Raw genomic sequence first — 135,710 nt, forward strand, 5'->3', positions numbered from 1 at the left:
GACGTAGCCAATCTGGGTGAACCACGTACATCTTGTGTTTGCTTTCCTATCTCTATTCATTTATATACTTATCCACACTAATGACCGGAGCAATCTAGCGAAGATCACAAAAAGTGACCGTTTTTGCTGCCTAGGATCTATCTTGCAAGAGAACGGAGAATTAGATGGAGATCTCAACCATAGAATACGAGCTGGATGGATGAAGTGTAAGAGTGCATCCGGCGTGTTATGTGACCGTCGTAGGCCACTGAAGCTCAAGGGAAATTTTTATAGGACGACAATAAGGCCAACGATGTTGTATGGCACCGAATGTTGGACGGTGAAGCATCAACACGTACACAAAATGGGTGTAGCGGAGATGAGGATGCTTCGTGGGAGGTGTGGGCACACGAGAAATGATAAGATTGGGCATGAGGATATCCGAGGTAAAGTAGGAGTAGCCGAAATTGAAGGAAAGATGAGCGAAAATCGGTTCCGGTGATTTGGACATGGGCAAAGAAGGCCGACTGACGCTCCGGTTCGAAGATGTGACTACGGGACAGAAGTTCAGGGCCAAAGGGGTAGAGGAAGACCTAGGAAAACTTTGGAAGAGACTCTAAGAAAAGACTTAGAGTACTTGGATCTAACGGAGGACATGACACAAAACCGAGCGCAATGGCGTTCTAGGATTCATATAGCCGACCCCACTTAGTGGGAAAAGGCTTTGTTGTTGTTGTTGTTGTTGTAGTTCTAAGTTTAGTATTGTAAGATGTGCAAAATTAATTACTTAGATACAGTAGAATTTTGTTGAAAGGTTTGGAACAATCATGTTACCTACCCGAGACCAAGGTCTAAAATATCGATATGATCATCGAAATTTCCGTGTTTTTGGATTACCAATATTTCCAATATCATCGATATTTTAGACCTTAATAGGAACTCTATGTGGTACTAAGTCACTCATATATCTTACCATGCAATGTATAAAGTGTAAAATATTGTACTAATTCATTATATATAAATGATTATGGTGTGTTTAAACTTATTTCATTAATTACTACATAATTTTTACACTCACAATGTTTGTCAGCTCGCTATTCAATCAACTTAAATTAGTTAAATCCATCATGCAATGCATTTCCTTACAATTTTTTGTGATAAACTAATAGATAATTGACTAAATAAATATCCTGCAAAGTTTCAATAAAAATTTCCAAGTTTTTCTTACAATTTTCGTGTTTTTTATTCAATTTTTATCGATATCGATAATATCTCGATATTTCCATCAAAATTTTCGTATTTTTAGACTACCGATATTTCCGATATTATCGATATTTTAAACATTGCCCAGACGCACTCCCAAGCTTAGCATTTGACGCACGTTGGCGATGTGGCATGCTCATATTATTCATCATATCGTAACGATAAACCCACATTTATTGACCTTTTTAAATAGGGTTACCTGAGCTCTGAATAGACAAGGCCGGAGACACGGTGTTCGACGGTGTGTGAGGCGGTGGAGGCGGCGACGCCACCACCCCAGAAGCAATCAGATATATCTCCAGAAATTACGAAAACCCAGTGGCTAACTAACATGTTTCTTATCAGGCAAACTTGTGTTAGGCCAGTTTGCTCGGCAAGCCTACCCCCGGTAGTTTAGAACACAAATCGTATAGCAAAATTCAAATTCAATTTCCTAAAAGTAGACAAAAATTCATACTTAAAATAATGAAAAGGTAGCTGAAATCAAAGAAATAGAAATCTCATGGAGCTTAGCGGCGATCGGAACCGAATCCAGAAAAAGCAAGAAGTAAAACCTTAATTTCTCCAACTCCCAGAACTCGGCGATCGCCTCCAACGGTTAGAAAAGTAGAGTCCCAGAAAATTCTAAATGCACGGGGTTTTATGGTCGGTTTTTTGGATTTGGATTCTTTTCGAGGCAACTGGTTAGGTTTCTTCTAATATGTTTTTGTGTATCTTTGAATTTTTATCTAACGGTTACAATTATTATAACTTTTAGATAGCTTTCTATTTGTAACCGTTGGATAAAAATTCAACGGTCTACAAACACCGGTCAAAGGATCTGACCAGTTGCCTCGGAGAGGATCTTTTTTCACTTCAGATTGAGCGTTGAATTTACTGACTATTTAACCACTAGTCGTACTGATATTTACGGAACACTACAGGCAGTGGTGGATTCAGGATTTTAACTTAGGGTGGTCCCAATATAAAAGCTTCAAAAAAAAAATGAAGAAAATATCATTGAACAAATAAATGGCAAACTACAATTTTCATTCATAATCTTTGTGCTAAATAAGCTAGAAATACTAAACTTGTCCACGATGGGATCACATACTTTGAAAACGTGTTATGATAGTTTTATTGTCAATACAAAAAAAAAAACATCTTTAGCTCTAAAAGGCTCCATTAAAATATATGCTATTCGGACCTCATCTCGAATATTTGGAGGATAATCCTTCATTTGAATTCTCTTTCCGGGGTCTCTCTCAAGATTATCCTAATAAACTTTTAACTCATTTTGTTGTGGGGTGTAATTACCCCCAATTGGATCAGACCTATTTGGAATTGGAGGGGAACTATCCAAGTTTGGAGATGAACTATTTGGAATATGATTGTCTGAACTAATCGATGATGATTTTCGCTTGTAATATCGTTCCATACTTTTAATTTCTACACATATCAATTAATTAAAAAATCTATGTCAATTGATGAAACTAAAAATATGTATGAACTAAAAACCCCTAACTGTAACACAATCTTCAACAAAAGAAACCCTATAACACAATCCAAGTAATATCAGAAAATCCTAACGAATCAACAATAAATATGTATGAACTAACACTAAAATAGATATGAAAAAAATCATTTGCAAGATTCACTGTTCGGCCCCTTTGTTTTTAATTAGTGTTCTTTTAAAAAAATTACCTAAAAGTCTAAAACTAAAAATCCTAACAAATTAACAATAAATATGTATCAACTAACACTAAAAATAAGTTAGAACTAACACTAAATTAGAAATCTTACAGAAATGTTTGGTGGTAAACACACGTACATTCGAGACGGAAGTTGAACAGGGAGCAGAGAGCAGAAATTGCTATGGAGGGCATGAATGTTCATTTTGTTTCAAGGTCTGAGTCTAAATAAAATCATCGACAAAATCACAATCTGAATACCAATATATTGAAAACAAAGCAAATCACAACGTTGGGGTTACTTGGGTAGCGTGAGGATTCCTCCTGTTTGAAAACTTATAGACAATTTGCTATTATTGGTGAAGTAAAGTTGATTGAAAGCACTATTCTATAAAAGATGGTGAGTCTGACTTTTCTATAAACAATAAAAGATGGTGACTGGCGAGTGCTCTATCACGTGAAGGTGAGGAGTTTTTAAATTTTTTTAATAACTTGGCTCAAAATGACCTCGTTTTGGCCAAGTTATTTAAAAAAAAAATGACTTTCTTCTTCCTCCTTCCGTTTTGCACAGCTTGCAGCAGCCATGGCTGCTGTTCTTCTGCCCAGATTTGAATGGTCCTTGAAGATCCTCACAGCCGTTTGTCCTAGCTTTCGGGTGGTCCTGGGACCACCCTGGTCCCTTAATAGATCCGCCTCTGACTACAGGTAGTTTATGATCCGTGATGACGGCGGTTTGGTAATTGCGATGACAGCTGAAGAACCATATCGGACCGGTACGTGAAGACTTTTAGCTGAAGTTTTTAGACTCTTTACCGTATTTTCATAAATTTTTTTTTCAATATAATAGGAGGATAAGCTAGTGGGGCGTTGTGAATATACTTCTATGTTTTGAGAAATTATATAAAAAAAACCCCGGATTTTACTCTCATCACAAAAAATCCTCAACCATAATCATATTTTATATTTTAACTAGGTTTTCTATCGTAAAAGTTTTCCTGAAATTCTACTCTGCTTCACTTTGGTTAATTCTAACATTGACCAATATCGTTACTGAACTTTACTATGCATATCGATTTTATCTATATCATAAAAATTCATTAAATTTTCTTTTTAGGTATTGATGTGAGCGTAACCACACTAATAGGGTCGCATCTTTTTCCATAATTTTGATTAGGTCATAGTGAAAAAATTTGGGAAGAAAATAAACCATATTGACCATACACGTGTACCATGATAGACATGAAGTGGAAGGTTCGTTTTCTACTGTTCAAAAAAGTGGAAGATGATCAAAAGTGAAAAGCTGGGAGTAGAGTAGGATGCTGCTTACAATTAGAATAAATTAGTAGATTTTGAGGTGACGTAATACCATCCAAAAGCTTAGGAGGGCACTTTTGTCATTTCATATGCGATTTGATTAGATGTGTAATCACATGGTTATACTTGAACAATTATATTCCTCTCTATTTGTTTAATCATTACGTTTAGAGATGTGATATTCATACACCCTATTTTACTTCTCACACACTTTTTTAATTTTCGGCATTTCGATCGGATAAATCGAAGAAGATCAACGAACATAAATTATCAAAGGTGTGTGAGAAGTAAAATGAGGTGTGTGGATAGCACACCTCTTACGCTTATCCTACGTTCTCACGTTTAACACTAGTTTTTTTATATTTCGTTATGCTTGAACAATTATGTTAATCTCCATATTATTTACCGTATGTTCTCACATACTTATTTCTTTCATTATGCTTAAACGGTTTATATATATATATATATATATATATACAAATATATATTTGAAGTTTTGTGTTTGATTCTCCTCTTTCCGATGTGGTTTGTATCAAATAAGATTGAGTATTACTGGACATAATTCTCAAGTACTATGTTTCAACAAAAAATCTCCCAGGAACTTAAATCTGCAAACTACAAAAAAGATGAGCTCGACCAACCTAGGTTAGATAGAACAATAGTTTGAAATTGCATGCCAAACATTCAACTATCGAAAAATTCTTAGGATCGATGACTATCATCTCAGCCATCTCCAAATGAAAATGCATTTACTTTTATCTCCAATATGTCTTTAAATTAGAGAGTTACACATTTTAATTCAATACTTGCGAAACGAGTTTGTTGAAAGAAAATTCCACTTATATATGTATTGCACAATTGATAATTGGAATAAAAATTTATATGGTGTAGAATGTCACATTATTTTGTGCACAAATTTGGTGTATGTAGCACCACTCAATTTAAGTGGAATAGTAAGTCTACGTAGCTGTGGTTAATCTCGATACACCAAAAAATTGCTCAACAAATAAGAATGACAAATTAACACGTTTTAAATGGAACTCATAACCAAAATGAAAATCAAGAAGCCAAGTTGAAAGAATATAATAAATTATTGATTTGCAAGTAAATCTGAAGGACATAAATTGCATAAATTAGTATGATTTAATAAAAAAAGGTCGATATATATTGAAACATACATTTTTTGAGCACCTGGAAACAATACTTCTCAATGTTCACAGTCAACCTTATTCATTAGCATCAACAAAACTTTATCTAACTAAGTGGAGTCGGTTGTATAAATTTTAAAACGTCATTATACTCGGTATTTTCATTAGAGCATTCAATCCCCAAATTTTGTCGTCGGAAAACCTCCAAAATTTTCAATTTGCAATCTTCGTGAAAATGATCTGAGCGCCGTACTGGGGCTGTAAAGTTAAAAAGAGCATTGGGCCATGAACATATGTTGGTGACATCCTGAAAGAATAGCGTTGGATGATGAGTGCCAATGCTAGTTTTGCTTCAACCACGGCCGAAGTTTGACCTGCGCAGATTCGAGGCCCCAGGCCAAATGGGATGAACGAGGCTGAATGCCTTCGTGACTCCAAAAACCTCGATGGATTGAATTCGTGAGCATCTTCTCCCCATATCTCAGTGTCGTGATGGATGGCGATCAACATCAAATAAAGTTGTGCATCAGCAGGAATTTCCAGGCTCCCGAGCTTAACCTTCTTTGTTGCTTGCCTCGTTATCATCGTGGCTGGAGGGTAGAGCCTGAGCGTTTCAGTAACGATCATAGTTATCTGTTAAAAAAGTGCAGAAAATAAACAAAATGTGAGGATCCAGCAACTTGTTTGCGTAATTTAAGTGCTACTTTTATCCGAAGTGCAGAACAGCAGTGATACAAATAAATAGGAATGGATTTCGTTATGCTGGCGAGATAGAAGATAATTGTATGAGCTTACATTCTTGAGGTCATTCAAGTTCTCTGCAACCGGGAGCTGATTGTCTCTGAAAACGCGGAATACTTCTTCCCTAGCCTTGCTTTGCCATTCCGGATGCTGTGCTAGAAGTAGTAGTACCCAAGTCAAAAGATTGGCGGTTGTTTCCTTTCCTGCAAAGTAGAAGGTCTTGCATTCATCTATAACTTCCTGTATCCCTAACTTTTCGTCTTCACCATCCGGATTCTTGTACGGCGTCATTAACAGACTAAGCAGATTTCTCGAATCTCCCTTGTTTTTGCCATTTTTCGCAATCAACGTCCGTATGGATTCGCTACTTTCCTTGTCTAATCTCCACCTTTCTCTGTTACTCTTGGTAGGCAAAAACCTGCATGCCAGAAAAAGCATTCAATGAGAACTACCTTGTTGAATTAAGATCATCTCAGTAATTAGCAAGTATATAAACCAAGTTCTTTTTTAAACGACAACAGCGAGGGTAACGAAGGATTAGGAGAACATACTATATATATATATACACACACACACACCAACAAGGTAGTCCACCTGAATCCAGGAATGTAAATGCTCCTTGCTGCCTTCGTGAAGAGATGCATTTGTTGTTCTTGCAAATCGAAAACATGTTTTCCTTCCTCGAAACAGCTTCCGAAAGCTGTCCTCGATATGACATCCCCTAAGAGCAGATGAAGTTCTTTGTGCACATCCAACTCAAACTCTTCTCTCCCTCCTCTTACATCCTCCCATTTCTCCAACATCTTCATTGTACTCTCCACAATCTCAGGAACCCAACTCTGTTGTATTAGAAACATCATCAACTACATCACCATTCACATCAAATAATACGCATATGAACCTAAAACATTATCGCATTATGTTACTAATCTGCCGGTTATAATACGAAATAGTTGATACGGTATGAACCTAAAACATAATATAACGTAATAATTAGTAACGCTATGTGAGAGTGCGATACCTTTACGCGCTCCATGTTGAAGGCCTGATTTACTATCCTTCTGTGAAAAGCCCATTTATCGCCCTCGAGCCCGACGAGACCCCAGTCACCAAGCAGATACTTAGTCAGAGGTGTAAAGGGGATCTTTCTAAACGACCCACCCGAATTGAAAAGGATTTCCTTGATCATATCCGGGTCGGATATAGCCACTCGGGGCTTCAACCCAAACCAGTAGACAAAATTCTTCCCGTACATGACGGACCACTGGTGGTAAAATGGGGCCACGCGTTGAACAATGTTGTGGTGGAAAGGGAAAGGCTTGGAGAGAGCCTCAGCGAACATACGGCGGATCTCGGCCGAGTTTCCAACGACCGGACGGTAGGCGGGGCCGCGCAGGCCTTGCTTCTGGAAATGGGTTTGTGTCCTCAGTGGGACCCATATGGTTGAATACACAGATTTGAAGAGGAGGATAAGAAGAAGAGGAAAAATCACAAGAAGTAGAAAATGCATCGTGAAATCAGAGAGGGAGGGAGAGAGAGAGAGAGAGAGAGAGAGAGAGAGAGAGAGAGAGAGAGAGAGAGAGAGGGCTATTTGGGATAAGCTTTTTGTCACTACCGCAGAAAAAGTTGGAGATGTTTTTGGGTCATACACTCGCACTTGCAAGTTCTTCCGTCTAGAATTTGTTTACCAAGACTTACAACATGCTTAAAATGAAAGTACTTCAAACAAAAGCTCTTGTGAACATAAGTTCAAACAAGCGTTGGACCTTCTGTTATAAGATAATGGCTTTTGCCGACAGCAGAAGCTGATTTTTGGCTATTCTTTTGGCCTGAACAACTGAAGCTACTTGAGTGAAACTTGAAAGACCAGTTGGTGTGGTTGGAATAGAAAGAGATTATTGGGTGGTTGCGTCGATTTTCAGGTTTCCAGTAGGAAAAAGTCTTTAGGGAATCTTCAACTCCAATTAGAATACTAGGAACAAAACGAAAACCTATTAACAAAGTCCTCGATCCGCGAATCGGCGATTACGAGTAATGTGGGAGAGCAAAATTTTAAATTACCATTAATAGGAAGTAAGTGAGTTAATTGATACTTAGTTTATAATTCAATCATCAACAACCACATCATTTTGTTTACACAATTTGATTTATAAATTTAATTTCTCTAGCATTATTCAAATATAATTTACATTTTTATTTTTAATTTTCATTTAAGTGTTATTTATTCCATATTTGAATCCTCTTCGGATCCCCTCCCGAGGGATCCTAGGAATCAACGAAAGTGGATTGTAGATAAAAACTCGTGTGATCCCAATTAAATGCTTTGTATATATTTAAAAGTTAAGCAGTCTCGTTTTGCGTGAAAAATATAAAAAAGAAAATAATTATGGCCACACGATTTTTTATCAACGGTCCACATGCGTTGATACCTAAAATCTCCAAGAAAATGATCCAACGAGGATCCAATTCCATTTATTCCATCACATTTGTAGAGTGAGAGATGACACGTGCTTCTGATTGAAACCCGAAACGTTTCATAGAAAAATTAAAACGTGCTTCTGGTTGAAAAAGCACTTGATATAAGCACTTTTAAGAGCTTTCTACATTAACATTAGGGTTTGTAGAGTGGGTACCTTAACTCGCTCCATTTTGAAGGCCTGGCTTACAATCCTTTTTATGAAAATGAAAAGCCCATTCTTCTCCCTTCAAGCCCAACAAGTCCCTCACCAAACAAAGTCTTCATCAACACTTCCTTAAGGCACCGTTTGATACGTGGGACGAGACGTTTTATCCCACGTTTAATGTACCTAAAATGGGTGTAACATACTGTTTTACGGGACGAATTTTGGAGAAATTTTCATTCCGCCTCCCTCTGAAACGACTCATTCCACATCCGTAGAACATAAAATTATAACATTTCCGTATCCTTCTCCTTCCTCCTTTGTTTCCATCCGAGGGAATCTTTGCCCTCCGTTCCGTGCCGTCCCGTTCCATTCCGTTCAATCCCGTCGATGTCCAGGTCGGATACTACCAGCCTGGCCCCGTGCCCGAACCAGTACAGGAATTTCTTCCCGTACATACGGAATCACCTGTTGTAAAATGGGGACGCGCGTTCAAGGGTGTCGTGGTCTTCGAAACAACCGGAGAGGAAGGAAAAGAACAGCAAGCGGATGAAGGAAATGCTCGTGAAAAATCCTATCTGCTCCGGTAACGTTTTGAGGTTAAAAATCTCTTATCAAGAGGGACACCACAGGTCCACGGGTAGCTGGGTGGCAACAGCAACTGCAGGGTTGCAGGTTGCGCAGCTACCAGCCAGAGATACCACCCGGCAGGGCAGGTGCCCTCCCACGCCATAAAACCGTTGGACCCACAAGTGGTCGATTCAGAGTAGCACAAAAATGCATCATCCTGCCAGCTCACAATTAAGTACATCTCCAATTCTCCATCTTGTTATAGACCGATCGACCCACCCACCACACTGTGTCAAATTAAACCCAGGTCCCAGTTTTTTTCGCCAGGATACTTGACTCGTTTGACCACCGGACCGTACTTGTAGACCGCCAGCAAGTTCCAGTCTATACATCCATGTGCTCATCAATGCGAAACGATACCGTCTCGCGCACTATTTGTTGGTGTAATGAATTTCTGGTTTGATTTTCTCCAAGTCAGTAAGTTGCATAACTTGTTGAATGCAATAGTCACACCGCAACAATTGACATGTTATAAGTTTGAATTTCGTTAATTAACGTGTTTTAAGTTTGAATTTCGTTGTATTATAAGTAAATTGGTCATGATACCAGCGAAACAAGCTCCGGTACAACCTAATTTAATTTTCCCCTTTGTGCCGCACTTTAATAAGCTAGCAACTAAGCAAGCTCCTGTACAAGTTAATTTAACGTTTCCAATCCAAAACGGGGACGTTTCGAAGACCAAAATTAAGGATCCATCCATCACAAAAACAAAGAAGCTTTCTCCTCTACAGTTCTACTACATATATATGATATAATCAGCACAAAATACAGAATGCAATTCTGTCTAGAGCAATGAAGACCTATCGGGCTTTCTATCTTGTGCACCTTCCCACGTTTCTCGCTGCGAACTCCCACCTCCGCCGCCACCACTTCCGTATGCAGTTGCAACATTTAAGGCACCGCCGCTGCCACCGAAGGAATTTAGGAAAGCAGAAAATCCAGCTGCGGAAGCGCCACCTCCACCACCATTACCGATGCTCAGCCCAAGAAGGTCACGAGTCATGGGCTGGCCCCCGAACGACGAAGGCGGACCCATCATTAGATCAGTCAATTCGGCAGCATTTGCAGTTGAGAGAAGTTCAAGCCCTAGCTCGGCCCCCACGTGGGCAGCACCACCACTCTCTTGCTCCTTGTTCCACTGCAATGTTGTGCTATTTTCTTGAGACGGGGATGAGGTCGTGGACAACCCCAACCCACGAAGCAGTGAGGCGTTCGATGTCGCAGCACCCATTTGGGCTGCCTTTTGGAGCAATGCCGTGGCGGACATGGCAGCGGGCTGGGCATAGTTGCGGTGGTCTTGATCAGGTGTTGGGAAGAGTGAGGAGCCATTGCTGGAGAGGTAAAGAGAGGAGGAGAGAGACAGTGATGTGGGTTCGCTAACGGAGGAAATTTTAGTAGAGCCATCTGGCCGGCCCAATGCAGATACTTGATTGGAGAATGAGGACGGTGGCGATGTTTGTGGTGGGCCTGGTGGCTGTATGATTAATGCTGAGGCGGAGGAAGGTGCAAATATGCTTGCAAATACACTACTACCATTGTTGCAATTTCCAGTCGAGGTGGTGGCGGTAGCGGTGGTGCTGATTGCCGTAGTAGTTAAGCATGACGTGGCCGGCGCCGGAGGGGACAGGCCAATTGGGTTCTCTGGCAAATCTGTAACCACCAGAAAACAATCAATCAATTATGATCATCAAAATATAAAAAGCAGGATGCAAGAAAGTGGCGCAGTCATGAATAAAGCATAATTTGTTTAAATTTTTTACCCAAGCCTTTCTCATTGGAAACAACCTAAAAACTTTGAAAGCTTTGTGCTTTATATGCAAAAGGAGAAAGGAGAAAGGAGATGGAGGCAATAATGGCGTCCTTTCTCCTCCAACTTTTTTTCCATTTTTTTTAATTTTATTTTTTTTGAACCCTAATCACCTCGATTCCTGAGCTCCCATGTCAATCGTGCATCCAACCCTTTTTCCTGTCGCCGTGGGACAACTACACACACACTCTCTCTCTACATCCTCCATACCCATACTACTGTGAAAGTTGCAACTTTCCAAAAGCTTACTCACCCACGCGAGAACGACATCGAGGTAGAGACAAAAACCCAGCAATAAAATACCACCACCCCAGCCTTCACTAATACTATTTTTATTCTTTAATATAAACGATAATTTGAGGAACGGTCCAACCTAGGATCTTTTGAGTAAATGTTCTAAACCACTTGATAAACGGGCAAGCATTTCAAGACGGAAATGGAACTCCCTCTCTAGAATACTAATCAAACCTATGTATTTAAGACTCATGTAATTAGACGGAGACCCGTATACGTAGATTAGGCCAGTTACTCGCCGTGTGGCTGCCCTTGCTTTGAGTTTGATTGCTCTCGACAAACTATGGTAGTTTCTTTTTAATGAAAGAGATATAGAAGAGCGAGAATCAAACTCGGAATCTCAGCTCAAGTGTGAACAGATTTAACCAACATAGCTACAGGTCTCTGCTTATTGGCGTAGTTCTAAGTTTAGTATTGTAAGATGTGCAAAATTAATTACTTAGATTTAAGTTGTACAAATAAAACCGAAGAATTTTGTTGAAAGGATTGGAACAATCATGTTACCTACCCGAGCCGCACTCCCAAGCTTAACATTTGACGCACGTAGGCGATGTGGCATGCTCATATTATTCATCATATCGTAATGATAAACCCACATTTATTGACCTTATTAAGTAGGGTTACCTGAGCTCTGAATAGACAAGGCCGGAGACACCACGGTGTTTGACGGTGTGTGAGGCGGTGGAGGCGGCGACGCCACCACCCCACTCCTCGCACTCGGAGTTGGATTTGAATTCGGGTTCATACTTCCGTCGGGCCCAATCACTAGGGTTTGAGTCTTCGCGCTCTCCTCCGCCAACGCGTCGCAGAACGCCCTGTGCGTTATGAAGCTATCCCTCCTTCAACCATCCCAAAACAAAACGACAACGCATTAATAACCGGCGGTTTCTCGAGAAAGTGTAAGAAAATGGAAAGGAAAAGGGAAATTTAAGTTTTCTCGGGAAACAAACACGCACCTAGAGAATAAAGTTCCGCAATCGCATTTGTACTCTCGGGTGCCGCAAGTCTTCATGTGCGCCTTCCAATCGGACTGCACGGCGTATTTCTTGGAGCACCGCTCGCACTTCCACTTCTTCTCGCCGTGCTTTCGACAAAAGTGCTTCTTGATACCCGTCAGGTCTCCGAGCGCCCGAGTGGGGTGGTGGTGCACGCAGGAGGTCTCGGGGCAGACGTAGACCCGCTTCCGTACTTCTTTGCTCGTCCGTTGCTTCAGCTTCCACGGCAGGTTGTGGCCCCGCCGGTGGAGCTGCAGGTTCTGGTCGCGCTGGAAGCCTTTGCTGCAGATCTCACACACGAAACGGTTCGTTGCGAGGAGAGTCGTCGGCGACAGCGCGATCACCTCCGCTTCGGGATCTGAAAAATAAAAAATTAGCAAGAAATTACGCGTTGGTTCAGCTCTTATAATTAGCTAAAATTTCAAAATTTAAAGACTAATCGAGAAACCACGTCGTCTACCTGGCATTCCTGGAAGGTTTCGCTTTTTCTTTTGCTGCGGCTCCGGATGAGTCATGGCTTCGTGAGTGGAGGAAGTTAAACTGGCTTCCCCGCCGGAAGCCGTTGAAACCGTCAGTAACGGCGATGAGGAATTATCCAGCTCCCCCATGTTTGCTTCCGAATTTTTAAATCTCTGGGCTCAAAGCCTCTCAAACAAGCTAAAAAAACAAGCTGACTACTTAAGGTTTCAGTTCTGATTGATTAAAATAAACAAAAAACTTTCTGTTTGTTTCTGGGGGAAGTGAAAAATTTCCGGGAAAACCCGACAAAACTGCTCGTGCTAAATTAATGGACTTTTTGCCCCCGAACGCGGAGTCAACTCAGTCATCTAGGTCGCAGACGGTGAGCCAAAGTCCCATTAGGCGGCGCGCCTCCGTAGCTGGAAATGGAAGAGAGAGAGAGAGAGAGAGAGAGTGTGTGTCTGTGAGATGCAGGTAGAGAGAGAAAAAAAGAGATTTGAACGCAGTGGAAAAATATTAAATTTATTGAAAAATGGGTTAAAGCGGCGGATGTTAACCATGGTTAATATTCGGAGGCCATGTATTTAACCATGGTTACCTGAACCCAATGAGTCCAAATTCTGATCCCGTCGCTGATGTGTGGATCTGGCCGTCCACGTGGCGCAATAAGCGGGAAGATGACATTTGTCGGAGGAAGTCGGACTAGGCAGTGCTCGTCTTTTAGCGCAAGATGTTGAAACTATTGTTCAATCCACTGGCAGATCTCTAATTTCATCAATCAATTAATTTGGATTTTTAAAATTTGATTTAAAAGTTAAAATTATTAAAAATTTTAACGTGACTTCCTATTTATAATCATTAAATTAAATTTTAAAAGTTCAAATTAATTGATTGATAAGTTTTGATGGGAAAATTTCAGATAAGATCTCTTTCCCTATCCAATTATGCTAAACTTGTTCTCATCCGGACATAAACTTTGCCTAATCCTATTTACGTTAAAAGACAGTTATACCCCTCCACAATCCACTGTTTCGTAATGGTACTATCAGGGGGTTTTTTGGAACACCATGTTTTGAGTCAAACAGTAGACTACTGTACCAACGGAGGTCAAATGTCACTGATGCCCTCGTGAGTCATGCAGGTGCTTGCATTGCACACCTTACGTGCACGTGCTCGAGCTCGAGTCTGCCACTAGAGTGCGTCCAAAGAGCTCAAATCCCGTAAGCCACAAGTCCATTGCAACCCATGGACCTCATGGTGTTCGGAGTTTAATAGCCGTTGTTAGATCAGATCCAAAGTTTAAGATGGAGAGGCGATGCGTTGAATAATATAATGTTTGCCTACATAGGCAAATACGTAACCTTCTGAGTTCTGTCACCCCAAAAATGGTCAGCTAATGCAAAGGCCACCATCTTTTTCAAAATTCGGATCACGGCCGGAGGATTTTCGATGTGAATGAAAAGTTGTTGGTTACTCGAAATAATTTGTTGTTAATTTATAGAAATTTGTGTTTATGATTATGATCATTCATATTATAAGTCATTTTATAAAGATTGTATTTGAAAAAGATTAATTAAAACCAAGTTTGTTTACCATCGAACTGTATAAAAACAGATAAACTGAATTGATTAAATCATCACGAATCGTCTATTTGGTACAATAGATTGACTAAATGACTTTATTTTCAATTCATTTTTCACAAAAAACAAAAAAGAAAAAAAAAAGGTCTTCAGAGAGATAATATTAGAGGTTCTAATCATAGGTACAAAGTTCTGTGAATACACAAAGAGTTTTGTAAGAGGTCTACTCATTATTGAGTAATCAATCATTTTCTAATTTTTAATTAATATATATATATATATATATATATATATAGGTTAGTAAATTATAACATATTTTAATGTGAGACATTTGTTATTAGGGGTGTGCTATTCACACATCTCAAATTACTTCTCACACACTCTTGTTAATTTCTATCCGTTGATCTTCTTCAATTCTTCCGATCCGACGGCCGAAAATTAGAAAAGTGTATGAAAAATAAAATGGAATGTATAGATATCACACCTCTTGTTATTATATTATAATATAACCTAAGAAATAATAATACTTCAAAATTTTACTAACACATTTTAAAAACGAGAAATATAAATATTTTACTATTAAATTAGTATATTTGTATTCAGATTCAGACACAGGTGGACTGGATTGTGCAGGCCGTGGACGGTCCACATCTCTCAGGGCCCACCAGTCTCAGATGCTGTGGTGGACGGTTCAGATGCAATGTGCCAAAATTGACAGGTACTTTTTATGCCATTGTTTTATCTCAGAGGGTCATAATTACTCAAATAATTAGAAACCATGGACATAAATCTTAATAAAATAATAAATAAATAAATAATAATATTTTGTTTAAGCAAGTTGCACCCTGAACTCCATCTTAATCCGTGATTTCCCCCCAATAAACTATTTTTAATTACAAAATCAAAACCTTTTAGTTGATATTTTATGAATTTAACCCTAAACCCTAAACATTAAATCCTCATGATTTATGTTCTGCCAATTTAGCAAGAAAACAGTGCAGTCACTGCTCCGGCTCTGGCTGGCTTGTTGCAAACAGAATGAGTCAAACGACTTCGTTTGCTTTGTTTGATCTTTTGTTTCGTTTGGTTCTTTTTGTTTCATAGTGTTTAGGCCACTTTTGACACCAAAACAAGCCAAACCTCAGATTGGACTTTGAATCTATCGGTATTATATTCATCCCTAAAGTTAAGCAATCTCCCTTAAATTACACGTCTTGAAGTTTAGCAACGTTCTATCGGTGTTATAGTGTCTCTGTTCTCGCCCGTTTATTGTTAATAAACAATATTGTCTACACTAAAAGAGTAAAAAAGTTAGCTAAGCGTCACAATGGACTAGTGATAACGTGGTTCAAATTCACCTTTGGTTGGTAATCGAATCTAAGATCCTTCACTTACAAATAAAGATGAATACTACTAAATCGTAATACTAAATGACATTGAAGTTTAAATTTCTCCATTTTGAATAGTCAATGCCTTTTAACTTTTTCTGGTAACTTAATTATTGAAATTGAAAGTGTTTACTTGTTTGTGAACGTAACTTTTGTTAACGTATGTATTTTTAAAACATGTGCATAGTGCGAGATCACGTGGAGAATTAACACAAAAAATTGTTACGAAAATGACGGTCTGAGGGTGCTAGTGCGTATTAAAAATTCAAGAGGGTTGAAAACCAAATTAAAAGTTGGAAGCGAAATTGAACAATGTTAAGTTCAGCAGCATGGATAAAAAAAATCCTATATTAAAATAAGAATATATTCTATTTTCGATAGTCCAACAAGACAAATATACAAGTTGGATTGATGAAAGCTTACCAAATAAAGAAAAATATTAAACAATGTCATAATTTGAGATTGAGACGGATTAGTTTCTGCTAAGATCATAATTAAGCATCCATTGGGGTCAAAATTTGGCATGATTATGTTCCAAGATAAACTTACTACTTATCCATGGAATATTGACTTGGCAAGAACGTATTATGCTAAAAAGGGTAACTGTGGGAATATTCGGATAAGGTTTCGTCCAATCAGAGACTGGCCACGTGGAATTTCACCACATAGTCTTTTACTTTGGGAAGGGAAGAGTGGTTGGATGAGAATTTTTTCACTTTGTTCATTGATTAATCGAGAACACAACGTCGGATGGGACTGAAAACAAAGACTTTTTTCAAAAATCGAAATGATTTAGTGGCTCAAAAGCAAATAAAAGCAAGCAGAGAAAGTTGAAATTTAAACATGTTGAGTTATCTTGCTTGTCCAAAAGCATCATCTTTTGTTGACAAGTCATGAGCTCATTGAAGACTAAGCGTTTTTTATTACTTATTATTTAGATGTGGCTTTAAAATGATTAGGAGTTAGTTAGGCTATCTTTGAAAATAGTTTGGTTCGTTTGCTTTTGATAGAAGCGCTTTTGTTATAAATATATTGTTGTTTGAATTAAAAATTTAAGTGCTTTATAAAAAAACGCTTAGAATGTACTTCTAAGTTTTTATGCCACAAACTACTAGAACTGCATTTAATTAGAAAAAAAAAACGCTTTTGTCGTTCCATTACATTTCCAAATATGACCTAGGAAATTTTTAGATAATTAAAAGTGCTTCTAACAACGCTGACAACAAAATTTGTTATGATTTATAAAAGAATGAATTGTAGTAATGATTCTTGAATTTTTATCCAATTGAAACTATGACCTGTGAACTAAAAATTCGTCTGAATTTTTCAAAACATGAAGCAATAGTATTTTTCTTCAATTAGTGAATTACTATTCTCATTAACAGCATTTAACCAAGCCGGTAACCATATACTTCGGCCCGCATTGAACACTGGACCATTCATTGAAGATGAAAGTACATCGAACCCATATGAAGTTTTACCATGTTATAACTTCAGTGCCAAGTGAGGTTGCATTATGTGAAAAAGAAAACAAATGGATGTACAGTCACAAGGCCAAAGTAATGATGACTAGTTTGATTATCTTTCGGTAGCTTTTCTGATTCCAATATGATGCAAAAGGTGCATCTTGAATCTTTATTTTTTTTCGTTTACGTGACCCCCACTCCCCCGCCTTCTCTTTTTTTTCCCTTTTGTTATAAGTGGCAATGTGGGTCCCGATGCTGCTTTGTGGATGCATACGAGTTAATGGCCTACTAATTAAAAAACTTTTAATCATGACGGGAACACAAGTGAAGGGTTATAGAGAAAGAGATTTGAATTGTTTTCCTGTTACTGTGTTGTGCTAAATGCAGTGAACCAACGAGATAAATGTTAATCGACAGAAAGTAGGTCACTTTTGTATGCATCGCCGGTTTTATTGGCAAATTAGGATGCGTCGGGATGATTCAATCACAATATTTCAAATTAATCATGCCGTTCCACGAGGAGAAGTTGTGGCATTAATGATTGGTTTCGGTTACCGCCGCAATGGCATCTTAGTTTCTCTCGGTAAAGTAGTCAGAAGATGTTTCCTACCTATGCCGTAAACTTCTTCAGACTGTTTCACATGTATGCAGTAACTTTTATTGATCTGACTCCGAAAAAAAGGTTTACTAGTTGTCTGTACATTACTCCAAAAGATTATGAAAATATGGAAAATATGGGAAATGCAATACCAGGGGGTAAACAAAAACATCTATCATGATCTGCAGGGTCCGATCTCGCTGCAAACGATGTTCGTTTGCAAGTCTGGAAGTGCGTGATGAACATTGAGACCATATCCTGGTGCCGACTGTTTTTTCTCACGACCGGCATGCGTTGTAGATCTCACCCCGCATTGCATCAATGGGCATGTGCTCCTGCGTGTAACGCTCAGGACCCAGGTACAAACCCGTCTTTTCAAGGAGAGCCACTCCTTCCTCTCTACCGTATCTTGAAGAATAGAGTCTGAGGTACTCGATGTCCTGATATAACCACACAAATGTCTAATCATCAGGAAACAGGACTTGGAAGAAAGAAACAAAACACCATACATGACGTTTTCAGTTGCAACCGCCATGGAAACGCTTTAGTTTTAAGATTCAAAATTTTTGGAGCAAGAAAAGATTCAGGAAATAAAGTTCCGGATTTGTAAACATTTGTGTTTTGATTGTCAACAGAATGAATGTATACCCCTAAATGACTCGAGAATTGCTCAAAGAATAAATGAAACCAGACCGGGATAAACTGACTATAATATTGAAGTTTCACTTACCTGCAAGCCACTAAGAATGCGTTCAAGTCTGACCGAAGCAACTGGTTGACTTGATGATGAGAACACCTGGCCAGGGTAGAACAAAACTCCATCTCCAGGGGGAAGACCACGCCTGAATCTTATCTGCTCATTCACGTACTTTATTTCAGTAAAATGCAAGGAGCTTTTTATAATTGCTACTCAATCTCAGAAATTGTCTAGATGCTAGGAAAGTACCTCTGCGCTTGGAACATTTGCCTTCTCATAGCAATTGGCACCCCAATATAAGAAACCTGTTCCACCTTCTTTCCATACACGCCACATTACAGCACGGTGTTGTGTACCTCGCATACCAAGGTGCCAATTGGGATGGGGGTCAGATGGTCCCATGCACACATAAGTCCACCATTCCTACATAATCGACAAGTTCACATCCTTCAGCAAGTAACATCCAAGATGCAAAAAATTGTAAACAGGTATCCATACATAATTCTTACAAACTGTTTAATCCATAAAAACAAAAGACCACAAACTATTCCTTCAATTTAACCAAACTCAACAAGAACGGAGCCAGAATTTTAAGAAAGCTTCTCAAGGAAATTAGATAAGAGCCAAGCAAAATTTCTGTTACATCACCTCGCCATTTTCTGGTTGTATTTCGGAAACAATATCCTTGACCAAATCTTCTCGATTCCCAAGCACCCATTCACTACCAATTTCAAACCAAATTATATTGTTCTCAGACATTGTCATTGACCAAAAACTAGCAACTAAAGTCAAATACCAGAATACTATCATTTCAACTTTTCTTCTACAGAAGGTTCCCTAGTGGGCACTTACAGTACAAATGAATATCAATACCTTGTACAATAAATTTGAGTGTGTGGGCGCAGGAATTTTGGAACTTTCACAAAAGCCTCAAACGCAGTAGGTGCAAGAGGTGCATCGCTTGGCCCTACATGGAGGAAAAGAGCAATACATAGTAACATAAATTCGCAGGTACAAGGAGCAAAATATAGATAAACTAATGAAGCACTCATTCAGCAGAACCAAAATAAACAATCAGACACACACTACTAAAGATAAACTAATGAAGTACTCATTCAGCAGAACCAAAATAAACAATCAGACACACACACTACTGCCTACGAAACTCTAATCAATAATTAAAATCATTTAGCTATAAGAAGAATATGAGTTCATACCACAGTAGTAACTAGTTAAAACACGAGCATCAGGAGCATACGCATGGATCTCGCTGGCTATGCTGCGGAGGGACTCGTATTGCTCCAAATTCAGTGGCTGACATATATTATAAAGCAGGCACATTAACTTACAATAAATTAGTAATGCATTTTGCAAAAGGAAAAATGATAATGCATGAGTTATCTCCAATACTGCTATACCTTTTACAAATATTTCTATACTGAAAAACTTAAGCGGAGTTTAAGGGAAATCATTTTTTGACTGTGTTCATACCTCATCCCACAAGTAAAAATAGGCTTTCTTCCAGTGAGACTTTGTCCTTAATATATCAATCTGTTTCTGCATGTAATCCTTCGTTGCATTACCACTGTGGCACATCAGCAAATGGGTAGAACCTCATCAGTTTTCATCACACATATACCCGAAAGAAGTGAACTTGGATGATGAGCTGTATACCCAGAGACAGATCGACTATATGGCAAAGCATAGGCTGCCAACCGTGGATCCGAAAAGTATTCATCTGATTTTGGATGATCAGCTGCAACAAATGAAATTCAGAAAAGCAAATAATGCATCTTTTTAGCAGGCATTTATTGAAGACAACAAAGCGAGAAAGTTTAATAAATCAGAGATAACAGCATAAGTAATTGATAATAGCAGAGTAGCTTATGGCTCGTCGTAAGTACCTGGCCAAGGGCAGGTATATGTCAAGACACGCATACTATCACCCCATCTGCAAAAGTATGGACTGATTTTGTATTGAAGAAGCCACTTAAAATGCTGATCCAGTGCCTCATACCACTCATCAGTCCCATGTTCAACACCAAAACGATCTTCAATTACGGTATCAGATATCTAAAATATAGTTTAAGGATGCAATGACATTGTAGGATCACAAAACATGTGGTTGAACATACAACAGAACATTAATTTATAAAAGACTTTTGGTCTGTCATAAGAACAGCACATCTGCATCTTCACGCATGGGCATTATTTGCTGTAAGGAATTAATGATCCCCCTTCCAATTTTACACTTACTAATAAGTGTTTATGCTTCTCAGTTACTTGAATTAATATGTCAGAAGTTAAATACTATTTTTTAATAAAACGCAGGATACGCCAAAAACAGCAGGGAGTGATGGGGTTACAGGAAGAATGAAGTCCCAAACTGTCATATTAATCTTCACGCGTACTGAAAGGCTCGAAATAGCATCTTCCTCCATCATATCAACTGGCCCATTTAATGATAAGTATTCAGAAAATAGTGGCGACAGAAGAACACTTCTTAAAGATGCTGTAGCAGATTTCACCCTTTCTACCTAAAAAAGCACATGCTCAAATGAACAGCTAATAACACACCAAAACTAAACAGAAATAATACAATTGTGTACAAAGTTCAATTTGTAAACCAACCACTTCATCCACCAGTTTCCCATCAATGGGGTCCAACATTTCAAGACAACTTTGAAGATCCCTATAAAGTTGATGCTTCTCGGCTTTGCCCAAGCAATGTGCTGGAACCCTGTACCAAGTCAGAATCAATAAACGTAGAGAATATATTTCAATGTATAAGGAAAGGAATACCCATATTGCTAAAAGAATAGAGAGCTAAACTTTTACAGCTTATTGACTAAAAATAAATGTGAACAGACTCACTCCGAATCTGCCTTTGTAGCAGTAATGATGATCTCCCCCTCATACTGTCCTGGGGGTTGTGCACTAGGAACATCAATGGAAACCCAAACTGCAGTTGTTTCTCTGGAGGCACCAGCATGGGGAGGAGAGGGAAGGAGAAAGAAGATTGCGTCAGTCTCTTGCAATAAGTGTCTTATAGAATTATGTCACACCAAATTAAGACTATCATAATACTACTGCGATCAGTACCCTGGTAGCAGGCTTATTTGACTAACTGGAAGATCAAGAGGTGCAAGAGCATCTGGGACACCCAATATGGGAACCACACGCCGCATGTTTATTGATTGTCCAACTACCAACCTGCCCACAGTAAATATCAGAAAGTAAGGAAATGGAAGAGTAATTGTAAGCCTACAGCAAGAAAAATATGACTTCAAAGAACTAACCGATCACCAGATGTGGAGCATAAGTCACTACACTGGACCTGCACAACCCCTGCATTTCCAGGACCACCCCATGAAACTTTTGGACGCATTGCAATTTGAATACTTTCTCTTTCATTTCTACCAGCCAGAAGATTAACCTTCAAGTAAACCCAACTTAGAATCCAGAAGACTACAGTACCTCAAGAGCAGAAGATCGGATGCTTCATCCTATTCTATTAAGTAAAAAGGTCACGAATATACTCTTTTCACAATATATGATAGCTCCTACATATTCTAATAGAAATTAAATGGTAGAAACAAAAAGCAATAGCCTCCAACAGGAAGGTAAATATCTATTGAAATGCAAATTATTAAAAAAAAAAAAATTGCATAACTCATTCTCAGAGATGTTAAGGATTGATATTAGGTGTGGCAAGAGTCATAAGATGGCACCTAAGCTGCTTGCCTTCCATTTTTAATAAATCTTGTGGAATTCATAGTTTTCAGAAGCTAGTTAACATGACACCATTTAAATCATGGAACTATACGTACCGACTCCAAATTCCTTGGCATTTCTTGTGGTCCAACATTTGCTGTGCTTGGCATGCACCACACATGCACTAAATCAGCAGTCGGAAACTCTGTAGGGTCGATTGATCCTTTGAGTGGACTTGGAACTTGTACGCCACCATCAGTCCATCCATATGCCGTCCCTCCTCCAGAAACACCTTCAACTGGTGGCACAACGATGTCTTGAGGATTCCCTGGTAAGTTGTATCCACAACAAAATCAGCTCATATGAATCTCTAGATTCAAAATTATTTACCAAATTTCAAGGACAATCCAACTAAAAGGCACTTTAATTGGTTTATGATCGAAACGCTTTGCAACAATTACAAAAGTGCTTAACATTTCCTAAATCCAATCAGAAAAGCCAATTCATAAACTGTACATCAGAAATTTCGAAGTTCCGAACAGCTTTTCAAGTAAATAACCTTAGTCGATCATCTAAGCTAAAATACAAACAGTTGTGCGATTACAAGCAAAATGTTCAGTTTCGCTGAGATTGCAGTGAAAAAAGAAAATATTTACAACGCCATTTGCATATCGGACCGTATCCGTGAAGATTTCAATTTTAATTTCTCATATTTTCTCACTTACTCCTCTATTTTTCACAGGAACCAAACAGTGGATACAGGAATCAAGAAAAGGAGCAATTTTCCGAGAAAATGGCAGAAATTGAACACCGGCGACTCAAACAAACATTAAACTAGCGCCTGAAAAGCGAAGAGAGAAAGGTGAAAATTGGCCGCGACTAACCTGAGTCATCCATTTCCGGCAATTACGATTTGCAGAAGAAGATCGGCGGTGTCTTCTTCTTCCTCCGAGCTCGGTATTTGCTTTTCAGGTGAAGAAATCGAACTGTCGCCTGAGGACTGAAAGAAATGATCCCGCTGGTCTTCTCTCGTTGCGAATTAAAAGAATGCAAATGGATCATGTAATAAGTACTTGCCAGATTTATAGTTTCTTTCTTTCATTAAAAAAAAAAAAAAAAAAGGTAAATTACTAAAAAAACTACATTTATTATTAGGTCATTAACAATTTCATACATTGTATTTAAAAAATTTCAAGTTCATACCTTATCTTCGAATTTGTTGCAATGTCATACATTCCGTCAATTAATATCAGTTCTTCAGTTAAATGCTGACGTGGCATGAGGTTGGTCCACTTTTTATTTAAAATTATTAAACATTTTTTTAAATCATTTAATATTTTTTAAATATTAAAATAATAATTAATTTAAAAAAAAATAAAAATCATCAGTTTCGTCCCCCCTCCTCATCTTCTTCCCCCAAACCCCCCTCTGCAACCCAAAAAAAAAACCCAGTTCGTCTTCCCCCCGCACCCACCCTCCATCGTCCCTCCTCTACACACACCACTCCTTAAATCCACACTCATTCCTCCCATTTTCTCCTCGCCCAGGTTCTCCACTCATGGAATCGGCCTGACGAAGGGGGTTTCCCTCCACCTCACGAACCTAGCGATGGTGGTGTAGACAGGATATGGGTTTTTTTTTTCTCTTTCTTTTATGGGTTGTAGGGGGAAGAAAATGAAGATGGGGGAGGAGGAAGGGGGGGAAGACAAACTGAAGGTTTTTTTTCTTTTCTAGGTTGCAGGTGGGGGGGGGGGGGGGGAAAGAAGATGAAAATGGGGGAGAAAAGAAGAAGCGGGGGTGGGGAGGGGGAGAAGAAGATGAAGATGAAGATGGGGGAGAAGAGAAGAAGCGGGGGTGGGGTGGACGAAACTGATGGTTTTTTTTTTTTAAATTTTTTAAATTTTAAATTCATTATTATTGTAATATTTTTAAAATATTAAATATATTTTTTAAAGTTTTTAATAGTTTTTTAATAATTTTTTAATAAAAAGTGGATGTCGCCTCATACCACGTCAACATTTAACTGAGAAACTAACAGTCAACTGACGGAATGAATGACATTGCAACAAATTCGAAGATAAAGTATGACATTGAAACTTTTTAAAGATGAGATATGAAATTGTTAATGACATAATAGTTGAGGTAGTTTTTTGTAATTTATCAAAAAAAAATCTTTCTTTTATTTATGCACTATTTTCCATCTTCCATTAAACCAAATTTAAAATTAATTAATTAAACAAAACTTTGATGGCGATGTGCCTTTTTTTTATAGAAAACTAATGAAAATAGCTTGAAAACTTTAAGTTTTATTGATAAGGACAAAATAAAGGATAAAGTGAATAGTACATGATTGATTCTTTAATATAAAAATGTGGTTTTTTGTTAAAATAAACAGTACCGGGAGCTTTTCGTTAAAATTTCCTTTATTTTTCTTATATATTTTTGTTCATGCTTTTACTCACGAATACCGTGCCCAAATTGCAAATGACGTGTTATCACAATTACAAGTGACCTTTTGTTGCAGTTACTAAAGGAATTGGATCCGCTCCGAACCTTAATGTTCGGAGCTTAATGATCAATTCATTTCGGCAGTGCAAATTGAATTCAACAATTCCTATTAACTTATTTTATTGACTCACCATTTTTTTTACACATCAATCAACCGCCTAGATGATTTGATTCTTAAACTCGAATACTATGTCCGAAGCAAATACAATTCCATTACCAAACAGGGAGAACTAGGAAACAAAATTATAATTATGTTTCGCCACGGCATCCGTAGAGAAATTTGCTTCTCTAAAAATATAACTAACCTAATTGGTATGACTCATCAATATCTTTCTACTATTTTATATAGCTACGTAAATAAGATGTAAACAGCAGAGAGCTTAAGGGGAGGGATCCCCATTTTTTCAAAAAAAATGGGGACACGCTCCCCACCGTTAGATTGACTTTAATGAAATTGTGTGGTTGAGATTAAAACACAGGCCATAGAATCTCAACCACAGGATTTCATTTAGGGCACGTTTACGTAAGGGTAATTGGAATCAGGAAACGGAATTGAATTCCGATTACGGAATACTCCTGTGTTTACCAAATTTGAGGAATCAAAATTTAGTGGGTCCCACACAAATTTTGGAATCCAATTCCGAAATTTGGAGGAATTGGACTCCTAACAATTAGATGGTATTTGGATTCCGGAGGATTGAGGGGGTGAGGAATCCATTTTTCTTACCCATTGTGCCCTCGCATAAAAGTTGAAATTTCAAGGAAACCCGAGCTCTCGTCCCCAATGTAATCCCTCTCCTTCTCCCTCACCACCGTCGCACATCCCTTGCCTTTCCCAGGACACAGAGCCGGCCACCATCATCTTTCACAACAATTAAACCACAAACCAAGAAGAAGCTTGCTGCAATTTTAGTAGGTATTTTAGGATGGTGCGGCTGCTGAGAAAGACTGGGAAGAGGGGGAGAGAGAGAAGAGGAAATAAACTAGGGTGATTAAGAATCTTCTCAAACAAAGATACCCATATCACTCTATTCTCCAGTCTCACCCATTTTCCTAGGAGAAGTGTCGGCTCCGGCCACACCCGAACCCCAGTTATCCTCGTCGCTTGCAGAATTTAAGAATGAGAGAGAGATGAGGATGCATGTGAATCTGCGAATTCGGGAGGTGGTGGGGTGGTTGTGGGGGCTAGGGAAGAAGAGGATATGGATGGAAGGGAGGAGGAGTGGAGGACCTGTGAATATGGGAGGTCGTGGGAAGGCTATGGGGGGTTGGGGAAAGATAGGATTGAAGAAAGGGAGGAGATGAGGATGCTGGGACATCGGAAGGAAGGGAATGAAGTGATGGTTTTTTTTATTTATATAAATATTAACTTAAGAAGAGCTTCTTCAATTATTTTATGAATTAATATGATATGAAATATAAATCAATTCCAATAATTTTATATGAACATAATTTATTTATGTAAGGGCAATATAGTAATCAACCTAGTTTTCATTCCGATTCAACTGAATAAGTAAACAACTTATATGGACTCAACATCATTCCTACTCCGATTCCAGACAGTTTTAGTAAACAACTTCAACAGGAATCTGATTCTGATTCCACCTCATTTCAATTCCTCCTCAATCCAATTCCTCCTCGATCCAATTCCTCTCAATCTGATTACGGATTTGTAAACGCGCCATTAATTCAAATCCAACGGTGGGGAGCGTGTCCCCATTTTTTTGAAAAAATGGGGATCCCTCCCCTTAAGCAATTCCTGTAAACAGATTAAAAAGACGATAATTCCTAGTTTATATAGAGAGACAAAATTACCCTCCTTACTCCACCACGTGTCATTCCCTGATTAGCTACAAATCACGCAACGCTACACCTGGATGCAAGTAGCCAAATTACTGCTCCTTGTTGTTAGCGCCCTCCCTCACCGAAAAAGAAACTCGCCGTCCGTAGAGGTTACGAAACCACAACGCCACCGTAGCCTGGGTTTAGGGTTTGCGCGACAAACCACATCACCCACCGTTAAGCGACATCGTTCAGGCTGCCATGGAGAGTGCCTTCGCGAACGCCTCTGCGATCTCCGACCAGCGGCAGAAGATCGAGCAGTACAAGCACATTCTCTCCACCGTGATTTCTTCAAGCGACGTCGTTCAGGCCAAGAAGTTCATCGATCACTGTAAGTATTTCCTCAGCGCTCTTTCTCTCAATTTTTGCAATTATTATTATTTATTTTGGTTTAGCAGCTTTGTTTGGAGGCCTAATATTGTAATTTTCTACTCCTTCAGTGTTATCGGATGATGTCCCGTTGGTGGTTTCCCGGCAGCTTTTGCAGACTTTTGCCCAGGAGTTGGGGCGGTGGGAGCCGGAGACCCAGAAGGAGATTGCCCACTATGCCCTTTCTCAGATTCGTGTCGTTTCATTCGAAGAACAGGTTCTTTTCGGACTTCTGCATATCGGGAATTCTCCGTTTTGCATTTGTTTTGTTCAATTTTCTAAGATTTAGATTTAGCATTGCCCGCATTGTCGCGAAACATATAGGACATTTAGAAAATAGTTTTGATTGTGTACATCTTTTATTTGGGATTATTGTGATTTAGACAGTACGGTATGGTTTTGTGTGATGCAGGTGATGATAATAAGAGAGAAAGTTGCGGAATTGTACGAGTCTGAGCAACAATGGTCAAAAGCAGCTCAGATGCTCAGTGGAATTAATCTCGACTCAGGAACGAGGTCCGATAGTAGAATACTGCTGTTGTTAGTGTAACTTTTCCTTTTTTATGGTATGATCAGTTATGGAATTAACAATGTTTATGTTTTCATGGTATTCCCTTAGAGCCGTTGATGACACATTCAAGTTATCAAAATGTGTCCAAATTGCTCGCCTATATCTCGAGGTATTGACCTTTTCTTTTCTTTTTTCCAAAGGGTGCCTATTTTTCATTTGATACAATTGATGTGCTTTGGAACGGTGTTTAATGCTGTTGTTTTGTTGATGCTGCAACTCCTTTATTGCAAAAATACGGGCTGGACTATGAATGTCTGCATATAGAAGACCCATGATGGATGATTTGCGTTGGAATCGATGTGCTGCCTATATCTGTTTCTTGTATCTAGATTTGTTGTAGATAGCCATAGTGTGACCTCTGCAAGCGTTTACTGGAACAAATATCTTCTTTTCATGTCAGTTTTGAACAAATAAGACTTTTATTGACAAGTATTTGACATGTAACCTTACCAAGTTTTTGTATGTTTGTTTTGCAGGACGATGATGCCGTGAATGCAGAAGCTTTTATTCATAAAGCTTCATTCTTGATTACAACTATTCAGCATGAAGTTTTGACTTTAGAGTACAAGGTTTGACATTATTGGATAGTCAGTGAAAATAATTGCATTAAGTTTGCATGCCAAAAACAGTTTTTAATTTCTTTTCCCCTCTGTTTCCTTCCTATTAGATTTGTTATGCAAGGATTTTAGATTTAAAGAGAAGGTTCTCGGAAGCAGCATTACGTTATTATGATTTTTCTCAGATTGAAAAGAGGCAAATAGGAGATCAGTATGTCAAGTTTAACTTTTTTCATTCTTGTTATTTGTACCACTTGAAAGACGGGTGATATGAATGTATGCATTTTGTTGCAGAGAGATTGATGAAGAAGCACTGGAGCAAGCTCTATCTGCTGCAGTTACATGTACAATTTTAGCCGCAGCAGGACCCCAACGTTCTCGTGTTCTTGCTACTTTGTACAAGGTTAACTTCTTTACCTGGAGATGTATATTATGTGTTCTTTATTTTAAATTTGCTGATACCTTGGGGTTTTCATTCAGGATGAGCGATGCTCAAAGTTAAAAATATATCCAATACTACAAAAGGTGCTCTCTCTCTCTCTCTCTCACACACACACACACACACACACACAAAAGGTTTTTGTCTGTATACCTTTTTCTCTCCTGACTGTATGTTACACTTTTATTGTTGCTTCAACGGATATTTATTAGGTATATTTGGAGAGAATTTTGAGGAAACCAGAAATTGAAGCATTTGCTGAAGAGTTAAAGCCACATCAGGTTATAAACTTTCTTCTCCTTTATCTATGATATCGTATCTGCACATGAGCCATAACAGTTATGTCTTATTTATTTCAACAGAAAGCACTTCTTCCAGACAACTTTACGGTGTTAGATCGTGCAATGATTGAACATAATCTTCTGAGTGCCAGCAAACTTTACACCAATATAAGGTAGGAGATATGTTGCTATTGATTTTTCCTTTTTTGAATTGTGTTATTTTAATTTATGTGGGACCATTTATTCTAACTATCATGAATTCTGTGGCAGTTTTGAAGAATTGGGCACTTTGCTGGGAATTGAGCCTCATAAGGTACGGTTTTCTTTTGTTGAGTCCTGTGTTTTACCTTTTAGTTTCACAATATTCATGCTAAACCACACCCTTCTCTTTCCTTTTTTACTCCCCGGACATGAGGATGTAAAAAAGGGGATCCTATCAACTTGTTCCGGCCTAGGATAATAAGCTCATAAGCTTAGTCTTACGTCAATGTCGAGAAACGAAAGAAGACTCCCATCTCCTGACATGGATTTAGTTTATTTCCTACAGGCCGAGAAGATTGCATCAAAAATGATATATGAGGACAGAATGAGGGGATCTATTGATCAGGTATGAATTACAACTTATAAGTATCCAACCAAAAGGACTTTAGTCGTTTTCAAAAGAAAAAAAAGGGACTTCTAAGTAGTCAGACCTTTTTAGTTGTGAGAGCCACTGCAGTTTCTTTCTATGGAATATTGTTAAATAGGCTGTTAATCCACTGTATGGCCCTTAGTTTCATTTTGTCTTCATGAATGCGGCTTCCACTACGAAAAACTTGGAATTCCAAAGTTTTATGTTAGGGGAGGGAGTATATGGTTGTAGTTTAAAATGCTTTGCATCTACTACCTTCCTCTTTTACTGGAACAAGATTCAGAATAGTTCGTTTGCTTTTGTAATCCATTCTAAATATGTTGCTTTTGGTAACATTCTTTATTCTAGCTTGTACCTCTTAAGCATTTGCCGTGATGTTTCACAACAGGTGGAAGCTGTCATACATTTTCAGGATGACTCTGAAGAGCTGCAACAATGGGATCAGCAGGTAAATTTGTCTGCCTTAATTAGCATCATATACTCACTGGATTTAGTTCGATTTCAAAATTTGCTTTACAAACCTAAGTTGTATCCAAATATGGCCTTGTTTACACTCAGTTCGCAACCTAGAACTGTATCTCTCTCTCTCACTCTCTCTCATGTTTTGGTGATCGAACTCTTAGGTATTATATTATCCTTTGGTTGCAGATTGTTGGCCTGTGTCAGGCTCTCAATGACGTCTTGGATAGCATGGCAAAGAAGGGCATGGCAATTCCCGTTTGATCTTCTCTAGCGAACCTCCAGAAATTGGAAAGTGAATTTGCTTTCACCCCCATACATTTTGGTAGCCGTCGCCTTGCATATTGTAGTGACTTGAATTTCAAATCCTGTTCCCAAGGGCCGAAAATCTCCCCCGGAAATGATTTTGTGTATAATTTGGCTGTGGTCGGAAATCGGAGGCACTCTTTTTTGCATCCCCTGTGGGAGGGTTTAGAGTAGCTATAATTTAGTTACTTGGTACCAGCAACCAAGTTGAACCCATTTCTTGCTTCTTCCGACCTCCAATCGAATTACATTTGAATACGAGGAAGATCTGTTGCTTTTGCCCCAACACAACATTTATTTGAATTTTGATGCGATGTTGAATTTGAATGGTGTTTAGCGCAACACAAAATCCCATGCTTGGGGCACCGGGGTTGCAATTAATCATAAGGGTAAAAGACTGTTTACTACCCTCATGTTTTGTGGTTTTCAACATTTAGTACATCAAGTTTTTTTCGTCTCAGATTCATACCTAAAGTGTAAATTTTGGGACAGTCTCATACATCCGTTAGTCAAACTGTTAAGTCTCCCGTTAACTGTGATGTGGCGCACTGACTGGGCGTCACGTGTCATCCATGTTTTTTTTTTCCTTTCCTTTTCTTTTCTTCTTCCTTCTTCCTTCTTCTTCTTCTTCTCATACCGCAACTTTTTTTTTCCTTCCTCAGATGAGAAGAAGAAGAAGAAGAAGAAGAAGGAGGAGAAAGCTTCCTCAGATGAGAAGGAAGAAGAAGGAGAATGAGAAGGAGAAAGCTTCCTCAGATGAGAAGGAAGAAGAAGGAAGAAGGGGAAGAAAGGGAAGGAAGGAGGAAGGAAGGAAGAAGGAGAAGGAGGAAGGAAAAAAAAAAAAGTTGCAGTTGGAGGAAGAAGAAAAGAAAAGAAAGAAAAAAGAAAAAAAAAAGGTGGATAACATGTGGCGCCCTGTCAGTACGCCACGTCACAGTTAACGGGAAACTTAACAGTTTGACTAACGGATGTATGAGACTGTCCCAAAATTTACACTTTAGGTATGAATCTGAGACGAAAAAAAATTTGATGTACTAAATGTTGAAAACCATGAAACATGAGAGTAGTAAACAGTCTTTTACCCTAATCATAAATATCCGAATTCTTCGTAACACTTGAGCAGTTTTGCTGCGCTTCTAAGAGCAACTCTAGCGTTGCAAATGTTCCCTAGGGCAACTCACTATTGAATAGCCTCTAGTGAACAATTACTGCATTTAATGAATAATAACTGCATTTTGCATCTAAACCTCTAAACTGAATAGTCATGACAATAGGTAATAAAATATTAGTATTTTTTATTTTATAAAATAATTTTATTTGTAATTTCAGATAGGATTTTTAATCGGTCTCGTTGTTCCACGTGTCATTAAATAAGAAATTACAATCCCAAGTATTTGAGAAAATATAAAATTATGATGTAAGTTGGAAGATAATGATAACTATTTATAGAAAAATAAAATCAATTTTTTTTTAAATTTTAAATTTTGTTTCGGATTTTTTTTATTAATTTTTACCTTTTTTACCCTTTTTTATACATTTTTTACATTTTTTATTTTTTATTAATTTTGTATGGTGGTTGACGTCAGCTATACATCACATAGCCTCAGGCTCTTGGGCCACCAATTCGCGCTGGGCCTCTCACTCGAGCCCCTCCTCCCTAATCGCCCGCATAGGCTAGACGTTGTTGCTGGGGCGTTTGGGTCTTCACATTCGCCTGTCCATCGGGCTCCAACATACGCTGGAGCTGCTCTAATGAAGATATATTATGTGCTAAGGCGATCACAAGGTATTGATGCCTTCGGCTATTAGACTCTCACCACCTAGGTTGCAACACTCACGCCACTTCATCGAGTGTATTGCTCTCCCACAACCTCGTTTTCATGGTTAAGCTGTTCCCATTTTGTTTGTACTGGTTATACCACGTGACCATGCTATAATTATGAAGAAGGGAACTTTAACGAAAAACCACATTTTTACACTAAAAGGTCAATTATTGTACTATTCACTTTACCCTTTATTTTATCCTTATCGTTAAAACTCAAAGTTTTCAAGCCCTTTTCATTCGTTTTCCTTATGAAAAAAGAATGATATATGTGATAAACAGACGAATAATTATTGTATATGATCCTACAATATGATCACGTATTATAATCAATTTCCGTGTAATTATGAACAGAAAATTTATAAGTAAAAATTAATGAAGAATCAATTCATCTACTCCAACCAAAACAAGAAACAAGATATTCTTGATCATAAATATATATTCCTTTCTATAGTTTTATTTTTTTTATTCAAAACTTGAAGTTGCGTTACAAAATACAACGTAGTGGAAGTTCAAATGGCCCTGACTTGCCAAATGAATTGGCCTAACAACTAAATCTTAAACCAACTTCCCAAGTAACAAAATACAAAGTCGACGATATTTGATCACACGGGTCAACTGCTATCATCCATCACTTGGTTGTTTACAAACAAATTCTCCCTTCGTTTCGGAAAACCCGAAGATTCTAACCCCGAACCTCTAAACTTTAGCTCTGAAGCTGTTCTAAAATTAGGATCGACAGATGATGGTCTAGGGTTATGATCAGCCGAACCTGGCCTATATGAACTGGTTGCTCCGCCTGCATACCGGGGAGGAGGAGACACATACCTCCTCGACGGTCCTCTTAGGCCACCAGCTCTCGAAGACCCTTCCCCAAACGACCTGTCTCCGGTGTTACTTCCCCCCAGTGGAGCTCCCATTGTAGCGGATGTTGAAGTAAAAGGATCATCCGGTCCCCATGAAGTGAGCGCTTCCTTTTTCTTGGCGAAAAATTGCCACGCTCCGAATAGGAAAAGTACAAAGAAAAATACAGGGCTGGTCCATAGCATTGTGTTAAATTCGTTTTTGAATACCGGAAGGTTAGAACGATACATTCCAACATACCCTCCGCCAAGGCCAAGCACAACAAGCCTTTCCCGGTCACTTGCGATTAAAGGTATCACATTTCTCTTCTCTGCATCCACCGTCTGATAACTGAGAAACGATGACCTAATCTCATCGAGACCAGCGGAGAAGATAATCCGTGGCGCACCAACCCTAACATAATGCTGAGTCGAAACATTGTACACGAAAACCTTCTCCCCGCTAACAATAAGCAAACACCCCTTAATTGCCTGAAAAGCGAGAGGCTCATCAATCTCAAACTTCCTCTTGGACCTAACCCTGCATTTGAAGTTCATTATATCCCCCAACAACAAAACATGAATCAGATCGCCTTCGGATGTAAACCCGTATGCCTTAGACCGCTCCGTGGCATCAAACACGTAGTACCGAGAATGCGAACGGTTCAACCCTTCACACTCACTCTCCCTAACTTTCATGGTCTTCAGGTCCAAAGACCCTGCACCCGTCTCCGTCAAGAACAAAAGCCGCTGCCTCAAGAAAGCAAGCGGCCTGCTCGACGGCATTGTGGAGCCGTGAACCGAACCATCCTCTCGGTAAACCGAAAGCTTCCCACTCACATCACTAGCCAACACATAATTCAACCTCCCAACATGGTGCACTTCCAAAATCGTAACCGGCAACCCTTCTCCACCCGTGCTGAATTTCGTCACGGTTTCCATTAAAAGCGAGCTCCAATCTTCCCCACTCGCTCCCTCCCAAACCCTATGCATCAAAATGACACCGTTTTGATGCCCAGTGACCACGAAACTCTCGTTCTTGTAAACCGACAAGAAGGAAGCCATGGCCATGATCGGAGACCCCAGCAACGTATCAAACTCCACCAAAACGTCGCCGTTTCTAACAAACACATAAACCCTCCCTCTCTCGTCTCCGACGGCAACATATTTCGTAACCCCCTCGAAATCCCGAAACGGCAGGACGTGAATACACGTAGCCTGGGAATCCAATTTCACGGCGGAAACGAACTGAAACCGGTCGGACCAGAACGGGCTGTATTTTGTTACCGAAACTGGCCTCGTCCTTTCTCCAATTTTACGATCGGACCCAGACCCCTCTTCTTCTTCAACCTGCTTGATCAGCTTCTGGCTTTCCTTTTCGTCAACCGCCAAAGTCGAACCCTCGTCAATCGGAGCAGGTTTTTTCGGATGATCCGATTGTAATTTGAATTCTAATCTCGCGACTATTTCGGTTAGGTTCTTCACTACTTCCTCGAGCCTCTGCAATACCAGCTGTTGCGGATTGAGCTCGATTTCGGATTTGGTTTCAGTTTCGGTTTCGGTTTCGGTGGATTGGACGAAAAGCTTAGAAACAGGGGATGGAGATGACAAAATGAAGAGAAAGCAGAGCAGAAGGAGCTTGCCTTTGAGGGAGTTCATCGCCGCCGCCGCCACTGGAGTCCGCACAATCTATTCAACTGAGCTCGGAGATTTTTTTGCTTTCGCTCGCTACTGTTTCAGTTTCGCCATTGCAGCGGGCGGGAGTCTGGGATCTGCGGGTTTGGATCTGCGATTCGGAGGGTTTTGGACTCGAGATTTTGGGTAGGATTTTGAGGAATATGGCGGTGGCGGTGCGGCCGTGTGGGGTGGGTCAGCTGAGAGCCTGTGATCTTTTGACTTGGGTCTACGCACGGATCAAGCTTGGATTAAATTTTCAGACTCTAGATTTTGGAATTTTGGAATTTTAGGGCAACAATTTTAGATTTTCTGGGTAATTATTATGTAATAAAAGGTCATGGTTCGATGCGACATACTTATCTGTATCGCATGTGATATCGACTCACTAACCGCTAAAGGCGTGACACGTATATGTTTTCCTACTGCGCGTCGTTTGAGTCAACCAAAATGGTTGATTTAGCCTCTCCCCTTCCTCCTCGTACGCGATTAAGATGTCATGATAGCTAAACATCTTTCTTTTTCGAAAAGAGATTCTCTCCGAATCCCTTTCCACCTAGTCCATCTAATTCAGAATCCGGACAGTTGAAATTTAATTCAACGGCTACAATTATTATCACTTTTAAAAGAACCTCTATTTGTAACCGATTGATCAAATTTCAACGGTCCGAATCCCGAACTAGATGGATTAGTTGAGAAAAGATCTAAAAGGATCCCTTAACTTCTATTTTTTTTGCCATCTTTAGTTTATGCAGTACTTCCTTGAAGAATAATACTTGAATTCTCTCAATAGAGGATGAACTCATACACCCAATTTCAAATAACAGATTTTTAATGTAATCAGAACAGTTTAATATCTTAATCTTTATTTGAAAATCATTCTTACAAAAAAATAATTCAAAACAATGACAATTTAATCATCCGAATATATTAAATAAATTAAACAGCATATTTATAACGAACAATTGATTTATTTACATTTGAATGGCTAAAAGATCATTAATTAAATAATTTTTATAAAAATAATTTTCAAATAAAGATTAAGAGATTGAGCAATTGAGCAATTCCAATTATAGAATGTTCCACAAATCTCTTATGCATACATTAGGTTCTTCTGTATACTTGTCCGTTCGCCCGCATCGATTTCCTCCCGTTTTCAAACGAAGCTAAGACGGATTCGATTTGGTCAACCGTAATCCCCCCAGTGCATCTCTTTGATGGCAAGGAAGGCTGCCTTAATATCGTGAGTAACGAAGATCCAGCTGGTGTGTCTTTCTGTGCATCGGCTTCAGCCAATGTGTCTGTATTCGCAACAGCTTCAGTTGATACCGTGTCAGGCGACGATGTCTGAGTACCAAACTTCGCTTTGGACTTGCTAAGCTTGGTTGCAGTAGTCTTTTTCGGTAGAATCTCCCTCTGTACCTGCATTTCATTCCATAACCAATCGACATTCAGTGTTTAGTAACAAAAAGTGATGGTTTGGTATAACAAGTTACTCCTATTTCCCTTTTGGAGTTGATATCTTAAGAATTCCTGACCGGCAGAAGAAAACCAATTGCTAAAAATACCTAGTGCCACTTTAGAAATAACCATACGATAAGATCTGAATGCACTACCATGTCTGAAGAATCCTCCGACAGTGAGCTCCTACTATTGCTGTCACCTCGTACTAAGATAAAAGAACGAACTGTGCTCAGTCCATGCTTATTGGATGAGGGCAGAGAATGACTTGGCCCCCGACCTAAGAAGGACGACTGCAAAATTTACCAATGACAGTTATGATCAAATGGCATCTTACAAAAACTTGGCCCAAAGACCAGATGTTGCTTAGTACTGTTCCTAAAATAACAAGATAATATTGATGTTGCATCTACTTCTATATCAAGTTACCTTTGATGATATGCTCCTGTCTCCTCCCGCGAGAAGCATACTAGGGAAGGCTGCAAAATTGAACAATATGTCAGATGACGATAGAGTTAAAAACAAAATGATATCAACATACTACACGGAAGAAATTTACACAACGGCATAATACATGACAAATAACAGATCTTACAAGGGGCTTTGGCCTTCTTAGTATCAGGCGCAATATTCAGTTTCTTTATATGACCAAAAACTTCTCTTGAACTTTCATCCTCTGCTGGTGACAAGAAAGTAGCCTGCATTTCCTGTTCCAAATCAAAATGTTCTTGTAAGGTTAAACGAATCTGTACAGAAAAAATGACATCACATGCAGTTGAAGAACCTTAGCACGGATAATCGATTTAAACAGTGAATTAATTTCCACCATCATATGGTATAGTGGGAGAACTCACAGCTTTCTCAGACAGGCACTGTTTAGATAGTCTCTTTTCTGTTTCATCATCGTCAGATGACAGGTATACATCATCGTTATCAGTATACAGTAGAGGCATCATTTGCTTTATCTCTCGTAAGTTCATTCGCACAGCATTTGCGGGTGCTGAATCTTCTGCATCTTCATTACCAAAATCTTCATCTTCTGCAATTTCATCACCAAACTCTTGATCTTCCTGTACATCTGCATCTGTCTCTTTGACCAACTCTGTTTCTTTTTGTTTAGAACCAAACTTCAGCTTCTGCATAAGTTTTTCTGTTCCAGAAGCATCCTGTTGCTTGAGCCACTTTTGATGGAGTTCATTCCGTCTTTCATTATCAACTGGCCTTTCTTCATATCCAGTTGCTATCATATCATTAAGCTCCGCAGCATCTCCGTCATCCTCATCGTCGTCACTATCTTCGAACCGATGCAGGTCATGATCACTGTCGTCTTCTTCCTCAGCTTCATCATCCACAAAAGCTTTGACAGGATCGCCGATTGGAGATGAAGGCACGTCAGCCACTTCAGAAGAATGAGGAGCAATATTTTCTTTGTCATTGTAGTCCTCCTCGTCAGAAGAACTACAAAGAGAGAAGTGTCATTGTCCATTTCACCAGAAAAACTTAAAAAACAAACAGTATCCAACTTAATTAACTTTTGGAAACATTTGAATGCAACAATGACACGTACTAAGCTTCAAATTTACAAGATATGAAGACATAAACAAATAACACTTACACATCATCAGGAGGAGCAGAGTCAAGTTTTAAGTTCATTGCAAGTATGGACGGTGCAAAAACCTCTTCCAGCGGACTTTTGGAATCATCATTTGGCAGACCATCCTTATCATCGGAAGTCTGGTTATCAGAAAACAGGTCCTACAACAATGCACAAGATGAAACAGTTATGCTTAAATACACAATCCTATAGAAGAATGATAAATCTGGTTGAAATGTGAAAGGAACCTGCGTATCATCAATAGGTGCTCGAAATGTTTGCTGGGGTTCCTCGTCAACATCCTGCAGTTCAACAAATACAATTATATACTAGATCTCAAGTCTCTCAATTTAATGCAAAAGACTATATTCCCCAACATAATAAATATCATCAATAGGATGAAGGTTTGACAGAAATAATATTTTAAGAATACATGGTATAACATAAGAAGGATTGAAATGATAACCATATTGTTCTTGGATTACCACTTAAAAGCCCTCTTTTTTTCACATTGAACTCTTTCCAAATCACTCAAAATTTTGTTTGCGTTATTAGTATAAAAAGTATCTCATTGGTCAAGAAAATCAAATCCATGGATGCATATATCCCTGTCCCATTATTTGTGGTTAAGAAGAAACACTCGGTCAATGAACTTTTATTTCGGCAAAAACAAGATTGATCAAGAAACTCGAATTCAATTTACCATCCCAGAAGACACATTTCCACAGCTTGAATGCTCCTCCTTATCATTAGACCCATCAATGCACACCTCATTTGCACTGTTCCCTTTTCCGGCCTGGGATGCAATTGACTCCTCAGTTGCCGCTTTCAGTACCTTATAATCTCCTGTACTACATCTGCAACACTCAAAAGACCAACAACGAATTACTACAACAATTAATTAATTGAATAAACACCAAGAGCCTAAGAATAAGATCATATCTACAGTTACAAATAGAATACTGACTTTTGTGAAACCTCCAGTTTCCTTTTCCGAATTTTCTCCAGAACTGAAGATATCGGCTTCTGAACAAGCGGTATGGGTTTAAATGCTGCATCTCTGGTTTCTAACACAGAAGAAGATGATAACGAATAAGACATAATCAAAAGTAATAAATTGTAAATGAACTACGTAATAGCATCACTTTGTTTATACCTCGCAAAAGTCTCTGAGATTCAGCATGCAGTTGCTTCAGATGCTCTCGTCTTTCCTACAAAATCATAACAATTTAGGCCTAAGCAAAACAGTACAAACTAATTTCAACCAATTTTACGGAATACAACACGAAAAAATCTTAATACTTTTTCAGTCGTCCTCATGCCCTCGGCAGCCCCGGTTTTGCTCTTGGCCCTCTTTTTCTTCTTCTTGTTCTCCTCTTCCTCAAAGCCATCAGAACTACGCCGTTTCTTATCCGTCTCTTCTACCCTCACATCCCCACTTTCTTCCGGCATCAACTTGTTTAGATCTTCGCCAAATTCCTCTCCCGCAGAATCAAAATCCAAAACCCTCTTAGCTCCGTTGCCATCTTCGCCGCCACCCAAACCATCAAAACTCGAATTCATTTCACCTTCACCGCCCAAACCATCAAAACCGGAATCGATTTCCCCTCCACCGCCCAACCCATCGGAACCATAACTCATTTCACCTTCACCACCGCCCAAGCCGTCAAATCCGGAATTAGAATCCCCTTCGCCGCCCAAACCTTCCGATCCCAACCCTAACCTTGACGGCTCATTCGATTCCTCCAAGCTTAGAGCTTCGAATTCGGAGGGATTCACTCGGCCGCTCTCCGATTCGTCGACGGGAGGTTCTTCGGAAACCCTAATTGCTTTCTTTAAGCGCTTCAGCTTCGTTTCGCGGACTGGCGGAGCAGTCTCCGCTGACAGCAGCTCGAAATCATCGTCGCTGTCCATCTCCGCGATGGATTTCTCGGCGTAACGGACGACGTAAAATCAAATTAGGGTTTAGGTTCTATAAGGCAATGAAAATTTGGGGCGGATCTGATCCAATTCCTGAGAAGAAAACAGGTAAAAGGCAGTGATATTTAAGCGCCAAATGATTTTAAAATTCTTTTGGGGATTGCCACTGCCGCCAAATTTACACGTTTTCATGACGAAACATCAGGACCGTCAGATTTTTCAGGGTTTGGTGAGCGGTTCTGATTGAAGATTGAGATCAAGCCCCATATCAAAGTGATAGTATTGTTTTGGGCTCGATTGGGCCCAATTTTGGATTAAGCTGATAAATTGATAATGCACTTGAATTCTTTTGATCCAAACAAAGTCTAAGAGGTCCAAATTCCTGTATTTCCGTATACATTTCATTTTAAGTGGCTCAAATACGCCCCTTATATTTTCTTAAATTCAGAATTGCTAATTCAGTCTGTTAAATTTAATAATGTATATCATATATATAATATAAATTTTTCTAAAAGTATTTTTCGGAGTATCCAACAACTATTTTGTTTAAAGTCGAATTCGGCTCAGGGATTTATATCACAATATTGACTTTTGTGAAAAGTGTTCACCTATATAACAACACGTGAAGTGCGGAGTTATCGTCACGCTCACAACACTTGAATTGTGAGCTTGTTTGGATGTGCTTTTAAAATAACTGAAAACGTTCATAGGGAAAAAAAATTGAGCTCCAAAAGCACTGGAAGTGCTTTATGTAAGAAGCACCACTTAAGTGCTTCTTCTAAGATTTACTTGCATTTTTACTAAGGATTGGTTCCAAAAACATTTTCACTAAAAACATTTTCAATTATTTTAAAAGTACATTCAAATGAGCAAATGTCAGACTTTATCAACTGTAAGTCTCTGCAGCACAAAATAAAATACAAAGCCTGAACAAAGCAGATTGGGCGTTGAAATTCTTTGAATTTGCATTTACTTGCATCCATTGAACTTCTCACTTCCTCAGTAAAGTTCATGAACCATTCTCAAACAATCAAGAATGTACATTTTCAGTATAAAAAGCCGTAACTCGGCCTCAGTTCCTCCAAGAGAGAATTATTTCACGTAGCATATGAAGTTCATGGTTACTCGGACCATCCAACAATTTATATGTCAATGCTGCGCGTACGAAGCCGCCTATAACCAGGTGTATCAACTCACTAATGAAAGAAAAACACTATTCAATGATAAAATGATACTTTAAATCCATCATGAGACAATTCTAAGTTGTTATCATACTACAAGCAAAGATACAATAATGAATCACATCTCAAAATCCCAGGTACTCTCAGCAGTTAATTTTGGCATCTTTCGTTCCTCCGCCAAATTAACAGATGCTGAAACCTGGAAAGAATACATGAACATTATCAGGAAAAGCTTGATTTAGTAACAACAGATAAGCAAAACTCTACAACCTTCGAAGTGGTCATGTGACTCATATACTCAGAAGCAACATTTCCGAGAGTTCAATGAGTAGGAGCTAATAGTTTTTTACATATGAAGATGTGTTACTAACATTCAACTGATGGCCACATAACGATTGAACTACACTGCAATAGCATTACCGCCCAGAGCAGTGCTATCCACCACACAAACATTGCTAGTACCGCTGTGGACATGAAGCGTCATCTTTGATGCTACTACCACCAAGATTTCAATTCAATCCAACTACCCCACTAGTAGGAAAAACCACAGTTGTAGCTCTGGACACTGCCACAACCACAACCCTTAACACAGAAAACAATAGCAGACCACCTTGTTTTGCAACACACTTGTGAATTGGAGGAACTGAGTGTGTTGCAGAATTGTTGCTTCTTCTTTGTAACTTCATAGGACAAACTGTTACAAGAAACCCTTGTGTACTTGGATTGACTGACATACCAAATGACATAACAAAACCAAAATTTCAACTTCACAGACCAAACTGCAGCCCTTCCAAGAGCAACATTTCCGGAGTGTTACACACACTCGATTTCACAATCATCAACTCATCAACACCCTTATCTGGAAAGAACAATGTCACCCATGTCCCCCAATTGAGGTTAATCAATTCCTCAGCAGATTTAAATTTCCCTCGAAAACCTCCCACCTCACTCGCCAGAGGTATATTCAAGTTTAATAACGAAAGTAACATCCAGGATCCAAAACATGAATACTAACCAAATGCAATTACATCTCCTAAGTGATAAAAGCATACCGTACTCAATGTACTCGTATCACATCTAGTGAAGACGCACAGAAGCCCAGGATGACACAATTGTCGACAGAGAGAACGGATCATTTCCACAAAACACATACTTGTGCCATAATCGATTTACACTCACTATATTACTTATTCAAAACTAAGACCATAATTTGAAAGCAGGCACAAATCATTGACAAACCAAAATTCAAATGCCATACTTCACTCAAACATCAAAATCCTAATTGCAATTATATAAACCAAATCAAATCCAACAAATAAAACAAGAAATATCAATTAAAAAAGTTTAATTACCTTAAAAGAGCCATTGATTTTAGAACTCCTCGACCACTCCAACCCCAACAACTTGCTCGACGTCTGGTACGAAGCCCTGAATACATCATCATAAAACCTCTGGGCCACCGCGAAATCCCACGAATTCTTGGCCAAATCGTACGATGGCTCAAACGTCGTCGCTCCGCCGTGCAGATAAGAGTACTTGAACTTCCCGTTCCTCGAGCCGAGCACGTGATTCGCCGACACCTTGTTGGCCGAATCGAGCACTAGGGTTCCGTCCAGAATCGTCCGGTTGTCTCCCCTCATGTGAATGTAATTCAAATTCAACGGCTTCCCCGCAACCCTAACCGAGTTCATGAACTGAAACCTCAAGTCCTGCACACACCCAAAAGACAAAAGCCACCATTTTTACAGTTAAACTCACTCAAGGCCGCCAATTATAACCAGACCAAGTTGCCGAAATCTGATTACCTGTTTGGGAACGTTGTAATCGACGATGAAGGAGCCGGGTTTCTCTACGGCGAGGACCAGGCCGTTTAAGCTGGGTCCGGCGGCGAAGGTGGCATCGGTGAGCGAAGCTCGGAACTTGACATCGCTGGCGAAGAAGGCGACGTTTGCGGCGGCGCCGCTCTTGTCATTTTCATACTTGCCCTTCAAAGATGCCTTCATCGTGAACGAGGTGGGTGGGGGCGGGGGAGGTTGAGAGGGGGAGGAGATGCCGCTGGTGAGGGTTTTAAAATTGTTTTCTTGTGAATTTGTTAACTTTGGAAATGTCAGCGTTTTTGGTTGGTGGTGCAATAGGGCGCCACGTCAAATCATTTTTTTTCTGGGTTTTAAATTTTTTTTGCCATTTTTATTTTTTATTTCTGTTTCTATTTTATCTATGTATTTTATGAATAGAAGAGCTCTTGTTAACTTTTTGTCCCTTTTTTTTCAATTTTTTCCTCTCTTTTGAATACACAATATTGACATGAGGAGGACAAAATAATAATTTTATACTTTTGACAAAATAACAATCATATCCCCATTTTTCCTATTTTGCCCTCATTTTGATACACAATATTTATATAAGTAGGGCAAAATGGTAATTTTGTATCAAAATATTTACATAAGATAAAAATATGTACTTACTAAAAGAAATTGTCCCACCATATCATATAGGTAAGTGAAATCATGATTTTTTTTAATAGTTTGAATGAACTAAACCAGTTGCGCTTAAGGAAAACGTGGGAGGAGATGTGAGGTTATTCACACGCACAAAATGTGTGTTATCTGCTAGTTTTTAATTAAAATTGTGATAAACAAACAAAGAGAATAAAAGGAAATCAAATTGAATTTATAATTGCTGGAATTTTGAGTCTTGGTTTTGTCATAAATTGATTTTGCATAGACATGGGGATGTGGAGTTTAAGGAAATGTGCTCAAGGCTATAACTTTTATGCATATTTTTGCGTAAATAAGTTGACCAGGTTAGTTTGAGGTGTGACCCTTTTACATTTGAATTTGAACCTTTTTGGATTCGAACATCTGTTGTGTTAAAAAATAAAACTGCAATTTCTAAAATAACAAACAAATATATATGGCAAGAAAAAAAACTCACAAATTAAACAAACAAAAAAATTGAAACAAAGGAAGTTTTGTAGCTTCTTCTAGCCTTATATTTAGACCCTAGTGTATTTTTGCTCACCCGCTAAAGTGAGAGTGATGCTTATCCCTATTGATTACCGTTATATTAATTTGATTTAATTAATTTAAAATTTAAAATTTAAAATTTTCTAATATAACGACAATTAATGAGAGTGAGCACTAGACCTGTAAACGGGTCGGGTTTATTGGGTTTGGGTCGGGTTGAATCCGACCCGTTAAGTTAACGGGTCACCCGAACCCAACCCGTTAAGCTAACGGGTCACCCGAACCCGACCCGTTAAGCTAACGGGTCACCCGTTTCACCCGTTAACACCGGTTAACAATTATTATTATTATTTTTTTTGCATAAAGTTTATTTTTTGTTATTAAGACTTTACTAAAATATCCTCAACTAACGGGTGCTAACGGGTGTTAACGGGTCCTAACGGGTCTAACGGGTTGACCCAAAATGACCCGTTATTTAACGGGTTGTTAACGGGTTCACCCGTTAGCGACCCGACCCGTTAAGCATCCACCCAAATACAAATATTAACGGGTTGGGTCCAAAATGCCAGGCCTAGTGAGCACCATCCTCGTTTAGGGAGTGAGCAAAAGACCACTCATTAAGAAACCACCTCATTCGGCCATGTGGTGGGCTAAAATTTGAGCCTCTGTTATAAAACCGACCCATGGGCCGGCTCAGGAACTAAATGCAAGGCCTAAACCCTACTAGTTTGAAATTGGGTCGGGCGACCCCATAACCAAAAAAGTAAAACTGGGCTCTGATTGGCCCATCGGGCCTCCGCCCTTTTTAATCGAAGTGACTTTCAAGGGAAAAAGAGAGGGAGAGACAGATGGACGGCGAGATATGTAGAATCCATCACCAGTCCTATAGTTGATGCTGTACTCTAGTACTTCCATTCCCACGCGAATATTCAATGAACGAGGGATCGTTTGAGTTCCCGCCAAACAGAATTTGGCGCGCTCCCTACGATCTTAAAATCCCTCTTTTCCCGCGAGCTAAAAAGCCCCTTTGCCACTGCCACTAGCCCTACCATCTCCAATCTCAAACTTTCCGTCTCTCCAAACAGTCCCTTCCCATTCAGTCCAATAGCTTCAACATTTTCAGCTTTCTCTCTCTCTCTAGGTCTTCGTTTACGCCCTCTCCGTCTCTCCGATCCGGATATATCCCCCAATCATCTCGCCGTTCTTCGCTGTTTCGGGAATCACAGAGAGAGGAAGTTCGTGGAAGGTTGTATTGCTCTTTGAAGCAACCGAAGGTTTGCAATTGTGAGAGATTAAATTTTAATTGTATGTGACCCAATTTATTACTAATTAGGGTTTCAATCTGGGATCTGACTTTTATGATGGATCTATTTGTTTGAAATGATTGTTTAAATTACTCTGTGTAATGTTACCATGGCCTGAAAGCTTCTGTTTCCCGCAGGCGTCTCCGATTCGATTCACTGGAGCGAATCCAAATAGCAGTGGTGCTCCTCGTAGTCGTAATCTGGTACAGTTTCTCTTATCCCTGTATTCTTTTTGTTTATCATATGTTGAGGGTATATTTTCTTTTAATTGTTGCTATCAGCTGCTCAATCTGAAAACTTTCTAGTCATTTTTTTATGTTTTTGATGGAGTTAATGTAATTGATTGATCTAATCTTTTAGGAATGGTCAGTAATTTGAATTTTTTGTCGTTAGTGTAATTTAGTGCTTTGATTTTGTTTCAAAGATTGATGTGTCTAACATTTTCTGAAATTTGAGGCTGTTGTGTTGTGTTTAATAACTAAGAATTACTTGGGAACAATTTGTTTAGTTTTATAAGTAAGGTTGATTTCCGTTGCAGGGAAAGGATATTGTGCATTTTAATGATTGTTCGTGTACTAACGAGTAGAACCTGAGTTTTATATGTGATGGAGTTGAGAAGTTGCAATCATTTGCACTTTATCCAGGCTCTGGAAGGTGGTTTAGTGGTAAAGACTCTGAATGTGGCTCGCGGACAGCCAGTACTCAGATTCAAGGAGTTGAAAGACATACATGAAAGATTAGATGCCAAAAATGGTGATTCATTCCCAAGAATTCCGCCAAAAGATGAGTTCAGGGGATCAGTTGTCAACGGAGATAGGGTCATGGGTGAAAGTCCAAGTAGGCGTACTGTGGGGAATGTGACAGTCAAAACTGAACCTGAAGTTTACGATTTTGATAGCAGTGATGGCAATGCCGGAAGAAATAATGATTTGGATGGTTTTGGTAATATTACACTGAAGCAGATTAAAGAGACATGCAAGGACAAGAAAAGAAAACGTTCAACATCTGGTGATTTGAAAAAAATAGAAACGTGCTCACCTGTAAAGCATGAGTTTTTTAAGTTGCAAACTGATGAAGAGGATGTTGATCTCATAGAGCCTCTTAGTAAGTGGAAACTCTCAAAGAAGGCAAAGGCCAATACTAAGAGTAAACATAAAAAAAAGGGTTTCTCTTCAATGTCTCAAAGTTCCATATCGACTATCACATCAGAACACATCCCAAGTGAGCCGGAATCTGGTCTGAACATTAAAGTAGAGGTTCCTGAAACTGAGTTTTCAGATATCCAAAACACAATTCCTGCTGCTGGTGATACCTCTTTGGCTTGTGATAATCAGGAGGGTTCTTGCGGAGTGGTGCCTGATGAATCTCCTGCGATAGCTGCTGATTGTGTTTTCGAGACCGAGTTGCCAATTTACGAAACAAATGAAAGTCAGATTTGTGTTGTAAATGAAGTCTGCTACGAAGATATGGAATGTGCAGATCCCACACCTATTCAGATTGTAACGACCTCAGAATGGGATATTGTTGAGGTTGATGATTCAGAGTTCAATAGTGACGAGTGCTTGGATTTGCCTCTATTAGAATATAACATTGAAGGACATATCACGAATTCAGTTCACCCTGACAACTTCATTGAAGCAATATGTTCGGCGCAAGATCAAAATTTTGATCTGCACGACACTATCTCCTCTGAGGATGAAAGGTTATGTCAGACTAACAGCGAGACCCAGGTTCGAATATCTGAGGTGGTGGGTGATGATCTCTTTCAGTGCATGGGACCTGTTAACGGAACTGATTCATGTCTATCTGAGCCTGACATGAATGATGATTCACCTTGGAATGTTGAATCCAGTGCTGGGTCTGGTAGCGGTTTTGTTTCTGTTGCTGATGATTCCCCCGTGGCTGAGGAGGAGAAGCAATCCCCCAAGTCTGCCTGTGCTGGTGCAGAAAGAAACTTGTCTCCAGGGATCTTTTCTTCTGATGCTACTGACGAGCTTACGACACTAGTGAGTGGTGGGAGTCCTAGTTTAAACGAGCAGCGTCCTCCTCAAAGGCTCTTTCCGACCAGAAAGGTATGTAACATCTATTCTCGTTTTTTTGCTTTATCATAGAGTGGAGTCTGTTTCTCATAAACTGTTTTCATGTGCAGGTGATTTCACCAACTTCCCAAGAAAAACTGTGCAAGGCCATGAAGTCAATTGAGTTACACGGTGAAGAACATCCCGGTAAGTGTACAAAGCCTGTTGTGCTATTCGAATGATTAGGATCGTAGGCTCGTAGCATACTCTGCCAGCCAGATGCTACAATGATGCAGTAAAATTTAAGTTTCATTCTTGAAAGTACAGAAGAAATTTGACATTATTAACCATAAAAGTACTAAGCATATATTTTATTGGCCATGAAAACCTATTGATGATCTGATAAAAATTTGACATTATTAACCATAAAAGTACTAAGCACATACTTTATTGGCCATGAGAACCTATTGATGAGCTGATAATCGATCTCCGCTGTGTTTTGATGTTCTCTATACTGCGGTGTTATGTAGTCCGTTGACATGTACAATGCTAATCAATTCTTGTGGCCCAGGTACACAACTGAGTGTTATTCTAGAATACTACAAATTTCTTTCTGTCTGTTTGAATTAAATTGCTAGAGTTTTCGATATCCAGAATTGGGTTGTGCGGCTGGACAGAAAATAGGAGTTTTGACAACATTAGGGGAGGATTTACCTAGATGGCTTAAACCATTCTTTTGTGACTGATGGCTGTTGCCTGTTGGTGTTTATTGTACTGTAACTTGTATGTTTTGCTGTGTAACTGTTTCCTTTTCAGGCCAACTGTGTAGCTGTTTGGTTTGTTTTCTTGTACGACACCTCAAAACAAAATTTTCTATGTTGGTTTAACTGATTTTCTGTTACTCTTTTATCGGAAACAAAATGTTGTTCAATTTTTCTTAGTATTTAAGCTTTCCATTGCTTTTGCATTTTCATTACAAATTCATTACGAATGCCAAGAAATTGTTTGGGTACTTTAAAATTAAATTTCGTTTTTGTGTTCATTACTCCATTTGCAAATTGCACACATTGCTATTCCCCTCTTCTCATTCACCATGTATTTGACTTTCATGGTTTTCTGATTATATCAGGTTGTAAGGCGAATCTATGTTTTGGAAAACAAACCGAGAGGACGATTGGCGGAGGTCAAGGGCCTGATCAGATCAAGAGAGCGAAATTGTCTATCAAAGTGCAAAACAACGGGAATCCGAAGAACGAGAAGATTAATTCCCACCCTAAAGGCATCCCTAAAGCTTCCAAGGTTTCTGCAGCACCACCGCGTTTTACCACCGGGTGTACTTCAATCCGAACCTGTTCGGAGAGTGCCATTGCATTCTCGCAACGCCAGATGCAGGACATTGAATCCCTTGCAACAAAACTCACGATTGAGTTACAGACCATGAAAGAAATTGCAGAAGAAAGATTACTGCCTGAGGCCTATCATGCTACACCCTTGAAATATAATGCAAATGAGGTACCCTAACATACTTTTTTTTCAGATACGTTTTCTCACGCAACCCCTTTTCTACGTGAATGTGCAAGAATAATTGTGTGCTCATCTGTGTGCTTCCAATGAAAAAATGCAGGTGCAGATGGCTATTAGGAACGCAACGAGAGTCGAAGCATCTGCGAAAAGATTGCTTTCCATGATGTCAAGGGACTGCAACCAACAACAACAACAACAACAAAGCCTTTTCCCACTAAGTGGGGTCGGCTATATGAATCCTAGAACGCCATTGCGCTCGGTTTTGTGTCATGCCCTCCGTTAGATCCAAGTACTCTAAGTCTTTTCTTAGAGTCTCTTCCAAAGTTTTCCTAAGTCTTCCTCTACCCCTTCGGCCCTGAACCTCTGTCCCGTAGTCACATCTTCGAACCGGAGCGTCAGTCGGCCTTCTTTGCACATGTCCAAATCACCAGAGCCGATTTTCTCTCATCTTTCCTACAATTTCGGCTACTCCTACTTTACCTCGGATATCCTCATTCCCAATCTTATCCTTTCTCGTGTGCCCACACATCCCACGAAGCATCCTCATCTCCGCTACACCCATTTTGTGTACGTGTTGATGCTTCACCACCCAACATTCTCTGCCATACAACATCGCTGGCCTTATTGCCGTCCTATAAAATTTTCCCTTGAGCTTCAGTGGCCTACGACGGTCACACAACACGCCGGATGCACTCTTTCCATCCAGCTCGTATTCTATGGTTGAGATCTCCATCTAATTCTCCGTTCTCTTGCAAGATAGATCCTAGGTAACGAAAACGGTCGCTTTTTGTGATCTTCGCTAGATTGCTCCGGTCATTAGTGTGGATAAGTATATAAATGGATAGAGATAGGAAAGCAAACACAAGATGTACGTGGTTCACCCAGATTGGCTACGCCCACGGAATAGAAGAGTTCTCATTAATTGTGAAGGGTTTACACAAGTACATAGGTTCAAGCTCTCCTTTAGTGAGTACGAGTGAATGATTTAGTACAAATGACATTAGGAAATATTGTGGGATAATGATCTCGTAATCACGAAACTTCTAAGTATCGGAGTGTGGTGTCGTCTTGACTTGCCTTATCTGTCTCATAGGTAGATGTGGCATCTTCTCTGGAAGTACTCTTCCTCCATCCAGGGGTGGTATCTTTAACTGGTGGAGATGCACAAGGTAATGTATCAATTTCACTTGAAGCTTACTTGTAGTTTCAGGCTTGGTCAAGCGCGATACAAACCATGTAGTAGGAGTCCCCCAAGTCGCCGAGCTAGGGGGTCTGCTGAAAGAGGTGACAGACAAGGTAAGCAATCAGAGCTCCGACTGATTGTTCACCTTCTCCCCATCTTGCAGCAGCATGAAGGATAAAGAGAAGAAAAATGAGAAGAGATGATATGAGATACTTTTGCTTTTGAAGAAGTAACTTTCCACAGGCTTATTCTTGAACTGAGCTGGAGGGTTTTCTGGTTTTCTCCAGAGTATAAGGCCGACTGAAGAATTTGAGGGTCAAAACAAGTCCATCAAATCTAGAGTACGTTCCACCCTGCTGATATGGGATACTTTTGCTTTTGACAGAGTAATGGATGTATCGGCACGTGTGCTGTTACGCTTGTCTCCACATGCTTCCTTGTATCCTTCGCACTTGCCCTATCTGTTCCTCAAGCAGATGCGGAATCTTCCCTGGAAACATAAGATGATGAAGATGAGTACTCGAGAGCAATGCCAGGTAAGTAATCAGGTAAGGGGTTCCAGGCAGTCAATTCCTGGCTGGAAGCTTGATTCCAAGTACTGACTGATTGCTCTCTTTCTCCTTGTCTTGCAGGTAAAAACAAGGCCAAAAGAAAAAACAGGGAAAAAGCATGATATGAGATACTCTTGCTTTTAACCCTGATGATATGAGATATTCTTGCTCTAGTATAGCTTGTTTGCAGAGGTATTATCGGGGGGAAAGAAAGCTGAATATTTCGAAAGGCTCTGTTGGGAGTGCCCTCTCAGATATGATGAAGGGTTGAGCATTTTTGCAGGTCTGCCTGTCCGTTGGGGATGGAGGTCGACATATATAGGAGTCTCCCTAACAACAAGTAGTAATGCTATTCCTTCACCCTGCTTGGTCATAGCACGGTAGTGGGAGCTGCCAGTTTCACATGTTTTAACTCTGTCAGAGCACTTTGAAAAAGTGGTCTGTGGTATCTGGCTCTCGAGATTCGGAGAACGATGCCTCTTCGATTTTTGAGAAAGCAATCATGCTGGGGGTCTGACTCTCGAGATTCGGAGAGCAGTGTCTCTTCGATTTTTGAGGAAGTAATCATGTTGGGAGTCTGGCTCTCGAGATTCGGAAGGCGGTGCCTCTTCGATTTTGGAGCAAGCAATCTTGTTGGGAGTGTTGTCTCGAATGTGAGTAAAGGTTGGACATGTTTGCTAGTCTACCTTGCCACGAAGCACAAAGGTTGACACACAGGGACTTTCCAATTATCCAGCAATGGTACTGTTCCTTTACCCTCTCTTCGATTTTGAGAAAGTAGTCATGTTGGGAGTCTGGCTCTCGAGATTCGGAAGACGGTGCCTCTTCGATTTTGGAGCAAGCAATCTTGTTGGGACTGTTTTCTCGAATGTGAGTAAAGGTTGGGCATGTTTGCTAGTCTACCTTGCCACGAAGCACAGAGGTTGACACACAGGGACTTTCCAATTATCCAGCAGTGGTACTGTTCCTTTACCCTTGTGGGTAATAATATGGTAGCTAGACCTTCAAAATTTATGTGTCTAAACTTTGTTAGTGCTGTTTCTTTGCTATTCTTTTACCTTTCTTGGTCAGAGCGATGTAGTGGGAGCTGCAAGCTTCACGTGCTCAACTTTGGCAGAGAACTTTGGCAAAGTGATCTGTGGTACCCATGAGTTATTGTTGCGTGTGGGAAGTGGGTGATTGAACAGTAAGATTCATGTGCTTTCTACTTCACCAGAAGTCTTCGACAAAATGCCCATAATTTCTGCAAAGCTGAGTGTGCGTGTGACAGGTGCTGACAAGGCTAGAAAAGTAGGTGCCTCTTCGATTTCTGAGATCGGCCCTCGTGGTCTCTGAGCAGCCCAGCTTTTGAGAAAGCGAGCGCCTCTTCGATTGATTCGGAGAACGGTGCCTCACCGATTTTTGAGAAAGCAATCATGCTGGGAGTCTGGCTCTCGAGATTCGGGGAGCAGTGTCTCTTCGATTTTTGAGAAAGTAATCATGTTGGGAGAGTGGCTCTTCAGATTCGGAGGGTGGTGCCTCTTCGATTTTGGAGCAAGCAATCTTGTTGGGAGTGTTTTCTCGAATGTGAGTAAAGGTTGGGCATGTTTGCTAGTCTACCTTGCCACGAAGCACAGAGGTTGACACACAGGGACTTTCCAATTATCCAGCAATGGTACTGTTCCTTTACCCGCTCTTCGATTTTTAAGAAAGTAGTCATGTTAGGAGTCTGGCTCTTTAGATTCGGAGGACGGTGCCTCTTCGATTTTGGAGCAAGCAATCTTATTGGGAGTGTTTTCTCGAATGTGAGTAAAGGTTGGGCATGTTTGCTAGTCTACCTTGCCACGAAGCACAGAGGTTGACATACATGGACTTTCCAATTATCCAGCAGTGGTACTGTTCCTTTACCCTTGTGGGTAATAATATGGTAGCTAGACCTTCAAAATTTATGGGTCTAAACTTTGTTAGTGCTGTTTCTTTGCTATTCTTTTACCCTTCTTGGTCAGAGCGATGTAGTGGGAGCTGCAAGCTTCACGTGCTCAACTTTGGCAGAGAACTTTGGCAAAGTTATCTGTGGTACCCATGAGCTATTGTTGCGTGTGGGAAGTGGGTGATTGAACAGTAAGATTCATGTGTTTTCTACTTCCCCAGAAGTCTTTGACAGAATGCCCATAATTTCCGCAAAGCTGAGTGTGCGTGTGACAGGTGCTGACAAGGCTGGAAAAGTAGGTGCCTCTTCGATTTCTGAGATCGGCCCTCGTGGTCTCTAGGGAGCCCAGCTTTTGAGAAAGCGAGCGCCTCTTCGATTTCTGAGATCGGCCTTCGTGGTCTTTGAGCAGCCCAACTTTTGAGAAAGCAAACGGCTCTTCGATTTCTGAGATCAACCCTCGTGATCTCTAAGCAGCCCAACTTTTGAGAAAGCAAACGCCTCTTCGATTTCTGAGCAGGCGCCTCTTTGATTTCTGAAGCTCCGTCGAGTGCAGATTTTTATAGAGGCTGGCATTAAGTTCCAAAGCACACTTGAATCTCCACCAGTAGAAGCTTCATTCTTGCACTTCTAATATCTTGATTTGTCCGACCTCTTCTCTCTTCAACACCTTTGAAAATGTCTGGTCCCTCCGACCGTCGTTTTGACTTGAACCTTGTTGAAGAGGCAGCCCCGCCTTCTCCAGACAACATATGGCGCCCATCCTTCGTCTCCCAAACTGGTCCTCTTACCGTTGGGGATTCCGTGATGAAGAATGATATGACCGCTGCGGTGGTGGCCAGGAACCTTCTCACTCCCAAAGATAACAGACTACTTTCCAAACGGTCTGATGAGTTAGCTGTTAAGGATTCGCTGGCTCTCAGTGTTCAGTGTGCAGGTTCTGTGTCTAATATGGCCCAACGCCTATTTGCTCGAACCCGCCAAGTTGAATCATTGGCGGCTGAAGTGATGAGTCTCAAACAGGAGATTAGAGGGCTCAAGCATGAGAATAAACAGTTGCACCGGCTCGCACATGACTATGCTACAAACATGAAGAGGAAGCTTGACCAGATGAAGGAAACTGATGGTCAGGTTTTACTTGATCATCAGAGATTTGTGGGTTTGTTCCAAAGGCATTTATTGCCTTCGTCTTCTGGGGCTGTACCGCGTAATGAAGCTCCAAATGATCAACCTCTGATGCCTCCTCCTCCTAGGGTTCTGTCCAGTACTGAGGCTCCAAATGATCCCCCTCCGGTGCCTTCTCTTTCTGGGGCTCTACCGACTGCTGAGACTTCTCCTAAGCAACCTTTGTGAAGGCTCCCTCTTGTGTGTTTATTTTGACTCATGTATATGTACATATTTGTAGCTTATCGGGGATATCAATAAATAAGCTTTCCTTCATTTCAACGTATTGTGTTAAATACACCAAAGCCTTCTTCGCTAAGTTCTTTGAATTTTCTTTTGTTGAAGCTTGTATGTTGAAGCTTTCTGAGTGGAGCATGTAGGTTGGGGTAGTGTTCCCTTAATTTCCCGAGTGAGGAAAACTTCTTGGTTGGAGACTTGGAAAATCCAAGTCACTGAGTGGGATCGGCTATATGAATCTTAGAACGCCATTGTGCTCGATCCTGTGTCATGTCCTTCGTTAGATCCAAGTACTCTAAGTCTTTTCTTAGAGTCTCTTCCAAAGTTTTCCTAGGTCTTCCTCTACCCCTTCGGCCCTGAACCTCTGTCCCATAGTCGCATCTTCTAATCGGAGCGTCAGTAGGCCTTCTTTGCACATGTCCAAACCACCGTAACCGATTTTCTCTCATCTTTCCTTCAATTTCGGCTACTCCTACTTTACCCCGGATATCCTCATTCCTAATCTTATCCTTTCTCGTGTGCCCACACATCCAACGAAGCATCCTCATCTCCGCTACACCCATTTTGTGTACGTGTTGATGTTTCACCGCCCAACATTCTGTGCCATACAGCATCGCCGGCCTTATTGCCGTCCTATAAAATTTTCCCTTGAGCTTCAGTGGCATACGGCGGTCACACAACACGCCGGATGCACTCTTCCACTTCATCCATCCAGCTTGTATTCTATGGTTGAGATCTCCATCTAATTCTCCGTTCTTTTGCAAGATAGATCCTAGGTAACGAAAACGGTCGCTCTTTGGTATTTCTTGATCTCCGATCCTCACCCCTAACTCGTTTTGGCCTCCATTTGCACTGAACTTGCACTCCATATATTCTGTCTTTGATCGGCTTAGGCGAAGACCTTTAGATTCCAACACTTCTCTCCAAAGGTTAAGCTTTGCATTTACCCCTTCCTGAGTTTCATCTATCAACACTATATCGTCTGCGAAAAGCATACACCAAGGAATATCATCTTGAATATGTCCTGTTAACTCATCCATTACCAACGCAAAAAGGTAAGGACTTAAGGATGAGCCTTGATGTAATCCTACAGTTATGGGAAAGCTTTCGGTTTGTCCTTCATGAGTTCTTACGGCAGTCTTTGCTCCTTCATACATATCCTTTATAGCTTGGATATATGCTACTCGTACTCCTTTCTTCTCTAAAATCCTCCAAAGAATGTCTCTTGGGACCCTATCATACGCTTTTTCCAAATCTATAAAGACCATGTGTAAATCCTTTTTCCCATCTCTATATCTTTCCATCAATCTTCGTAAGAGATAGATTGCCTCCATGGTTGAGCGCCCTGGCATGAACCCGAATTGGTTGTCCGAAACCCGTGTCTCTTGCCTCAATCTATGCTCAATGACTCTCTCCCAGAGCTTCATTGTATGACTCATTAGCTTAATACCCCTATAGTTCATGCAATTTTGTACGTCGCCCTTATTCTTGTAGATAGGCACCAAAGTGCTCGTTCGCCACTCATTTGGCATCTTCTTCGTTTTCAAAATCCTATTGAAAAGGTCAGTGAGCCATGTTATACCTGTCTCTCCCAAAACTTTCCACACTTCGATTGGTATATCGTCTGGGCCTATTGCTTTTCTATGCTTCATCTTCTTCAAAGCTACAACCACTTCTTCCTTCCGGATTCGACGATAAAAAGAGTAGTTTCTACACTCTTCTGAGTTACTCAACTCCCCTAAAGAAGCACTCCTTTCATGTCCTTCATTGAAAAGATTATGAAAATAACCTCTCCATCTGTCTTTAACCGCGTTCTCTGTAGCAAGAACCTTTCCATCCTCATCCTTGATGCACCTCACTTGGTTTAGGTCCCTTGTCTTCTTTTCCCTTGCTCTAGCTAGTTTATAGATATCCAACTCTCCTTCTTTGGTATCTAGTCGTTTATACATATCGTCGTAAGCCGCTAACTTAGCTTCTCTGACAGCTTTCTTCGCCTCTTGCTTCGCTTTTCTATACCTTTCACCATTTTCATCGGTCCTCTCCTTGTATAAGGCTTTACAACATTCCTTCTTAGCCTTCACCTTTGTTTGTACCTCCTCATTCCACCACCAAGATTCCTTTTGGTGTGGGGCAAAGCCCTTGGACTCTCCTAATACCTCTTTTGCTACTTTTCGGATACAACTAGCCATGGAATCCCACATTTGGCTAGCTTCCCCCTCTCTATCCCACACACATTGGGTGATTACCTTCTCTTTGAAAATGGCTTGTTTTTCTTCTTTTAGATTCCACCATCTAGTTCTTGGGCACTTCCAAGTCTTGTTCTTTTGTCTTACTCTTTTGATATGTACATCCATCACCAACAAGCGATGTTGATTAGCCACGCTCTCTCCTGGTATAACTTTGCAATCCTTACAAGTTATACGATCCCCTTTCCTCATTAGAAGAAAATCTATTTGTGTTTTTGACGACCCACTCTTGTAGGTGATCACATGTTCTTCCCTCTTCTTAAAGAAGGTGTTGGCTAAGAAGAGATCATATGCCATTGCAAAATCCAAGATAGCTTCCCCATCCTCGTTTCTCTCCCCAAAACCATGGCCACCATGAAAACCTCCATAGTTGCCTGTCTCCCTGCCCACGTGTCCATTTAAATCTCCTCCTATAAATAACTTCTCCGTCTGAGCAATTCCTTGCACCAAGTCTCCAAGATCTTCCCAAAATTTCTCCTTCGAACTCGTATCCAACCCTACTTGAGGTGCGTACGCACTAATCACATTGATAAGTTCTTGTCCTATTACAATCTTGATTGCCATGATTCTATCTCCTACCCTCTTGATATCTACAACATCTTGTACCAAGGTCTTGTCCACGATGATGCCAACACCGTTTCTCGTTCTATTTGTGCCCGAATACCAAAGTTTAAACCCGGAGTTTTCTAGATCCTTTGCCTTACTACCAACCCACTTAGTTTCTTGTAGGCACATAATATTTATCCTTCTCCTCACCATAACTTCCACTACTTCCATAGATTTTCCCGTCAAGGGACTGCAACCGGTTTTGTAAAATCATGGTTTGCTCCTCACCCTATTTCCTTTCATTTATCCGGATTCTGTTGTCGCAAGTCTAAAATAATCATCACGCATTCTTCTATTATTTGAAATGAGGTAGAGAAGTGCACGATGACTATTTCGACGTGCTAATAACAATTCTATTTTCTTCCTCGGTCTTGTTTTCAGGCATGAATTTGATCATTTCTGTTTATCCATTGCAGAAAATGGCTGATATCGACGTCGATGCTTCTGAAAATGTTGCAAACAAGGACAAGGAGGGGAAGAAGATTGTGTTTGCTGATGAAGCTGGGGAAAAGCTCTGCCATGTCAAGTTTTTTGAGAATGACTTGGCAACATTTTCGGATCAAAATCTGGATTTTCTGGTTAAATAACTTGAAAACCTTGTTTCTTGTATAAGTACAATTTTTTTTTTTGTTATCATCGAGGCTGCACCTTAATTTAACCTGGATCCTTTCCGTACCATCAGGAAATCCAGATTCTTGATTTGTGTGGAAGAGAAATTGGTATCTTTGGTTTGTATGAGGTGAATCAAGAAAATGGGTTAATAAGGTCCGTCGAATTTAGTTTGAGTGATTCAAATTGCTTGATTTTTTTGCTCTGGAGAGTAAAATCCAAAGTGAATTTTTGTACATGCATTTCAATGATTAGAATGATTTATTACTGGTGAAAACTTGACAACATACATTTATGAGTATTGCTAAGATCACATATTTAACTTATAATATTTTTACATTAGTAATTTAGTAAAACAATTATGGGCAAAAACGACAATATCAGTTAATTCAAATTTCCCACTTGGTCCGAAGGGTCGGAAAACAAGAGCTCCCAAATCTCAGAAAACGCCTCCACAATAACGTCCTGGTAGTGGCGGGAATTCAAAGTCAAGAAACAATGGAGGAGCCCTTCCAACTCCTTGGCCTCGAATATCTGTTTTTCCATGATCATCTCCATCATCGACCTCCTAAAGTCCTCGAAGGGATCCTCCGACTTCTTCACCACCGCCACGCTCTCCCTCACCTTCCCCTCTTCCCCACTGCACGCCCTCATCGGCCGCAGCACCGTCTTTATCTTTCCGAACTCGCCGCCCGTCGTCCCCGCCGATTTCTTCGAATCCGAATCTGAATTCGATCTACGAACCTTATCGTAATCGCCACTGTTAGGTCTCCTCTTGCTGCTCTGCTTGTGCGGCGGTCCCGAGATCTTCTGGCCTATGGTGTCCATCACCAGCGAAAATTCGGTCGAGAAGCTTCTGGAAGAGTAGATCGGAGTTCCGCTTTCTTCGCTGATCTCTTCGCCGCCGTCGAATTCGCCGCTGAACCAGTTTCCGGACGAAATATTTATAAACGGAAGCTCCGGTTTCGCTTTCAATTTCGATTGCTTCTTCTTCGTCTTCCTCTTCTCCTTCTTCCGCTTCTTCCTGTAATAATTCTCGGTTTCCGAAATCGGCGACATAAGATTATTATTATAGTTATTATAATTATGATTAAGTTCGTCATTATCTGCGGATGATTTGATTTCGACGTTGCAGTCGGAGATGAATCGCGTGGATGACCGGGACCGGCACGATCCGCAGCCGAGGGATTTGGTGGGCTTGGATGACACGTGGCACTTTACGGAGGGGTCCTCCGGTGTGGACGGTGGCGGGGCCGGGAGGGTGAGGCTGGGGAAGCCGATGCCCATGGCTTTGGCGTTTACGGGGGACAGCCGGTAAATTGCCGGTAAAGTGGAGTTGCGTTTGGGGCGACAGAGTTGGATTAGCGGGATAACCCGAGGGAATTTGAGCTTAAAGGAGCGTTTAGCCATTAATTAAGCTCGGGATTAAGCGGGATTAAGATGGAGGATTTGGGGTTGGATTATATAGTGAGGTGAGGCCGGCTGCAGATGCAGAGACAGTAGGATGGGATGGCTAAATTAAGAGGGATGAAGTGTGCATGGAATTCTGTCTAGCGATTGTATGGATCGAAAATGTGTGTAAAATAAATGGCTTGGTTTATGATTAATTAATTGATAATCAAATCACTAATCAGGTTGAAAGCTACTTAAAAATCAAATTAAGGAATTTGATCTATGATTCAGGTGGAGGATGCGGTTGGTTGTATCCAGTTCTGATAGGTTGACGAGTTCCATGCAAAGACTTGATCATACAAAGGGCCAAACCAATCTCATTACCGTACATAATGGTATCCACATAGCATCGATATAGTACAGAATAATGATAGATACTGTATCAATAGTAAAACGTCACCAACTACCCTGTTGTACAAAAAGTTGAACCTTTTCACATCAAGGTGTTGCTCATATGAAATAGACTTTTTCCCCTGTAATGGACGGGCCAATTTGCACTGAGTTGGAGCTCACCCAAATTTCAAAGTGTTTCATCCTTATTGTTATCGTTACAAAATTTAACGTTTAAAAATGATGAATGTCCTGCTTGAAAACGAATGATTTCGTTTTCCATATGAGAATTAGATTCTCTCCGGATCTCTTCACTGAGGATCCGAATGATCAATTAATATCAACCGTTCATAAAAAATCGTACAACCACAATTGAATGTTTTATTATATTTTTAAAGGTAAAACAATCTCGTTTTGCATAAAAAATATTAAAAAAAAAAACAAAAAATTATAACCGCATAATCTTTAATAAACGGTTATTATTAATTGATTTCCGGAAACCTAATTCCTACCATATGAATTGAAAGCCACTAGTTGACAAATTCGTTGAGGAGCTGGCAGCCAGATAGATACAATTCTGTATGACACGTGTACAAGCAGATATCACTACAAGACAAAGTGTAGAAAGTTTCTTCTACTATACAATACACACACGCGCTTTGACATCTTGACTTTGCACTATGGGTAGGGCTGGAGGCAAATACCAATTTGGTCAAGCTCCCCCTTTGCCATATTTGCCGACTGCAATGATTCAGGCCAGTCACAGGCAGCGTCAACGACACAACCGCAACCGAGGTGTGGCTAAGCTTGGGTGGGTGGGGTTGGCAGATGACGGACGGGGGCGGGGGAGATGCTCCTGAGATAATGTTTTGTTTTTGTTTGCTGTTTGTTTATTAACTTGGCTTCTATTTTTTTTTTCAAATAAATGATTTTTCACTGTCTACGTTGTGTGGGCTCTTAGTGTGCCACGTCAACAACCTAACAGAAAATTGACGAATCTAGACGACAAGGACCAAGTTGATGTGTGCTGGGGAAAGTTATGGATGACATTGATTGATTTTCAAATTAAGAGATCAAAACGATGAGTTAGATTTCATAGACCATTTGTAATAAAACCTTTAAAATTATTTTTGCAGCATAGGTTTAATTACGTTGGTCAGAGCAGTGTGTTCCATCATTTGCACTCAAGTTCAAATCTATTTTTATTAAAATTTAAATGAACTTAATGTAATTACTGTATCATTCACAAACATAGAATAACAAATATTGTCATACCACGATAAGAATATGTATGACAAGTTGAAATTAACTTAGTTACCTGGACTTGATGATCAATGCTAATTAGTTGTGGTAGGGGTTAAGGGGTCCTAAAATATGAATGTGATGTGCCCTTAAATGGTTCCAAGCCACGCGAGACCTACGCGCAAGGAGCACCTTAGGCAACATTACCTCCCTCCCCCACTCTTACCTTCTCATTTCCAATACCAACTTAATCTCCCACTAATTAAATTAAAATTTCCACCAAAAAATACCCCTTATCTCTTCAAATTTTCAAATACCCTAGGGTGAGAAGGGGAAAAGTTTCGCTTTTCCTCTTTCTCTAATTTAATCAATTTACCTCCTCCTCTATTCCCTCACATATGTTCCTCAAATATTTAATTGTTACACTTTTACTTCACAATTTAATTTAATTTCCATGCGGAAGCTATGCCCTAACCTAGACAAAGAAGATGGCCTGGATACCGTCCTCGAGGTGCCTATTCCGGAGGAAATGTTCACCAGCATGGGCAGCAACGTCGTGTTGCGGTTGGCGAATCTCTGTTCTTTCATGAAAGATCAGTCCCACGTCGAGAAAAATTCAAGATCATCTCATCCCTCGTCGGGATCAAATAATGAGTTCATGGCATTGCTCAAGCTTGTTGGTTCTCCCCTCATCCCCCTTCAGGTTGATTGCGACAGTGCACTCTCCCGCCCTATAAAAGATTGTTCCATTGTACGTAATATTAACCTAATTTACCACATTATATAGTTTTCAGCTTTCACTTTTCATTACGTACGTACGTAGTTTGATATTGCATGCATGCATGCGGGCAGGAGGGTTCTACGGCGAAATATATAGTGCAACAATATGGGGCGGCAACCGGGGGACTGGCGGCGTTGAAGTCGGTGAATAGCATGTACGCCGTTGGGGAGGTTAAGATGGTGGGATCCGAAATGCGCCAAGGTGATGATAGTGTACACGTTCAGAGCAAAGTCAATAGCGAGGTTGGTGGGTTTGTCCTATGGCAAAAGAATCCCGACTTGTGGTACTTGGAATTGGTTGTTTCCGGCTTGAAAGTCAGTGCTGGAAGTGATGGCAAGGTCGTGTGGAATCAATCTGGCTCACAACCTTGCCGTGCGAATAAAGGCCCTCCAAGACCCCTCCGTCGTTTCTTTCAGGTATATACAGTTTTAGGTCGCAATCATCTTAAATATTAGGACTCATATGGAACTAATGTTGTATAAAGCCTTTTGCTTAGAAACTCTTTTTTCTAAATGTACTTTTGTTTAGAAATATGTTGAACTTTTTAATAAAGTCTCAAATGTTTAACGAAAACTGTGGTTAAGGAGCGCAGTCAACTTAAAATCGTGATTAAGGAACAACATTAACAATTATTTGTTGATTAGGGTTTGGGCCCCAGGAGCACTGCCAACTTGTTCCTAGATGCAATGTGCACAGGAGAGAAAAACATCAACAAAGAAGAATGCTTCATCCTCAAGCTCAAAACCCCCACGGAAATACTCCAATCCCAAAGCAGCCCCCAGACTGAAATAGTCCATCACACCATCTGGGGCTACTTCAGCCAGCGGACGGGACTGCTAATCCAGTTCGAGGACACCAAGCTGGTCAAGATGAGGTCGCGAAACGACGACGTTTCTGGGAGACGACGATGGAGACGGTGATCGGGGACTACAGATACGTCGACGGGATAAACATAGCGCACGGCGGTAAAACGTCGGCTTTGCTGTACAGGTACGGACACGCTTACAACCAGAAGAGGAGGATTGGGGAGACGTGGAAGATTGACGAAGTGGATTTTAATATATGTGGGTTGTCCATGGATTGCTTTCTGCCTCCGGCGGATCTTAAGAGGGAAGATGGCGGTGGAGATCAATAACACGTACGATACGACTGTGTTTTGTTTGGTCAATTTATTTTTACAGAACCAATACAAAAAACAAAGAAAGAAAAAAGAAAGGAGGACTAAGGAAGAAGTGCATGTACATATAGGTAAAAAGCAAAATTGTTTTTTATGCATTGAAGCCTGTGGTTTTTGAAATTAGAGAGCAAGAAGAAGAGAGATTAACATCATTTGACCACTAAATTAGCATGAAATTAAAGTAATTGGTCATATGTGGAGGTTCAATAGGATTTTAGGCCCCATGGTTTTGCGCTATGAAACCTGGAGAAACACTGAGATAAGTCGTGCGTGTGAGTTGATCTTGACCATTCACAATGTTTAAACCCACGAAATTAGGGTTTAGTAAACTTTACAACTGGGCCTAACAAAAGTTGGACTATTATAATTTTATTAAAAGCCCATAGAAAACCCCAGATTTCCATTCAAAGCCCAAAACGAAAAGGAGTGGGCCGCGCCACCAAAATATCAAATCTGTTCGTCAGATGGGTAAAACCCTAATTCACATAAACCCCTATATAATCTCGATCCTTCTCCTATCCGCCTCCCATTCTTCCCCTTTCTCAGTCGCCCTTCAAATTTCAATCTCCGCAGATCTGATTGTGTTTCGGATCTGAATACTTAGCGTCTGTGTTTTCTGAGTTTTGGTTTCGATTTTCTGTGTGCGCGTCTATGTTTGTTTGTCATGCATCTGTTTACCCTCTCATTCCACGCAAAATTCAATGGTGGAGGAGCTTAGAACGGATGCAGATATCGATTGGTTGGCTTACCAGCTCACTGCAGATTGTTTGAGTTTGCTTTTGGGTCAAATGGACCTACCGATATACTTATATGCTTAATTATGTTTAATTTATTTTCTTAATTATGTCTAGTTTTGTGTGGGTCGAATATCGAATGGCAAATGATGAATAATCTTTTCCGCTTATTGATATACTGAATCTTCTGTGTTGACATAAACTCCGCTTATTATCTGATGCCATTTTTCTATCTTTTTATTTATTTATTTGGTTTTTTTTTAAAATTTTTTTTTTGGGAAGAAATGGAAGGGCAAAGCGTATGATGCAAAATATTATCACTTATACTACACACCGAAATAAATGTGGACAAAATCTCCGCTTATTATCTGAAGCTTTGCCATATTTTATTGATTTTTAATCAAATTAGTAATTTCTTTTTTTGTAAATTTTTAGTGACAGTTTTGTTTATGGTGTTAAAAATGGTTTCGATGATGAGGAAAAGCAGACGGGCGGACAGAATCTGATGCTGTGTAGATTGTCTGCAATTTCCACGTATGTGGAATTGTCTCTGAGGATTATTTGTTTTTGGTTTTTAAATTGTATTAAAATTGAGTTAATAGTAATTAGAAGTGAAATGTGTGAGTTAATTGCATTTGATTAGTAGTTTAATTGTTTGGATTATGTTTTCCTGAGTTGGTGCAGTGATGATGTTGCTCTAATATATGTCTGGACATATGAGATTAAAACAGTGATATCACATGCAACACTTCTGAGCGCCCTAAAAATTTGATTTCTTCAAGTTTTGTTTTATTGATACTTTTTTGTGTTGTAAAATCTGCTGAATGTGTGTAGTGGAATAAATAAAACATGATACAATATTTACTAGGTTTCTCTATAATGTGACTAGTGGAATAAAATCTGCTGAATGTGTGTTGTAAAATCTGCTGAATGTGCGTATTATAATTTGGGCAAATATGAAAAATTAAATGAGAAAATTGTTGCAATAATCTTTTAATTTTAATCTAATTTGTAGCAATAGTTCTTCAAACATGACTTGTTTTGATTGAAGTTTTGGGGGAATTGAAGAACTATAGTTGCATAAACTTATGATCACGAATTTTTAGCTGAAAAACCGTAGTTAAGGTTGGAGATCATTTCTTCAATTCAATACAGTATTAATGGAGAGAATATCGGTTTGGTAATAAGGATATAGAACAATTTAGGGAGTTTCCTCATAAAATTCTTCTGTTGGGCTTAAAGAAAATATCAAAGTTATGGGTTGAGTCATTCATATCTCTCCCTAAATAGGCTACTTGAAACCCTATGTCGGCCCTGATTGAAACATAAGTGGGTTGTTAGTTCCGGCCCTGTGACGAATAACGTTGGTGAACCTAATTACGAATTAGAAACTGAAATTAAATAGTTTAGTTTATTTATTTATTTATTTTTAAAAAATGAATAACTGGTGGCAATTTATGATTATTCATCTCTTTTTAAACCTGGGGAAATTATAGAGAATTTCAACATGCCCGAAGCCACGGTCAAATAGACTCACCAGCTAGAAGCATTGAACTCAAGACCTCACAATTTATTTACTTATTAATGAGCTGCAGTCCGCGCACTTACCATTGAGTCATTTACTGTTGCTTTTAAATGATTTTATTCGAGTTTAACAAAAAAAAAAGGGGTGTGCTAACCACACACCTCATTTTACTTCTCACACTTTTTGATAATTTATATCCGTTGATCTTTTCAATTTATCAGATCCAACAATCGTATATTAAAAAGGTGTGTGAGAAGTAAAATGGAGTGTGGATATCACATTCCAAAAAAATAAAAAGAAATGCTTTATTTAAGAGGAAAACTAATGAAAATGGCTTGAAAATTTTGAGTTTTAATGATAATGTCAAAATAAAGGGTAAAGTGAATAGTACCTGGATTGACTTTTTAGTATAAAAATATGATTTTTCGTTAAAGTGAACGGTAACAGAACATTTTCGTTAAAGTTCCCTTATTTAAGTGTTGTTTGTTGTCGGTTAATTATTTGGTGCGACTTGCGAGTTGGTGGTCCTAATTAAATTAGGCTACTGTCATTGCTTAGATGTCAAATCGGTGGCCCTACTCACTTTTGTTTTCAAATTTTTTGAATGTCCAACGCTTAATAGCCACATTTTTATCTCTTACAATTCGTAATTAGTCTGATATTTATTTTTTTATTTCGCGCGTATAAAAAAAAAAAAGAATTAGAATAAAAAAATAATTGTGGTAGGTGTGCGTGGTCGGTACGAGTCAAAGGATTAATCTATCAATCGTATTTACAGTCAACAATGGAGGAGTGAGATCAACGTACATCAACTAAGGTAAAGATTGTCCTCTAAAAAGTTCACCTACCACAAGTTGACATAATTTAATGGTATCTAAGTATTTCTTAATAAAATTCATAACTACCATACATAAAAAGCCTAAAAACAAGAGAAAAACTTGAGTATGAACGTTGGACTAGACTAATCTAGGGATGGGTAACGGTTATGGTGGGTGGGTAACCGTGGTTATTTACCCATAACCGTTTATGCTCATACCCACATAACCGTTTACCTGTTGGGTAATTGCCTAAACAGTTATACTCATATCTATAACTGTATACCCATTTAATCGTAACCGTTTAATACCCGTTTACCCATTTATCATTTTTAACCCGTTTATCTTTTTTTTTTACCATTACCCTTTTTTCACCCGTCTACATGTTTTTTAACAACTTGAAAATTAAAAAAAAAATTGTCATAATTTTCTTTTTCTTTTTTTACAATTAAACACCGTTATAGGTACATTCATCATACATTTCCATATTTTAATTTTTTTTAAGTCCTTATATCATTCCAATAATTGAAATAATAGTTTACGGACGATATATTTAACTGTTACCAATGAAGGTAAATATAATATTTTATTATTGGGTTACAAAAATTGTTTAGAAGACATTTCTATCAAAACATTTTTGTCAATTTCACGGTTACCCACAAGGAAATTTAAATTAATTTGGTCAATTCCTTGATGATGAGAATCATCATTCCTATAGCAGTGTTACTGAGAGAATGACCGATGAATTCCTTGTTAATTTATTGGGTGCTAAGTATTATTGGATCGAGAACATGGTTTGTATTAGTTTTACATATATAAAATAAATAAGTAAACGGTTACTCGTTTATAACCGCCCATTTAAATTTCGTGGGTAAACAGTTATGGGTATAACAGTTTATTTATCTAAACAGTTACCTATAACCGTAACCGTTTAATTTAAATGAGCGAGTAACCGCGATTACCCATCTTAGACTAACCATAACAAGTTTCTGAAGAAAAAATTTCATAAGTACCATGATCGTGATGGAGGCTAAAAATGACAGGAAAACTTGAGTACGAATGCCGACCACACTAATTAAATACAAGACTATATATTTCAATCGTATTCCATATACACGATCACATTCAAGATGACAGCAGGTGATTAAAACCAGCCCTCAATGCCAAACAAACAGGTGTCGTGACGATTGGAAATGATTTGTGTAATCGGAATTTTTTTTTATTATGACCGGAATATAAGGGGTACACCATATATTTTTATATAAATGATGAAAAATTTTATTTTTTAAGTTATTAACTTTTTAACACATATATTTCACTATATGTGTAATAACACGTCGTATACCACTTTATATATCGATCACACTAAAAAATTATTGTAGTCGACAGATTATACCCCTCCCGCGTCCAAGTGGACCCTGCGTTGGCCGTTCGCACATACTTTGCTGGGTGCTGTCGCCACAAAACCATTCAGAAATTTCGGAAATGGTAGCTCGCAAAGCACTCCACGATTTCCCTTCCCTTCCCATATCAAAATCCAATTTCAAAGCTTGTCTCGTGTCTCGTTCCGTTGACTAAAAGCATTCATCGCCAAATTCGAGATTTCGAGTTTGATTTTCTTCACCTGGTAATCGTATCGTCTTGCTAGGAACTTGTCGTTCAATTAAATAAGAGTATTTACCACAACTTGAGGTTTCTAATTCGATTTTATTCATCTCAAATTGTCTTGGTATGAGTTGGCTGATTAGTTAAACTCGAGATCTCAAACTTCTTTTTCTCCACCCCACCGTCTTGTCGCTAAACTGAACCTCAAGTCACAAGTTTTATTTTTCCAAACTCGTATGTCGCAGTGACACTGAGACGGCTCACGCACCCATGATCTCGTGATCCCAACATATTAATACAAAATTTATTACACCACACCCACAGTCCTACACTCCCCAGTACCCAAACTCTGTCTATCCGCTCTTACTCTAAATCCATATATATATATAGAGAGAGAGAGAGAGAGAGAGAGAGAGAGAGAGAGAGAGAGAGAGAGAGAGCTCAACAGTGAAACTTCATCTTCTAAAAATGAAGGACAACGATTCACCGACACTGATAACAATCTCATCATCAACGGTGATCAGGAAGGACACCTCGTCGTCTTCGTCGTCGAAAGCCGGAGTCTTTCTCGACAAGAATCGCTACAAGTTCTCGGTTTTAGCTGCGATTCTCCTCCTCGCTTTCTGGTCAATATTCACCGGGTGCGTCACCCTCAAATGGTCAGCCGGCAACTTATCCCACGTCTCCGACGACCTCGATATACCGACCTTCGACGATCTCGACATTCTGGTACGTAAGTTTACATCTTTCTCGTACTTGGGAGCTAACCCTTTTGCTCAATTTCTCTGTTAATCATTGTGGAATTGGAATTAAACAAATTAATACTGGATTAATGATTTGCAGGAGGTGGAGGAGAGAGAGACGGTGGTGAGGCACATGTGGGATTTGTACACGCAGAGCAGCCGCACCAGCACGAGTCGACTGCCGCGGTTTTGGCAGGAGGCTTTCGAGGCGGCGTTCGAGCATTTGAGCAGCGACGTTGCTGCCGTACGAGACGCCGCTGTTTCGGAGATTGCCAAGATGTCCATCCGCTCCATCGTCCTTGATCCCATCCCACTTCAATCAACGGTTAGTATACCCTCTAATTTGTATAATCAAGTCTCTCCCTTATGTTCACGTGTGATTATTTCTCTACTAAAATTCTAATTTAGGGTTTAGTAAAGTTTTTTGGAAATGATCATCTCCGGATCTTTTTCATTTAAGCCTCATGATCAATAATTTTGGATCCTTAAAATTTGATCCAAGCTAAAGTTATTATAACTTTAATAAGTCCTGTTTTTAACCGTTGGATCAAATTTTAAAGGTTCGAATTTGTTGATCATGAGGCTCTGGTGGAAGGGATCCGGAGAGGATTCCTTTCCAAGTTTTTTAACTTCAAATAATTTCCTGTTAAACTACTTTACTCTGTTTTTGTATTCTCAGTTGACCTGTTGACCCGTTCTATGTAAGTCCTTCTTCAGCTTTAGGCTTCTTTTGATGATTTGCTTGCTCTCTGATGATGCAAGATTAGCTTTAGCCACGAAAGTTTAGTGAGCTAAACAATTTGAGTAAAAATTAGTACAAGTTCAAGAGCTTGAATAGTAGATGTAGGTCAGGTGAGATGGTCGAGGTCTCTTGCACCGGAGTTTGAATCCTCATTTCGGTAGACTAGAATAATTTAGAATATAATATCGTCGTATAAAAGAAACATAAAATTGAGTTTGTTTGTGCACGAACAACGTGAACCTCTTTATAAACATCGACCCAATTTGTGATAACTGTTGTAAATTTGTCGAAACATAGCGAAAATTTCCAACCGAAAAACATGTGCAATTTTCAAGTGATGGAGTTCACAAATTCGTATACGAGCCTTAGTAATATGTGTTTGCGATTTGTGACGAATTGTGTTTGTTATTGTGTCCAGAACATAAGAGAAATGCAGAAGAAGAGATCCAAGAAAGCGGAGGAAAGCAAGAAGGTGACTACATTACGTAGTAGCAGTTAGAATCCTCCGTTTCATGTGCTTGCCGTCGAACTCAGTGCTTAAAGTTTCGTCGGAGAACGGTGAACACGCGCCGGGACTATGTGCACGGTTTATACATAATTAGGGTTCAGGTCAATCCCCTTCTCAGATTAAAAGAAAAAGATCCATATATGAAAACTTGTCTCTGAATTGTCCTCCTGTGAACCCCATTAGTTGGGGAACTTGGGACATTAGAAAATCCAATTTATTGGGATTTGATTTACTTGTATATTTTATTTTTAATTAAGAGTAATAAAAACAGTAAAATTTCCAGTCCTGTAAGTGTGAAAATTGTGTTCGTTTTCGAGTTAAAAATCACAGCAAACTGATATATATCATTTTTCACAAAAAATGTGAGCTATTTATACGTTCTAAGAGCAACTCCACCCATGTGGGTTGCTCGGGGGACAGTGGAGAAGAAGGGGCCGGAGGCCCGGTGGAGAGAGGTCCAGCCGTGTGGAGGCCGAGTGACGGTGGGAGCCCGAGCAAAGGGGGGGTGGGGAGTCGATGGGCCTGTCGCTCGAGGGCGTTGCAATTTTTTATTTTTTTTGTGTCAGAGAGAGAGGGGGGGACCGGAGCATTTGCAATTTTTTATTATTTAAACAAACAAAAAAAACTATTATTTTAATTGCTTATTGCCAAGGGGAAGGGTTCCAAGGGTGGAGATGTAAATGGCAATTACTGTTCATTAATGGTAGTTACTATTCATTTAAGGCAGTTACTGTTCAATAGGGTGGATTGAATAGTGGATTGCCAGGGAGGAGGGCTCCATGGGTGGAGTTGCTCTAAGTTCTAACTGGTTTTGTGGCCAAAAAAGAAAAGATTTCATGATGGTAGATGTAGGAATTTGCAAAATCGTTTAAAAAGCATTGAATAGTCTAGATTAACGAGACCATACTAAAAGTAATAATCTAAACCAATTTAAGTCGTCCAATACTCAAGTATTTAATGATACATAACACGAAAGAATTGTTCTACAATTTTGGTAAAAAAATGTTATTTTTTAGTCGTACAATAACTATTTCGTTAGAAAATTATTATAAGCCCTCATCTAGAAGCAGTCACAAAATGTAATTTTTCTGTTAGATTTGACTCCCACAATATAAACACCCAATTTTCAACATACATTCCACAGTGGTTCCAAAAAAAGGCACCTTGAGTTTGATTCATATTACATTATTATCACGAACGATGATGTAAGCTTGATACATTTTTATCACAATGTTGCATAAGTATTACTCATGAGTTCAACATATATCGAACTCAAAAAATAAGAATCACTCTCATAAGTTATATCCCACAAATTTCCTGCCCATTGTAAAAATCTATTTCCTATATTATTCATATCACTCAATTTTCCGGCTGAGTTTCGAAAAAGTAAGTAGAAATAGAAATCGGCGAAGTTACAACTCAAATTAATCAAATTTAAAATTGATGGAAAAATATAGAAACTTGGGTACGTCGATTGAAGAATAAATATAAATCTCCCGCAGGATCTCAAAAAGCGACGAGATTAAAAACATGACTATAATTTAAGGATACACAAAATCGCTCGAGCAGAAAAATTAGCACTGCTGCTGGCTGGCTGGCTGGCTGGCACTTACTACTACTAGTCTACCACTACGACTACATCATTAGAAGAAGAAGAAGAAGAAGAAGATATGACAGTCCAAAAGCCAAAAACCTATTTACAACTGCCCTTCTCATCTTTAAACTCCATCCTCCTCCCTAATCTTCCAGTGTCTGGATCTCGCCCATCATGATGCGGTTACTCACGACGTTAAATCCCAAGACAGCCGGACTAACCTTCTTTCCTTTCTTTCCCTTCTTCTTGCCAACCCCTTTGGAGGACGCGTCTTGGTCCGCATCCCCAACATCTGCACCGTACGAATTCACATCTCTGCCGCTCAACCCAGCGACCCCTTGGTCATTCCCTTTTTCAAACGCAATTTCAAGGACATCAGCCGGTAGCAACTCCTTGTAGTTGAGAAATTTGTCAATGAATTCGTGATCGGGATCATACGACCCTAGGTTCTCTTTCAGAAGCAACTCAGCCTCCGATTTGGATTGCTTCAGGCAAAACTCAAGGAAACTCGTATCTGGAAAGCAAAATATATGACAAAGCCAAGAATAAGACTTTGAAAGGACGAATTCTTCTGAACAAACTCTAGCAAATCTTATAATTCTCAGATCAGTAATCCAATTATGAAACTGAATATCACGACAAGGAATGGAGTTGGACCAACACAATGACAAATATCAATTCACCTTTTTAAGCTACGAAGAAAGCAAAATCATTATAGCAAAAACACCTGGTTCTATGGAATTTGCCCACTATTTAATGAAGTTTAGTACTATTATGCAGGTCAGAAGGTCAAAAATACCTTTCGTGCCAATAAGCCTAACGCACTCATTCTTGCACCAATCTCGGAAGCCCATGGCCTCTGCAAAGGAAAATAAAACAACGTAAGTAGGTGACAAGAAATATTTCTGACAGAAAATCAACAGTACCATGACTGGCTTACCTGATTGCTTGGTCATGGCATCTCTTTTTCCTTTCATAGATGACTGAGACGGTGAGGATGAAAGTAATCGCTCAGTTGCTTTTCGACCCACTGATTTCTGCCCGCCTAATGAACCAGCTGAAGTTCCTTTACCAGGAGTAATTTTCACTCCCCGACTGCCCTGGCTTGCAAGATGAGGAAAATCTGCCCTGCTCACAGAAAACCAAACAAAAACACAAGCTCCAGGTCAAACTAGGTCAAATTAGTTCCCTGCAGATGCAAAAGATGTGAGCCAACCCCATGTATATGCATTCCGACAATATAATTAAGTGAGGCTCATAAAGCTTTCCGTCTCAAAGCAACATAAAGCGGACACAACCACACGATGAATTAATATAAAATAAAGCAAAGAAGTAATATCATACTGCTTATTTTCTTGCTTTGCTTGATCAATTGGGCCCCAGAATAAGTCATCTTCTACTTTATTTCTCGACTGAGAAGCATGGGAATTAATCGCGATGGGAGATGCAGCCTTAGATGGAGATGATGCTGAAAGTGACCATGACGGAGCACTACTGCGGGTGACTTGAGGTGGCTGTGATTTCTGAGGAGTTGGAATCTGATTTTGGTGCTGAGTAGCAGCAACCCTCTTCTCCTGCTCCTTTTGGATATCTCTTAAAGATGTGGGTTTAGAAATCTTCCCAGAGTCTGTAGACCATGCTGGAGAAGGAGCAGGGTTAGCTGTTTCTCCTTTCCAAAGAACAAAATCTCCCAATGAAGGCCCTGATGGAATTGCAGGCGATACTTCATTTTCCTGATGTACAGAACGGGAGCTTTTGACTTTCTCAGTGGGGCTTGAACTAACAGGCACATCTACAGCAGTGACTGATACTGAGGGCTTGGTTCCAACACCCTTTGATTTTGCTGACCTTTTGCGACTTTTTTTGGTGTCTTTTGCCTCAATAAAGTTATCGTCATCTACAGATTCTGGCCGGGTGGGCATAATTTGTGAAGGATGCTGAGTTGATACACCATTAGGAATTTCAACATCTCTTTCACTAGACTTGGCCAAAACCTCCTCTGCTAATAAATCATGTAGCGGGCTCTTCTTGCTCTTTGAGTTTTGAGAAGTTTTGGGCTTCCCAACATTTAAGTCATGAATACCTGCATCTACCGGAGTTTCTGTAGATATTTTTGGTTCTGAATTGACTACAACCCCAGCCCAAGGAGTTGACAAACTGGGGGAGTTGATGATGACCTCAGGTATAATCACTTCTGTCCGTGCCTTCCTCTGTTCTTCCTGTTGAATTTCTAGTAACGATTTCGCCTTAAAACCAGGAGCAGGTTTCCAACCTCGCTGCCCAATCTGTGTTCGAGTACTTTGCCCAGAAACAGACTCAACTAACTTAGAATCACCCCTGAATTCATTATGTTCCTTATCACCTCCAGAAACTTTTACAGGTTCTAGATTTTCAGCTTGTCGGGATTCCAAAGCCTCTGCTGTAACAATTACAGACTTACTGCCTCGGTTGCCTCTCGTCTCCAATTTTGTGTCGCTAACAACAGGCTTTTCAGCTTCAGACTGTGCACTGGATGCTCCTTTTGCTTGATCACCAGAAGACTCTACCTTGGCAGATTTTTGCTTTTTGGACTTCTTCTCAGAAGTCTTTCTTTGCCCTCTTACTTCAACATTCTTTGCTTCAACTACTGTAGGAGCCTCATCATTGCATTTTTCCCTTTCAATCCGCTGTTCTTCAATTTGATTGCCTGATTGAACATTCACATCATTAATATACTCATGTACATCTTTCTTGAAAGCTCCCAGTGATGGCAAAGAATCTGCAACACCCTGAGAAATTGAAACCCCAACAGATCCGTCAGCTATGAAAGTGTTTTCAGCTGCCCATTCCAGGGGTTTCACAACATGGAAGTCAGAATCAGGTATGTCCTGCGCAAGGGACACCTCTCTAGATTTGGTCATCACATCAAGCAAAGGTGAGCTCTCAACACTTGTCGACATTGGCAACGACTCCTGCTGAATAGAAATTGGTGCCGCCATATTAACATCCAGACTTCTTTGATGAGTAATATTCTCAAGCACTTGATGAGGTAACACTACTGAGGATGCTCCCTCACTAACATTATGACTAATATCTTGGGTACCTTGGGGAGGCAAAGTCATATAACTACTAGTGAGTTCATTTTGTGTATTGGGAACTTGCACATTTGTACCAACTGGAAACATTTCTCGTGATGACTGAAGCCAGGAAGGATCTATCCCTTTCAGCACTGCAGAAGCCTGCATCTGTCCAAAAGATGGCTCAGTAAAATGCTGTCGAGATTGATGCTCTGACATAACCTGGGAAAGCAGCTGCTGTTGTTGCCTTAACAAACTTTGCTCCTCCTCCTGTTTCTGTTGCTGCTGCTTCAGCAACATGAGCTTATCCAACAATGTCATTTGTTGTGTTGGAACAGGCGCTTGGGAATGTAACTGCAATAAATACTGCTGTTGCAACATGCCCAACACTTGTGGATCTTGTAATAAACCAGAAGAAAGTAATTTCTCTTGCGTTGAAATACTTGAACTATCCATAGCTTGGGAAAGTAAAGATTGTTGATTCTGAGGATGCAGCCTCTGCTGTTGGAATCCAAGAGGGACCTGGGGAGGAAAGTTAATCTGGAGTGGGGCTTGGGGAGGCAAATTACTCTGGAGTGGGTCTGAGCCACCTTGGACAGGAAAAGTTGACCGACCAGCAGCACTATTATGTATGGCCAATGATGACCGGTCAGTTAATCCTTGAAGGATGGACATGATGTCAGAACTTTGGGTATGAGGAGGCTGACTAGGACTTTCTGCCACTGAAGAGAGGAGGTTTGCATCTGCAACAATCTCCGACTTAGGTATCACAGATGAAACATCTCTCCCGGGCCAATATTGATAAGGATTAGGAAAAGACCTCTGTTGTTCAAGAACCATTCTCTTGGCGAACAGATTATCTAATCCAGTATGAAGATTGTTTCCCATAAATCCTTGTAAACCTAATAACAAAACATATAGATCCAAGTCACAAGAAGGCAGTATGTGATATGCAGAACAAATGAAAACAAAGTATGAATAAAGCTTCAGAAAGTATGAAAATACTATACTCGAAATGTAAAAGATACGTTAATATCACCAACCTTCCGTAAAAGGAAACTTCTGAAGTGGTGAGCCACTCGGATTACCAGACATTAGTGACTCCAGAAACCTATTCTCAGCTTCTGCTGTTGAACCCTGTTTATTCCTTAGATCATTTATTGCCATCTCTGCCTCACTTAAGCCAGCTTGCATCATCCTAACATTACCAAAGTTTGGCCTACTTGATGTATCCGCAACCTCGGGTTTAGGTGCAGTAAATCCAGGTGGTGGTCTAGCTTTAGCTCGTAAATGAGGCATAACATCACCAAGTGCCAAAAATGGCGTATCATTTGATGCACCTGCTATGCGAACTAGCAAATCTATGCCAAAATATCCAGCCTCAAACCAGCCAATAATGTCAGCCCCAGAGAAAGGACCTTGAATTATACCCTGAGGATCTTTATAATAAAGCTGCAGATCCTCTGGAGAAAGCTGCTGAGGTTTTCTCAATTCTTGTTCCCTATCTAGAATTCCAGATGGCTGCCTCCTTATAACTGGATCGTCACTGGTTTTCCATCTTGCCTCATCCCTACTTTCCCATTCGTTATTAAGATCTTTCGGTCTTAGTGACCAGCCCATATCAGGAGTTCTTGACTTGATATCACCAGGAATCTCTTTCCAATCATGCAAGACTGTATGTGAGCACTCTTGTAATGGAGCTCTCCATGGAGAGCCAAAGTGAGCAGTACTACCTCCCTGCATGCTCAAATCTGCACCAACAGGTACCTCCTCAACCCTTCTGAAAGGACCACTGTCTACTCTAAAAGCTGCAAACAGAAAGTAAATTGAGTAAATTTAAACAGGGAAACCCATCTCACGTCAGTAACATGTCTGAAAAAGGCCAGTGCCAGTTTCCTTGTTTTTTTTTTTCTGAAACATAATCTCAAGAAAGAATGTAAGATTCTAAATCAAGAATCAAGTAAACCAGTTGTTCATGGGCACTGAACAATAGGTGAATTTAAACCATCTAGCCCAAACTTTTCCAGCCCACCCTAGTAACCTTTACCAACATGCATACTGATGTTGTTTCAACATCCTTTTCATGTCGTACATCAACATACCTTCCCCTCTGAAATTGCTCTCTGAGTATGGTTTCTGCTCCAGCGATGTTTCTGCTTTTAGGCTGGATCCATGATGGAGCACCTGCCTTTCATAAGAAAAGCCCTCTGAATAAATAGGAAGACCACCTTTTGAACTAGCAGTACTTTCATCTTTAGAGTCACTAAGTGCGAGGGGTATATCTTCTCTACTGCCTGCTCAAACAAGACAGTTCAAATACAAGTCAATTCCCAAATGAAAAGAATCATGCATGTATAGTTTTAAAATATCATGAGCCAGTAAACTACCAAGCTTCGGTCTTCTTGACTGTGTAAAATCATTTGGGTTCCTTCCATCTTTAGAAGTCTGGGGTGCACCACTACTTACTATATCTCCTTTGTCAATTCCCTTCAAAAGAGCCTGCACAAACAAAAAAATATTCAACTGCACTGATGAAAGTATCAGAAGTAATCACAAAATAATACAATGAATCTGCATTACCATTTCCTCAGAATTCGGTGCACAAAGCGCCAGAGGCTCCAATGGTTCATCCACCATAAGAGAACTCATTTCTATAAACCCATCAACTAGTTTTTGATATGATTTCATATCAGCCTTCCTGTATACATCAATCAGCTTTGTCCTACTATACCTTAATGGATAAGGCTCTCCATGTTCACTTTCAACTTTGTCCAATACAGTTCCTATAGACTGAGGAATAGTGGGACTGCTGTTCATAGAGCCTCCACCAGAGCTACCCCTTCCACGACCAACAGAAAAGGTGGGAGGTGCATTTTCCCCGCGCCCCCAATTAGATGAATATATAGGAGCATTCTTGTTTGTTGTCTGGTTATGAGAAGGATCTCCCCTTCCTCGGGCTTGGGATGAATTTGATCTCCAAGGCCGGTAGTGATCCCCATCCTTCTCATCCTTTACATGATTTCCAACATGAGACAAACCCTTATCAAGATGCATGCTAGCATCTCTACCAGAGTCTGCCCACTTGTCACGCAAACCTTCTGCCTCCTTGTCATCAGGCCCCCAACGCGTGTTCCATTTGCTCTCTCGCCGTTGCTCATAATTGGATTCCTTGTTACTTGAGTCAGTCCACCGCTCAGGTGGGGCACGACGTGCTTCCCCAAAGTGCTTTGCAGATGAATTTTCCATCCGTCGATCCATCCTGCGAGTGTCACCAATTTCCTTATCCCCATCCCTCCAACGATCTTTGCGTCCTGAGGAGTTGGTGTCTCTTTCTTCATCACGCCAGCGTTCACGACGACCACCAGCTTCCATATCCATCAAGGATGGCCTGAAAACATCCTTCTTCTTCTGGGTATCATGAATTTCATCACCATTACCTGATGATTTCATGGTATCCAAGCGACTGCCAAAGGATGGATTTGGGCTGGGAAGTTTTTCCTGCATTTATTTTTAAGAAATGAATAACAGAGAAACTCTGAAGCAATATTCCAAACTTATTTTAATAACTAAGATAGAGGTGCAAACTGGAACAAATGTAACAAAATTTTCTTCTGAAACTAAGCAGCAATTGAGGTAAGCAGATTAATATACAATCATGAAAGCGATGATAACACACCCCGGTTAACATTCCCTGCTTACTCTCCCCCGGCTTAGGCAGAAGCCATTGCGGTGAAAGGGGAATAGGATTCTCAGAACCTTGTCCACCTGTGTACACCAGAAATAAACACAATTTAGAATTATGTGAAAATTATCAAACAAATCCAACTAGAATCACAGTTATTCGATGAAGCACCATTATTTCGGAAAAAAAAGGGGGGGAACCTAAACCACCAAAACAGGATCGAATTTAAAACATCATAACATTACTTATCCACATCAATCAAAATATGAACTGAGAAAAGACTTTTGTCAAAACTTGAACTTTGATAAAGTTTATGATGCAAAATACTACTACAACTGTCGAGCATGGAAATTCTTATGGTGAACCAAATTACGATATTCCTGGAGCATCATCATTAAATTCATAATATTATTTCTTCCAACCAATAAACGGGAAAATGTAAAATTAATTGCATTTACCAAGATTAATCAAAACCCTAGGCACAAAATATTTATCAAAACCCTAACTAAGGAATATTTATCAAAACCCTAAAATCAGCCATGTAAAACAACAGCGATTATACGAACGACAAAGAAAACGATAAATGTGCGAACTTTATCAGAACCACCGCAAAAGTCTAGGGTTTTGGTAGAAAAACGGGGGGTGGAGGCGGAATGCGAAAATCGAAGACGGCAAAGGAGGTCGATGGAGAAAATACCTTTGGAGATCTGGGGCGTAGTGGTGACGGAGAGCTGGTTGCGGGAGGCGGAGCTGGAAAGGTCGGCCATGGATGATCAGTTGAAGTTGCAGAGAGCGAGCGAGCCAAAGAAACCCTTTTGCGCTTTGAGAGTGAGGTAAGACGGGGAGAGAAGGCGAAGGGTTGGAAATAAGGGCAACAAAAAAGACGGGAGATGAATGTGACAGAGGTAATTTAGGGATATTGCCCAACCGGCTCACGTTAGCAAAGCATCGATTTGTAGTACCACACATCACCCTACCAACACTTTTTAACCTTTTCAGATATTATCCACAAATGTCTGAGTAAATCAACCGTTTTTATAAACACAACAAGTATGAAAATGTAAAAACGTCTGAGCAGATCAACCTAAAAACATTGTCGATACAATGAAGCCAACAGGATCCTCTCCGGGTTATTTTGGTGAGAATCATAGGAATTTGTAAATTGTGTTTGTTTATCATATATCGTACAATTAGTTTTTATTAAGTATTGTTTGTATTTATTTTTAAATAAAAATATTTAAAATAGTTTCTGATCCACGATGTACAATGAACAGACACAATTCACAAAATCCTATGATCCTCACTAAAAAGATCTGGCAAGGATCCAGACTCACAATGAAGAAGATGTAAAAAGAAGAAACACAAGTACAAAAGTAAGATTCCAACTAAACTATGTGAACAACAATTTTTTTTGGGGGGGGGGGGGGGCCGGGCCGGGCCGGGCGCGGGGGGATTAGTAAGTAGAGATGAATTTCACGTCCGTATGCTACACTATTTTTTTTGAGTTCGATTTTTTCTACTGATAAATTACACAATGGTTGACAAATAAAACTGAAATACTTATGTGAAACTTCTTAACCTCCAAAATGATATTTTCATTATCATATACAATGAGTGCGTGCAACGTACTGTGTCGTAAGGGATGCATGTTAATAAAACGTTGAACAATTTTAGTTTCGAATCTTTAGGCACTTGAGTTGCAAAAGATATAATACTAATCAGATTGTGGTATAAGTTGTATGTCAAAGTAGTGAAGTGGTTGGAGTGTAAAGCTCGATCCTTACCAACCAAGCGAGATGTCAAAAAGTTACTGATTATTAATTTAGTGATACTTTTTTTCTCGATTCAATTTCTTGCCTTCTTATTTATGAAATTGTATTGTTAAGGGCTTTCTTTTCACAAGTTTTTTTTATCTTTAAAAAATAATCTGTTGGTGATTTCATCACGGTAGACTACTATTTCGGGAGCCAGAAACGCTCATAGAAATATTTCAAAAGCTTTAATTTGGTAAATCTTTTCAAAAGCTATCATACTTATGCCTGGTTTGGTACTGAGGTGATTGTGAAAAAGGCTGGTATAAAAAAAAGGTGGGAGTTTTTTTGTGTTTGGTAAACATTTAGCTTCAGTTTTTTTTTTCACAGTTTTGGGTGGAAAAAAACAAAAAACAAGAAGCTGCAAAACCCATATTTGAAAAACCAACTTTTTCACATTTATTTTACATAAAAGTTTACCAAACACTATAATACTGTTTTTTTTTTCAAAAGCATTTTTACAAAAAAGTTTACCAAACACTCTACAGCTTTATTTCATAGCCGCTTATTCTCACAGCACAGCAAAAGCAGCTTTTTTTTCAAAGCACAGCAATACCAAACTAGCTCTTAGGATTCTTAAGAAAAGCTTATTACCAAGATGAAAAAATCTCAGTGACCATAAATCAATAAATAAACTTGATCGCTTCCAGACCAACTTGGGCTGGGCTTTTAAGTGAATTAAAACTGACTGGGCTGTTGATCTTTCTTTCCAGACTATTGGGCTGAGATTCCTTTACATTTTAAAAGATCAGCCGAAAAGAAGCCCTAAGATTCAGTAGTGATGAATTGCTTCCGAAAAAAAAGCATTTTGATATAAGCTCGTTTTTTAATTTTTAAGACTAAGCATACATTATTTTTGAAAATTTGATCAAACATTTTCCTAAAATTTTGGTTCTTAATTTCAGTTCCTATTATCCCTATATTATTGCATTTATTAGGGAAAATTAGAATGCCCTACATATTTTCTATAGTTGTTAGATTAAACATTGATCCCTTTTAAAGATTTGATAAGGTGCTTCAATCAATTGCCACCTAAATAATTTTCTATTTATTTAATTTCCATGTCATTAATTTAAATGCATTTATATAGAGGCATAAGGTAGCTTAGCAACTAATTGCCTATAATATAGGAATTTAATTTTCTCAACTCCCTTATGCGCATTAAATGACATTTTTTTAATAAAAAAAAAATTAATTAACTAATTCCTCATTTCCTTATTATCAGTATTTAAAAAAAAAATACTATTTCTATTAAAATTGTATCAATAAAAAGTCTTCAAACATATTTTTTTCATTTATAGATATATAAAAAATATACTTAAAACTTATGGTACAATTTGAGAACAAAAGTATCAACTTTTGGTACGTTTAGATTTCAAATGTATCGAGAAACCAAATGTGCCCATTGTCAGGTAATCATGTTGGTACGTTTAGATTCCTATTGTACCAAAAGACCAAATGAACAAAAAATCTCAAATGTACCACAAAACCAAATGTCTCTATCAGATAACCTTTTTGGTACATTTACATTCCAAATGTACCAAGAAATACAAAAAATCAAATCCACTATAAAACTAAATGTGTCCATATTATAGGTAACTAGACGTAGCTATATAATCAAACAAATCTTTACCATGTGTTGGGTCTTCTAAATAATAAAATTTGACAATTTTTTTTATAAATATTCTACTATATTCACACAAAAAAAGTAAATATTATAACAAACAATAAAAAAATGCATAGAGATGGATAATAAATGCATAAATATAGGGATAATAGGAAAAGAATAAAAAAGAAAACGAAATGCCCATGAGATGGATAATAAAAAAAATGTCATTTAATGCGTAGAAGGGGGTTGAGAAAATTAAATTTCTATATTATAGGCAATTAGTTGCTAAGCTACCCTCTATATAAATGCATTTAAATTAATGACGTGGAAATTAAATAAATAGAAAATTATTGAGGTGGCAATTGATTGAAGCACCTTAATCAAATCTTTAAAAGGGATGAATGTTTAATCTAAAACTATAGAAAATATGTAGAGCATTCTAATTTTCCCTCCGAAGGAAATTTGAAAATTGGCTGAAAACTTTGGAGCTATTGCGCGGTAAAAGCCATTGTTCGCGACGCTCTCTTATTTAAACAAACCCTGTCTTCCCTCTTGCCCCCCATCTGGTTTTTGGCAAATACCCAACGCATTGCCGTCGCTTTCTCCCGCAAGCTCTCAGAATGCCCCAGCAAGACGTGCAGAACGGAAGCCATGAAGTCAAAGAGCCGACTCCCAAGATCGCCAAGCTTCACGAAAACGGCGACGTTTCTGGAAACTTTGCCCCATTTTTCCGGGTGAAGAAGCTCTCTGAAAAGGCAGTTTTGCCGGCCAGAGGTTCCCCTCTCTCTGCAGGCTATGATCTCTCAAGGTGAACCCCAAAACCCCTAAGTTTATATTCGATTTTTATTTGAACAATCATCGGAATTTGATGTGGATTTTTGTGTAGCGCGACGGAGACGAAAGTTCCGGCCAGAGGAAAAGCCCTGGTCCCAACCGATCTGAGCATTGCCGTCCCTGAGGGAACCTATGCCCGAATTGGTAAAAATCCTAATCCCCAAATTTCCTGCTCAATTTCGATAAATTTTGATCTCTTGGCATACAGAATTTAAATGGGTTTTCTGTATTGTCTGTTGGGTGTGTAGCGCCACGATCGGGGCTGGCATGGAAGCACTCGATTGATGTCGGAGCTGGTGTCATCGATGCAGATTACAGAGGTCCGGTTGGGGTGGTGCTGTTCAACTTTTCTGATGTTGATTTTGAGATCAAGGAGGGTGACAGGATTGCACAGCTGATCATTGAGAAGATCATCATCCCTGATGTTGTGGAGGTTGAGGATTTGGATTCCACGTTCAGAGGTGCCGGAGGGTTTGGGTCTACCGGTGTTTAGAACCCTCCCCCAGCCACTCTACTGGTGGGATCTGGGGCTTTGGGAACAATGTAGTTGGGTAGTTTTGTTGAAGTTGTAGGTGACCGGTCTACTCCCTTGACACAAATGTTTTCAGTCAATGAATGAGTAACTAGTTTTATTTTGAACATCTATGTCTTCTTTAATTTGCTCCAGTTTGAAGAACAAACACGGACGATGACTGAAAACATAAAGATTCAATACGTGATTCCGTGATTGCAAAATTGCTAGAGATATATTATATGCATCTATTTGTTTGGACAGCATTTCTTGGAACCCAGAATTGTATCAATTCGACTACAATTATGATCAATGTAAGGTATTAGAAAATTGCAAGCAAAACCGGTACCGCGTTATGCCGTATTGATTGTAGTTGATATACATGAGGTTAATTTATTCGTTCAGCTGACTTTAAAGTTGATTAACTCCGGCAAAAGGCAACTATATCTGTGGCAAAAGTGTCGGAAGGTCAGCAGGGATATCTTTACTTGCCTGTCATACAAGAAAGTAATTTAGTTTCATGATACTTACATTCCAAACCGGATCTCAAACAGTCCAACAGGAGATGAATCTCCCGGGAACCTTCGGCTGATATACAATTCCAAATGAAAAACTTGATTTGCATACCTCCAAGTATTTTGTTAACAACGACGTGGTACTGTAGTTGAAGCCCTCGATAGGTTGCCCTTTTGTACGAGATGCATTGAGTTGCTTTCTAACTTGACTAGCCAATGACTGCTCACAACACAAAATATGTCTTAAAAGAATATGGAGCAAGCGAACAGAAAACTCATCCTTAAATGGAGAAGCGGGTTGATGAAAGTTAACGCAATTCTGTACCTTTCCCAATTCTACTCCCCATTGGTCAAAAGAATTGATTCCCCATACGAAACCTTCAACTGCAATTCTGTGTTCATAAATTGCCAACAACTGGATGCAGGCAAGTTGATATTAGAATGCCAAAGCAGTACAGACTATAAATTCCGACAAAAATAAGGTTATACTTCATATAGCACACGACCAGGACAACTTCCATTAAAAAACAAGCACAGAGACTAAACATGCAGGCCTTGAATGTTATCTTATAGAATTGAGAAGTTTGCAAATATGTGCTGAATGCCAACTTATCAAGCAATAAACTGTTTGCATTTGAATGTGCGGAAAACCTAACAAGTCGAAAAACCATAGGATGACTAGAGCACATAACAAAAGGTCGAAAATGGAAACAAATCACAAACCTGCCCGATGTTGTAAGCATTAAGTGATGGAAGCAGCAGGCTGAGAGATGGCCGATTTCCAGTGAAAGTCTGTGAGAGATGTCTAATAATTAGCACCACTTATTTACCTATAAGCCAATGACTAAAGCCAAAGGGAGCTCACCTTATGATTGATAAGATGCTCTGGAACATTCTCTTTCTTCAGCTGTTCTGGGTGCTACAAGAAAATTGATTTTGGTTAGAAAACATCATAGACCATATTTATGTGCTGCTATTAGTAGAGAGAAAACTGCAAGTTTATTTGCTAATCTTGGTTTTATCATCTTTTTCTGTTTTATCGTTTTTAGCATCATAGTGCAAACTCATTTTCCTTGAAAGAAGGGCATAAGTTAGTTTATGTAACTAAGAAATAATAAAAACATCAACCAGGGAGTCGGCATAAATCATACCTTTCCATAGGCAAGGGCATCGGGCTGTGCAAAAAAGTTAGACATGAGCTCATCATGATTACTCACCACTTCACCTGTAGCAATCCACTGATTAAACATCAGAATACAAACTTTGAAAAATACACTGACAGCTAAAATCTTTTCAGAAGAGTTTTAAATTATGTACCTTTCAGGTAAACAGGTTGCTGACTCTTCACAACACCAATAAAGTCACAAGGAATAACACGACCCTGATCATTCAGGAAGAAAAACGTTAGCAACCATACACGCACGACATAAACAAAAGTATCAAATTAATCATCTGAAGGTCAGTAATGTGCTTGATGTTCCTTCACATGTGATTAGAAAACTGAAGGTTTTGTAAATCATTTTTCATGCTAACCTAATTGAATGTTGAGATCACCTGGTGAATTAGTTGGTAAAAGCTGTGCTGACCATTTGTTCCAGGTTCACCAAAGTCAATTTCACCAGTCTCAAAGGGAAGTATTACACCATCAATTGATACACCCTTGCCGTTACTTTCCATGCTAACCTAAATTGAAGAAAAAATTGGAAGATATAAATTAAAAGTCCAGTTAACAAAAAATTGCAGATAGAGGGCAGGGGTGAACTTGCCTGTTGAATGTGCGGAGCAAGCTTCTCCAGTGCTTGGGAGTATGGTAAGATAGCCTAAGGAAAAGTAGCAACAAGTAAAAACACAAAACTCATTGATGCTTACAAATATGAAATCTGGAAAGGATAAAATAATACTAACTCTTGCAGGGTATCCAAGAAATGATACATTCCATATGCTCAACAGACCTAAAAGAACCTAAAGCAAGGATGAAACGTTAGATAACACATCACCAATTATATTACAAGGCAATCATTCTACAATAATTATGACAATACAAACTTTGGGTACTTACAGGTATATTTTTCTCAAATGGTGTTGAGTAGAAGTGTTGATCAATGCTTGAAGCTCCCTTTAAGAACCTTTGATTAGGAAATATAACATCCAAGTTAGTATATACAAAGATCATTTACCAACTAGTGAATTAAACACATCATGCGCCCATCTAAAATATTTTCTTCAGTACTTGATTTTGGCATGCAGTTTCAGAAATCTCACATATAAAAAGTGTTTATCAAGTACATACATTTACTGGAGAAAGCAACGACCATTTTTGTTTTGTTCAACAGAGCAGTAAAAGTTTTAGTTTCTCTATATTAACTACATTTCCATTGAATCCTGGATAGAAAAATAGAATAGACAATTAAATCCTAATCTGCAGCCTCATGAAGTGAGAAATCAAATCCAGGCATCACAAACTTCAAAAATGACTCATAAATAATTGAAACAACTACAAGTGGCTTACTTCTCAACAACTGAGAACCCATACTGAAGAGATAAAGGCAACACTCCAACAGCACTACAAACTGCAACCAGCAATTCAAAAATACTAATTAAACATCCAGGTAGCTGCAAATATCTATACAAGAAGGCAAACAAGTTACCACTATATCGGCCACCAACCCAGTCCCAAAATGCAAAAGCATTTCTTGGGTCAATTCCAAATTTCTCTACAAGCTGAAACAGAAAAGGAAAAAGATAAAAACGTGAATATTGACCTTAAAATTTCATCGTGGGTTTTCACTAGAGCACCTAAATCTGCCAAGTATTCCATCTCAAAATATAACCTCAGTCCTAATGGTCTTAATAAATTGCATCAGAAATGAAACCAAAAAGAAAAACTTAGAAATTTATTATGAAAAATGAATAATGACTGTAGTTAATTAAAATATATGATAATCTGAGTGTTCAATCAGCCCCAAATGCAATAGAACAAAGGAGACTATACCGTAAGATTAGTGCTGACTGCAACCATATGCTTTGCAACTGCAGCAGGCCTGAAATTATTACATTCAACCATGAGATAGAGAGAGAGATTAACTGAGTCCAAATTCAATCATCAAATAATAAACAAATCCCGAATCCCAAACAACTATTAGACCCATATATCCAAGAAGAGTTAGCAAATGCACTAACCCGAGAGAAGATGAAATCCATTCCCTAAGGGTTCGAGCATTCAACATAGTTTCAGCTGTTGTAAAAGTCTTTGAAACTACCACAACTGCAAATATCAAAAGAATATGAACAATAAGAAACCCCACATAAAGCTTAGATCACTACTTCACTACAAAAGTAAATACTTGGCATATAAATAAGCTCAATGCTTACCAAGGGTAGTTTCTGGGTTGAACCCTGCAATATTTCTGGCAACATCAATAGGATCAACATTTGCAAGACTGCACACAAAAGAAAACAAAGTATTAGATGGACAAAATAAAGTATCATATGGATAATATTATTGAACTGTTGTGTATTGAAATAATGATTAATAATCATAAAGTGATTCAACCATAACAGAATACTCTTTAGACCACAATCATAGATCTTCTGATAAATATATGTACGCACAAAAAATATGTACGACTGAATACAGGCTATGTTTCTTCAACCAACACAACTACAAAGCAAACCCACAGAATAAAGATCGTTTTCCAAAAGAAAAACAAAGAAAATTTGAAAACCAAAACCATGCCATATCTTAAAATCCAATGTCCGGTATCAAATACAGAACACTTCTCTCAATGTTTTTAACATTTGCATCCCTCCTTCAAGAACTATGCCACTGTAATAAACTCATGAACACAGATTATCTCATTGTTACAATCAGTTGGCCCTAAAAAGGAGTTGGAAGAAAGCTAACCTGCAACCTTTGACAACATTAGGGGGGAAATCACTTAAAAAGGCTCACGCAATGAATTCTTACTATCACATCTTACTGGTTCTAATTCATTAATATAGAGAACTGAAAATTAATAAATAAAAGTTCAGTGCGAAAGTACTTACAAATGCAGCTGCCTTCCCTTTGCTGCTTCCATAGCCTCTGGATCTGTAAGATGGAATCAAACTAATGAACACTCGCTAAACTTTGTTCTGAAGCAAGGTTAACCATTTTCACAAGGAAAACCCACAGTACAATGTACGAAGAGAAGAAAATGTGAATAGAGATGCAGATCGATTAAATGTATCAGGGTGACCTGTTTGAAGAGCTGTGTGCACAAATAGAGGACCTAAGAAGCTGCCACCAATACCAACCGCAATAACATCCTTCAATACTTTTCCTGTCGCTCCAACCTACCAGAATTGCCAATCACTTCAGAATTCAAGCAATATGGACCTAAAAAGGATAGCAAAAAAAATTTTGGTTGATTACCCAAGATCCACTTCGAATACTCTCTGAGAACTTTTGGATCTTGTCCAGAACTTCCCAAACATCTGGGACCACATTTTTCCCATCACACTGTATAGCTGCATCCCTTGGAGCACGAAGAGCAACATGAAGCACCGATCTATTTTCTGTGCTGTTTATCTAAGGCAACATCCAGAAAACAAAAATTCAGAAGAATCGTAGACTATTGGTTTGAGAAATTTGCCGGTCTCTTCCATAAATCCTATAAAGCTTCAAAAGAAGTTTTCAAATAATACTCCACCAAAGGAAGATAAACATGAGCTTACATGCTCTCCACCAAACATTCGATTAATCTTCTCTTTGAGGGATGCAGCCTGCATTGTGGAATACAAAACATTAACGAAAAAACAATATATTCACCTAACCCCTCCCAAAGAAGGGGAATTTTGGAATGATCCAACCCCACCTCCGCCAACTTGAGGAGCTTCTGCAAGGTTTCAACTGTGGCACACTGCCGCGAGTAGTCCAACAGGAGCCCATCAAACTCACTGTAAGAGTAAATGCACACATTATCAAGTTCCAATATCCATAGTTCCATACAAAACAAGGATTATATAAAATTGAATTAACATTAAAAGCTTTCATAAGTTCCAATATATGAACATACACCGTCATTGCCTGGGACCGCTTGACATCGTTCAGCAAGTTGCGCAAATGGGTCTTCTTTATGTCTTCAACGTGAGCCTGAACAACAAAAAATTACCTATAATTAACACAAATCAGAAAACTTTCAAACTACCCGTTCGCAAAGAGGTATCATCTCGATGACCTTCAAATCCTTCCACGGCTGAGTATCAGAGATCAGAACAGACGAAGCCATTTCAGATTATGCTGAAACACTTCTCAACCAAATTCCCTGCATTGAAAAATTGTGTTATTTTTCGACCAAAATTAAATAAATTTTCATACTTTTACCCAAAAAAACACTGAAATTTTTTATTAGCTCTCACGTACTGCCTGGAGCAGAAAAATTGCAGCAAATATTCTATCTTTTTCCTAGCGTTTCCCGGGAAGCAAACAGAAAATACAATCAAATTGCCATTCTTTTCGCGTTTTATTTTCGCCTGATCCTTTTTCTGCTAACGATATTCAAAATTGAATGCCTTCTTTTGCCGACTGCGTGTCATCTAAGATTGCGACAGCCCGTCGTACTCAATAATTGACCCAAAGTTTCGATAAATAAAGCTGGCGTGAGAGAAACGCGAATAAAATTTGGATCAAATCCGAATGAAAATAAAGAAATTGAGTAAATTGGCATTTCTAGGGAACCAAACAGGAAAAAGAAATATCAAATTGGCACTGATTCTGCTTTTTTAAGCCGATCCTTCTTCTGCTATCAGAGTACACAAAATCGACTAAAGAATTTCACTGACGTCGTACTCAATGCTTTACACAGAACAAAATTTCGATCTTTTCCTAGCGTTTCTCGGGAACCAAACAGAAAACATGATCAAATTCGCATTTTTTTCCCGGCTTTTTTACCGGAATTTTTGTTACAACACAAATTACAAATCGACTGTAAAATAATACTGAATTGCGTATCCCCTGTGATTGCAACAGCACATCCCCATTAACAATTGACCAAAAATTCGATAAATAAAGCTGGCGTGAAAGAAAAGCGAATAAAATTGCGATCGAATCCGACTGGAAATAAATAAATTGATAGAACAAAATAAATAAATAAAAAACTTTAAAAATTAATAAAAATGGAGATGATGTCTACCTGGTGGAGCTTCGAGAAGAAGAAATTCTTGGTGCAGAAGAAGATAGATTTGTTGATTGGCAGAAGGTTTGGAAGTACGCTAAAAGGAAAGAGAGAAGCTTCGGCCTCCAAGTGTCACCGGCCCTACTCGGTGAATCGGTGACTCGGTCACGTGAAAGCCGAAACTGTGGGGTGCTTTTTCGGATGGATCGGACGCGTGGCAAAGTACGATTGCTTAGAAAACAGGAAAAAAGATGCAAAAATTAAAAAAGTTCCGTTGCCGGGAATCGAACCCGGGTCTCCTGGGTGAAAGCCAGATATCCTAACCGCTGGACGACAACGGATTTGTTGTTTACGTTACCTCACTAAAATTATTTATTAGAACATGGAAGAGAAGCTTTTGCATCGAAAACTTATTTTTTCACACCTTTTGTTACGAGTTATTTGTTATAAATGGGAAAAGTTAGGAGATAATCATCACTAGGGACAGGAGAAAAGCAATCGCAAAATATTATACTATTTAGTTTCGTAATTATAACACAAAATGTTGCAAGAAAAGAGAAAGGAAGAGATACTGATATTATTACTTTCACTTCTTTTCTTTCATGTGTATTGTAATCACACACATAGTGCTTTTTATATAGAGCCACATCCGTAACAAAACAAAAGTGAGATGATTGCTCTTTTTGAAAGCTTTACATAATAACAATCATACTACTGTGACTTTTTTGAAAACATCACATAATAACAATCACATTACTGTGGGCATTCATTCTCACAATTTTACAACATTATTTTTATTTTTCACAACTTTTACCACATGGAAATCGTGCCTATATAAAATGGGAACAATAATCTCAAATGGACTAAGATAAAAAGAAACATTTACAAATTAGAATTCATCATATATGGTACTTAAAAAGAGGTATATTTCCATTGTATACATGTTTATAGTTTTGTTTCTAAAGGGACTTTTCACTGCATTTCAGGGTTATGCTATGGTGTTCTTCCCTCCATTCCCGATCCGATCCGGCCGCGTTTGAGCCTCTAAACTTTCTCTGCAAAACTTTGTTTGAGTTTGACAACTTCTGCTGCAAAATGAAACATAAATTCTTGCTATCATTCCATCAACCCAAATACAGCAAAAAGTTTAAAAAAAAAAAAAAGGGCCAGCGAAGTGCGTTCTCATCTCTCACCATTGTAGAAACATATCATCATACTTGTAGCTCTTCAAAGTGGGGAACTCTTCTGGGTGTAAGGACTTGTGCATCCACCGTAGTTAAAAGTTGCGGTATTGACAGACCTCCTGAGATGACAATTTCTGCAGCGACCGAAAACCAAATGAAAACAACTATGAGAAGGCGAGATACATAATTAGATAGTACATTATGTTGCAAATATTTCTGTACAAAAAGTCATACCAATCCCCTCTCCAACTGACAGATTTGGTCTCAGAATATCCTTGGGACTGATCAGAAAAATGTCTCCCAGATAAAGATGGTTGGTAGGTACATAAACGCAGCATAGCTCTTCTCCTACGTTTCTTTGATCAAGAACAACTGTTGAAGTGATAAACCCTAATGCATACTCCCCGATTCTTGGATGCCTTATGATCGCCACTTCCTTGAAGGCGTTTATGCTCTGATCTGCAAAGTGATGTAAAATGAGTGGAAAATTCTGGAACATGGGAACTTAGACTACGATTTATTGTATGGTTTGCAATGTACCTGGTGATATTGCTGTGCTAATTTGCTTTGATGCAGCATAGATATAGCTTATAAGTGGCATTTTCGTAATAAACCACTCCCATAGAGTAAGAACAGAAGTTCCCAACCACGACTGCATGAAAACGCCGACTAAGAAGATGAAGACGAGGGAGGTGGCAAATCCAAGACCTGCATATTGACGTCAACATTGTACATGTTTTGTTTCGTAAACTAGGCCCCAAAAAATGAATGAAACAGCCTTCCACTAAACACATTGCAGATCCTATGGGAGTTCTCAGGGTTGGAGTTAAGTCTTTTGCTTTGCTCAGAAGATTGATTACATCTTCAAAGTTTATGCCTACTTACCCATGTCGACTAACCCAAGCAACTCACGCTAAAACTCGAACGATGATGAGTTTGTAACACAAACTTGAATTCTTCTACTCTTTGGAGATAAATTTATAAGACAGAGGAGCAATTCTGCTTACCGAAAATATTGACTCCTAGGTGGTTGTAGATTGGGGAGAATAAACCATCAACAAATTTAATGAAAGCCCATGTGATGTAGAACGTAATAGCTATTGGAAGAAGAATGACACTGCAAAGGAAAAACAAATCATGGAACATATCACAAAAAATGTCGATTTTGACAGTAATTTGTATACATTTCAAGAGAATCTATGAATCAATTTGCTTTGAAATATTAAATTCTAGTAAAATACCACTTAACTAATATTTGAGTTTGCAGATACGGGTTAAGTAAGTTGGTTAGGGCAGAGTGCCCACCCTAGCACTCGAGTTCAAATTCCCCCTCCGTACATTAGAGTATTTACTTGACGCCAAGTACCAACAAAGCGTTCATTTTCATAATATGTGAATGTTAACCCATCATTTAATTGGGATTAAGCGACTAAGCATGTCAGATTAGGGATCGTTGTGGCAGGTACCCGGAGTAAGTCCGGCTTCATTGGAATCAGACCGAGTGCAAATGCCACAGAGCAACTAAACAGTGTTGAGTAAGAATTAAGAGGGATTAGAAGAGATAATATGTTACCATCCTGTCATAAACTTCTTGGAAGCCCAGCTCCGAATAACTTTCGAAAATGCCTATACAAAAGAACAAGCAAAGAATTTAATTTCATGCAACTTTCTGAGAAATATTTGATCTAACGTCACTAGACAAGTAACAAAACAAGGATATGAACAACGAGATCACACTATTTTCAAGTTACGTTAGAATTTAAGCGTCAAACCTAAAACCAATTTGCGAACGAGACATACTAGACTTTCATCGTTCGATATGAAAACGGATCAACCATAACAACCATAATCTATTTTCACATTTCATCCGTATTCATATGATTATGCAATATTTATAGACCTAATTGGGAAAGGCAAGAAGGCAAATGAAATTGGACGAAAACCTCGTGGCCGGTTTGATGATGGGAATGGGAGGTGGTGGGAGGTGGGGAGTTTGGTGGGGAGGAGGATTTGGAATCTCCTCCGTTTTCGGAAACGGCAGCGACTGGGATGAGGAGCTCGAGATCCCTTTCTCTCCCTCTCGTCGCCATTGTTGTTGCTTTGCGTCTGCGTCTCTGCCTCCCTTTGTTTTTCAGGAATGCTCGGAAGTCGGACCACTAACTGAAAATCAAATTTAACCAGTCATAGCTTCCTCAGCTGTGGTTACTTATATTTCCCGGGTTGAACCGGGTCCAAATAAACAAGCCCATCACGTTTATATAGTATAGTCCAACATTTTTTCGCTTCTTATTGGATGAATTGTAAGATGTGAGATAGGCTTTGATGTTATAGATAAGACATTGGTGAAGGGGAGATGTTGAATCCAAGGAGTACGTAGGATTATTAACAGTTGTCCGCGGTGCTCGTTGGACTCGTTTGAAAGTTATTTTAAAATGATTGAAATCACTTTTGATGAAAGTGTTTTTGAGTTCAAAAAGCACTCTCATAAAAAAACATTTCCAGTTATTTTAAAAGAACTTCCAAACGAGTTGTGATACCATAAATATAACATGTACATCAACATAACTCTTTAAAATCACAATAATACGTAATGTGAATAGGAATAAGTTGATAAAAAAAATTAACATCACAGACACGTAATCACAAAGATACATAATACATCAAGGTAGAAATTTGAGTACACCAAACCATGACATCAAACTCTTCAGCTCTCTCGTAGAATCAGTAATAGTCACTTACCAAAATGTACAAAACATTTCTTCACAAAGAATCCTAAATCCTAAGCAAACATACATATCAAGGAGGCAGATTAACTGATATCCCTCCGTATACATTTCTGAGTCTTCCCAAGTTCCTTCATACATCTTTAGTACTCCCACCTGGGTAGTTGCAGCTATCATAGCCTACGCAACACAGAAGGGTACAAAGTTTAATAAATGAAAAAAGAAAAAAGAAAAAAGATCAAGATTAAAAACTTACTAGGGTTGTTGGACGTCAGTGTGGCGGTTTGCGAGAAATCGCAGTTCCAAGGATTTCTGCCAGCGGTTTGATATAGGAGATTCATGGCGTAAGTAGCATGGGATTTTACTGTGTTTGGTTCAAAACAAGACCCTCCGGGTTGAATTGGAGTGCAATCAAAACCATGTCCACAAACATAATCTATATTAGCCTGTAACTGAGAGTCTGATACGCCGGCCTTGGGCACACAATATGATCCTTTCTTTGGCTTTGGCCCCGATGGATTCGCTGGCGTGGGGGGCGTGGATGGCGTGGTGGGCGTAGATGGCGTGGCGGGCGTGGTAGGGGTCTGAAGCAAAATAAATCAAGTTAAATTTAAACACTGCAACAAAAACATTTAGAACATATGTCAGTCCCTTTGTAACTTGTTACTCCTCGGCTTTGGAATGCAGTAGCTGATACTATAATCAATTTCGATTGGCCCTAGCTAAGTCCGTCAGGGTTTGTAGTACAACTAAAGGTCAACATGTCTGAAGCTAATCGACAACCGGTTGGATCAGCATATCAAAATTAACCTAAAATCACAAATTGATGATAGTGATATCGTGATTTTTACCTGGCTGCTCTTAGAGAGACCAACATCATAATTCATGGTGAGGTCAGGCTTGAAGAGACCAAATGCTCTCTCTGACACGGGGCCAGGCTTCAAGTTCTCATCGTAGAGTGCAAAGAGGTAAGTGTCCACAGACTTTCCCGGCATCAATGGCGTCCCAACCATTGATCGAAGGTGCGCAATCAGGTTTCCGTTATAAGCTTTCGCGTTCTGGACACTTGGACCAACCTCATTGTCGTCCCCTTTGTACGGCCATCCGGTCTCCGCCACCACAATTTCCACCCCCTTGAAGCCTATAGAGTCCAATGCCGATCTTATTGCATCCACCTATACAGAATTGGGCGGTAACATTTTTGAGTTCGTTCGCCATGTTAACTAGAGCAAACGAGTTCTCATGTACTCGAATTCAAATTTTTATCACTGAAGCGTAGATTGATTTAAAGTTGAATATCGCTCGTAAAAAGAAACAAACGGAACAAATAAATAACTGTCTTGGACTGGACAAGACCGGTGGAGATAATTTACCTGAGCATCGAACATGTTCATGTACTTAATATTTGTGTTGGAGTCGAACCGCCCATTATTCGGCTGAAATAGGCAAAAAGCCAGTGTCTCGGGTCTCGGGTCACTCCGGTACGCGAAATACGGGTACGGGTTGATAGCGAAAGGCGAACCGGTGGCGTTATTAAACCCAAGCAACTCCTTTATGACGTCACCAAAACCCGGGTCGAACCTTGCGGAGGACGGCGGCTCGGAATGCTTGAGCATCGCCATGGAGTGTACGGTGGAGACCTTGATTTTCCCGCCAAGAGACAGGGAAGTGAGGGCGTCTTGAACATTCTTAATCGCCGGGACCAGCTGAGAAATCAGGCCCTGGTCGCCGTAAGTCAAGACCTCGTTGCCGACGGTGATGAGGATGATGTTGCTCGCCGGGTAGAAAGGGGACACGTTAGCTCCAACCCAGCTCTTGGCGAAACTGGGGTCGGATGCGAGACCCGGGATGTCGCCGTTCGACGCTCCGATGACGATACCCAAGCCGGTGTTCGCCAGGGCTTTGATTATGGCCGGGTCGGAACCGTAAAGCCGAACCTTCTGGATTGAAGTTGACTGGAGCAGCTTCGTGGTGGACGACGGTGGCGGTAGGTTGTCGGCAACTTGGCCGTAGTTTACACCGATAAATGATTGGCAATCTGCATTAAAAACAGAGCAATTAAATTATGGGGTTTATTTCTTTTGAAAAAGATATTAGGATTGAATCAATCAACATTTTTTACGAGCTTACTTGCGAGGTTAATGGATAAAACGAAAAGTGCTAATGTATGAAGAAATGTAATCGCCATGGCTGACGACAGACTGCTCTGTTTCTGTGAAGGTGAAAAGAATGGAGGGAGAAAATTAATAGGAAAGTTCAAGACTTGGGGGCAAAATCGTAAAGTGACGTTTCGGTAGGCTTCGACTTTACAAAAGCACACATTTTTTTTTTCCAGTAACATGGAAGAAGAAAAATGAAGTGTGCTATCCACACATCTCTTTTTACTTTTCACATATCTCTTGTTAATTTCTGTCATTTGATCTTCTTTAATTCATCCGATCTGACGGCCGAAAATTAAAAAGGTGTGATAGAAGTAAAAAAGGATGTGTGGATATCACACCCCAAGAAAAAAAATCCAATAAAGAACAATTAGTCTAGTTCTAGCCACTTCAGAGCAGTCATCGAAAAGAAATTGGCAAGCTCTTGAAAATTCATCTCGTCTTTTAATTTCAATTGGGCAAGTCAGCTCCAAAACTATGTTCTATGACATGCTACAAATTACAAATCTAGTTCTCTATGATCAAACTTCTGCACTCCAAATCATAACACTTCGTAACGATGTTTCGACTTAAATATTATACTAAATATATAGTTATTGCTCAACAAATCATAAAACTGCTTCCAAATTTCTTAAAATTTTTAACTTAATGCTCAAAAAAATATTTTGCGAAAATAAAAAATTTGCATTTTTTTCAAAACGCATGGGTGTTAGAGGGCTCGACTCACGCAAAACGAGGCTGGCTCCGTGCACGCCAAAATGGTGCGGGCTCCATGGATAGAAAAAGGAGCGGGCTTCGGGCACCCAAAACAATGCGGACACCTCACATGCAAAACAAGGCGAACCTAAACACACAAGACGAGGCATGGTCCGGGTAAGCAGAATGAGGCGAACTTCTGGGTACTTAGAAAATGAGTCGGGCTCCATGCATGTAAAAATATATTTCGTAGAACATGAATATGATATTTTGTAATAGTGGTGAGAGAAATAAAAGAAAATTGCACAAAAATGATTCAAATATGGGAACTTTAACGAAAAGCACTCGGTACTGTTCACTTTAACGAAAAACCACATTTTTACACTAAAAAGTCAATCCTGGTACTATTCACTTTACCATTTATTTTGTTCTTATCATTAAAACTCAAAGTTTTCAAGCCATTTTCATTAGTTTTCCTTTCAAATATTTATAATTTTGAATCATTTTTGTACAATTTTGTTAATTTTTCTTTTGTTTTTCTTATCACCACAACAAACTATAATATTCATATTCTTCAAAATAAATTTTTTCATGCAAAATCTATTATAATTCGTATTTGAACACTTGTAATCAATGATTTAAAACCTAAATTTAAAGATATTTGAACCTTTTTTTTTGTTAATTTTTCTTTTATCTAAAGCTACACTATATATTTATATAACCATTTTTGTTAACCAAAAGAGGGTGAAAGACTGTTTAACAAAACAAAATTTTGCTATTTTTTATTTAAGCGTCGCCCACATGTGATTTTAACATCTCTAATTTTTTTTAAATTAAAAATATATAACTAAATATACATTTTAACATCTCTATATTTTTAACTTATTTTTTTTACTGAGAAAGAGCATCTTAGCACATAAGTAATGACAACAACAAACATTGATTTTTTATAATCAGTTCAATATGTTAATCAAAAGAACAACAAAATCTAAACCCAAAACCATTTTATCTCATTAGCAAAAGAACGGGAAAAACAAAAGCACTTTTTGTGAATCTACGGTCTACCAAAATCAATACCAGCCACATTACACAAAGCGAAATTTTCTTCCTTAGTAAGAAAGAAGCACTTCGTTTTAGAAAGCGAGGACATTTCCAGCTTAAAAGAACTTTGAGCAACATAAACGAAGCAAGGTATTTGCCCAAGAAAGCACTGTGAGAAAAAGTGCTTCTCATATATTAGTAGTATATTAATTTGGTCACTTGAGGAGCAACAAACGCACAAAGGTAAGCTGACTTTGAGAAGTTGGGTATAATTGGCGCGCAAGTAACCTTTTGAATAATGCTAAGAATAATGGAAAGGAAACAAGATTTCGAACATTCAAAATTAAGCTTTCTGCCTACCACTTCTCCAAGGCTTTAATTAAACGGTTCATGAAAGAAATTCCGGTTCGGGTGGAGCAAGAGCAAGCGGAGCTTGGCGATGATGTTAACCGGACAAGTAGAGCAACAAAAGTAACCAGTACGGGTTCATGTGGCGCTTTCACCCTTGCGGAACTTGGGCTCAATAGTTTACCAATAACTTGCGCAAGGGCTTCATAAATTCGTAGCACTAGACAAAGCCAATCAAAATCGCATAAATTTTTTGGACCGGATGGCAGTCATGGCCTAATACAATTGTTCGCTTAGTCCTTGGATTCTGGTCTCAGAGCGAACAAACGAAGATCAATTTGTTGGAAGCTAACTGGTACGGAAAAGACGTCGAAAATGCAGAATTAAATGCATAGATGTTACATTATTCATCTCTTGCAAACCCAAATATGAATTTCTTATTCACTAGGTTAATGTATCGCTGAAAAACCCGTGCGAAAGAGGTCTCTGGTAAGCTCATCTACAAGTCCACCGAGCACAAGCCTCTCCAAATCTTTCACAACTTCATCTACTTCAACAACTGCAAACATAGTTTTATCCCAACCCATATCCCACATGCAATTCAGTTCCGGCTCCCAGCTATGCATATCGCTTTCCAGCATTTTGGGCAGATACGCTTCCGCCTCACATTCATATTTTCCTTTTCTCCCGTAGAACTTCAGAGTCTCGAAATCTTTATGCAGTTGCCTAACCAGCTCATTCAAGGACCGTATTTTGACAAAACTTATTGATGCCTTCTCGCATTTAGGATGAACATTGAGCTCGTGCCTTATCCCTTTTCGTTTCATTACTTCGTAGGCACAGTCTAATGTGAGCTTGCTGTCTACATCTGGGTTGCAGTCGCGGCCGCTGTCGTGAAGAATGCTGAAAGGGATGTCGAGCTTGAAAAGTGCTTCTGCTGTGTTGAGGAAATGATGGCTCTTGATCACTACCTGCTTCAGGTGGTTTTCAATTTCTGTCGGCTCTTGTTTTCTCAGGTTGAGTGCTTTATGGTGCTCCAATACTTCTGCATAACAAATGTCACGGTTTCCTGCAACTTTTAGAAACTTAATGAGTTCGCATTTTGTGTAAGACGAGAAAACTTACCTGCAACAAGATGCCACTGTGGCTTGTATTTCAAGCTACTAACGCATTGTCATACTTTTAACTTACCCACGTTGCAGTGATTGGCTTGAGATACTGCCACAGTGACATTCTCCGTTGCAGAGAAGTTTTTCTCTTGTAAGAAGGGAAGTTGAATTGAAAGAGGTTCTACTTACCATTAACTGTAATTGATGCAGTTATGCACTCATCATCTCCGAAAGCAGGTGCTTGATCTTGTTGATCATACTGCATAACGTACAAAAAAGCTTAAGTCAGTTGCCAGCCTATTTCGAATTAGACAAAATTTTGCAACTGAATAAGTATCTTTTGTTTAGAAAGTTATCGATTTTCAGATTTTGTAAAGATGGACATACACTTTCCTTTGGAAGTAGAGTTTGTGATTTTTCGAGTCTTCGACTTTCAACTTCATTGGGATCATACAAAGTGGGAGCCTCCAGCTCTGCTTCTTTATGTTGGTTTTGCCCTGAATCTAGTGGTTGAACGCTTGCTGTTGATTTGTTGGACTTGACGATGTGTGGCTCAGCTTGTTTTAGCCTGCTGGCTCTAACTTTTTCTGTTGCATTGTGACTACCACGTTTTTCATAGCTTCGTCTGGTTGCCACTTCATCGATTCTTTGAGGCATTTCGCTTTTATTCACTCTTCTAGATTTTGCCTTCTGCAGTGGTGGTGCTGCATGAACTGATCTCTCCTCCATAGCCGGTAGAGTGCCAAAATTTTCTTTTGCTTGTTGAGGATCCAAGGAGTTTGGTGAAAAATCTTTCTTGTTGAAATTCAAGTCAGCGGAACTTTTGCTTCTGACCAGATTTTCATGATATTTGCCATTTGGAACTCTTGTGGATTGCACTGTTGCAGCGGCTTCTCTAGCGATTTTCTTATTTACCCAAGTTTGCTCTGCAAGTGTCTGCTTCTTTTGCAAATCTACTGCCCCTTTTGACTTTCTTCTTGATATCATTTCACTTCTTCGTTGTTTCTTCGCCACCAACTTTGGTTGTGGAATTTGCCGCTCCTTCGTCTCCTGTCTGCGCTTTTCTTTCGGTGACTCAGATTTCAAAGCCATGGATTGCTGCTGGAGTTCAACATCGTATGGGGGCTTATGCTGCTGATTTCTTGGGAGAACGTTGTTCCCATTTTGCTTTTCCACTGGAACCCGAATTTCCTTGAACCCTGGTTTTGCTTGCATCACAGGTTTATCCTGTTTGAAGGTCTGACTAGGTTTTTGGTGCTTATCTGATTTGATGGTTGCATTTCCTAATATTGCCACGGGTTTAAATTCTTCCGGATCATGAACAACTACCCCAATGCTGATATTATTGGCAAGCATTCTTTTCTCTGCTTGCGAAACAAACGTCATATTCTGCATCAAAGGATCCTTAGTCTTAACCCCAGAAATCTTACTGCTTTCATTTGTTGTTTGCTCTATCACGTGCCTTTCTCTTTTTGACTTGGAACTCAAGTCTTCCTCCGCGGTGTGCTTCAAGTTTTCGTTTTTTGGAAGCTCATTCAGCCCCATTAGTTTTGCAATTACAATTGGAATCCTCTCCTTTTCTGGTTTAGACTCTTTCTGTTCTGTTGATGGATTCTTGACACCTCCGGTATAGCTGACTGATTGCCTCTGAGAAACTGATGTTGAGGAGGTTATTTTCCCTTGCTTTTCGCGGTTTAAGCCACTACCTTCTGTAGTGTAGGTTAGAGCTGCAGTCACCTTCTGCTCGAACCCGGGCCTTCCAACTTCTTGATTTTTACGCGCGTGTCTCGAACCCTTGTCAAAGGAGAAGTTTGGCAGATCAATTTGCTTTTCCTCAGCCATTTTGACAGCATTATCTTCCTCATCTAGCAATGTGATCTGATTTTTCCTCTGAGAGCTGACTATGTAACCAGAAGTTTCCTGCAGGTTTACAAGCATTCTCAAGGACTCTTCCAAATCCATTGCCTCTTTCACTAACTCCTTCCCAACTTCTATTGAAAATCTATCAACATTAAGTCCATTCGAGCAGGCCTCTAGGATCTGATTCAATTTATGTGCTCCTCTCGATATTTCTTCGATATGGTGATGAGAAAGGTTAGGAAAATGGTTACTTGAACCGAAGTGCCTATTGACGCTACCTTTTCCTTCCATCTCGCTGAACTCCACGGCTCCCCTCCCAATTTGATTCAAAAATCCTAGCATTGGACTTCTGCTAGATGTATCCGCTTTCCCGAGCTTTCCTCCATTTTCAAGTGCAAAAGCCAATGCCACGGAAAAATCTCCCATTGGTTCTGAGCTCCTACCTCCTCTCCCGTAAGCAACAATCTGATTCGAACCCTCTTGAACAATCGGTGTTCTGCTACTTCCTCCGGAGCCAATCTGCAGTAGTTGGAAAGAAAAGAAAAATATTTGGACCAAATTAACGAAGTTCATTCAGTCCTGATTTCTCATCTAATTACAACAATTTCACGTAAGATTACTTACCGGTCCATTGGTGCTTACATCCGCTCTTCCTCTATGATTCTGCTCGGAACAAGCATATGCATCTGGATGAACACATGAAAAAGACATAAACTTTATTTCGACCGATCCTTTTTACCTTGCATCAACTTTTTCAACCCATGATTACTTGCAATAAAAAGCACACATAACTGGATTATTTCCTTGAGAATTATTTTTGTGGTTAAATTTCTACACTTGTTGCTGCTATAACTGCAGCCTTTATTCGTGCTCTTTGATAGTGACGAACAATTAAACATTTTCCTCATTAAGGACTAATCAGTGAGATCAATAAACTTTCAATATGGTAGACAACTTAGATTAGAAACTTACCTACTGCCATTGAAGTCCAACGGTTTGAACTCTGAGGCGCACCCATTTTCTCCTTGCGGACGCGAAGATCGTCCAGCAGCTTCTGCGCAAAATCCGATCTCTTTGCCATGCTGTGCTTGCAGTTCAGCTCGCAGCTACATCATATGTTTCAGCAAGAAATTGGAAGACTCTGTTGGGTGGGGCATTAAATTCAATGACAAAAAAAATAGAGAGGTGAGAAGGGAAGCTCAGTGTACATAATTTGTGGGTGGATGGAGGGATCCTTTCAAAGTTTGGTTTAGGTCATACCTCTCTGTCTCTCTCTCTCTCCCTCTCTCAGCTTTCTCTCTCTTACTCTCAACTCCGTTACCTATACCGCTGTGGTAGTGTGAGTGACCAACTTATATTCCAATCTAAGCAAAGGCTGAGGATTTTTCAATGGGCCTTTCGCTTTCAACCTCTCTTTTTCGTTAACTTTTTCCTGTTTGTATGCATGGTTTAAAGCCTTAAATCCATGATTAGTAGAAGACAAATCAAGACGTACTGATAATAACCAAGAAACACGCATGCAAATTTCTCAAGCTAATTGACTTAATTGATTAAAGGGTCCTTATTAGAAGCAACACATAATTGCTGAATCCACACTAATTGCTGCTTATTGGAGTATCTCCACCGCTTCCCAATTGCCTCTGCAATTGGATTAGGGCTGGTTTGGTATTGCTGTGCTTTGAAAAAAAACTGATGTGAGAATAAGCGGCTGTGCTGTGAGAATAAGCGGCTGTGAAATAAATCAGCAGAATGTTTGGTAAACTTTTTTGTAAAAGTGCTTTTGGAAAAAAAAAAAAGTCTGATAGTGGGTCTTTTCATTAAAGGAGCACCGTAGTTCTGTGTGCTTTGAAAAAAAGCCAGTTTTCCAAAGCTACAAATGGCAGCTTCAGCTTTTTCCTTTGATTTCAGCTTATTCTCATAGCAGCTTCCAAAATAAGCCCTTTTTTTTTAGTTTACCAAACACCAAAAACACTCCCAGCTTTTTTTCACAGCAGCTTTTTTTAAAATCACCTCAACCCCAAACTGGGGCTGAATTGCCTCCAACCCAAAAAAATATTTTCCACCAGTCCAAAAATGAGAGGGCAATTGGGCCAAGGGCTTGCGTCCTTTCAATTGCCCTTACAATTGTTGCTCAGACTTGCGCCATTTGAATTAGCAGAAGGGAATGGGAGGGCCACACCCACGCCACGTGACAGCCCACCCCCCTTCAGCACAGCCTAGCGCCTTGCAAACCCTTGGATTTCCAACAGTCCTTTCATTTGGAAAGTTGGATTTTCAAAGTGAAAAAAAAAAACAAAAAAAAAACCAATGTCTTTTAACAACACTCTTAAAATTAGACACACTAAGAAACTTAAGAAGTTCAACCATCTTCTTCATTAAGTTCAACCACCTTCTTCATTTGCCTTTATTTTTTATTAATTTCTAACTAATTATTTTTGTTTTAAGTAATTATTTTTAACTAAATATGCTTACAAGGCATAAAATATTAAAAGAAATACATTTGTGAAAGTAATCGCCCTTGTCATTGCCTTTCATTTTCTCAAACGGATGGACATACAAAAAAACAATTACTATTTATAATGAATAGTAAGGAAAATTTCATTGCCCTTGCCTTTGACGTGCCCTTAAACGGGTGGTGATGACCTTAGAGAACCAAGAAATACTGTTAATTCCCAAAAAGTACCACTAATCGTGTACTTGATCTCCTATCATTTGGGTCACCAGCCAAGTCTGCATCACTTAAAGCTTTTAGAGATGACTAATACCACGAGACACAACAATGAATTGAGACTCCATTCGAGAGTGCATGAATTGGCAGACTTAGTGCACACAAAAAAAAAAAAAAAAACAATATTAGGTCTGGTTATTACTAAATACCGCAAGACACCAACAATGCTTCTATATAAAGCAGGATTAATGAATGACTTCCCATCATCTGGTAAAAGTCTGCTATAACATCCTAAATGAGTTACCTACACTCAGCTACACTACGATGGCATCCCAAATGTAACGTGATGCCATATGTGTTTTCACGTATGAGTACGGTATTGTATGGTGTACACCTGAATACTTGATTTGATATTTACGTTTCGGAAAATACTTCTACAAAAAGAAAAATACAAATGTTGTATAATGTATACATAAATAAGTAGACAAGTAAAATTTCCAATGTACAACATTCCCATTGAACTGTCATTTCTTGAGTCTACAAAATAAGATAATATAATACAAAAAATAAAATAAAAAGAACTGGTGCATATGAACAAGAAAAACGATACACAACAATGCCAATATCTAAATTAAAACATCCCAACTAAATTCGAATGGAATTTTTTTTAGATAAAATAAATTTAAATTTTGCAAATAACATGTATGGTTCGAGATATGCAGATTGACCCAGAAAAGGTTGTGGCAGATCGCCAATCCCGAATTCGGGATTGGATTAAATCCGAGCCTTACCATTTCCAAGCGTGAGCTCCAAGTCATCAAGTCCCACCTCGTGAATCTTCTCTCCGATCCACGGCTTTACGTCCGGAATTTGATCCGCGGGAATATTCTGGTGAGCAAAAACAGGCTTCACAAGATTGAAGGTCGGAGAGGCCGGCATTGCCGACAGAGAAGGAGCAAATCTCTGGAAGCAAACCCATTGGCCGGAATCTGCGGTGGAAGTATCGGACTCGTCACATTCCGGGATAGTGGCAGCTGGAGGATGAGTATAGTGGTGGCGGGTCGGGCTCGCCGGAGCGGAGATGGCATAAAACGGGTAATCGAAAGAGCCCATGGACTGTTTAGCGATGGAGTCCCAGTTGGGAATTGGGTTGGGGCGTTTGGAGGTCGGGGAGGAGAGCGGCGGGGTTACAGGGGCACTGTTGGAAATTCGCAGGGGAGGAAGAGGTGATGGGATTGTAGAAGGGGGATAGTGGCAGGGATTGGATGAATTAGTGCTGGGATCGAAACGGGGGGGACTGGGATAGCACGAAGACGAAGGACTGACTTGGTAGGACGGGATTGGACTCGGATTTAGCGAAGAGTATGGGCTTATCTTGGTCGATGCGCCCGGCGTATCATTTTGAATTGGCTTCAATCCCTGTACAACAACAAACACAATCCAATTAATTGAATTTATCGTAATTTTCCATGGATCTAAGCTACGAGTAATTGACAATTAATTAATTAATTATAAATTAAATAAGGATTTGAAATAATTAAAGAACGGCGACCTTTCGGTAGGTGGTGCCGTCCACCTCGACGGTCCAGCCGGCCTGGAGGCAGAGAGCTTTGAGGACCTCGTTGTTGTCGCAGTGCTTGGGCAGGTTGAAGTTTCCCTGAGCTCGGAGGCCGGTGAATATCTTCGCCGCGATGGCTCTCCTCCTCCTCTCTCTCCGCCGGTTGTTCTCCCTTTCCCGCCACGACGGCTTTCTCCGCGCCGTCCTCGCCGCTGACGTTGCTCCGTCAGACGTCATTCTCCGAACCAATTAGCTCCCTCTACCTCTCGCTCGGTCGCAGAGATTGTAAATAGTCGAGCTCAGGTGCGTCGCAGGGGATTTAAGCCATGCAGAATCACGAGAAATGCGCTTTCGCTTTTTCGCTGGTTTGTGTGGAAGAATCTCTTTCTCCCCCTTCTCAGAGTTAGCAGAAATAAAGATGAAGCTGAGAAGTGATAGCACGTATCGCGGCTGCACTCAAAAACCTAGTGGTCGGCGTTTTTAATTGGTTGTACCCGTACTTGTTTTACAATTCTTTGATCAAGGACCGTAAGATTAGGGTAGTGGAATATATACCGTCGGTGATTGAGGACCTACCTTAATCATGTGCTTCTATTGCAGGCGAATGATTCTCTGATGAGAGAGTGTGAGAAAGGAATACTTTTCGCCGCGTGGATGTTGATTATTTAACTGTTTATTTTCCTGCCAAACCAATAATTCTCCCGCGTTTCCGGCCTTTTTAGTGGGACCTAAATGGGACCCACTTTTCTGGACACTGGGTTTTGCTGTTTTTGTTCTCTGTATGGGGACTGCATGGGGATTTGGGTTGGACCAAGAGAAGAAGGAAAGGAAATGGGCTTTTGAGTTGTAATGTTTTAACAACCAGTCCACTAGGCCCAACCCAAAATTCTAAGTAATAGACCAAACACGCTCTAAAACTGAATTGTATTCTTACATTTTGATGGGGAAGAGTTTGCATTTAGCTGGAACGCTCATGCCATCTATAATGGAGAGGGTTAAGGGTATAAAAGCTAAAAAATAGCCTAATTTGTTTAAAAATTTATTTTCAACTGATATTTGGATTATAATTCTATAAAACTCACGAGATCATTATTTGACCGAAAGGGCACTAGGATGTCCTATGGTGATGACATCTTAAACTGCTCATAAAATGTTATGTCAGCAAACTAAAATGCATGGTGGTACATGAGAGGCTTGGAATACCGCCACTTTGTAATCCCAATTCTCTTAAGTTTCTCTCATGTTTTCACAAGTTTTTGAGACAACAATTGAGAAAAATATTAACTCGTGCATGTAATGGTTATCGTGTCATTTAGGCCCCATTTGGCGGCTAAGATTGGAAATGATTGGAACTGGGTTCATTTCAGTATTACAAATTTTCTCACCATTAGAAGGGAATGCTTAGGAGAGAAACAATGAAGACGGCCAGTAACGAAACGGATTAATTGTCCTCCTCTCTTCTCTATTCTTGTCTTCCTGCTACTCGTTCGCGCGAGCACATGCTTTTTCACTCTCCAATATCCAAATCAATGTCAACGACATGTTGTCAATTGTGTTAAAAAGATAAACTTTGAAAAACAAAAACCGCCGCTGCCGGGGATCGAACCTAGGTCACCCGCGTGACAGGCGGGAATACTTACCACTTTACTACAACAACATTGCTGGCAAAATTTGCATGTCCTTTAGTTCTGGTGGTGAAGTTGTGAAAGTTAAACCTTTCCCTTCCCCTCCTCTTTCACCATCACAAAACCCATTTTCCTCTCCTTGTCACCATAACAAAGCCCATTCCCTTTTCCACTTCCCCTCCTCTGTCTTGTCTTCTTCATTAGCCTTCTCTTCACCAACACCAACATTCGTACATTCAGTGACTCGGAATTCAAATCAGCAGCCTCCGCCTCCTCGGGGACCACTCGATCATTTTCAATCTCAATTTCAGAAACCGCATTGCTGCCACTGCTAACGGTAATTTCATCTTCAAGTTCAGAATTCGAATTATTATCACCGCCACCATTCTCCGGAAGAACCTCAATTTCTTCATTACTGGCATGCTAATGCTAATTTCATTTTTGGGTTCAGAATTCAAATGATCGCCACCGGGGTTATCCGGAAGAACCTTAATTTCTTCACTAATTTCAGATTCGACCATGGTCGATTGGACTCATTGCCGTTCGACAAAATGCCTAGCTCAAAACTCGTCCCTCTCAATTCGTACGTGCTCTTACATATCAATCCCCCGACTTTAAGCCCTCTCTCGAAGCACTCCAAGCACTTAACAAACTCCTGATCAGACCCAAGACTAGCCAACACGTTCTCTCTCTCTCTCTCTCTCTCACAATGCGCAGAAGGATCAAGAGCAAATGCGGGAATCAGATACACATACGGTATGTGACATACCTTCTCCGATCACGGAACTTCTTCGCCTTAAACAACGCCGTGATGCGTTTGTAGCTGAAAATCCGAATCTGAGGAGATCACTGTTGACAAGCTAAGTCTTCAGGCCAATACCAGCCCAAATAAAAATGACATGGTTTGCATGCCTACTGGTTCGTACTGCATTGTTGTAAACTGTGTGTCCGCATTGTCACGTCATATAACCATAGGTTACATGCATGTTGAAACGGGCATGGCAAAACAATTAGGGTGTCAATGATTAAGGGCTCGTTTGGATGTGCTTTTAAAATGACTGAAAGCATTTTTAGAGAAAATGTTTTTTGGTTCCAAAAGCACTTAAAGTGCTTTCTGCAAGAAGCACCAGTTATGTGCTTCTCCCAGGAAGCACTTTGTTTATACCATATTTAGGGCCTCGTATTTAGATCTCGTACAAATACTCAGGAGACTTAAATGTAATTATGGGATAAAGGAAGGGGCAAATATGTAATAAGTGAGGAGTCCTTATTCTATAAAAGGACCCCTCACCCTCACAATTGGAGAAGCCGGACTCTCACTCTCAGAGGCCATTTCAGAAGCCTCTCACCCCCTCTCAAAGCTTCCTCACACCCCCTAAGCTCTAAGCTCTCTCTCTCCCTCTTCAACAGAGAAATACAACATAATCAGTGTGGACGTAGCCCAAACCTTGGGGTGAACCACGATAAAATCCTTGTGTTCTTTGTGTTCTTTGTGTTCTTCGTGTTCTTGAGCGTTTGTGCAGATTCACGGTCGGATTTACGTTGTTCCAAGACCACCCCGGTTTTGTGCATCAACATTTGGCGCCGTCTGTGGGAATCGACACGAAAAGCTATGTCGGTTCTTTTTCATTTTTTTCATCAAATCTCACCTCCACCTTGAAACCTGCACAAACCCAAGCAAAAAACCAAAAGTACCATCCTGTGAACATCAACGTATGGTAAACCAATTTTTCACAAACCCTCCAAAAGCTTCTTAATTTCCCCTGATTTTCGATCGCCAAATCAGGCCCAATTCCCTGGATTAGGATTTTTGCGGTTTCCAATCATGTCCTCTGAAGAATTGGGTCTGGTTCGCACCCAGAACGGGCCCAACTCGCCACTCTCCGATGCCACAACCCGGCCCAATCCTCCCTCCTCCTGATGGATGTGATAAAGCAGTCGCAGATCTCGCTTCGAAAAGAAGCGGAGCTGTTGTCGTACGACCCAGACGACACGCCGCTGCCGAATCTGCCTTCCGTCAAAGAAACACTAGCGGAGTTGGATCCATCCCCGCCGTACCTGAGGTGCAAGCATCGCAAAGGGGGGCGGCTGAGGGGCGTTCAGACGCTGACCTGCGTCTTCTGTGGCAGAAAACACTGATGAACCAATGGCCCAGCAGCAGCAGCTAACCAAGTGCAGCACCTGGTCCACCGCTCCCAACCTCAATCTTCCCCGCCAGAACACCCAGTGTTTCACCTTTCCCAATGCCAGGCGCTAAAACCCAAATTAGAAGACCAAGAGTCTGAATTGGCGGATGCGAGGGTTTGGGAATCATGCGAGGGCCGACAGGCCAAGGTGGCGGAGAATACGGTGGTCGAAAAGCCGAAACTGCAGCCCTTTCAGGTATCTCAGGGTCATCCGAGTCCGCTCGGTGCCACGGCGCGTGATGGCGGGATTAACTTCGCCTTCTATTCCGGCAATGCGTTTTCCGTCACTCTCTGATCACTCTCTCCGATTTAGAGGGGGGTAAAGTTACTGAGCAGATCCTTCTTGATCCTTTGACCAACAAGACCGGAAATGTGTGGCATGTATTTCTCAAGGGAGATTTCAAAGATATCCTTTACGGATACAAATTTGATGGAAAAATTTTCGCCTGATGAGGGACACTACTATGACTCTTCTAGAATTGCATTGGATCCTTATGCAAAGGCAGTTATTCGTAGAGGAGAATTCCGCAAGCTAGGTCCTGATGGTAATTGCTGGCCTCAAATGGCTGGAACGGTACTTTCTTTTGACGATCAGAAAAAACAGCGGCAAGCTCATAAGGAGGCTCAGGCTGCCGGAGAACGCGAAGATTGATCAGGTGAAGGCAGCAATGGAGAATGGGGTGTTGACTGTGACTGTGTGTAAAGAGAAAAAAAAGAAGAAAGACAAGTCGATGCCCCCGCCATCTGCAATCTGCAAAGTAAAGAGAACTTTACTTTACTTTTGTCTGCCATCTGCAAAGTAAAGCAAAGGCTAATGCACATGGACCTCAACAACAGAATAATAAATGCAGCAAAAGAACGGTGCGGTGGAAAAGAGCAAAGCAGAAAGCATGGCTACCCTTTCAACATGAGATTTGCGGTGGAAAAGAGCAAAGCAGAAAATATGGCTACCCACTGAAATAATTACAAAAGAGAAAAGAAGACAGAAACAAAAGCAAAAGTAAAGCAGAAAAGAAAAAGAGAAAAGAAGAAGAGAGTGCAGCAGAAAAACACTGCAAAAAACAAGTAATAAACACCCCACCCGAATGATGTAATTTATTTTTATTATCTTTCGGAGATATCTGTATAAACCCCATCAGAGGGTAATATATATAAACCCCATCAGAGGGTCAAAAAAATAAAAATAAAAAAAAAAGAAAAAAAAAAAAAAAGAAAAAGGAAAAGCCCAAAACAAATGGGCTGACATGTTGTGGAGGGCAAAGGCCCATAGGCTTGAAATAGCACCAACCAGGTCATCACAAGTACGCCTAGTACTCCAAATCATTCATGAGCATCACTCATGACAATCATACATAAACATTCATGACCTTCATTCATGTCAACATTCATGAGCATCACTCATGTTAACATTCATGAGCATCACTCATGACAACATCCATGAGCATCACTCATGTCAATCAATATAAACATTCATGAGCATCACTCATGTCAATCAGCTTCAAAAGCTTCATTTACAGAGCTCTAGATTCAAAAGCTTCATTTACAAAAGCTCCAGCTTCGAAAGCTTCATTTACAGAGCTCTAGCTTCAAAGCTTCACTTGCAAAGCTTCACCTACAAAGCTTCAGTGCAGGGTATACAAATACCGCCTCCGCACAACCGCCACTTCGGCCCATACATGGATTCAATTTGAAGTCTCCAGCCAACAGACTCTATTGACCGAAGACTTGGGGGACTACATTATGTACCATATATTGGGCCTCAATTGGGCCTCATGAAAAATATTTGGGGGACTTAGCCCATTATTTATGTATTAAGGAGCGAGCCCTTATTCTATAAAAGGGACTCCCTCACCTTCATTAGAGAGAAACGCCGCCAGCTGAGCAACCGCCTCGCCGCGAGCATCAACTCTAGCCCATCATTTATGTATTGAGGAACGAGCCCTTATTCTATAAAAGGGACTCCCTCACCTTCAACACCACAAGCCGAGCCAACCAAGGCAATATAAGCCACAAGCAGAGCGGCCTCGCAACAGGTGCTACTTCTAGTTGAGCATCATTTCAGATTGGGCACCGCCTCATATCAAGCACCAGTTCAAGACGACATCTAGTTACTTCGGCCCACACATGGACTGAATTTCAAGTCTCCAGCCAAAAGACTCTCTTGACTGAAGACTTAGGGGACTACTGTTTATACCATATTTAGGGCCTCGTATTTAGATCTCGTACAAATACTCGGGGGACTTAAATGTAATTATGGGATAAAGGAAGGGGCAAATATGTAATAAGTGAGGATCCTTATTCTATAAAAGGACCCCTCACCCTCACAATTGGGAGAGGCCTCACTCTCACTCTCAGAGGCCATTTCTGAAGCCTCTCACCCCCTCTCAAAGCTTCCTCACACCCCCTAAGCTCTAAGTTCTCTCTCTCCCTCTTCAACAGAGAAATATAATACAATCAGTGTGGACGTAGCCCAAACCTTGGGGTGAACCACGATAAAATCCTTGTGTTCTTTGTGTTCTTTGTGTTCTTCGTGTTCTTGAGCGTTTGTGCAGATTCACGGTCGGATTTACGTTGTTCCAAGACCACCCCGGTTTTGTGCATCAACACACTTTAAGTGCTTTTCCAGAATTTACTTGCATATTTACTAAGGATTGGTTCCAAAAACATTTTCACCAAAAATGATTTCAATCATTTTAAAAGCACATCCAAACGAGCTCTAAATACACTCTTGTTTTGCTATCTACTAGAGGGGCAATTTGGTTTTGGTCAACTTGAATCCATCAATGCCCAACTAGATTTGAAATCCGATCAGGCAATGTTAGAAATTAAGAAAAAATCCGCTCATACTCAGTCCAACTTCAACTTGATCATTTATTAGGTTTGGTTGAGTAACTGAATTAGGTTGATATCTTACTCGCCCATGTTTATCATTTTGAGCCCAAATTCTCTCATACACATATTACATATCCCAGTTATCTTATATAAGAGTTATGTATAAGTTTGCATGGCTGAAACATTTTTTAAAACTATAGGGTAATCTAGTATGATATACGGGGAGAAAAAATAAAACTCCGATATTATAGAATAAGGATACCGTATTGAGAAACTGTCCTAACCAACATATTATTCCTGATAAAGCCATGCATCTCTGATACAATCTGGACGAAAATAGATGACTAAGCAACAGCAAAAGTAAGTAAACAATTCCAACACGTACAACTTCCAAAAGAAAAATGCACATCTGGCAACTTAACTAAGCTAACAACGATTTGGGGTGAACCATACAGTTCTAGTATGTATTAGGGCACCGGAATAACTGTCGGGAAAATTGAAATGTCTAATACTATTGTTTGACGAGGAAAACACACCAAAATCGCGTCCGCTTGACGGTGCTGCAGAATAAGGATAGTCAAAAGCAAAATAGATGCAGTTTCTTTCAATCTTCCCACCATGGGGATAATAACTGAGCTCATTATAGTTGGTAGAGATAACTTTGTGGCTAGCCTTGCTCAAAATCAATATCCGATCACCAAGATCAAAAACCTGTACCCATCATGAACCTCCATTGATACTGTTGGAAGAATGCATGCAAGTCATATCTTGTGTTAAAATGCATGCATGAAATAAACATGTTGGATGACTAGTGAAGTTAGGCTAGTCAACATTCTTTGTGTAAATTAGGCAAGTTAGGCAAGTTAGGAAATTAGGCAAGTTAGGCAAGTTAGGCTTATGTCTACTTTCTTTTCCTATATATATGTTTCATTTGTAATTGTTTTTTCATGAAATACACATAAAAAATTCAACATGGTATCAGAGCAGGTTCATTTGTAACCTGTCTCTGCCATTCTTGCTGCTGCAATTTTTTCTTTCTTTCAAAGTCTAAGTCATGACTGAAGAAAGTTCTGTGAACCATGATGAGGAAACCCGGCACAATCTCTCCAAACTTCTCAGACGTTGAGGTTAACACCAATCAACGTTTGTGTTCAGTTCTCTTGAACGAGTTCAATTATCTTCCTTGGTCCCGAGCTGTTTCACTAGCTCTCGGAGGCAAAGGGAAGTTAGGGTTTGTAAATGGAAGCGTGGAAGCTCCAGACAGTTCTTCCTCTACATACAATGCATGGCTCTGCAAAGATCAACTTGTCATGTCCTTGCTGCTCAACACCATGGAGAAACATGTTGCTGAAATTTTTAGCTACTCCAATTCCGCACATGATCTTTGGAAAGCTTTGCAGGATATGTATGGAAATCAAAACAACTATGCACGGGTCTTCCAATTAAAGAAGGACGTTGCCAGTGCTCAACAAGAAGGGAAAGCATTTGTTCAACACCTTGGGAGCCTCAAAGCCATGTGGAATGAGTTGGATGTATATCTCCCTCATACCACAGATCCTACCATTCTCCTAAAACGAGCTGAGGAAGACAAAATTTATCAGCTGTTAGGGAGTTTGAGCTCTGAGTACGAGGACCTAAGGAGTCACATCTTGATGAGTCAAGACCTGCCTACCTTCAACAATGTTTGTGCAACTATCCAACGAGAAGAAGCAAGGAAGAAGGTTATGAATGTTGATCACAATCCTAGATTAACGGAGACTCGGGCATATGCATCAAAGTACAAGAACTCAGAAGCCAAGGTATACAAGGGAAGAAACACACATCTAAAATGCAAATATTGCAATGGTGTTGGTCATGAGGAAGACAAGTGTTGGGAACTTCATCCTGAACTCAAGCCTAAGTTCAGCAAAGATGGAAGGATGATACCAAGATCCTCACAACAATTTCAACCTCATTTCAAGGCACAACTTGCTACTGCTCACGCTCCTACTATCTCACAAGGATCCATGGAGTTCACTGCCAATCCATTGTCATTGATCAATGAATTTGCAGCTTACCTACAAAGTAAGGGCACGGAGGAGGCTCACATGGTCAAGGCAATGAAGAGGGTAGTCACACAGCTATGTTGGGACAATTTGCCGGATTTCTTGCTGGAAATGAGAAAGTTCCAAAGGGAAAAGCATCAGGTATACTCAAAGCCTTTACTACTGCCCTATTAACTAGTAATGAAATTGATTGTTGGATAATTGATTCAGGCGCCACAGATCATATGACAAACAAAGTTACAAATTTACATCATTTTAAAAAAATTTCAAGCCCCTCACATGTGTCTGTTGCAAATGGAAAAAATGTCTTAGTTTTGGGAAAAGGAGAAATAAACTTACTCTCTCAAAAAACACCTTCCACTACCCTCTATGTACCAACCTTTCCCTTCCAACTTTTGTCAATTGGAAAGATCACCAACACCCTAAACTGCCGTGCTATTTTCTCACCAAATAAAGTAATGTTTCAGGATGTTCTCACCATGAAGATGATTGGTGAAGGGGTCTTCATAAATGGACTTTACTACCTGTGCAAGAATGCATGTTTCACTCAGGCTCTTCAAGCTCAATCGAAGTCCATAGATGAAAACCAACTTTGGCATAGGAGATTAGCTCACCCCTCTGAACTTGTCTTGTCGAAACTGTTTCCAAATTTTTGTAACCCCTATCCTACTTGTGATACTTGTCAATTTTCTAAGTTTACTAGGCTACCTTTTGGTAATTCAATGTCTAGGACAAGTAAACCTTTTGAAATGGTACACACCGATGTATGGGGACCTGCAACTGAATCAATGGAAGGTTTTAAATATTTTGTTCTATTTGTTGATGATTTCTCTCGAACAAGTTTTCTATATCTTATGAAATCAAAAAGTGAAGTCCCTACCATTTTCAAAGACTTTCACATGCATGTTAAAACGCAATTTCAATCAAACATTAAGGTTTTAAGGTCAGATAATGGCACTGAATTTCTATCCAACAACATGCTTCAATACATAAGTTCTCAGGGTATCATACATCAAACCAGCTGTGTGGGGACTCCCCAACAAAATGGAGTAGCCGAGAGGAAAAATAGAGATCTCTTGGAAAAAACCCATGCTCTCATGATTCACATGCACGTTCCAAAGAAATTTTGGTCGTTTGCCATCCTTACTGCCACTTATCTCATCAATCGACTTCCAAGTCGTGTGCTAGGGTTTAAATCTCCCTATGAAGTTCTCAAGGGGAGGAAAATAGATTTGACACATCTCAAGGTGTTTGGTTGTGTGTGTTTTGTTCACATCCAAACCTTGAACCGTGACAAACTAGATGCCAGGGCAACCAAGTGTGTGTTTATGGGATACTCGACCACTCAAAAGGGATACAAGTGTTTCAATCCAGTCACTAAGAAGTGCACAGTTTCAAGAGATGTGAAGTTCGAAGAAGACTATCCCTATTTTACAAGTCAGGGGGAGGATTTAGTTGACATGTTCCCACTCCCTCAAAACTTTAATTATCCGATGTTGGAAAAGAGATCAGTCATTGTAAGTCCAGATTGTGAAGAAGTTCAAACTGACCAAATTACTGCCAGTGAGAGTGAAGACGAGCCCTACTCTGATCCTTCTCCGCCCTCTACAGAGGCTCAGGTGATTAAAAGAAATCCTCCTCGAATCAGAAAACCTCCAGCTAGGTTGCAGGACTATGTTACATATGCCTCACGACATCCAATCAATGAATGTATCAGCTTTAGTAAGTTCTCAACATCTCATGCTGCATTTCTCAGTGAAATTGATAAGCACTATGAACCAAGAAGCTTTCAAGAAGCTTCTCTTCTCCCACAATGGAACCAAGCCATGAAAGAAGAGATTCGTGCACTGGAAGATAATTGCACCTGGAGCCTAGTTCAACTACCACCAGGAAAAAAGGCTGTTGGAAGTCGTTGGATTTACAAGACTAAATTCAAAGCTGATGGATCTATCGAGAGACACAAGGCTAGACTTGTTGCTCGAGGTTTCACCCAAACCTTTGGTGTAGATTATAAGGAAACATTCGCACCGGTGGCCAAGATGAACTCAATCAGGGTTTTACTGTCAGTTGCAATCAATTGTGGATGGTCACTCTACCAAATGGACGTGAAGAATGCTTTCCTTCACGGCGAGCTGCATGAAGAAGTGTATATGCAACCTCCTCCAGGCTATGATGGTATTAAAGGCAACATGGTTTGTAAATTGCACAAGGCAATATACGGATTGAAACAATCACCAAGAGCTTGGTATGCCAAGCTCAGTTCTGTTCTGGAAAAGGCTGGATTCATGCGAAGTAATGCTGATTCTTCGTTATTTGTAAGAACTGGCACCAGGGGGAAGTTGGTGGTCCTCGTCTATGTTGATGATCTTATCATCACTGGAGATAATACCGTGGAGATTGAGGCACTAAAACTCTCACTACATCAAGCTTTCGCTATCAAAGATTTGGGGAGGTTAAAGTATTTTTTGGGGATCGAAATGGCAACATCTTCAAAAGGACTGTTTCTACATCAACGGAAATATGTATTGGACCTCCTTCAAGAAGCAAAAATGCTTGACTGCAAGCCTGCTATCACCCCCGTTGATTGTAAACTGAAGCTCAGCATAGATGGAGAAGCCATGCATGATGTAAGCTACTATCAACGATTAGTAGGCAAGCTCATATACCTCACTATCACTCGTCCAGATATCACATATGCAGTGAGCTTGGCTAGTCAGTTCATGCATGAAATAAACATGTTGGATGACTAGTGAAGTTAGGCTAGTCAACATTCTTTGTGTAAATTAGGCAAGTTAGGCAAGTTAGGAAATTAGGCAAGTTAGGCAAGTTAGGCAAGTTAGGCTTATGTCTACTTTCTTTTCCTATATATATGTTTCATTTGTAATTGTTTCTTCATGAAATACACATAAAAAATTCAACAGATACTATCGCGCTCCAGTTTGAACACTCGAAATCCTTCAGTTGTGGGTGGAGGGTTGTAATTACTACCCATGACATAAATCAGAGGACTGTCACATAGATCAGAAACTGTTGGACAGCCAAATCTACCTTATGAAAAATCATAAACAGCTCCATAGATGCATAATCTTTTGCTAGGTATATGAAATCACGGCCATTGTAATCATGTATTATTTGTATTGTAATTCCACACCATCTCTTAACATCAATAGAAGGAAGTGGGTAGGACGGAAGTGGGTAGGGATCAAGGGTACCCAATTTAGCAACGCTGTAGCTGGCATCGTGGAATATGTCAAATACCAACACAAACTGGGATGCATGGCTTGTTGCGGCATATAATTTCCCGCCCATTATGACTATATCTTGAAAAAAGTTTACCCGTAGATCATCAATGGAGATCCATGATTCATCGGTTAGCCGACAAAAAGCTATATGACCGTCACTGCAGAGACTTGCCACAAAAGAGGGCTCCCGGCTCCTTGTTGTTGTTGGTACTGAAGAGGCGTCTAATTTCAGAATGGTAAATCCAGGCCCATTACTGCAGTGGCATGGAAGGGTGGATTTGGACGACGGTAACATCACTCGGTCACTGGATATTGGATTGAAGAAGAAGAAGTTAATTTTAAACCTAGGGTTCTCAGGATTCAGTAAGTATAATGACACAGGCTTCATAAGACCCTCCGAACGCCACAAAGCACTGTCCATCATGATCAGCCATCCTTCAATTGACCCAACGCAATCCATCCTATTCATTGTACAATAAAATATGGGATCTGGCGATGGTCGTAGAAACTTATGAGCTTTCCAATCACTTGGACTTAAGACGGAATGATCTCTATTAGAAAAGGGATGAGAAGAACATAGCATAAACCATGGAACTTCATGGCGAGGTGACTGAACATTGCTCTTGATAATTACTCGCCAAGATTGGCATACTGCAGCACATCGACGGTAATCTGTTAGACATGGTCGTTGTAGAATCAATTGCATAATATATTTCGGAAGTTGATTGGACCAGGGGCTACCGCTGCAGACCTGCTTGAATTTGGAGTGACAATACTTGTTTCTGTAGTTAAATCTGATCATTCTTCTTAATATGGAGTTAATCATTTGAGCTTGCGGGCAGTAAAAGCTTGAGCGAGCAACAAACGCATTCTTGATATGCGGTAGTATGTCAATATAACTCGAAGAGGTCCCTGATTGAATATTAATGTTGCCACAAAGAAAGAACACCCATACTTCTTCAGGGTACAGACCAGGCCTGTGGAACACGCAGAAATGTATTTAGATTAGTTCCTCCTTGATCACCTTTGATCTCTCCAACAATTAAAAAAGTTTGGGGCACCAAAATTTCAGCAGGCAGGGCGGCAGATTTTGGATACATAACTAGTGACAACTCAATTGAGTCTGCAAAAGGAACTAGGACTAAAAACATGATTTGGGAAAGTAAATAATCAATCAAAGAGTTTTTAGCTGAAAATTAAGAGAAACTAATTCGCGAAAATGAAGTGAACAATTATTTACAATTGTAACTATCAAAATATGAGAATTCAACTCAAAATCAATCGGTAATGTGTGGACATATTAATGATCATATACAATACTATGCAAGGCCTTCACTCCTCGACGTAGGATTCGCAGTCTAATTAAACAAATGTCATTAAACTAATTAATCATAGAAATCCATCAAAATTCCCATAGTAATTTACTAAGAAACTTGTTTCAAAATTAAAGATATCATCTTTACTTTTCTTCAGAATTTCGCAATAACCAAACAAATGTTTGAAACGTTCAACTCCATATGATCAAAGAAATGCATAATTAAAACAATTATGTATTTATATGGCTGATGTGGCAGTGAAAACTTCTACGTGGTAACTTGTCACCGGTTGACTAACGCAATCCTATTATTCTTGGAGAGATTTTTCAGTGTTCCCGAAATATGGGATGATACACTACGTGTTATTATGCATGTAATAAGGTACTTGTGTTAAAAAATTAACAACTTAAAAAATAAAGTTTTTCTCTACTTATACAATAACACGCGGTGTACCTATTCTATTCTGTTCCGATCACAATGAAAATTTTATCTTGTTTTGGAGGGCGTACTTATGAGCTCCCCTTTCCCGCTCTTTCTCAGCAAGTTCCACGCTCAGTCTTTCAGGCCAATACCAGCCCAGGTAAAAAGACATAACCAAGCTAAGATTGCGGGGGGTATTGGATAAGTAAATAGAATGCCAAGTCATCAACTTACATGTGCAAAACATGTGCGCATGAAGTGTATCTCATAAGTCTCAATAGGAGAGTATAAATACTTTCTTTCCTCTTGTGTAGTCGGTTATGATGGTTGTATACAGAAACAGTAAAAGAAATACATTGATACATTCCTCAGTTTCCTTTTCAATCTTCTTTCATCTGTACATTTCTTGATTTCTATAGAATTCTTCATTGTTGTTAAGACTTCAACAATGGCTTCCCCGTCTGAAACAGTTTTCTTGATCGTGGCTCTATGTTCATTTGTAACTGGATATCTATTCCGGCACTTCCAGATTAAGAGAGCTCCGGTCGAGGCTGCTCCTCAAGACATGGCAGAACCCCAGGTGCAAGGCCATGTTCCAGCCATGGGTGAAAATAGAGCTCCGGGCGAGGCTGCTGCTCAAGGCATGGCAGTTGAAGATCCCCTGGTGCAAGACCATGTTCCAGCCATTCGTCAACCCTTGCTTGGTGAAAATCCAGTTCCGGCGCCGGCGATCGAAAATCAAAATGCCGTTGGTATGCAAGAACTCCAGCAAGAAGGCCAAGAACCCGCGAATGGCGCTAGGGGACAGCCAGTGATCCAAGGTGATGGGAACAATATGGGAGATGAGGTCAGTAGTATCAGTCCTTGCAATTTACTTGTCAACGTGCTTTCAGCAATCATGCTTCCGATTTCGATATTAACCTGTCCCTGGGCTCGAAAAGAACTAGGCAAGACCACCACATTCAATGGTTTTCTTATTTTCCTGGTCGTTGTTGTTGGTGTTGGACTGGTCGATGGGTATGCGTTATATCTCATTGATAAATACAAGCAAATTCTGGTCATTCACCAACAACGAATTCACCTAGGGATAGTGAGAGACATTATAGACGTCTGCTTGCTGGGTCTGGGTCTATTCATTCAACAACAAGTGGATAAAAATTGTGGTCTTTGGTGTCTGTGGATACTAGGATCCTTTTTCGGATTGTTCATCTCTTTCATATGGATTACGAAACCAACGACAGTCCTGGGATTTGCAGACTTTATAATTGGGATATTAGCAGTTTTACTAGTGTTTTTGGCGAAAACCAAGATCGGCACCGGTGGATTTACAATTCTCCAACAGTTGTCTCTGATGATAACTAGCTCGTTGGCTATAGTGTTAGCATTGTTTTACAGGAACCACTACGAACAAGTCATGGGAGGCAATGTTAATCCCATCACTTGTTACGGCTGGTTGTCCGCTAGAGTCCGTGCAATTTGGAACGCAGCTAATGGAAATGAAGCGAATGATAATAATGCTGTTTAGGGAAGGCGGTCGATGATGGAGAACACCTGCCTTTTGATATTTTGTATGTTAGTTTGTGTTGACTGATAACACATCAGCAAGGTCCACATCAGCGAGAGTTGGTTAAATTGACAGTTAGGATTGTAGGAAGTGATAAGGCGGTTACTAGTTTGTTAGAATCTTACTACTGAAGCAAGAAGCATGTACAAATAGAGAATATATCTCTGTGAATTGTATCAACTCATTCTCTGCAATACACACATATTACTCAGTTTCTTTCTCTTTAAAAACTCTCTGCAATATTTCTGTTTTTCTTCTTCTTCTTCAATTAGTATTAATAGTTTGTAGATTGTTTTGTACAATAAACGAGTGAGTTTTGTATGATTCTATCACTTGAATGTGGTTGACAAACAATGAGTCGATGGTTTGCAGATCAGATGAATGCTAATGCCAATACTTGAGCCCTTGATGTCTTCCCTTGCAACAGAAGCCTTTTTAATTAGTGTATGTCTGCAAATAAGGACTTTTACTTAGTTTTTACGTAGGTTGTGAAACTGCCTGAGCCCTGAGATTAAAAGTTGCACATTTCTGCTTATTAGTGCGTTTGAGGCTTTAAGCCATGCATGCATGCACATGCACAAGCAATGCATAAATAAATGCTTATAATATATATGTACGTCAGAAAAGCAAAATTGTATTATGATTTCTGCCACGGAAGGCACGGATGGAGGCTGAGCACGAATTTTTAAGCAATATTATATTATAATTTCTGCCATGTAATGCAATAGAAGTTTGATACTAATATATTACCATCAGCGCACACTATTTGATCATAATCCGGATCATTGTGCGATCTTAAAAATCCTGATATTTTAGTCATTTTGGATATATTGTAAGTTAGAAATTATTTAATTTTTTTATTTAAGATTAAATACAAGTAGTACCTAATAAAAATTAACTGCATGATTTAAGATAAAAGTCAGAACGTGACGATCCTTATATAGAAGATCCAAAGAGAATCCTAATCCAATATCATTATACCGAGAAATTTTTAGTTGTGACAGGAACACAGATGGTACATTACATCTTTTTATGTAAGTGGTGTGAAATATTTTTTAAGTTATTAAATTTTTAACACACATATCCTACCATTTATATAACGACAAATGGTGTACTACCCCGTGTGACGGTCACACTGAAAAATCTCTCCATCATACCAACCCAATTGAACAAAAATAATAATAAATTGTTCTCCATTCTAAGTGTAGACCCATGCCATTAGTCCTTTCGATCTCTTTCCACATCTTAGGAAGGTTAGATTTATAGGTAAAATTTACAAATTAAATAATATATCACTAATAGAAGTGAACATGTTTATCAATAATTAAATAATAATCTATTTATCATTTAGTTTACAAAATTTTATTATAAATTTAGACTCTTTAGTAGAATTAAAAAATAAAAAAGGAAATTGGGACACCGTGAGATGTGATGTAACGCTTGTGCCAAATTAGTTGTTTCTGACATATCGAAACCTATTGTTACGCTAATTAATTAATTGCTCTCTATTTCTCCCATCCTGGTAATGTTCGAGGCGCTCGAAGGCTGACGTGTCTGCAGCTTTACGTATCTAGCTAACTCTCTGTGTAGGACCTGGTTTCTCTGCCCTTCTCATTCCCATACACTTTTATTCTCTCTTACTTGTGTGGTTACGATTAAATCACGTCAACATTTTATAGTGATATAAAATGTTGACGTGGCTTAACCGTAACCGTACAAAATAGGAGGGGATGAGATTGTATGGGAAGTGGGAGGGCAAAGAAGTCATGTCCCTCTGTCTGTGTAATCTCTCTGAGCATTGAGGGGTGAGAGAGGAGAAATTTTTAGTTGTGACGGGAACACGGATAGTACACTATGTATTTTTATATAAGTGTTGGAAAATTTTATTTCTTAAGTTAATAACTTTTTAACACATATATCTCCTCATTTATATAATGACACATGATGTACTACCTCATATAATGGTCACACTAAAATTGTCCACGTGTAGGCTTGAAAATCCGCCACATGTGCGGGGCGTGTTGAGAGTTGTTCTACATTGGTGAGAGACAAAGTTTGCTATGTGCTTATATGGTCTTTGACTACTTCCTATATTGCCACTTAGTTTTACGGTGTAATTCATCAAGTTTGACTATTTGACTCCGGTCCTTACTATCGATGTTTGGGGCCGGGACTTACCCGTTGGTAAATACCATATAGTGTATGTTTGGTGATTTCTGTCCATCACCGCCGAGCGGTTTAAGGTAGCTGTGCACGAAAATCATTTTCATCGTTTATGCGCGGTCTCATTCTCTCTCAACTATTTATCTATTATCATAAGATTTTGCTTTGCATTAGTAATCCTGTAGGAGTAACATTTGATTCCTAATGTTAAAAGAGTAATTTGATATCGTAGACAAATCATAATGTGATACGTTTAAATTATAGCTTGTGTGATTTTAATGGGTGGTTTTAAAATTCAAAAGGCTCAACGCTCATCACTAGAGCCAATAGTCTAGCTAAAGTTGACTTCACTGATGTAAACAACTTCCGCACTCGGACGCTCCAAATGAACAATAGTTCTCCTCGTACTATATTTAGAATAGTAGTTGACCGCTTTGGGTAAGTCAACTGTATTTCCTGTATTTCTTAAATCGGATCTGAGGTGTGATGATGCCTATGTTTCAACAATTACTTTTAGTAATGATTTACAATTAAGAATAATTGCAGTTAAATAATGGGATGCAACTGTAATTATGGAATTTTAAAAGTTTTCTTTTTTTTTTTTTCTTTTTTTTTTTTTTTTTGCAAAACAATCACAATTTTACATGTGTGCATAATGATTATGTTTGAAATTTTAATGAATCAACATATATGACTTGTATAAACAAGAAAGAAAAGATATTTGTGAATCATTTGCAATTTGTCCCAAATACCAATTGCAATGAATCATATCAAGGTTTTTCAAACAATTACTTGAACTTCCTGCGTGAAATTTTGTTCAACAAATACTTCAGAACTGTAAACAGAAAAGAAAAGCAATTGGGGAGTGTATGTGATTACCTAATACGCTCGTCTTCCTCAATCAGTCTCGTTGAAACCTTAATTGGGCTAAGGTCTCGACTTGCGCCTTAATCTGCACGGTATCGTTATCATTTCCCTTGATGATTTTCCCTTAACGTTATCACTTTCTCTCAATATGACAAACCATTTTTTTTCTTCTTTTCATATATTCTCAATTTCGCAGATGAAAAAGACAATCCGCATTTCAATCAGGGAGGGACATACGAGTATTGATCATAAATAACTAAAATTAAGACTCTAATATCATAAATATTAGTTTTTATAAAAACTTTCAAATATAATCAAAATCACGTTTCAATAGACTTTAATACCCTCCAAATAAAAAACAATACAACCTGAAAATCCAAATCTTAGAATTTTTTTTTTGTTAAATGACAGATTTTGTTAGATTGATCATGGATTCGAACGCCGTCATGCAAACAATCATATGTATTCACCAAGAAATGAATTTCTTTTGTTTATCAATCACGACCTCATCTTCACCTCTCCAAGAAATAAAAATGTTCTTTTTTTTTCTTTCTTTTTTTGCAATAGAATTTTTTTAACATACATTTTTGATGATTTTTAACAAAAGGCAAATGTTGTGATTATCAGATGATAGATGACTACCGTCGTCTCCTCACCCTCCTTTAACTTTGCTTCCCTTGATTTGTTAGCCTTTGAAGACAAACAGAAAGTATATAATTAAAATAAGAACTTAAATTATAATTTTTGTTTTAATAAATTGAGCATTACACCATAAGGAGAGAGGATGGACACAGGGGGAGGGGTTGCGGCGGTGGGTGGTTGGGGATGAGGGGAGGAGGCAAACATGGCTGCGAAGGTGAGATTTATGATAACCCAAGTCACTTTATTCTGGTATGTTATTGGGTTTAGAGTAATTGTGTATTAATTTTTAGGGTATTTAAGTCTATTCATGTATTCTTTCGCCATAATTGATAGTTTTTATAAAAACTAACATTTATGAATTTGAGATTAAATTTTGGTTATATATGATAAATACTCGGGACATACTCTCCCTTTTTTGGTTAATAATACGAATATTTCATTCTTAATATAATTAAATAATAAAAATTTTGTGTTTTATTTTTTTCTTTATATAACATGCCCAACAAATGTTTTTTTATTTCTTTAAAATACAATGTTGACTGACGAACAAGCTATTGTTGGGCAAGTTATATTCGTCAGGCCATATTTGTCAACGCACTTTACTAGACAAAAATGTGGCAGTAATTTCTCTGATAGAATTTGAAATTGAGTTAGGCATGGACCAATTCAGGTTGGCTTAAATCAAATTGCACCTCTAGTAGATAAACATACTAGTGTATTTAATCATTGACACCTTAATTTTTTACCATGATCGTTTCAACATGCATGTAAGCTATATGGCCATATGACGTGACTATGCGTACATACACTAAATAGCAAGGCAGTAGGCACCAGTAGGTAAAATGCAAGGGCTTGCAAGCCATGGCCTTTTGACTTGGGCTAGTATGGGCCTGAAGACTTAGCTTGTAAACAGTTATTGGGCCTCACATTTGACTAGGTTGATAGTGCTGATTTGTTTTTTTGGTCAATATAGTGCTGATTTGTAAGTCGAGTAGTTCGGGATTACTTATCATTTTGCCCCGGTTACGTTATCGATCATCCCTATTTCCAACAGATACTTGTATAAACAAATGCAGTAGTAGTTTCCAAAAAAAAAAAAAATGCAGTAATAGTCAAATTAGTTAGAACATGATGCTTTTGTTATACCTAAGTTCGAATTCAAGTTCAAGTAATTTAAATTAAAAAATATTATGAGGAAATCATATATTATCCATACCATATTGTAACACATTTCTAAAAATGTGATACTTGTGAGTCTGTGACGTGTTCACTAACATTCTAACCCTAACTCTGGTCAAAAATGAAAACCAGAGAGCATAAAAGAACAAATACGTATGGTGGTTATATTATGATTTCCTAAGACTTTTTATATTAACACCTTATAAAATGTTGAATACATCCCACATTAAAATTTAATGTTAAATAACTTATTTATCCTACTATGCAATGACAGTTTTGACCTTGTTAGGTTAAAAAAAATTAAAAAATTATATATACACCCCAAATCACTTTTAACGTATTATTTATCTTCTTCAACTATCAAAACTCATCCGACTCTCCATTATTGAACAAAACCCTAACCAATGAAACTACAAACATGTTGATTGAGAAAAATAATTTTTAACGAATGACAGGCAAAATCGATGTTTTAGAAGCTTTACATGCGGTAGACTTCATATTATTTATTTTTTAGTGATTTTGACAACATTAACAATTATTTAATCTTGCTTTTGATGCATTATTCAAACTTCTATGTTCGTATTCATCTTTTAGGGATCACATGGATTACATGAAGAATTAAACACCTAAAACTACCACCAAATATTAAAAACAGACGACATGAGTTTTAATGGTGGAATTAAAAACAACCCACATATGCTTTAAATCCCAGGCGGCATCTTTTGTCAAACTTTTAGTCGGCATTATTTGTCCAAATTAAAAGCTTTGTAAGATTTGAGAAATGTGGAGTGTATAGAAAATATGGGGTGCATATAGAAAATGTAAGGTGTATATTAAGAATGTGGGGTGTGAGGGTATTATGGGGAATAATGTACGGTGTATTAAGATAATTTTTAATTAAAAAAGAAAATGTGGGGTGTATTAAGTATGTGGAGTTTATTCAACAATTTGTGGGGTGTTAATATAATAAGCCTTTCCCGATCCTAACCTTCCAACATATATGACTTGTACAAACAAATGTAGTAACAATAATGCACAAAAATGATTCAAATTCTTGAGACTGCTAACTCTAATTTCATCTTCAAGTTCATAATGCGAATTATTATCACCACCACCATTCTCCGGAAGAAGCTTAATTTCTTCATTACTGGCATGCTAATGCTAATTTCATTTTTGGGTTCAGAATTCCAATTATCGCCTCTGGGATTCTCCAGAAGAACCTTAATTTCCTCACTAATTTCAGATTCGACCATAGACGATTGGACTCATTGCTATTCGACATAACGCCTAGCTCAAAACTCGTCCCTCTCAATTCATACGTGCGCTTACCCATCAATCCCCCGACTTTAAGCCCTCTCTCGGAGCACTCCAAGCACGTAACAAACTCCTGATCAAACCCAAGACTAGCCAACACGCTCTCTCTCTCTCGCAATGCGCAGAAGGATCACGAGCAAATGCGGGAATCAAATACACAAACATTCTCTGATCATGGAACTACTTCGCGTTAAACAACGCCGTGACGCGTTTGTAGCCGAAAATCTGAATCTGAGGAGATCACTGTTGACAAGCTAAGTCTTCAGGCCAATACCAGCCCAAATAAGACCAACTCCAAACCTTGGCTAAAAGCCAAATTTTTAGCCCAAAATTCCTCCCCAAACACTCCCCAACCCAAGCTAAAATATTGGGCTAAAAGGGGAATGCTAAAGTTGGGCCAAATTTCCCCCCCAAATGCGTGGACTCGCCCCGTTTTGGGCCACTCTTGGCCTGCCGACTTGTGCACGCGCCCCACGCGGGCAAGTTGCAACCGGAGCCCGACAGGAAGGGGGCCCAGCGTCAGGGCCTTGTCGGCCACTCACCCGAGCCCAATGGCTCTTTTCAAAATCGAACCACCAGCATTTAAGGACCGTTGGTTGATCCAACAGTTCAGATTCAAATTTCATTTTTAAAAAAATATGTTATTTTAAAATACATTGAATCCAACGGTTGAGATTGAATATAATCAAACCTAACAGTAAAAAACAAGATCTAACGGCCCAAATTAAAATCCAACGGCTAAAATAATTAAATAAATTTATTTAACACAAAATTTACCCAAAAACTCTATAAATACCTATGTATTTGTTCAAACATCCACACAAAATTCAATTTTCTCCTACAATTCTTCCAATTTATCTTTCTATCATTTATTTCCATTTACAATTCTTCCAATTTATCTTTATGATTGATGAACGATTGGTGAAAGTTGAAAGATTTGTGTTGAACGGTTGGTGAAAGTTGAAAGTTGGGTGTTGAAAGTTGAAAGTTTGGTGTTGAACGTTGAAAGTTTGGTGTTGAACGGTTGGTGAAAGTTGAAAGTTTGGAGTTGAACGGTTGGTGAAAGTAGCTTGCTTTGTGAAAAATTTAATGATTTTTCAATATTTATCGGAATTTAAATTTTTTTTAGATTAAAATGTTCATAAAATTAAATTACAATAATCTATATGTTTATTTTTTTTAAATTGATTTAAGAAAAAAATTAACCTAAGTTTATTATTTAATAATTCCAGGCTAAAATTTTATATCAGAAAGGTTGGAGCAGAAAATATATTTCTGGGCTAAAAAATTTAGCTTTTAGCCCAAGGGTTGGAGATTGTCTAAAAAGGACATGGTTTGCAAGCCCTTGCATTTTACATACCTAGTACCTACTGGTTCCTACTGCCTTGTTGTATACTGTGTGTACGCATTGTCACGTCATATAGCCATAGGTTTACATGCATGTTGAAACGGGCATGGTAAAATATTATGGTGTCAATGATTAAATACACTAGTGTTGCTATCGACTAGAGGTGCAAATTTGGTTTTGGTAATCCGTCAATGCCCAACTTGATTTGAAATCCGATCAGGCATGTTAGAATAAAGAAAAAAATCCGTCCATACCCAATCCAACTTCAACCGGATCATTTATTGGGTTGAGTTTAGTTAGGTTGATGTCTTGCCCGTCCATGTTTACCATTTTGAGCCCGAATTCTCTCATACACATATTACATATCCCACTTATGTTATATAAGAGTCATGTATAAGTTTGGACGGTTGAAACTTTTTTTTAAACTATAGTGTAATCTACTATGATATATGGGGAGAAAAAATAAAATTCCGATATTAAAGAGTAAGGATACTGTATTGAGAAACTGTCCTAACCAACATATTATTCCTGATAAAGCTATGCATCTCTGATACAATCTGGACGAAAATAGATGACTAAGCAACAGCAAAAGTAAATTAACAATTCCAACGCGAGCAACTTCCTAAAGAAAAATGCACATCTGGCAACTTAACTAAGCTAACAACGATTTGGGGTGAACCATACAGTTCTAGTATGTAATAGGGCACCGGAATAATTGTCGGGAAAATTGAAATGTCTAATACTATTGTTTGACAAGGAAAACACACCAAAATCGCGTCCGCTTGACGGTGATGCAGAATAAGGATAGTCAAAAGCAAAATAGATGCAGTTTCTTTCAAGCTTCTCACCATGGGGATAATAACTGAGATCATTATAGTTGGTAGAGAGAACTTTGTGGCTAGCCCTGCTCAAAAACAATATCCGATCACCAAGATCAAAAACCTGTACCCATCGTGAACCTCCATTGATACTATCGCGCTCCAGTTTGAACACTCGAAATCCTTTAGTCGTGGGTGGAGGGTGGTAATTAGCACCCATGACATCAATCATAAAACTGGCGCATAGAGAAAATGTTGGAAAGCCAAAATCTACCTTACGAAAAATCATAAACAGCTCCATAGATGCATAATCTTTTGCTAGGTAAATGAAATCACGGCCATTGTAATGATGTACTATTCGTGATGTAATTCCACACCATGTCGTAACATCAATAGACGGAAGTGGGTAGGACGGAAGTGGGTAGGGATCAAGGGTAAGCAAGTTAGCAACGCTATAGCTAGGAGAGCTAGGAGGGCCGCCATTGACACTGGCATCGTGGAATATGTCAAATACCTTCACAAACTGGGATGCATGGCTTGTTGTGGCATATAATTTCCCGCCCATTATGACTATATCTTGAAAAAAGTTAACCCGCAGATCATCAATGGAGGTCCATGATTTATCGGTTAGCCTACAAAAAGCTATATGACCGCCTTTGCAGAGACTTGCCACAAAAGAGGGCTCCCGGCTCCCCCTTCTTGTTGGTACTGAAGAGGCGTCTAATTTCAGAATGGTAAATCCAGGCCCATTACTGCAGTGGCATGGAAGGGTGGATTTGGACGACGGTAACATCACTCGGTCACCAGATATTGGATTGAAGAAGAAGAAGTCAATTTTAAACCTAGGGTTCTCAGGATTCAATAAGTATAATGACCTGGGCTTCATAAAACCCTCCGAACGCCGCAAAGCACTGTCCATCATGATCAGCCATCCTTCAATCGACCCAACGCAATCCATTCTATTCATTGTACAATAAAATATGGGATCTGGCGATGGTCGTAGAAATTTATGAGCTTTCCAATCACTTGGACTTAAGACGGAATGATCTCTGTTAGAAAAGGGATGAGAACATAGCATAAGCCATGGAACTTCATGCCGAGGTGACTGAACATTGCTCTTAATAATTTCTCGCCAAGATTGGCATACTGCAGCACATCGACGGTAATCTGTTACACATAGTCGTTGCAGAATCAATTGCATAATATCTTTCGGAAGTTGATTGGACCAGGGGCTACCGCTGCAGACCTGCTTGAATTTGGAGTGACAATACTTGTTTCTGTAGTTAAATCTGACCATTCTTCTTACTATGGAGTCCATCATTCTGAGCTTGCGGGCAATAGAAGCTTGAGTGAGCAACAAACGCATTCTTGATATGCGGTAATATGTCAATATAACTCGAAGAGGTCCCTTTTTGAATATTAATGGTATCATCACCAAGAACACCCATACTGCTTCAGGGTACAAACCGGGCCTGTGGAACACGCAGAAATGTATTTATATTAGTTCCTCCTTGATCACCTTTGATCTCTTCAACAATTTAATTTTTGTTTAATCTGGAATATTTGTAATTTTTGATTTATGCCCGCATGGTATGAAATGTTCCCCAGATTCTACCCAAATTGAATTTGAAATCTCACATAATCCATAGATATCAACAATAAGGGAGTGTGTAGTTGATTACCCGTTTGCATAGATGTTGTCTTCGTCCATCAGTAGGCGCCCCATATCCTGAAAATTTTGAAGCAACCCTAATTAGGCTCTTCACTTTGAGTGTTTGCACTGAAGATGATGAATGAGTATACTTTTTATACCAATAAAAAAGCAGCTGTTTTATACCAATAAAAAAGCAGCAGGATATTTCGGACTTGTAGTTCTTATCTCATTCTGTTTCCTTTGTTCGGCACTTATATATCATTTTGACTCTGACCCCTAAAAAAAAGTAATATTTTATGCTCAGTACTTTATTTATCAGGATCGGCCTCGGCGACCAAAAAAGTTTGGGGCACCAAAATTTCAGCGGGCAGGGCAGCAGATTTGGATACATAACTAGTGACAACTCAATTGACTCTGCAAAAGGAACTAGGACTAAAAACATGATTTGGGAAAGTAAATAATCAATCAAATAGTTTTTAGCTGAAAATTAAGAGAAACTAATTCACGAAAATTAAGTGAACAATTATTTACAATTGTAATTATCAAGGTATGAGAACTCAACTCAAAATCAATCGGTAATGTGTGGACAGATTAATGATCATATACAGTACTGTCGATGCAAATTTCCGCCGTCTTCAGTCTTGACGAAAATGTACTTGCAAAACAATCAATACATTTGATCAAAGACCTAAGTCTCACGTGCCCACGAGGTTGGGGGGTTAGGTCAACGGATCTTCGATGCCTAAGTTAGTTTATCTGAGAGAGTAAAGTGTTTAGGGCTTTTTAGGGTTGCAAAAGCTCTAAAAATTTGGTAGAATATTGGGTATTTATAAGGATAGGACCGGCCTTGTGAGTCTGTGACATGTTCACTAACCTTCTAATCCTAACTCTGTTCAAAAATGAAAACCAGAGCTTGTATAAAAGAACAAATACATATGGTGGTTATATTATGATTTCCTAATCCTCACTTTCCAACAGATATGACTTGTATAAACAAATGTACCAACAAAAATGCACAAAAATGATTCAAATTCTTGAGAGTGCCAGAAAGTATATTTCTTTTATTTCTACTATCACCACAACAAGATATCATATTTATGTTCTTCAAAATATATTTTTCCGTGCAAAATATATTGTAATTCGTATTTAAATACTTGTAATCAATGATTTAAAACCTAGACATACAAGATGAGACGGGCTCCACACCATATAGAACGAGGATCATGATCTTCAAAATATATTTTTCCGTGCAAAATCTATTGTAATTCATATTTGAATACTTGTAATCAACGATTTAAAACCTAAATTTAAAGATATTTGATTTTTCTTTTATCTAAATCTACACTACATATTAATATAATCATATTTGTCAACCAAAAGAGGATGAAAGACTGTTTAACAAAAGTGCTTGAAATGTGATGTCGAGCTTGAAAAGTGCTTCTGCTATGTTGAGGAAATGATGGCTCTTGATCTCCACCTGCCTTAGGTGGTTTTCAATTTCTGTCATTGGCTCTTGTTTTCTCAGGTTGAGTGCTTGCTCCACTACTACTGCAAAACAAATGTCACGGTTTCCTGCAACTTTTAGAAACTTAATGATTTTGCATTTTGTGTAAGAAGAGAAAACTTACCTGCAACAAGATGGCACTGTGGCTTGTATTTCAAGCCACTAGCGCATTGTCATACTTTTAACTTTCCCACATTGCCATGATTGGCTTGAGATACTGCCACAGTGACATTTGCCTTGCAGAGAAGTTTTTCTTTTGTAAGAAGGGAAGTTGAATTGAAAGAGTTTCTACTTACCATTAACTGTAATTGCTGCAGTTATGCACTCATCATCTCCGAAGGCAGGTGCTTGATCTTGCTTATCATACTGCATAACATACAAAAAAGCTTTAGTTAGTTACCAGCTTATTTCGAATTAGACAAAATTTTGCAACTGAAGCAATATCTTTTATTTGGAAAGTTATCAATTTTCAGATTTTGTAAAGATGGACATACACTTTCCTATGGAAGTAGAGTTTGTGATTTTTCAAGGCTTCGACTTTCAACTTCATTGGGATTATACAAAGTGGGAGCCTCCAGCTCTGCTTCTTTATGTAGGTCGCTGAATCTAATAGTTGAATGTTGCTGTCTCTAACTTTTTCTGTTGCATTGTGACTACCACGTTTTTCATGGCTTCGTCTGGTTGCCACTTCATCGATTCTTCGAGGCATTTCTCTTTTATTCACTCTTCTAGATTTGCCTTCTGCAGTGGTGGTGCTGCATGAACTGATCTCTCCTCCATAGCCGGTAGAGTGCCAAATTTTTCTTTTGCTTGTTGAGGATCCGAGGAGTTTGGTGAAGAATCTTTCTTGTGGAAATTCAAGTCAGGGGAACTTTTGCTTCTGACCAGATTTTTATTATATTTGGCATTTGGAACTCATAGATTGCACTGTTGCAGCGGCTTCTCTAGCGATTTTCTTATTTACCCTAGCTTGCTCTGCAAGTGTCTGCTTCTTTTGCAAATCTACTGCCCCTTTTGACTTACTTCTTGATATCATTTTGCTTCTTCGTTGTTTTTTTGCCACCAACTTTGGTTGTCAAATCTGCTGCTCCTTTGTCTCCCATCTGCGCTTTTCTTTCGGTGACTCAGATTTCAAAGCCATGGATTGCTGCTGGAGTTCAACATTATATGGGGACTTATGCTGCTGATTTCTTGGGAGAATGTTGTTCCCATTTTGCTTTTCCACTGGAATCCAAATTTCCTTAAACCCTGGTTTTGCTTGCATCACAGGTTTATCCTGTTTGAAGGTCTAAGTAGGTTTTTGGTGCTTATCTGATTTGATGGTTGCATTTCCTGATATCACCATGGGTTTAAATTCTTTCGGATCATGAACAACTCCCCTAAGGCTGATATTATTGGCAAGCATGTTTTTTTCTGCTTGCGAAACAAACGTCGTATTCTGCATCAAATGATCCTTAGTCTTAACCTCAGAAATGTTACTCTTTCATTTGTTGTTTGCTCTATCACGTGCCTTTCTCTTTTTGACTTGGAACTCAAGTCTTCCTCCGAGGTGTGCATCAAGTTTTCGTGTTTTGGAAGCTCATTCAGCCCCATTAGTTTTGCAATTACTTTTGGAATCTTCTCCTTTTCTGGTTTAGACTCTTTCTGCTCTGTTGATGGATTCTTGACACCTGCAGTATAGCTGGCTGATTGCCTCTGAGAAACTGATGTTGAGGAGGTTATTTTCCCTTGCTTTTCGCGGTTTAAGCTACTACCTTTTGTAGTGTAAGTTAGAGCTGCAGTCACCTTCTGCACAAACCCCGGCCTCCCAACTTCTCAATTTTTAGGCTCGTGTCTCGAACCAAGGAGAAGCTTGGCAGATCAATTTGCTTTTCCTTAGCCATTTTGACAACATTATCTTCCTCATCTTCATCCTCATCTAGTAATGTAATCCAATTTTTCCTCTGAGAGTCGACTATGTATTCAGAAGTTTCCTGCAGGTTTACAAGCATTCTCAAGGATTCTTCCAAATCCATTGCCTCTTTCACTCTCTCCTTCCCAACTTCTATTGAAAATCTAACACCATTATGTCCATTCGAGCAGGCCTCTAGGATCTGATTCAATTTATGTGCTCCTCTCGATATTTCTTCGATATGTATTGATTGTGTTCTGTTCAATTTTAGATGATAGAAGCTTTTAATTTTTTTGGATTCAATTTTAAATGGGTTGTTGCTTTCAGAGTTTTCGTTTGATGACTGATTTTCTTGATACTACTATCCAATCAAACCCCTTGGACTAATAGTCCTAATCATCCAACGGTCGCAGCTGCGGTCCTCCTTAATTAACCCTCTGTTTTTTTATGTGTGGAATGGTTAATTAGCCTTTGTTTACATTGTTTTGCTTGGGCAGGTAAAAGGTAAAAAGCAAAAATTGTGGTGTGATCACGTGAGGAGAGATTTTTTAGTGTGACCGTCACATGGAGTGGTGAAGTTTTGGTGTTGAAGTTTTGTAGGTGAAGCTTTGATGTTGAAGTTTTGTAGGTGAAGCTTTGAGGTTGAATCTTTGTTGGGTACCATGAATTGATTTTGCTTCACACTATCTTAATCAAGAGTGTGTGAAACTTTTGTAGGTGAAGCTTTTGTGTTGAAGTTTTGTAGGTGAAGCTTTATAGGTGAAGCTTTTGTGGGTGAAGCTTTTGTAGGTGAAGCTTTTGTGGTGGGTGAAGCTTTTGTAGGTGAAGTTTTTGTGGGTGAAACTTTGTAGGTGAAGCTTTTATGGATGAAGCTTTTGTGGGTGAAACTTTTGTGGGTGAAGCTTTGGAGTTGAAGCTTTGGAGTTGAAGCTTTTGTAGGTGAAGCTTTTGTGGATGAAACTTTTGTGGTTGAAGCTTTTATGGGTGAAGCTTTTGTGGGTGAAGCTTTGGAGTTGAAGCTTTGGAGTTGAAGCTTTTGTGGGTGAAACTTTGGAGTTGAAGCTTTTGTTGGGTACCATGAATTGATTTTGCTTCACACTATCTGGATCAAGATAGTGTGAAGTTTTTGAGAATTTGTAGTTGTCCTCCATTGATGAAGCTTTTGTTGGTGAAGCTTTGTTGAGTACCATGAATTGATTTTGCTTCACACTATCTTGATCAAGATAGTATGAAACTTTTGAGAATTTGTAGTTGTCCTCCATTGATGAAGCTTTGTTGAATTTCCCAATTATTTATTTTTTTTTTAATTTTTTGGGAAAATTTGAAATTTGAAAATGTGGAAGAGACAACATATACAAATTTTGCTTCCACATTGTTGAGCAAGAGATTGTGATGCAAGCCACACCTTGTAGTAGTCGAAGGTTTGGATGAACCATATAAATTGAATTTGCTTCGAACAGTCTTGATCAAGAGTGTGTGAAGCTTTCTACGAGTTGTAGTTGCCCTTCATTGATGAAGCTTTTGTTGGTACCATAAATTGGTTTTGCTTCACACTGTCTTGATCAAGAGTGTGTAAAGCTTTTGAGAATTGTGGTTGAACTCATTTGATGAAACTATTGTTGGCACCATAAATTAGTTTTGCTTCACACTGTCTTGATCATGATTGTGTGAAACTTTTGAGAATTGTGGTTGCCCTCCATTGATGAAGCTCTTGTTGGCACCATAAATTGGTTTTGCTTCACACTGTCTTGATCAAGAGTGTGTGAAGCTTTTGAGAATTGTGGTTGAACTCTTTTGATGAAGCTTTTGTTGGCACCATAAATTGGTTTTGCTTCACATTGTCTTGATCAAGAGTGTGTAAAGCTTTTGAGAATTGTGGTTGCCCTCCATTGATGAAGCTCTTGTTGGCACCATAAATTGGTTTTGCTTCACATTGTCTTGATCAAGAATGTGTGAAGCTTTCGACGAGTTGTAGTGTTTGCATTGTTACAGAGGAGAAATGTCTGAAGCCGATGCAAGAGAGAATGGGGTTTCTCCTGTTGATGTCCGATTCGAAGTGCGGTATGACCAAAGAACTTGGGGTACAAATTCTAACCAACAACCTTTAGCCTTGTCCAAGCTAGTTTTCAAAGTTCGCTTGATTATTTTGTTGATGGCTTCAACTTGTCCATTAGACTGGGGATGAGTTGGGGAGGCAAAACATAAGTTGATGTTGAACTTAAAGCAGAACATCCTAAACTTATTGTTGTTGAACTGTCACCCGTTGTTACTGACTATCGCATTGGGAATGCCGAATTTGCAAAGGATATTCTTCCATACGAAGTTTTCTATTTTTGCCTCAGTAATGGTTGCCAATGGTTTTACTTCGGAACACTTTGTGAAGTAGTCAACTGCAACGATTGTATAGCGGACCTTGCCCTTCCATACAGGCATTGTGCCGATCAAATCAAGTCCCCATTGGGCAAAGGGCCAAGGGCTGATCATAGAAGTGAGCGGCTCGGGAGGGAAGTGAGGAATAGTTGCGTAGCGTTGACACTTATCACATAAGCTGGATATTCTGATGGCATCTTGGTGGAGTGTTGGCCAGTAATATCTTGGCGAAAAGCCTTGTGTGCTAGGGATCGAGATCCAACATGATCTCCGCAGACTCATTCATGTATTTCCCTAAGGACAGTTTCTGCTTCTGCATGCATCTTAGGTATGGTAGGTTAAAACCCCACTTGTAGAGTTGGTCATTAATGATCAAGTAACAGGTAGCCTTGTATCGAATCTGCTTAGCTTGGACTTTGTCATTTGGAAGGGTGTCATGAGCAAGGAATCTATAAATTGAGGTAATCCAACTATCCCCCTGTTGTAAGTTGCACACTTCCGCAACCATGGTGCTTGGTGCTGCCAACAATTTGACCTGAATTTTTTTCCCAATCTTGTCTTCCACTGCTGAGGCGAGGCGAGCCAAAGCATCTGCATGACTGTTTACGGCTCGAGGAATTTGGGTGATCTGGTAGTGGAATTGCTTGAGCAACAATTGTGTTTGTGCCAGATATGCTGCCATGGAGATATCGTTAGCGTCAAAGTTGTTGGTGACCTGGTTAACCACCAATTGGGAGTCACTGAAGATATCAATTCGTTTAACCCCAAGGTGTTTGGCCAAACGTAAGCCTGCTATGAGGGCTTCATATTCGGCCTCATTGTTCGACG

General features: G+C 39.3%; 18 protein-coding genes, 3 non-coding genes and 1 pseudogene across 30 annotated transcripts; 7 read left to right on the forward strand and 15 right to left on the reverse strand.

Annotated features, from left to right (window-relative positions):
• Positions 1-5,337: 5,337 nt before the first annotated feature.
• On the reverse strand, positions 5,338-8,098 carry LOC103440428 (cytochrome P450 734A1-like). Its single transcript, XM_070813840.1, has 4 exons — positions 7,137-8,098; positions 6,710-6,954; positions 6,170-6,533; positions 5,338-6,007 (listed from the first exon to the last, which is right to left on the reverse strand). The coding sequence occupies exons 1-4, from the start codon at positions 7,623-7,625 to the stop codon at positions 5,588-5,590; spliced, it is 1,518 nt and encodes a 505-aa protein (XP_070669941.1). The 5' UTR covers positions 7,626-8,098; the 3' UTR covers positions 5,338-5,587.
• A 1,981-nt stretch (positions 8,099-10,079) lies between these two features.
• LOC103440426 (zinc finger protein NUTCRACKER-like) lies at positions 10,080-13,335 on the reverse strand. The gene is made up of 4 exons (NM_001293871.1): positions 12,923-13,335; positions 12,424-12,820; positions 12,092-12,306; positions 10,080-11,016 (listed from the first exon to the last, which is right to left on the reverse strand). The coding sequence occupies exons 1-4, from the start codon at positions 13,068-13,070 to the stop codon at positions 10,151-10,153; spliced, it is 1,626 nt and encodes a 541-aa protein (NP_001280800.1). The 5' UTR covers positions 13,071-13,335; the 3' UTR covers positions 10,080-10,150.
• Positions 13,336-17,990: 4,655 nt separating this feature from the next.
• Positions 17,991-23,483, reverse strand: LOC103440425 (uncharacterized). The gene is made up of 16 exons (XM_008379107.4): positions 23,249-23,483; positions 22,481-22,692; positions 21,950-22,086; positions 21,753-21,863; positions 21,525-21,626; positions 21,282-21,390; positions 20,987-21,187; positions 20,555-20,723; positions 20,325-20,406; positions 20,142-20,235; positions 19,868-19,964; positions 19,524-19,617; positions 19,299-19,371; positions 18,900-19,073; positions 18,684-18,806; positions 17,991-18,393 (listed from the first exon to the last, which is right to left on the reverse strand). The coding sequence occupies exons 1-16, from the start codon at positions 23,259-23,261 to the stop codon at positions 18,232-18,234; spliced, it is 1,953 nt and encodes a 650-aa protein (XP_008377329.3). The 5' UTR covers positions 23,262-23,483; the 3' UTR covers positions 17,991-18,231.
• Positions 23,484-26,642: 3,159 nt separating this feature from the next.
• On the forward strand, positions 26,643-30,654 carry LOC103440424 (COP9 signalosome complex subunit 4). Its single transcript, XM_008379106.4, has 14 exons — positions 26,643-27,045; positions 27,155-27,300; positions 27,496-27,599; positions 27,703-27,763; positions 28,131-28,223; positions 28,322-28,422; positions 28,506-28,614; positions 28,692-28,736; positions 28,863-28,931; positions 29,013-29,104; positions 29,202-29,244; positions 29,479-29,538; positions 29,951-30,010; positions 30,211-30,654. Exons 1-14 carry the CDS (start codon positions 26,916-26,918, stop codon positions 30,283-30,285), a joined length of 1,188 nt encoding a protein of 395 aa, XP_008377328.1. The 5' UTR covers positions 26,643-26,915; the 3' UTR covers positions 30,286-30,654.
• Positions 30,655-32,570: 1,916 nt separating this feature from the next.
• LOC139192219 (uncharacterized membrane protein At1g75140-like) lies at positions 32,571-34,967 on the reverse strand. Its single transcript, XM_070813841.1, has one exon. It carries the CDS (start codon positions 34,648-34,650, stop codon positions 32,764-32,766), a length of 1,887 nt encoding a protein of 628 aa, XP_070669942.1. The 5' UTR covers positions 34,651-34,967; the 3' UTR covers positions 32,571-32,763.
• Positions 34,968-35,593: 626 nt separating this feature from the next.
• On the reverse strand, positions 35,594-39,795 carry LOC103440422 (uncharacterized). Its single transcript, XM_008379104.4, has 11 exons — positions 39,023-39,795; positions 38,877-38,931; positions 38,688-38,787; positions 38,424-38,577; positions 37,969-38,022; positions 37,742-37,881; positions 36,981-37,584; positions 36,722-36,833; positions 36,556-36,605; positions 36,282-36,419; positions 35,594-36,087 (listed from the first exon to the last, which is right to left on the reverse strand). Exons 1-11 carry the CDS (start codon positions 39,632-39,634, stop codon positions 35,770-35,772), a joined length of 2,337 nt encoding a protein of 778 aa, XP_008377326.1. The 5' UTR covers positions 39,635-39,795; the 3' UTR covers positions 35,594-35,769.
• Positions 39,796-40,840: 1,045 nt separating this feature from the next.
• LOC103440421 (outer envelope pore protein 24B, chloroplastic) lies at positions 40,841-42,959 on the reverse strand. Its single transcript, XM_008379103.4, has 3 exons — positions 42,627-42,959; positions 42,174-42,530; positions 40,841-41,020 (listed from the first exon to the last, which is right to left on the reverse strand). Exons 1-3 carry the CDS (start codon positions 42,822-42,824, stop codon positions 40,940-40,942), a joined length of 636 nt encoding a protein of 211 aa, XP_008377325.1. The 5' UTR covers positions 42,825-42,959; the 3' UTR covers positions 40,841-40,939.
• A 1,849-nt stretch (positions 42,960-44,808) lies between these two features.
• Positions 44,809-57,311, forward strand: LOC103420928 (uncharacterized). 4 transcript variants are annotated; one of them, XM_070813844.1, is made up of 8 exons: positions 44,809-45,061; positions 45,229-45,294; positions 45,630-47,163; positions 47,241-47,316; positions 48,239-48,621; positions 48,734-48,798; positions 56,708-56,741; positions 56,943-57,311. In XM_070813844.1, exons 3-8 carry the CDS (start codon positions 45,697-45,699, stop codon positions 57,111-57,113), a joined length of 2,196 nt encoding a protein of 731 aa, XP_070669945.1. In that variant the 5' UTR covers positions 44,809-45,061; positions 45,229-45,294; positions 45,630-45,696; the 3' UTR covers positions 57,114-57,311. The 4 variants fall into 4 exon arrangements, with proteins under 4 accessions (XP_070669945.1, XP_070669946.1, XP_070669944.1 ...); XM_070813845.1 differs by having other exon boundaries at positions 56,708-56,835; positions 56,943-57,204; XM_070813843.1 differs by lacking the exon at positions 56,708-56,741 and having other exon boundaries at positions 44,809-45,071; positions 48,734-48,809; positions 56,908-57,311.
• A 66-nt stretch (positions 57,312-57,377) lies between these two features.
• Positions 57,378-58,678, reverse strand: LOC103420958 (transcription repressor OFP7-like). The gene has a single exon (XM_008358994.3). It carries the CDS (start codon positions 58,543-58,545, stop codon positions 57,520-57,522), a length of 1,026 nt encoding a protein of 341 aa, XP_008357216.1. The 5' UTR covers positions 58,546-58,678; the 3' UTR covers positions 57,378-57,519.
• A 1,732-nt stretch (positions 58,679-60,410) lies between these two features.
• On the forward strand, positions 60,411-63,526 carry LOC103420926 (uncharacterized; annotated as a pseudogene).
• Positions 62,990-63,077, forward strand: LOC114821883 (small nucleolar RNA R16). The gene has a single exon (XR_003769720.1). It is a non-coding gene; the product is annotated as a small nucleolar RNA R16 (small nucleolar RNA).
• On the forward strand, positions 63,145-63,230 carry LOC114821884 (small nucleolar RNA R16). Its single transcript, XR_003769721.1, has one exon. It is a non-coding gene; the product is annotated as a small nucleolar RNA R16 (small nucleolar RNA).
• A 3,133-nt stretch (positions 63,527-66,659) lies between the features above and the next one.
• LOC103420925 (uncharacterized) lies at positions 66,660-69,075 on the forward strand. The gene is made up of 3 exons (XM_008358961.4): positions 66,660-67,525; positions 67,640-67,864; positions 68,700-69,075. Exons 1-3 carry the CDS (start codon positions 67,265-67,267, stop codon positions 68,778-68,780), a joined length of 567 nt encoding a protein of 188 aa, XP_008357183.1. The 5' UTR covers positions 66,660-67,264; the 3' UTR covers positions 68,781-69,075.
• A 1,133-nt stretch (positions 69,076-70,208) lies between these two features.
• On the reverse strand, positions 70,209-78,131 carry LOC103428636 (protein ESSENTIAL FOR POTEXVIRUS ACCUMULATION 1). The gene is made up of 10 exons (XM_008366754.4): positions 77,819-78,131; positions 77,116-77,204; positions 76,020-76,937; positions 75,827-75,938; positions 75,542-75,733; positions 74,483-75,247; positions 71,728-74,341; positions 71,324-71,511; positions 71,183-71,242; positions 70,209-70,897 (listed from the first exon to the last, which is right to left on the reverse strand). The coding sequence occupies exons 1-10, from the start codon at positions 77,886-77,888 to the stop codon at positions 70,527-70,529; spliced, it is 5,379 nt and encodes a 1,792-aa protein (XP_008364976.1). The 5' UTR covers positions 77,889-78,131; the 3' UTR covers positions 70,209-70,526.
• A 2,668-nt stretch (positions 78,132-80,799) lies between these two features.
• Positions 80,800-82,014, forward strand: LOC103440429 (deoxyuridine 5'-triphosphate nucleotidohydrolase). The gene is made up of 3 exons (XM_008379110.4): positions 80,800-81,349; positions 81,428-81,519; positions 81,624-82,014. Exons 1-3 carry the CDS (start codon positions 81,162-81,164, stop codon positions 81,866-81,868), a joined length of 525 nt encoding a protein of 174 aa, XP_008377332.1. The 5' UTR covers positions 80,800-81,161; the 3' UTR covers positions 81,869-82,014.
• Positions 82,015-82,099: 85 nt separating this feature from the next.
• Positions 82,100-88,753, reverse strand: LOC103440430 (glucose-6-phosphate isomerase, cytosolic). 3 transcript variants are annotated; one of them, XM_008379111.4, is made up of 24 exons: positions 88,575-88,753; positions 87,621-87,707; positions 87,459-87,535; positions 87,258-87,339; positions 87,118-87,165; positions 86,816-86,971; positions 86,640-86,736; positions 86,449-86,491; positions 85,774-85,841; positions 85,582-85,666; positions 85,394-85,442; positions 85,050-85,122; positions 84,911-84,971; positions 84,461-84,527; positions 84,307-84,363; positions 84,168-84,221; positions 83,956-84,084; positions 83,719-83,782; positions 83,553-83,626; positions 83,267-83,320; positions 83,125-83,193; positions 82,727-82,816; positions 82,514-82,621; positions 82,100-82,378 (listed from the first exon to the last, which is right to left on the reverse strand). In XM_008379111.4, exons 2-24 carry the CDS (start codon positions 87,669-87,671, stop codon positions 82,328-82,330), a joined length of 1,707 nt encoding a protein of 568 aa, XP_008377333.1. In that variant the 5' UTR covers positions 87,672-87,707; positions 88,575-88,753; the 3' UTR covers positions 82,100-82,327. The 3 variants fall into 3 exon arrangements, with proteins under 3 accessions (XP_008377333.1, XP_008377335.1, XP_070669947.1); XM_008379113.4 differs by lacking the exon at positions 88,575-88,753 and adding an exon at positions 87,806-88,556; XM_070813846.1 differs by lacking the exon at positions 88,575-88,753 and adding an exon at positions 88,334-88,460.
• Positions 88,754-88,825: 72 nt separating this feature from the next.
• Positions 88,826-88,897, reverse strand: TRNAE-UUC (transfer RNA glutamic acid (anticodon UUC)). Its single transcript has one exon. It is a non-coding gene; the product is annotated as a tRNA-Glu (tRNA).
• A 508-nt stretch (positions 88,898-89,405) lies between these two features.
• Positions 89,406-91,939, reverse strand: LOC103440431 (protein LIKE COV 1-like). Of its 2 annotated transcripts, none has more exons than XM_008379114.4 (7): positions 91,684-91,936; positions 91,314-91,366; positions 90,748-90,857; positions 90,281-90,448; positions 89,975-90,199; positions 89,750-89,874; positions 89,406-89,644 (listed from the first exon to the last, which is right to left on the reverse strand). In XM_008379114.4, exons 1-6 carry the CDS (start codon positions 91,828-91,830, stop codon positions 89,768-89,770), a joined length of 810 nt encoding a protein of 269 aa, XP_008377336.1. In that variant the 5' UTR covers positions 91,831-91,936; the 3' UTR covers positions 89,406-89,644; positions 89,750-89,767. The 2 variants fall into 2 exon arrangements, with proteins under 2 accessions (XP_008377336.1, XP_008377337.1); XM_008379115.4 differs by having other exon boundaries at positions 89,484-89,641; positions 91,684-91,939.
• A 389-nt stretch (positions 91,940-92,328) lies between these two features.
• On the reverse strand, positions 92,329-94,702 carry LOC103440432 (glucan endo-1,3-beta-D-glucosidase-like). The gene is made up of 5 exons (XM_008379116.3): positions 94,594-94,702; positions 93,837-94,501; positions 93,315-93,638; positions 92,720-93,047; positions 92,329-92,643 (listed from the first exon to the last, which is right to left on the reverse strand). The coding sequence occupies exons 1-5, from the start codon at positions 94,649-94,651 to the stop codon at positions 92,597-92,599; spliced, it is 1,422 nt and encodes a 473-aa protein (XP_008377338.1). The 5' UTR covers positions 94,652-94,702; the 3' UTR covers positions 92,329-92,596.
• Positions 94,703-96,886: 2,184 nt separating this feature from the next.
• On the reverse strand, positions 96,887-101,481 carry LOC103440433 (uncharacterized). Of its 3 annotated transcripts, none has more exons than XM_070813849.1 (5): positions 100,649-101,481; positions 100,301-100,362; positions 98,204-100,195; positions 98,006-98,075; positions 96,887-97,752 (listed from the first exon to the last, which is right to left on the reverse strand). In XM_070813849.1, exons 1-5 carry the CDS (start codon positions 100,755-100,757, stop codon positions 97,157-97,159), a joined length of 2,829 nt encoding a protein of 942 aa, XP_070669950.1. In that variant the 5' UTR covers positions 100,758-101,481; the 3' UTR covers positions 96,887-97,156. The 3 variants fall into 3 exon arrangements, with proteins under 3 accessions (XP_070669950.1, XP_070669949.1, XP_070669948.1); XM_070813848.1 differs by having other exon boundaries at positions 96,887-97,776; XM_070813847.1 differs by having other exon boundaries at positions 96,887-97,782.
• A 1,357-nt stretch (positions 101,482-102,838) lies between these two features.
• Positions 102,839-104,423, reverse strand: LOC103440434 (protein BRASSINAZOLE-RESISTANT 1-like). The gene is made up of 2 exons (XM_008379120.4): positions 103,897-104,423; positions 102,839-103,763 (listed from the first exon to the last, which is right to left on the reverse strand). The coding sequence occupies exons 1-2, from the start codon at positions 104,137-104,139 to the stop codon at positions 103,119-103,121; spliced, it is 888 nt and encodes a 295-aa protein (XP_008377342.1). The 5' UTR covers positions 104,140-104,423; the 3' UTR covers positions 102,839-103,118.
• Positions 104,424-127,142: 22,719 nt separating this feature from the next.
• On the reverse strand, positions 127,143-130,442 carry LOC114821811 (putative F-box protein At5g66830). 2 transcript variants are annotated; one of them, XM_070814655.1, is made up of 3 exons: positions 129,301-130,442; positions 129,146-129,192; positions 127,143-128,935 (listed from the first exon to the last, which is right to left on the reverse strand). In XM_070814655.1, the coding sequence occupies exons 2-3, from the start codon at positions 129,187-129,189 to the stop codon at positions 127,303-127,305; spliced, it is 1,677 nt and encodes a 558-aa protein (XP_070670756.1). In that variant the 5' UTR covers positions 129,190-129,192; positions 129,301-130,442; the 3' UTR covers positions 127,143-127,302. The 2 variants fall into 2 exon arrangements, with proteins under 2 accessions (XP_070670756.1, XP_028951041.2); XM_029095208.2 differs by lacking the exon at positions 129,301-130,442 and having other exon boundaries at positions 129,146-129,293.
• Positions 130,443-135,710: the final 5,268 nt, after the last annotated feature.

The sequence above is a fragment of the Malus domestica genome, chromosome 15 (genome assembly GCF_042453785.1).
Source record: "Malus domestica chromosome 15, GDT2T_hap1".
Taxonomy (NCBI): Eukaryota; Viridiplantae; Streptophyta; class Magnoliopsida; order Rosales; family Rosaceae; genus Malus; species Malus domestica.

What these genes read in the sequence shown, in the direction of transcription:
- LOC103440434 (XM_008379120.4), bottom strand. Translation starts at nt 104,139, where the DNA reads ATGACGTCTGACGGAGCAACGTCAGCGGCGAGGACGGCGCGGAGAAAG. An exon ending in ACGGCACCACCTACCGAAAG is followed by an intron (nt 103,764 to 103,896) that starts GTCGCCGTTCTT and finishes GTTGTTGTACAG; the next exon opens with GGATTGAAGCCAATTCAAAA.
- LOC103440422 (XM_008379104.4), bottom strand. Translation starts at nt 39,634, where the DNA reads ATGGACAGCGACGATGATTTCGAGCTGCTGTCAGCGGAGACTGCTCCG. An exon ending in ATCTCAGAGACTTTTGCGAG is followed by an intron (nt 38,788 to 38,876) that starts GTATAAACAAAG and finishes CTTCTGTGTTAG; the next exon opens with AAACCAGAGATGCAGCATTT. An exon ending in AGTGCCTGTCTGAGAAAGCT is followed by an intron (nt 36,834 to 36,980) that starts GTGAGTTCTCCC and finishes GATTTGGAACAG; the next exon opens with GAAATGCAGGCTACTTTCTT.
- LOC103440425 (XM_008379107.4), bottom strand. An exon ending in TGCCAAGGAATTTGGAGTCG is followed by an intron (nt 22,087 to 22,480) that starts GTACGTATAGTT and finishes GTTTACTTGAAG; the next exon opens with GTTAATCTTCTGGCTGGTAG. An exon ending in GCTACAAAGGCAGATTCGGA is followed by an intron (nt 21,391 to 21,524) that starts GTGAGTCTGTTC and finishes GACTTGGTACAG; the next exon opens with GGTTCCAGCACATTGCTTGG.
- LOC103440433 (XM_070813847.1), bottom strand. Translation starts at nt 100,757, where the DNA reads ATGGCAAAGAGATCGGATTTTGCGCAGAAGCTGCTGGACGATCTTCGC. An exon ending in TTGGACTTCAATGGCAGTAG is followed by an intron (nt 100,363 to 100,648) that starts GTAAGTTTCTAA and finishes GTGTTCATCCAG; the next exon opens with ATGCATATGCTTGTTCCGAG. An exon ending in TGCATCAATTACAGTTAATG is followed by an intron (nt 97,783 to 98,005) that starts GTAAGTAGAACC and finishes AGTTTCTAAAAG; the next exon opens with TTGCAGGAAACCGTGACATT.
- LOC103440421 (XM_008379103.4), bottom strand. Translation starts at nt 42,824, where the DNA reads ATGAAGGCATCTTTGAAGGGCAAGTATGAAAATGACAAGAGCGGCGCC. An exon ending in ATTACAACGTTCCCAAACAG is followed by an intron (nt 42,531 to 42,626) that starts GTAATCAGATTT and finishes GGGTGTGTGCAG; the next exon opens with GACTTGAGGTTTCAGTTCAT. An exon ending in AAATCAATGGCTCTTTTAAG is followed by an intron (nt 41,021 to 42,173) that starts GTAATTAAACTT and finishes TATTCTTTCCAG; the next exon opens with GTTTCAGCATCTGTTAATTT.
- LOC103440428 (XM_070813840.1), bottom strand. Translation starts at nt 7,625, where the DNA reads ATGCATTTTCTACTTCTTGTGATTTTTCCTCTTCTTCTTATCCTCCTC. An exon ending in ATTTACATTCCTGGATTCAG is followed by an intron (nt 6,534 to 6,709) that starts GTGGACTACCTT and finishes TCTGGCATGCAG; the next exon opens with GTTTTTGCCTACCAAGAGTA. An exon ending in ACTTGAATGACCTCAAGAAT is followed by an intron (nt 6,008 to 6,169) that starts GTAAGCTCATAC and finishes CTTTTTTAACAG; the next exon opens with ATAACTATGATCGTTACTGA.
- LOC103420928 (XM_070813843.1), top strand. Translation starts at nt 45,697, where the DNA reads ATGGAGTTGAGAAGTTGCAATCATTTGCACTTTATCCAGGCTCTGGAA. An exon ending in ACACGGTGAAGAACATCCCG is followed by an intron (nt 47,317 to 48,238) that starts GTAAGTGTACAA and finishes TGATTATATCAG; the next exon opens with GTTGTAAGGCGAATCTATGT. An exon ending in TGAAATATAATGCAAATGAG is followed by an intron (nt 48,622 to 48,733) that starts GTACCCTAACAT and finishes GAAAAAATGCAG; the next exon opens with GTGCAGATGGCTATTAGGAA.
- LOC103440429 (XM_008379110.4), top strand. Translation starts at nt 81,162, where the DNA reads ATGCCCCAGCAAGACGTGCAGAACGGAAGCCATGAAGTCAAAGAGCCG. An exon ending in GCAGGCTATGATCTCTCAAG is followed by an intron (nt 81,350 to 81,427) that starts GTGAACCCCAAA and finishes ATTTTTGTGTAG; the next exon opens with CGCGACGGAGACGAAAGTTC. An exon ending in GGGAACCTATGCCCGAATTG is followed by an intron (nt 81,520 to 81,623) that starts GTAAAAATCCTA and finishes TTGGGTGTGTAG; the next exon opens with CGCCACGATCGGGGCTGGCA.
- LOC103440424 (XM_008379106.4), top strand. Translation starts at nt 26,916, where the DNA reads ATGGAGAGTGCCTTCGCGAACGCCTCTGCGATCTCCGACCAGCGGCAG. An exon ending in TTTTGACTTTAGAGTACAAG is followed by an intron (nt 28,224 to 28,321) that starts GTTTGACATTAT and finishes CCTTCCTATTAG; the next exon opens with ATTTGTTATGCAAGGATTTT. An exon ending in TGCAACAATGGGATCAGCAG is followed by an intron (nt 30,011 to 30,210) that starts GTAAATTTGTCT and finishes CTTTGGTTGCAG; the next exon opens with ATTGTTGGCCTGTGTCAGGC.
- LOC103428636 (XM_008366754.4), bottom strand. Translation starts at nt 77,888, where the DNA reads ATGGCCGACCTTTCCAGCTCCGCCTCCCGCAACCAGCTCTCCGTCACC. An exon ending in GCAAAGCAAGAAAATAAGCA is followed by an intron (nt 71,512 to 71,727) that starts GTATGATATTAC and finishes TTCTGTGAGCAG; the next exon opens with GGCAGATTTTCCTCATCTTG. An exon ending in TAGGCTTATTGGCACGAAAG is followed by an intron (nt 70,898 to 71,182) that starts GTATTTTTGACC and finishes TTTGCTTTCCAG; the next exon opens with ATACGAGTTTCCTTGAGTTT.
- LOC103440431 (XM_008379114.4), bottom strand. Translation starts at nt 91,830, where the DNA reads ATGGCGACGAGAGGGAGAGAAAGGGATCTCGAGCTCCTCATCCCAGTC. An exon ending in ATCATCAAACCGGCCACGAG is followed by an intron (nt 91,367 to 91,683) that starts GTTTTCGTCCAA and finishes TCTTTTGTATAG; the next exon opens with GCATTTTCGAAAGTTATTCG. An exon ending in AAGAAGTTTATGACAGGATG is followed by an intron (nt 90,858 to 91,313) that starts GTAACATATTAT and finishes TTTCCTTTGCAG; the next exon opens with TGTCATTCTTCTTCCAATAG.
- LOC103440430 (XM_008379111.4), bottom strand. Translation starts at nt 87,671, where the DNA reads ATGGCTTCGTCTGTTCTGATCTCTGATACTCAGCCGTGGAAGGATTTG. An exon ending in AGCTCCTCAAGTTGGCGGAG is followed by an intron (nt 87,166 to 87,257) that starts GTGGGGTTGGAT and finishes TCCACAATGCAG; the next exon opens with GCTGCATCCCTCAAAGAGAA. An exon ending in GGGTTCTCAGTTGTTGAGAA is followed by an intron (nt 84,528 to 84,910) that starts GTAAGCCACTTG and finishes TCCTAATCAAAG; the next exon opens with GTTCTTAAAGGGAGCTTCAA.
- LOC103440432 (XM_008379116.3), bottom strand. Translation starts at nt 94,651, where the DNA reads ATGGCGATTACATTTCTTCATACATTAGCACTTTTCGTTTTATCCATT. An exon ending in GTCTCTCTAAGAGCAGCCAG is followed by an intron (nt 93,048 to 93,314) that starts GTAAAAATCACG and finishes ATTTTGCTTCAG; the next exon opens with ACCCCTACCACGCCCGCCAC. An exon ending in ACTGACGTCCAACAACCCTA is followed by an intron (nt 92,644 to 92,719) that starts GTAAGTTTTTAA and finishes TGTGTTGCGTAG; the next exon opens with GCTATGATAGCTGCAACTAC.
- LOC139192219 (XM_070813841.1), bottom strand. Translation starts at nt 34,650, where the DNA reads ATGAACTCCCTCAAAGGCAAGCTCCTTCTGCTCTGCTTTCTCTTCATT.
- LOC103440426 (NM_001293871.1), bottom strand. Translation starts at nt 13,070, where the DNA reads ATGGGGGAGCTGGATAATTCCTCATCGCCGTTACTGACGGTTTCAACG. An exon ending in AAACCTTCCAGGAATGCCAG is followed by an intron (nt 12,821 to 12,922) that starts GTAGACGACGTG and finishes TTTATTTTTCAG; the next exon opens with ATCCCGAAGCGGAGGTGATC. An exon ending in CTTGTCTATTCAGAGCTCAG is followed by an intron (nt 11,017 to 12,091) that starts GTAACCCTACTT and finishes TGGTGGTTACAG; the next exon opens with ATTTGCCAGAGAACCCAATT.
- LOC103420925 (XM_008358961.4), top strand. Translation starts at nt 67,265, where the DNA reads ATGAAGGACAACGATTCACCGACACTGATAACAATCTCATCATCAACG. An exon ending in TCGACGATCTCGACATTCTG is followed by an intron (nt 67,526 to 67,639) that starts GTACGTAAGTTT and finishes AATGATTTGCAG; the next exon opens with GAGGTGGAGGAGAGAGAGAC. An exon ending in CCATCCCACTTCAATCAACG is followed by an intron (nt 67,865 to 68,699) that starts GTTAGTATACCC and finishes TATTGTGTCCAG; the next exon opens with AACATAAGAGAAATGCAGAA.
- LOC114821811 (XM_070814655.1), bottom strand. Translation starts at nt 129,189, where the DNA reads ATGGGGCGCCTACTGATGGACGAAGACAACATCTATGCAAACGG. An exon ending in GACAACATCTATGCAAACGG is followed by an intron (nt 128,936 to 129,145) that starts GTAATCAACTAC and finishes CGTGTTCCACAG; the next exon opens with GCCCGGTTTGTACCCTGAAG.
- LOC103420958 (XM_008358994.3), bottom strand. Translation starts at nt 58,545, where the DNA reads ATGGCTAAACGCTCCTTTAAGCTCAAATTCCCTCGGGTTATCCCGCTA.